At 36.4% G+C, this 133108-nt stretch overlaps 3 protein-coding genes across 8 annotated transcripts; 2 read left to right on the top strand and 1 right to left on the bottom strand.

Annotated features, from left to right (window-relative positions):
- Nucleotides 1-37743: 37743 nt before the first annotated feature.
- LOC122014226 (probable 1-deoxy-D-xylulose-5-phosphate synthase 2, chloroplastic) lies at nt 37744-41280 on the top strand. The gene is made up of 10 exons (XM_042570398.1): nt 37744-37882; nt 37980-38135; nt 38233-38397; nt 38479-38629; nt 38713-38984; nt 39428-39701; nt 39782-40089; nt 40189-40470; nt 40571-40855; nt 40933-41280. The coding sequence occupies exons 1-10, from the start codon at nt 37793-37795 to the stop codon at nt 41077-41079; spliced, it is 2130 nt and encodes a 709-aa protein (XP_042426332.1). The 5' UTR covers nt 37744-37792; the 3' UTR covers nt 41080-41280.
- Nucleotides 41281-42502: 1222 nt separating this feature from the next.
- On the bottom strand, nt 42503-46415 carry LOC122014371 (LRR receptor-like serine/threonine-protein kinase FEI 2). Of its 2 annotated transcripts, none has more exons than XM_042570586.1 (13): nt 46261-46415; nt 46047-46185; nt 45865-45936; nt 45385-45456; nt 45176-45247; nt 45019-45090; nt 44865-44936; nt 44570-44685; nt 44234-44419; nt 43820-44152; nt 43306-43560; nt 42977-43110; nt 42503-42893 (listed from the first exon to the last, which is right to left on the bottom strand). In XM_042570586.1, the coding sequence occupies exons 1-13, from the start codon at nt 46349-46351 to the stop codon at nt 42669-42671; spliced, it is 1839 nt and encodes a 612-aa protein (XP_042426520.1). In that variant the 5' UTR covers nt 46352-46415; the 3' UTR covers nt 42503-42668. The 2 variants fall into 2 exon arrangements, with proteins under 2 accessions (XP_042426520.1, XP_042426521.1); XM_042570587.1 differs by having other exon boundaries at nt 43306-43557.
- Nucleotides 46416-47634: 1219 nt separating this feature from the next.
- Nucleotides 47635-114097, top strand: LOC122016044 (inositol hexakisphosphate and diphosphoinositol-pentakisphosphate kinase VIP2-like). 5 transcript variants are annotated; one of them, XM_042573190.1, is made up of 30 exons: nt 47636-48088; nt 49363-49422; nt 51249-51295; nt 51831-51914; nt 68557-68620; nt 70978-71131; nt 71759-71829; nt 72928-73032; nt 75247-75339; nt 88868-88942; nt 91480-91565; nt 91690-91893; nt 91975-92074; nt 92170-92240; nt 93562-93643; nt 95230-95388; nt 95658-95700; nt 99118-99200; nt 99534-99596; nt 99673-99747; nt 102183-102308; nt 102550-102791; nt 102948-102992; nt 104047-104113; nt 109633-109704; nt 111545-111795; nt 111885-111942; nt 113036-113203; nt 113431-113505; nt 113612-114097. In XM_042573190.1, the coding sequence occupies exons 1-30, from the start codon at nt 48044-48046 to the stop codon at nt 113897-113899; spliced, it is 3156 nt and encodes a 1051-aa protein (XP_042429124.1). In that variant the 5' UTR covers nt 47636-48043; the 3' UTR covers nt 113900-114097. The 5 variants fall into 5 exon arrangements, with proteins under 5 accessions (XP_042429126.1, XP_042429124.1, XP_042429123.1 ...); XM_042573189.1 differs by having other exon boundaries at nt 93559-93643; XM_042573191.1 differs by lacking the exon at nt 47636-48088 and adding an exon at nt 48348-48421 and having other exon boundaries at nt 93559-93643.
- Nucleotides 114098-133108: the final 19011 nt, after the last annotated feature.

Below are 133108 nucleotides of genomic sequence, written 5' to 3'. Positions count from 1 at the left end.
GGCGAATTTTATCCAGCCAAGTCGTCGCCACGTGGAGCATCTTGGTTTGAGCAGTTACGTCACACTCCAGGCGCCCGGAAGGGATCCAGGCGCCCGGAACAGCATATAAAAGAAGCCCCAGGCAGGAGCTTCAAAATCAACTTTTACTTAGAACTCTTCTACTGCTGATCTTGCTGCTCGACATTCAAGTGCGACGTCAACTACGCTCCGACAAAAGTGCTCTTCCGATTTTTATTTAATTTTCTTTGTCGGTATTGCTTTATTACTAGCATTTCCTGTACTTATTCTGTAATCATATTTCGACTTGTTAATGATTGTCCAACGAAAGTGGTCAAGGACCACGGGCCTTCGAGTAGGAGTCGTCACAGGCTCCGAACGAAGTAAAAACATCTGTGTCTATTTTATTTTTCCGCTGCGATTATACTCGTCTTTTTCGAATCGATATTCACCCCCCCTCTATCGAATCTAACGGTCCTACAAGTGGTATCAGAGCAGGTACCGCTCTGATTTGGTGCAACCACCAATCAGACAGGGGGTGAATTTTTTTTTTTGTTTTTTTTTTATAATTAACTTTAAAACTGGTGTTTCGTTGACTTAATATTTCTCTAAACAATTTAAATTAGTGCAACACGAATCTAGATTTTTTTTATTTTTTCTCTTCCCGCACTACTAATCCAAGACCAAGTCTTGGGATTTTTTCTGGTTATTTACCTGTGCACAGAATGTCCCAACAAGAAGGATTCAGCACAGTGCGACCTCCACTCTTCAACGGGGACGACTTCCCTTACTGGAAGAAGCGCATGGAGGTCTACCTCAAAACAGACTTCGACCAGTGGATGAGCATCACGAGACCCTACAAAATTCCAGTGGACAACGCCGGGAATCTAGTGGATCCAGAAGACTGGACAGCAGATCTCAAGAAAAAAGCATCAACAGAAAATAAAGCAATCAACACTCTACGGTGTGGATTGACAAGAGAAGAACTGAACAGAGTCGGTCCACACAAGAACGCTAAAGAGCTATGGGACAAGTTGATCGAACTGCACGAGGGAACGAGCGACGCTAAGGTAACAAAACGAGACTTGTTTTTAAATAAAATTTTTAATATAAAAATGCAGGAAGGAGAAACAGCGAATCAACTACACGCGAGGATCAAGGACATCCTCAACGGGCTTCATGCGATAGGCCACCAGATGGAGAACAGAGACTTAATAAGGTACGCATTAAACGCCTTTCCACGTAATAGTTTATGGGCATCAATAGTAGATGCCTACAAAATTTCTAAGGATCTTTCTAATTTAAAATTAGATGAGCTTTTCTGTGAATTAGAATTACACGAACAAACTAATGCTAGAGCCGAGAAAGGTATAGCTCTATTTGCAGAGTCCTCCAAAGAAAAGAAAAGCAAGCCTGAATTTGAAGAAGAATCTGACCAAGACTCCGAAAACGAAGAACACCTGGTGAACTTGGTAAGAAAAATGTTCACCAGGAGAAAGAGGAGCTTCAGCAAAAAGGATCTTCAAAAGATCAGCTCTCCCTCAGAACAAAAGAACGTGACTTGCTACGGCTGCAACAAAAAGGGACATTACAAGAACGAATGCCCAAAACTAAAGTTCGACAAACCAAAGCCAACAAAAAAGAAAGCACTCAAAGCAACGTTGGACGACTCCTCAGACGAATCAGAGGAAGAAGAGCAGAAACATCAGAGCCACCTCGCACTGATGGCCCGCGAAGCCGAAAATGAGTCGGAAGATGAAGACGGGTCCGAACCCGAAACAAGCCATGAGTCCGTACTCGTTTCCGAAGGCTCGAATGAGGTATATTTTAATTTAAACAAAAAGTTTTTTAGAATCATTTCGTGTTTAAATAGTAAATTAACTAAAGTAGAAAATGAAAACAAATCACTTCTTGAGGAAAATCAAAACCTCAAGGAACAACTAAAAAATTCGAATCCAACTCAAGATCTAACACTTGAGGAGGAGAATTTATCATTAAAAAATGAAATAAACAATTTAAAGGAGATGTTAGAAAAATTCACAACCAGATCAAAAAATTTAGACTTAATCCTAAATAATCAAAAAGCATGTTATAATAAAACCGGACTAGGATATAAGTCGAATTCAAATAAAACCTTCAAGTCATTAATAATCCAATACAAGTCAACCAATCTAGCTTGGGTTCCAAAAGCGTGTTTGACCACGCAAGTAGGACTCAATCAATATTATATACCTAAAGAAAAAATACATTATATAAAATTGAATAAACCAAACCAAAATCCAAAATACAAAACTAAATCAAATTCAAAATCTAAACAGTTTAAAAATCAACAAAATTATCACCAAGTTAACTATAACTATAAAAAGAATCGACACAAGCCTAAAATCAAAACTTAAACTAATGGCCAATAATTCAGGGGGAGGCTCCAGAACAGCTGGCACCTCCAAAACTAACTTACCCGACAGGGTAACCCAAAACTAATTAACCCGGCAGGGTAATTAAGATTAGTTAAAAAGAGACCAAGTTTAACTTGAATCATGGTACTGGTGAAATTTTTGGATGATAGTACGTTAGGGAAGCTTGGGCATCGCATGTCTAGAAAAATATGGTTTCGATCTGGTGCATTTGGCCAAGTGGAACTGACCGAAGCTACCCTTAAATGAATCCTAACCAGTTAGACCAAGATTTAGTACTAAGTTCCGTGGATAGGACTATTCGGAAAATCTCGAAAGGTTGGTTACTTCTAATGACGTCCATGTGACTCACCAAGCTTAGAAATTTATCCGAAGAATGCCTATTTGTGGAGACCAAAGCTAAATCTGAATCTAACTCAAGTTAAACCAAAACTCCATAAAAAATAATATCTAATTTCATCTCACAAAATCATAAGATTCCCTGATTGATAATATAGATCGGGTGAGATGAATAAGGTTTTTAATTTTAAACTTAAAAATTATTTTCAAAATTTTAATTTTAAACTTAAAAATTAATCTCAAAATTTTAATTTTAAAACTTAAAAATTATTTTCAAAATTTTAATTTTAAAACTTAAAAATTATTTTCAAAATTTTAATTTTAAAACTTAAAAATTATTTTCAAAATTTTAATTTTAAACTTAAAAATTATTTTCAAAATTTTAATTTTAAACTTAAAAATTATTTTCAAAATTTTAATTTTAAAACTTAAAAATTATTTTCAAAATTTTAATTTTAAAACTTAAAAATTATTTTCAAAATTTTAATTTTAAACTTAAAAAATTAATTTCAAAATTTTAATTGTAAACTTAAAAATTATTTTTTAATTTTAAAACTTAAAAATTAATTTCAAAATTTTAATTTTAAAACTTAAAAATTATTTTCAAAATTTTAATTTTAAACTTAAAAATTAATTTCAAAATTTTAATTTTAAAACTTAAAAATTAATCTCAAAATTTTAAATTTTAAACTTAAAAATTATTTTTTAATTTTTAAACTTAAAAAATTATTTTCAAAATTTTAATTTTAAACTTAAATTAATGCATGCTCAAAAGACTAACTTGAAATCCTACTTACTGTAGGAAACCAAGTGGATTTTGGACAGTGGTTGCTCCAAACATATGACTGGAGATCACACCAAGTTCACTCAACTCACTTACAAAAGCCTAGGAACAGTTGCCTTTGGAAACAACGGCAAACTCAAGGTAATTGGTATAGGTAATATTGAATTAAAATTAGACTTTATAATTACAAATGTCTTACTTGTTGAAAACTTTAAATATAATCTTCTAAGTATAAGTCAATTGTGTGATACTAGGTATAAGGTCAAATTTCTATCTACAGAATGCTCAATCAAACATCTAGATAATCCTACCATAAGCCTAAAAGGTTTTAGAAAAGACAACATCTATGTCATCAACTTAACCATTTCTTTCATTAAGTGTTATTTAACACAAAAAGAAGAAACTTGGTTATGGCATAGGAGAATGTCTCACACCAACTTTAGAAATATAAGTAAACTAAATGGACTTGTAAAAGGCTTACCAAAGTTACCTAACTTAGATTCAACTATATGTAATGCTTGTCAACAAGGAAAACAAACTAAATCAACCCACAAACAAACAAATCAACCACAAACTAACTCAATCTTAGAACTTCTACATTTAGATCTTTTTGACTCCCATGGAGTCAAATCCATTAATGGAAACTTATATTGTTTAGTAATTATAGACGATTACTCTAGGTTTACTTGGGTATTCAGAAACAAACTAAGTGAAACTGGGGAAATTACTAGAAATAAGGCTAGGCTGGTTGCCAAAGGATTTAGTCAAGTTGAAGGACTTGACTATGACGAAACATATGCCCCAGTAGCCAAATTAGAATCCATTAGAATGTTATTAAGTTATGCAGCCCATAAGGGATTTAAACTATACCAAATGGATGTTAAGTCTGCCTTTCTTAATGGACTAATCAAAGAAGAAGTTTATGTAGGTCAGCCTCCTAGTTTTGAAAGTCTAGAACACCCTGATTATGTTTTTAAATTAAAGAAAGCCCTATATGGACTTAAACAAGCACCCAGGGCTTGGTATGAGAGGCTAACATCTTACCTAACATCTAAAGGATTCAAACAAGGTCAAATTGACCCAACCTTGTTTGTTAAATCACTAAATACAAACATATTTATTGCACAAATATACGTGGATGACATAATATTTGGCTCAACAAATTCAGAATTTCTAGAAGAATTTATTAATCTAATGGAAAAAGAATTTGAAATGAGCTTAGTGGGAAAACTAACATATTTCTTAGAATTACAAATCAAACAGACAAATGAAGGAAACTATATTTCTCAACATAAATACACCAAAGAATTACTTAAAAAATTCAGAATGGAAAATACAAAAGAAATAAAAACACCGATGGCTGTAAACACAATCTTAGATAGTGACCCAAATGGAAAACCAATTGATTTAAAATATTATAGAAGTGCAATAGGTAGCTTACTGTACTTAACTGCAAGCCGACCTGATATTTTATTTGCAGTTAGTATGTGTGCTATATATCAAACTTGTGCTAAGGAATCCCATTTGACACAGGTTAAAAGAATTTTTAGATATCTTAAAGGAACAACAAATGTAGGAATCTGGTATCCTAGGACAAATAATTTTGAACTAATAGGGTATTCTGACTCAGATTATGCTGGATGCAAATTAGACCGCAAAAGCACAAGTGGTGGATGCCAATTATTAGGTGCATCACTTGTTAGCTGGTTTAGTAGAAAGCAACATTGTGTTGCTCTGTCTACAACTGAGTCAGAATACATAGCTATAGGCGAATGTGTTGCACAAATATTATGGATGATGCATACTCTAAAAGATTTCAACTTAAATATCACAAATGTAAAAGTATTAATTGACAATATAAGTTCAATTAACTTAACCAAGAATCATGTGCATCATTCAAGAACCAAACATATTGAAATTAGACACCACTTCATCAGGGATCATGTTACTAAAGGCGATATTGAACTCAAGTACATTGAGTCCAAATCAAATTTAGCTGACATTTTTACAAAACCTCTCCCTGAAAGTGAATTTAGCAACTTACGACGAAAATTAGGGATGTGCTCAATAGACTAGGACCTTTCAAAAATACTTTCAAAAATGATTTTACCAACTTATAGGTTAATCTTGTTTGTTTTCAAACTTCCCATTTTTAGACTTTCAAAAACAGTTTTGGCCTTAGACTAGCTTTCCATCCTTAGAAAGCATGTACCCATAGGACTAGTTTTTGAGCATCTCACCAACACCTTAGGTGTACCTTGCTTGTGTTTGATAAACATAGAAAGGGGTGAGATGCATAGGCCAATTGTCTAGACTTAAGATGCTTATTTCAGTGCATCAGCATAAGTCTGGACGTTAAACACAATTCAGATATTAATCAGATTAAAGTTCATCAGTCAAGTCAAACACTGACTGGTTATAATTAACTTAATCTGACTAACCAAGTGAAAGCTACTATCTTCTGATAGTTAGTTAGTACCTAATTGGTTAGACAGCTGGTTAGAGTTAAGTATCAAGTTCAGGGGGAGAATTAACTCAAAATTTTGTGTGTTTGAAAAATACCTTTTAAAACCTAACCTACGTTTGAACATTGATTTACAAAAAGTTAAATTTAACTAAGTATTTGAAAAAATGTGAAAGTTTAATCTCACCTAATTTTCAAACCTGATTTGAAAAGTTAACTATTTCCAAATTTAGCTTTTATCAAATTAGCCTTAAAAATTAATTTTTGACAAAAAAAAATTTTCTTGAAAAATTACTTAATTTTTTTTTATTTGAAAAATCAAAGTTGAAAAAATTTACCTTTTTGAAAAGTAAATGTTACTTAAACATAAAAAGTAAATTTGAAAAACCTATTTTGAAAATTTCCACATGCTTGAGAGTTAAACTTGATTAACTGTAAATCTATACTTTTCAAAACTCAACCTGTCTCCCCCAAGTCAACTTGACTATTTTTTAACTTGGTATTAAAAATTGCACTCTTATCTTTCAAATTTTGAACCAAACTTAGATATCTTTCAAAATTTGATTACCTGTTACAGTAACTCTTCACTATGATTTTTTACCTTCATTTTTTTTTATGAATGCCAAAGGGGGAGGAGGGTTAGGTGGTTAAGTTAGCTAAACCAATCAATTTGAAAATCACAAACTAACTTTAAAACCACACAAATACGTTGTTTCTTGCATATGCTTTCACTAACTTAACCAGGTTGTCATTCCATCAAAAAGGGGGAGATTGTTGGTGCGGGTAGCACTAACGATTTAACCCAGGTTTTGATGAATGACAAATAGGTTAAGTTAGTCTTGTTGTTGTCTGACACTTTGATCGAGTGTGTAGGAGAAGTCCAGACAGGTCGACGGGCTGACCGGATGTCTGGCACGAAGTCCAGCTAGGTCGACGGGCTGACCGGATAGCTGGCGAGAAGTCCAAGCGGGTCGACGGGCTGACCGGACGCTTGGCGAGAAGTCCAGCTAGGTCGACGGGCTGACCGGATAGCTGGCGAGAAGTCCAAGCGGGTCGACGGGCTGACCGGACGGTTGGCGAGAAGTCCAGACGGGTCGACGGGCTGACCGGACGTCTGGCAGGTAAGTCACTGGAGGGGAGTGATTGTGAGGACGCGTTCCCGGGAAGGGGACATTAGGCGTCGATCCGGCTTAGATCCATTTCGGATGTCTAAGTCGAGATCGTGACTAGATTCCGGTCTCGGAAAGACGGAATCTAAGTCATACTCTTTTTATCCATCTGTTGAACTTTAACTGTGCTAACAATTTATTTTACAGGATGTATATTTGCCTCGGACTAACCTTGTTTTGCAGGAAAAAGGAGTCGTTCTGGAACAAGGCAAATTTTATCCAGACAAGTCGTCGCCACGTGGAGCATCTTGGTTTGAGCAGTTACGTCACACTCCAGGCGCCCGGAACAGCATATAAAAGAAGCCCCAGGCAGGAGCTTCAAAATCAACTTTTACTGAGAACTCTTCTACTGCTGATCTTGCTGCTCGACGTTCAAGTGCGACGTCAACTACGCTCCGACAAAAGTGCTCTTCCGGTTTTTATTTAATTTTCTTTGTCGGTATTGCTTTATTACTAGCATTTCCTGTACTTATTCTGTAATCATATTTCGACTTGTTAGTGATTGCCCAACGAAAGTGGTCAAGGACCACGGGCCTTCGAGTAGGAGTCGTCACAGGCTCCGAACGAAGTAAAAACATCTGTGTCTATTTTATTTTTCCGCTGCGATTATACTCGTCTTTTTCGAATCGATATTCACCCCCCCTCTATCGAATCTAACGGTCCTACAAACTCCCCACTTCTCATGGGCATAACTCCCAATATAAACCCGACCGACACACATCGATAGGACTTCAACCGGGCTTGGCTCCCCATCTCGTATCGGCATGACTCCTAACTTAAACAAGGTCAGATTCTAGTCAATTGGACTCCCTTTAGAAAACAACATTGTCAAAGAGTTGTAACCACTTGTCAGAGAATAGTGGCTACTCACTAGGGAATATTCTGCTACTCTGATATATACATATAATAGAACCTTCTTGTACCTAGGGGAGGGTTGTAGTACATCTACTACCTCGACATATTCTAACCCTGGATATTCTATGACTTCTCATTATTATTGAGGTTGTGAGAGGCGGTATAAAAAGGAGGTTCTCTCTATTAGTTAGGTATGCGCACACACACGTATTCATACTACTGTTCATCTTCTTCCACATTTTCACCTGGGCTACGGTTCTAATTTGAACGTCGGAGTGCCTGCGCCAGAAAATAACATCCTATTTGCTCTCTTTATGGTGTGCACAGGCTCGAGGCTTCCAACTCTATGTCCTTTCTCTATCAACATTCCTGTCTCTTTATCGATCGCTCATCTATTCAATTTTCAGATGAGATCAATATTGTTACTCTTGTTGATTATATTTTCATGTACATTTTCTTATTTTTACTCTAACATTATTATACTTCGCGGAGAGTCAAGCTAATGTTATTGCAAGCCTAGCTGGTACAGGGCATGATAGGGGTAGAATAGGACAAGCGTATAATTGAGTCCTCCTTTTAATAAATATCAAAATAACATAGTATCGTTTTGTAAATTTAGATATCTGTATATGTTTTGGTAAATTGCAGTAAACCTAATGAGATGATCTTAAATATCCCGAAAATCATGATTGTTTTCTCCATGCAAACGCCCGAAGGTAATTAATAACTATTTGATGAAATGATAATTACGTTAAATTTGAATTTTAAACAAGAAAAGAAAATGAACATAGTAAATTTATGAAATTAATTAAAGGACAAGAAAGACACGTTGTTTTTTACAAAGCATGTGACAATTGCCATGCACATTAATAAAAACATGTGATGTTTTCAAATTCCATATTTACTAGTTATTATTTTTATTTTTAAATTTTACAAAGATAAATAGATTCAACTTATTCACTTTTGAGTTTAGATTCAATAGACATGGATCAAGATTAACAATCAATTATTGATTAACTAACATTGATAGGTCAACCCTCGTATCGCGAATAATTAATGTTTACTTTAATTTTAATCATTCACACTAAAAAAATTTGAAAAATGAACCTTCGTTTTATGTTAACCTTGTATCACTCACCGTCTCAAAGTTTTACTTGAACGATGATCAAACTACTTAATTAGTTCCGAACGAAGTTAAGGCGACCTTACTAGTTTTTTTTGTTTTTGGTTTTTGTTTCCTTTGTAGAATTAACGATTATTTAACTTTAGCCAAAGGAAAATAATGAACGAGATAATATCAAATTTCAGATGATCAAAAATAAGATAGATCCGTTACACAGGTCATAGGTGTATGGTGAGGTTTATCTCAAATCGTCTGAGAATCGACCCCTGACTATTACGCTAAAAATGTCATGTACCCACCATCTTCGCTACGCCCTGAGGGTAATTCAATTCTATGAAATTTTTCTATGTACTGTCAGGGTAAATCGGGAAGCACTTATGACGAAAAGAGTCGTACTTTACTTACCGTGTTAGTTTCGTAGTTCGACACTCCCCCTTCTTCATTGCCCTCGATGCTTATGTCAAATCAGCTTTCTTCATCTTTCTCGTATTCAAGACTTGCCATGAGTGCAAGTCCAACGTATGCCTCAATCTCAGACTTTAACGACAACTCGTCCCACATGACTTTTAGATTCTTGCGCTTCATCCGTCTTGGCTCTTTGTCCTTTCTTTCTCCCTTTTCTTCAGCTTTGGGCAGTTATCCTTAATGCATCTTTTTTCTGAGCACTTGTAGCAGCCAACTTTGGAGTAGCTTTGTTGCTGGTTTCTTATCAAAATTATTAGTTTTAAAAAATTTACTAAGCTTTCTTACTATGTAGGCTTCTTCATTTTTGTCGAGCGATGATTCTGACTCTGGCTCAATCTTCTTGGCTTTGAGTGTCAGGTTATGAGTTGACATTTCTTCTTTATTTCTTAAACCTACAATTCTAGACTCGTGTAATTCGAAAGTAGAAAATAAATTCTCTAAAGTACTTACCTTGAGGTCCTTGGAGATGTTAAAGTAGTCCACTATAGACATTCATTCAGGTGTTCTCAGAAAAACATTAAGCGCATACCTTAGCGAATCTCGATTTATTACCATTTCTCTGAGATTCGCAAGTTCGGTGATCAACTTCTTGATTCTTGCGTGTAAATGAGCTACTAATTCTTCTTTTTCCATTCGAAGGTTGTTGAGTTGGTTCCGGAGCAGGTCCGATCTTGTGAGTTTGGCTTTCGAGGTCCCTTCATGCAATTCTAGGAACTTCTCCCATAGTTCTTTTACCGAGTCATAGCTGTTGATTCGATTGACTTTTTGGGGTGAAAGAATGCTCAACAGGTGGAATTCTGCTTTGTTATTTGTCACAAAGTTGTTTTGCTCCTTTTTGCTCCAGAGGTATTCTTCTTTTTTCTTTTCGCATTGATCTTTGGGTGCTACAAAATCATATTTGATCATAAGAAGAATTTAAAAATTAGTCTTGAAAAATATCTTCATACGACGTTTCCACAGCACGAATTCCCCTTTGAGTTTTGGCAGGTGAATGCTTGATCCAACCATTATCTTCTTACTTTAGCAGGTGGTTAGTCATTCTAAAGCGGTTTGGATCTAAAACCACTTGTATATCCAGGTGAAAGAAGTTAGAAAATTCTCTTGCTATTTGAACTTAGCAAGAACACGATATTAGTAAAAACAGATAACTAACATAAACAGAACAACTTAACAAAAAGTAAGAAGGCAAAAAAAGTTTATTTAGTTACAACCGGGATGGTTGTTAATCCAAGATAATGAAAAATATCTACTAGTAAAAATTCTTTCGATAAATGCGGAGTAGCCTCTCACACACTTTGACAAGCTTAGAAATGATTAGGAAAATGAATACAGTTGTTGATATTTAATTCGTTACTCTAGGGGACTTTTTATAGCCTTCTGAAAGATGTTATCGTTGTGCTGACGTGACCTAGAAGCGCCTCGAAACGGATGGAGGTGCTTGTAGTGTGGACAAAACTTTATCCGAACTTCAACGGTAAGCCAATAGCTCTGGTTGATGCATGGGAGGGGCCTCAGTTGATCCAGAGCACCTCCTTCTTGAGGCGCGAGGGCGCCTCCATGCTCCTTGGAGGTGCCTTCACTCCAAAGTCAACTTTGGAGTTGATTTTTTTGAACTTTCTTTGTTTGAGTGATGCTCTAGTCATCCAGAGTTGAACTCACCTGAATCCAACTCCAACATTCTCCTCGAACAGATTTCCTTCCAACTTCTCATCCCTCAAACGCTTGGGTACGGATCCTTTTTGTATGTTGGTGTACTCTTTCACAACTTTTTGTCCCTCAAACACTACAAAAATAATGGTCTTTAAGGGCACGCATAAATGCCCTTATAGTTTATTTTTTATGACACTTAAGTTTTAATGACATTATCAAAAAATGCCTTATAAAGTGATGTCATTTTAGATCCTCCTTGTATTCCTGATATTTTATAATGTCGTTATACACTATCAATGCTAACTTTAAAAATGTCACAATATAGGGATATAACGATAATATAAAAATGTCAAGAAAAAGTATATTTTAATGACATTTATATATGTCTGGTTATTATCATAATAAGAACAAATTTAAATGTTACCAAAACTCATTTATTTTGACATTTATAAGTGTCTTATAAATTTTTTATAAGGTCAATAAAAGTTATTAATGATAATTTATAAGATCATTTTAAAATGTCACCTTAAATAATCTATAATGACATTAATAATTATCATTTATAATAATTTATAAAGACATTAAAAATTATCACTACAAGAATAATTATTTAGAATATATAATGAATTCAAAATTTATACATCATCACAATACATCCATCATTTAGAATAGAAATACAATTAAAAGTGCTAATATAAAATTTTTATTCATCTAACACTAATTTGAGTCAAATTAAAAATTACAATACTAATGATAAATCATTTACATTCAAAGCTAACTATACACTACTCTCAAACTATTAAATTATAGACCTAACAAAGTCTTGTGAAATAAAAACACAATTAGTTGAACCATTTTCAACCATCATATTATAAGCAAAATTCAGGTACCTGTCACCTACAAATACAATGCATATATTTGTATTAGTGAAATAAAACAATGAAAATAAAAAGTTAATAAAACTAATTCAAAACATTGGATATCATACCAAATGAGAAAAATGCAAAGTATCAATCCACCTAATAGTAGTCTTCGTTTACTATTAACTGCAAATACATTTCATATTTATTTAAAATTGTAATACCACAATAAATATAATAAATTAATAATATTTCAATGAAAGATTAAAATCATACCAAATGATGTGGTCAAGCTATCATTCCTCCGAGTGTATTCTCAAACCTCTGTAAAAAAAATCATAAGGTCTAATTAAACTCTCTTCTGGTTTTAGGACAACTTGTACTTGTACTTCATACTAATTTAACCCTAGTGTCTATCTTCCTACCATAGTATTTGAATCCATACTATGGAGTACTCCTTTTGCCAAATTTTTATTGAATCAAATAAACTTTTGATCAATACAGAACATCCAATCTACATGAAAGTGCAAAAGAGAATAAAAGTTTAAAGATGTACGAAATATATAATAAAAAAGAAATTAAATAAACCTTACCCGTAAAGAAGGGCAAGAAGGAATAGATGATGGTGTGTGTCGACTATTATTGCAATTTGAAACAGGATTCTGATTTGGTTGATCAGAAATCTTTACTTTGATCAGAAATCTTTACTTCTAACATTGCAAGGTGCTGACCTTGCTTTTTAGTTTGTTCATCCATTTTTTCCAATTTGTCTTTTGTTCCATCACTAGTCGATTCATGTGCCACGATTAGGAACTTCTCCCTATAAATCAGATGGACTAACGCCATCACCAGGCATACTACTCGGCTTGGTCTATCTGATCCGATGATTTGAGCAAATATATCATTTTGACTCACTGGATCATTAGAATCTTCAAGAAGTTGATTTACTAGTTCATTCATTGCAATCTTTACAAACATATGACATGTTCATTCTTATTTAATACATAATGATAATTAAAACAAAGCACTTTAAATTAATAAAATTGAAGAGTATAAAGTAGCTTACCAATCTTTCTGCTACAATATTGCTTGAGGGATTTCTATTGGCATGAGTAAAGGAAGCCTGAAATAATTCAACTCGTGTTGGAGGGTGCCCTTTTTCTTTTTCCTAAAAATATATTGGTTATTAATTTCTACATTCAAATGCACATAGAATTATATCACGAATAAGAAGAATTACCAATTTGTTTTCTAGCAGCTTTAAATTTTCACTCCTTTCCTAATATATTAATTACACTCAATAAACAAAATAAAAGTGTACATAACATTTGAATCAAATTATAATCTAAATAAAAATATATTGTCTACCTTTGATTTTTTCTGTGTTCCAAAAAGTAATTAGTCTCATATATTGTTCTGCATGAGCTATTTCATCTCTCTGTTGTAAAAGAACTTAAATTGATAACTTTTTTTTTAATTCAAATTTTTAGTTTCTCCATTTTTTTGCTATTGATCGTAGCGTCAATTTTCAGTTCCTAGAGAAAGGACTTATTTTTCCTACAAAAAAATTAGACAAATTATCATTGCATAAATTAAAAGTCTTAAACATGAAAATTATGCAAAAGTAATTTAGTTACCTTTATAACATTTAACATGTTTTTCTTTTTATCCGTTGACATTTTATGCCAATCTTCCATATCGTTGGACAATACTTACCATTTCTTGCCAAAGAATAAAAAAAAAACAATAAATTTATTTCTTTTTGTTCCTATAGGGCATCCCATATTGTCACATGAAATCTTAATGCGTGGCAGTGTGCTAGGTCGACTCCAAATTTCTTTTAACTTTTTTTTTCCTATTAATATTATGAAGTTCACTTTCACTATATATATATATATATAATCATATTTTCAACATATGAGATATTATCTTACACATCGACATGTAGTTGATTTGAAAGTACATCTCTTTAGTTATTTAATGCACCTTGTATACTTTCACTATCTGTGTGAAAGTATTGATTCCAATAAAAATATAAAAATAAGAATTAAATATAAATATGTAATAAATTTGTGATGCATAAAATGAGATATTACTTTACTCAATTGAATGTCGATCAGTATGATTTGTACTCATAGTTGATGGTTGCATATCTATTTCAGGTTGAAATTTAAAATGAAATTTCCTCTTAGGAGCCATTTCTACTACAAACAATAGTTAATTATAAATTATAAATAATAAATCACTTAAAGGATACAAATCATAGTTAATTACAAATTATAGATAATAAATCACTCGAAGGAAAAAAAGAAAGAATGCATCCGCTATTAAAGAGAGAGCATTTTTTTCCCAGATAAATCATAAATTTTATGTCTATAGAAATTATCCACAGTGTAGAAAAAAGAAAGAATGCATCTGTTATTAGATAAATCATCGATTTCCAATCCATAAAAAATACTAAAGGATTGATAATGTAAAGTACTAAGTCCGAAGGAAGACAAATGTTAAACGATTGATAATCTAAAAATAAGAGTAATCGAGACCCAATAAACGAGGAAGTAAATTATTAAAAAAAAATAATTAATCAGGCTGAGTAACGTCTAGTCTGGGATGATCAATCCGGTCTCATAAAAATTTTCCACCAGACACCAGGATAAATTGGGAAGTACTCGTAGCGGATAGTTCAGGAGCCCAGCATTCTTTAGTTGCTTGTCCCATTTGGAAGAAAATTTCTATAAATTCGTCATAATTAAGATTTAAATCGTAAATATTTGGATGATAATTTGAATGTCTTACCACTAAATCATAATCCCAGGGCATCAAGTAAATTAATAAAGAACATCTGGAAGAAGTGTTTTTTATTTTACAAAAGTCATCTTCTAAAGCAATAAGTTGGGAGCCAACAGTGAAACAACAACGTGTAACGTGTGTTAATTAATAGTGAAGCAATATTATAAAACATCATTAAATAGAGATGATAAACGTCAATAGTTAATGACATTTCCAAGTGCATTACTACTAATATCATATAAACCCACAAAAAATGTTATAAACCCACTAATATCATATAAAAAGTCAAAAGTTAAAAATATTAAAAATAGGATGAAAAATTCATTGTATTATTATTAAAATGATAATTGATTAAATGTATAAACCATATAAAATCTCTTCATAAATTAATAACAATTTTTACTCCTGTATTATCATCACGAACCCAAACCACTTCTTTATGTTCATTGTAGTCTTTAGAATTACAAATATAACTTTGAAGATATACATCAATATCTACCATAGGCTGCATTTTATATTTCGCTCATCCATCAGTGATGATAATGACATGCCAATTACAATCAATTAGATTTTTCATATAAAATACTTACATAGCCTGAGATGCTAAAATATAAGGCTTGTTATAAAGCCTAACATTTTTTAAATTGGCCAATATAAAATCATCCTTATCCAATTTTAGTCGTTTGCCTTTGGAGACCCACTCACATTCAAATAAAACAACTTTTCGACCTCTCCATAATCTAACTCAATAACATTTTGCAAAATTCCATAATAATCAAGTTCACTTAATACTGGATTATGATCTCTTATACTTGAATAACTTGAAGTAGTTGCTCTAATAGTTACACCACAATTTTGAGTTTTTCTTTATATTCCACTTCCTTTATATGGAACCTAAATCCATTTGAAATAAATTTTTCATATCGTATCCCAATGACATTGATCCGGCGGTAAGGGTGGGGGATCCAATTCCTGAAGGGTCTCAGCTTGAAGACAGGTGGAGGGCTGACTAAGCGGTTAATGGCCGCGCCTAGCGGCCGAGTAGGTCCGAGCGGAACTAAATATAACCCATCCATGGGCTTGGGTTTCCGACGCCAAGGCGGGAGAACCGAATGGCCGAGCGGGACTTCTGCCCGGCTGGGACCGAAGGGCCGAGCGGGTGGTCCGTTCGGCCAGGATAAGGGCGAGGGTACGAGGGTTAGCCGAGCGGCCTATTCGTTCGGCTCAGGATATGGGATGTCAGTAAAGGCATGTCTGATGATTACGCCGTACGCAAAAGTGTACGATGGAGGATCTCGCCGTCACATCATGGAGAGGTTGATACAGTAGCGGTATGGCCTTATGGACGTCTTTCTGACAGACCCATACCTGGGCATGGTCGAAAGCAGGTGATTGCTTTGATTGGCGCGCCCAGGCTCCTTCTAGAGGTCTATATAATGTCTCCATTTCTTCACCAGAGGTACGCAAGTCTTGATCCTGAGGCCACCTTTTTGTTATTCCTCACCTAACTTGAGCGTCGGAGGGCCGTCGCCGGAGCACCCCTCCCGGCTCGGTTTTGCTGCAGGTTCGCCAGAGCACTCGAGGATCCAGCAGGGAGCGCCACGTGCCCAGTGTCCGTTGACTCCTGGTTCGGACAGGATCAAATTGGCGCCGTCTGTGGGAACGCTCCTGCATCCGACTGGAAACAATGGATGAGGCTGGACGACAACACACGGTGGCGCTTTCGACGGAAGAACTCGAAGCTCTGGTCGAGATAAGGGCCGCCAAACTTGTGGAGCAAAAACAGAAAGCAGCGGCCGAACGGCCGGAGCAACAAGCAACATCTGCGTCGGGTGGCCGAGCGGAAGCACCTCCAGCCACCGTCGCATTCCATCGGGCCTTATTTCGCACCCCTGAAGCCGTACCGACTCGAAGAGATAGAGGATCTTCTTCCGACGAAATGCCTAGGCGAGACGACAGAAAGGGGAAAGCTCCCCGAGCGGACTCATCTCCCGAGCGGATCAATCGCCAATTTTCGGAGGCTATTCTACGAGACCCTCTGCCCAAGCACTACGTGCCTCCGACGATCGGCGAGTACAATGGAACAACAGACCCCGATGATCATCTGGGTAAGTTCGATAACACAGCTACGCTCCATCAATATACAGATGGAGTAAAGTGCCGAGTCTTTCTTACCACTCTCTCGGGATCGGCTCAACGATGGTTTCGGAGGCTGCCGGATGGATCCATCACTAGCTTCAAGGACTTCCGAACGGCCTTCCTCCACCACTTCGCCAGCAGTCGGCGTTATCAGAAGACAAGCGTCAGCTTGTTCGCCATCAAGCAAGAGCCGAGAGAATCGCTTCGAGCTTACATCCAGCGATTCAACCAAGTGGCGATGGATATTCCAACGGCCACATCAGAGACGATGATGAATGCCTTCACGCAAGGCCTTGTGGATGGGGACTTCTTCCGGTCGCTCATCCGAAAGCCGCCCCGAGATTATGATCACATGCTACATCGGGCTAACGAATACATAAACGTGGAAGAAGCGCAAGCCGCCCGGAAAAAGGAAACTCCAACCGAGCGGGCACCTATGCATGCCGAACGGAAACAGCACGCCGCTCAGCAGCCGCCTAGAGGACCAAAGGCCGAAGCAGTCCGCTCCCCTCGTGGGAAGTCCCAAGTTCAAGAAGTAGCTGCCGCTCGGCCCAAGCCAAAGAAGAGATGGACTCCTATGTTCTGCTCCTTCCACCGGACGGATACGCACAACACGAAGGATTGTCGAAGTCTTCCCTTCGTGGCTAATCCCGTTCCTAGGAATGCCGAACGACGGTCTCCTCCCAGCGACAGGAGACAAAGGACCCATGGAGCCGACCGGACCCGCCCCGAGAGGCGACATCAACATACGCCCGATCGACATCGTTCTCCAAGGCAGGAGAATCGCCGAGCGTCCAGAGAACGGTCCCGACCGTCCGCTCGGGAAGAGGAAAACAGAGGCAATACTTCCCGAGGCGAGATCAATGTTATTGCTGGTGGGCCAACGGAGGAGACTCCAACCGAGCCAGAAAGGCGGGCGTCCGGCAACTCCAAATCCACGCAGTCGGTTGCAGCCAAGAGCGAGCATGTGGACCGGAGATCACTTTCGGGCCCGGGGACTTAGAAGGAGTTTAAGTGCCCCACGACGACGCTCTGCTCATTAAAGCGGTAATAGCAAATTACACTATTCATCGCATATTCATTGACACAGGGAGCTCGGTCAACATCATGTTCAAGAAGGCGTTCGATCAGCTGCAAATTGATCGAGCCGAGTTGCTGCCCATGACGACCCCGCTCTACGGGTTTACGGGCAATGAAGTTCAGCCGGTCGGACAGATCCGGCTGGCTACCTCGCTGGGAGAGGAGCCGCTCAGGAGGACAAGGACAACAAACTTCATGGTGGTTGACTCTCCCTCGTCCTACAACGTCATTTTGGGACGACCGGCGCTCAGCGAATTCCGAGCGATCGTCTCAACCTTTCATCAGAAGATCAAGTTCCCCGTGGAAGACAAAGTGGGAGAAGTACGAGGAGACCAGCTAGCATCTCGGCGATGTTACATCGAAATGGTCAGAGCAGAAGCTAATTCCGCTCGGAAGGCGCCCCGAATCGAGGTACACGCCATAACTGAGAAACCTCCTGCTTTAATTTATGAGGAAAAGGAGGAGGTTCAGATCCATCCGACCCGATCGGAGGCCACGACTTTTATCGCCTCTGATCTGGAGGAGAAGCAAAAGGAGGAACTGATCCAATGACTCCAACGAAATCATGATGTCTTCGTCTGGTCGACACATGAGTTGCCCGGAATTTCGCCGAACCTAGCGCAGCATGAGTTGCATGTCCGACCGGATGCTTGGCCAGTGAAGCAGAGAAAAAGGGATTTCAGTGCCGAGTAGAATGCCATCATCCGGGCGGAAGTAGAGAAACTTCTGGAGGCCGGCCACATACGCGAGGTGCAGTTCCCAAGCTGGCTGGCCAACGTAGTATTGGTCTCCAAGCCGGGCGGCAAGTGGAGAGTCTGCATCGACTTTCGGGACTTAAACAAAGCATGCCCCAAAGATTTTTATCCCCTGCCCCGGATAGATCAGCTGGTGGACTCTACTGAATTAATTTGCATGCTTGACGCCTACCAAGGATATCATCAAGTGCCGCCGGAAGATCAAGAAAAAGTAAGCTTCGTAACGGCACATATTGCTATAATGTGATGTCGTTCGGATTGAAGAATGATGGGGCCACCTATCAACGCTTGATGAACAAAGTGTTCGGGGAGCAGATCGGGCGAATGAAGTCTATGTGGACGACATTCTTATCAAATCCGTCCGAGCGGCCGATCTCTTCAAGGACATGGAAGAAACCTTCCGAACGCTTCGCAAATATGAAGTCAAGCTAAATCCCCAGAAGTGCCTGTTCGAAGCAAAAGGAGGGCGTTTCTTGGGGTACATAGTGCCCGAGCGGGGAATCGAAGCAAATCCCAGCAAGGTGAAAGCTCTACAAGACATGCCGCCTCCAAGAAATACAAGGGAAGTACAACGGCTGACCGGTCGGATAACTGCATTGTCCAGATTCATCTCCAAAACTGCCGACCGGAGCCTCCCTTTCTTCAAAATTTTGCGCAAAGCCACTAAATTTCACTGGGACGAGGAATGCGACCGAGCATTCGAAGAATTGAAGACATATCTTAATTCCCTGCCTGTACTAGCCAAGCCGATCGGGGGTGAGTCACTTTATGTTTATCTGTCTTCAACCGAGCATGCTGTAGGCTCGGCACTTGTGAGGTTCAGCGGCGAGGAGCAGCCGGTGTATTTTCTGAGCCACATTTTAAAAGATGCTGAATTTCGTTACACCGGGCTCGAGAAGTTGGCCTTTGCTTTGGTTCTAGCCGCTCGGCGCCTTCGACCATATTTCTTGGCTCACACCATCATTGTCCGAACGAACAGTCCACTAGGAAGAGTACTGTTGAATCCAGAAGCGTCCGGACGGCTCATTAAGTGGACAACAGAACTAAGTGAATTCGACATCCAATACCAGCCCCGCTCGGCGATCAAAGCGCAATCCTTGGCTGATTTTGTGACCGAAGTGCAAAGGCCAGAGCCGGAAGCTATGTGGAGAATATATGTGGATGGGTCCTCCACTCGGCTCGGGATTGAATATTGCTGCTCTCACCTCAAGAAGAAAAGATGCACCTATCCGTCCTGGATTACAAAGCTACCAACAATGAAGCGAGTATGAGGCCCTCATAGCCGGATTGCAGGCCTGTGGGTGCCGGTCGGGTGACTCTATTCGGATTCACAGTTGGCCGCTCAACAACTTTCTCGCACCTTTGAAATCAACGGTGTTCGGCTTAAACTCTACGTTGAGGCCTTTGAAAAGCTCAAAGCCGCTTTCCGAGAGGTTCTTATTCGAAAGATCCCCGGGAAACCAGAGCAGACGAGTTAGCCAAACTCGCGAGTTCAATAACGCCGATTGCCATTCAGCAACCAATTGAAAAATGCTGCTGCACGTCGACCGGATGCAAGGCCTCACGTTTCCAAGCGACTGGAGGACACCTATTATAGAATTTCTCCGTTCGGGCACCACACCCTCCGATGAATATGCAGCCCGGCTCCTCAGAAGAAGAGCCGGTCGGTTTACACTCATCGGAGATCAGCTTTACAAGAAAGCTTTCTTGCGCCCGTTGCTGAAATGTGTAAGCTCGGAGGACTCAGCTTACATCCTCCAGGAAGAACATCAAGGATCATGCGGGGGTCATCCGGGCGGGCGCTCGTTGGCCAAGAAGATCCTCTTGGCCGGATACTTTTGGCCAACTTTACAAACAGATGTCGCTCGGACAGTATCTACCTGCCTTTCATGTCAGAAGTATCACAACTTCTCCCACCGACCTGCCGAATAAATGAAGGCATCAAGCGTTTCATGCCCGTTCGACCAATGGGGAATGGATATTGTCGGTCCATTTCCGATGGCGGCCGGGCAGAGGAAATTCTTACTAGTGGCGGTAGACTTTCTCCAAGTGGGTGGAGGCCGAGCCGCTGGCAAATATCACTGAACAAATGGTTAAAAAATTCATCTGGCAACACATCATTTGTCGGTTCGGCATCCCTCGCCGACTAGTGTCTGACAACGGGCGGCAGTTCACAGGGAAGATGTTAGAGGATTGGTGCAAAAGCTACACCATTGAGCAACATTTCACGTCCGTGGCCTATCCTCAGAGCAACGGTCAAGCTAAAGTGGCCAACCGGGAAATTCTCCGTATTCTGCGCGCTCGGCTCGACCATTTGGGAGGAAGTTGGCCGGATGAAGTGCCGAGCGTCTTGTGGGCCATCCGAACGACGCCAAAAGAAGGGACAAGAGTCACACCGTTCCATTTGGTATATGGCGGCGAGGCCGTCATTCCGGTTGAAGTCGGCGTTGAGTCCGCCCGGATGCAGAGCTACGATGATAACAATGCCGAAAGGAGGAACATGGAGCTGGATTTGGTAGAAGAGGAGAGGGCAAAGGCGTCCGTTCGGCTGATGGCATACCGCCAGCGGATGAAGCAAAACTACAACCGGCGCGTCATTCCCAGATCATTCCAGGTCGGCGATCTTGTCTGGAAGAAAGTCAAGCCGGTCAGCGACGTCGGCAAGCTTGAAGCTCCGTGGGCAGGTCCCTTCAAAATCATCGAGAAGCTCCGCTCGGGTGCGTATTATTTGGAAGATGAGGAAGGTCGGCAGCTATACAGGCCGTGGAGCGCGAACCACCTCCAGCGTTACCGGGCAGGGTGAAAGGTGTGCCTATGTAAATCATCCTGTGTACTTTTTTCGACTGAATACTTGAAATGCAGAAATAAAAAATCAAGAAAACAAATATAAGGCATGGTCCACGAGCCGATCGGCCTGGAGGTTTATATCCGAGCCGGGAGCTCAAAGACGAAGGCCCTGAGCTGCTCAGCCGGAGGTATATTGTACGAGCCAAAAGCTCAATGCCGAAGACCCCGTGCCGTTCGGCCAGGTAAACGTTGTCCAAATTAGGCTTAAAGCGCCCGTCTAGCCCAGACGTTAAACCGTAGAGCCGCGCCGACCGGCTATAAATATCCGCGCCGTCGAGCTCCGACGTTAAAGATCGAGAGACGAGCCGGCGTCTATAAACGTCCGAGCGGAAGGTCGACGAGCCCCGTCGTTAAAGATCGAGAGCCGCGCCGACCGGCTATAAATATCCGCGCCGTCGAGCTCCGACGTTAAAGATCGAGAGACGAGCCGGCGTCTATAACCGTCCGAGCGGAAGGTCGACGAGCCCGTCGTTAAAGATCGAGAGCCGCGCCGACCGGCTATAAATATCCGCGCCGTCGAGCTCCGACGTTAAAGATCGAGAGACGAGCCGGCGTCTATAAACATCCGAGTGGAAGGTCGACGAGCCCCGTCATTAAAGATCGAGAGCCGCGCCGACCGGCTATAAATATCCGCGCCGTCGAGCTCCGACGTTAAAGATCGAGAGACGAGCCGGCGTCTATAAACGTCCGAGCAGAAAGTCGACGAGCCCCGTCGTTAAAGATCGAGAGCCGCGCCGACCGGCTATAAATATCCACGCCGTCAAGCTCCGGCGTTAAAGATCGAGACCGCGCCGTCTATAAACGTCCGGGCGGAAGGTCGACGAGCCCGTCGTTAAAGATCGAGAGCCGCCGACCGGCTATAAATATCCGCGCGTCGAGCTCGACGTTAAAGATCGAGACGAGCCGGCGTCTATAAACGCGTCCGGGCGGAAGGTCGACGAGCCCCGTCGTTAAAGATCGAGAGCCGCCGACCGGTTATAAATATTCGCGCCGTCGAGCCTCGACGTTAAAGATCGAGAGCGGCGCCGATAGGCGATCGGCGGATGCGACCCGCTACGACATCAACGTCGCGCGCGCCAACCGGCTGCCGCGTATCGCGGCGGTGTCGAGCGGCAATTATTTCAACTATCTGGGGTCGCTGAACGTCCCCGGCGTGCCGGTATCGGGCGTGAACGCGACCGTCGGTGCGCAGTTGACCATGCCGCTGTTAAATATCGAGAGACGGCGTCTATAAACGTCCGGGCGGAAGGTCGACGAGCCCGTCGTTAAAATCGAGAGCCGCGCCGACCGCTATAAATATCCGTCGCCGAGCTCCGACGTTAAAGATCGAGACGAGCCGGCGTCTAACGTCCGGGCGGAAGGTCAACGAGCCCGTCGTTAAAGATCGAGAGCCGCGCCGGCTATAAATATCCGCGCCGTCGAGCTCCGGCGTTAAAGATCGAGACGAGCGGCGTCTATAAACGTCCGGGCGGAAGGTCGACGAGCCCGTCGTTAAAGATCGAGAGCCGCGCCGACCGGCTATAAATATCCGCGCCCGAGCTCCGACGTTAAAGATCGAGAGACGAGCGGCGTCTATAAACGTCCGGGCGGAAGGTCGACGAGCCCGTCGTTAAAGATCGAGAGCCGCGCCGACCGGCTATAAATATCCGCGCCGTCGAGCTCGGACGTTAAAGATCGAGCAGGCGTCTATAAACGTCCGGGCGGAAGGTCGACGAGCCCGTCGTTAAAGATCGAGAGCGCGCCGACCGGCTATAAATATCCGCGCCGTCGAGCTCGACGTTAAAGATCGAGAGACGAGCCGGTCTATAAACGTCCGAGCGGAAAGTCGACGAGCCCGTCGTTAAAGATCGAGCCGCGCCGACCGGCTATAAATATCCGCGCCGAGCTCCGGCGTTAAAGATCGAGAGACGAGCCGGCGTCTATAAACGCCCGAGCGAAAGTCGATGAGCCCGTCGTTAAAGATCGAGAGTCGCGCCGACCGGCTATAAATATCCGCGCCGTCGAGCTCCGACGTTAAATATCGAGAGACGAGCCGGCCTCTATAAACGTCCGAGCAGAAAACCGACGAGCTCCGTCGTTAAAGATCGAGAGCCGCGCCGACCGGCTATAAATATCCGCGCCATCGAGCTCCGACGTTAAAGATCGAGAGACGAGCCGGCGTCTATAAACGTCCGAGCGGAAGGTCGACGAGCCCCGTCGTTAAAGATCGAGAGCCGCGCCGACCGGCTATAAATATCCGCGCCGTCGAACTCCGACGTTAAAGATCGAGACGCGCGCCGATAAACGCCCGAGCGGAAGGTCGACGAGCCCGTCGTTAAAGATCGAGCCGCGCCGACCGGCTATAAATATCCGCGCCGCCGAGCTCCGGCGTTAAAGATCGAGACGAGCCGGCGTCTATAAACGTCCGAACGGAAAGTCGACGAGCCCGTCGTTAAAGATTAAGAGCCGCCGACCGGCTACAAATATCCGCGCTCGAGCTCCGACGTTAAAGATCGAGACGAGCCGCGTCTATAAACGTCCGAGCGAAGGTCGTCGAGACCCGTCGTTAAAGATCGAGAGCCGCTACCGACCGGCTATAAATATCCGCGCCGAGCTCCGGCGTTAAAGATCGAGAGACGAGCGGCGTCTATAAACGTCCGAGCGAAGGTCGACGAGCCCGTCGTTAAAGATCGAGAGCCGACCGGTTATAAATATCCGCGCCGTCGAGCTCCGACGTTAAAGATCGAGAGACGAGCCGGCGTCTATAAACGTCCGAGCGGAAGGTCGACGAGCCCCGTCGTTAAAGATCGAGAGCCGCGCCGACCGGCTATAAATATCCGCGCCGTCGAGCTCCGACGTTAAAGATCGAGAGACGAGCCGGCGTCTATAAACGTCCGAGCGGAAGGTCGACGAGCCCCGTCGTTAAAGATCGAGAGCCACGTCGACCGGCTATCAATATCCGTGCCGTCGAGCTCCGTCGTTAAAATCGAGTGCCGAACCCGCGACTGTGAACTTCTTGGGCGGAACTAAGGACGCCAGATAACGAGCGTTCGCAGGTACTAAATTGATTAAGGAGATCGGGCGTCAGTTTGTTAATACTTCGTATTCGCTGAACGCAAACAGTATAGCCAAGCGCTAAACGATTTTGAGGAAAACAAGCCAATCGATTAACCTGACCGGTCGCCTAGTGAGAAACACGTGGAGCCTAATTGATTCTACGAATGAGCATCAAACAGAATAAAAAGGGACAATGAAGGGCGAACAAAAATGCGAGTAAAGGAACACAGTTATGCCGAACGGCACGCACAAAAGTTTTACATTCGCTAAGAGGGTGAAATACAGAAGGTACTTAGAAGGGCTCGCCTCACTCCGGGTCCTCAAAATTAAAAAAGGCGTCCGGGATATCATCTATCATGGCCGCCAGGTCAGAGGCGGGAATGTGCATTCCCGCAGGAAGGTGGCCACCCTTCTTCAAGTACGCCATGGTGACCTGGACCGCCTCGGCGAAAGTTGAGGAGACGTTGCCGCCGAATTTTGCGCCGAACCATTCCGAGCGAAGGTATTCTTGGCGCGCTGCTGCTAAGCGACTCGGCTCGCCCTCCTTATATTTTTTGAGCACCGCCCTGGAGGCGGTTAAGGAATCTTGGACTGCATTCAAGTCCATCTCAGCCTTTGTGCATTCAGCCGAACGGACCTCCCGCTCGGCGTTCAGCTGGGCCTCCAGATCCTGGGATCGCTGATCTAGCGCACGGACATCTACTTTCATCTTGTCCAGATCAGCTATCGCTCGCTTCTTCCGGGCAGTAGCGCGTTTGGCATCCGCCTCGCGCTTCTTGACTTGGCCCTCTAGCCGAGCCACCTCTGTAGATAGGTCGGCGGACTTCTTCTGTTCGGCCTCGAGGGCTTGTTTCTCCCGCTCGGCCGTTGGACCTCCCGACACTTGGAGTTTTTCCAGGAGATCCTCTAACTCGGCTAGCCGATGGCTAGTGGCGATTTGCTCAGCCCAACGCTATAAGGGAAATAATAAAATCAGGAGCCAAACGGTAGCATGGCACGGGAAGAAAAATGAACGTACCTGAGTGGCCTGCTGCATATTGTTATCGCCCAGCTGCTTGGGCGTCATGAGGGCCACCTGAATCTGGGCGTCCTCGAAGAGCTTGGCAAGCGGACCCGTCAGGGTTATTTCGTGAACGGGGCTCGATGGCCGATCGGCAGACAATAGATATTCCTCCGATGGAAATCGGATGGTGGTCTTGATGGTCGGGTGGCCGGCCTGCGCTTCTTCAGCCGCGGTCGCCTGACGCGAGGACTCCCCTATGGTGGAAGTTTCGCCCAACCGACATAAGCGGCGACGAGTCCGTGGAGGAGAGCCAGAGGGCTGTGCGGCGGGTGAGGTCACTGGGGTCTCGATCCGTGACGGCGTGTGATCTGGCGAAGCGACCCCGATCGGCGCCTGTGGCTCGTCCTCCTGGGTCGGCGGAAGGCTGGAGTCTCTTCGACGTTTTCGCCGAACTTCCAGTGGTGGATCCCCGACCTGAGGTACTCCCAGCTCGGCGGGGGCCAAGGAAACAGGATCCGCCTCAACCTCCGTTGAAGCGGATGGGGCAACTTCTGTTTCAAGGGCGGACTGCGCCCCCCCCCCCCCCCCCCCTCTCCTGCATCTGCCGGGCGGCTGGGGATGAGACCCCGCTCGGCGAGCTCTTTTTTGGTAGCCGCCTCAATTTCCACGACCTTCAGTTTCAGATGAACGGTAGCCTTGGAGCGCCACATGACTTCAGCTACAGTGGAAGAAATTAAAATCAGTTAGACAAAAAAAGGCTAAGGGAGTAAAGAATCCTTACCCATGCGATAGGGGAGATTGGCCCGGACGTGAGATAACCCAAAAATATACAACACCCCCTTGAGAAGCAACTGGTCGATCTTGTACCGTTGACTAGACAACCAGTTAGCCGCATGAAGGTAGGCCGGATTGCTTCTGAATTTGCCGAGCTCCGGCTGGGTCGGCACGGCGGTCTGCCATTTGGTTCGGAAGGCTGGCCGCTCGGGAAGTCGGATATAGAAGAAAAACTCCTTCCAGTGCTTGTTGGAGGTCGGCATATTATCAAAAAATTTAAAGCCTATTCTACTTTGGAAAATAAAAGTGTCAAACTCAGATTGTTTGGGGTAGAAGAAGAAGTGGAATATTTTAGGGTCAAGAGGGATACTGTGCAGCTTAAAGAGGATGACCACCCCACTCAGCAGCCTAAAGGAATTCGGCACAAGCTGGCCGAGCGGGATGCGGAAATAATTACAAACCTCCAAAATAAATGGATGGGTAGGAAATCTAAGGCTGCCCTGGAATTGGTCTAAAAAGAAACAAACGGCGCCGATCGGCGGGTCATGGGGTCGGTCGGTCGGGTCGGCTATAATTATTTCATGGTCATCAGGGATCCCATACGTCCGAACAAGACGCCGAGCCCCCTCTTCATCAAATCGACTCTCCATGGTCTGATACCATGGGCCATGAACGTCAACAGCGGGTTCGGAGGAGCTTGCCATCTCGGAGAAGCAAAAAGATAGCAAGAAACCGAAGGAATGGGAACGAAAGAGGCAAAACAAGTTGGGAAGACCTTGTAAACGAAGGGAGAAGACTCACTGAGAAGGAAACGGGCGGAAAAGATCACCGGTGGGATGGTAGCCGTCGAAAAACAGGAACTGAATCGTCGGAGGTCGCGGCAGAAGAAGAGGCAGAAGGACAACGCGCAAGCAAGCATGCGGCGAAGGAAGGAGACGGAGGCCTTATACGGCCGAGGCCGGTCGGCCTCCGCCGTCGGATGCAGGTCACGAAAGGCGAGGCCATCATCTAACCGTCCATTTCAAAGTAATCGGCGTCCCATTGTACGGATCAATCACCGCCACGCAAGAAGAGCCACGTGGCGCTCTGTCACCAGGCGCAATTAAGGCGCCCATATCGCGCATGCTTCGGCTTAATGAAGAGGATTTGCGTGATTTTTGAGAAGATTTAGACAAACCAACGTCCACGTTGAGCAACAAGACAACCAAAACGAAGAGCCGAGCGGCTAAATTCGGCATGAGGGCCGAACGGCTCAAGGGATATTATGAGCGACGGTAAGGCGACGACCGCCCGCTCAGACACATAGTCCAGTCAGTCGGACTCACTGCCTCCTTCGACTAGACTTGAAGGGAAGGCAAGTGATCCGGCGGTAAGGGTGGGGGATCCACTTCCTGAAGGGTCTCAGCTTGAAGACAGGTGGAGGGCTGACTAAGCGGTTAATGGCCGCGCCTAGCGGCCGAGTAGGTCCGAGCGGAACTAAATATAACCCATCCATGGGCTTGGGTTTCCGACGCCAAGGCGGGAGAACCGAATGGCAGAGCGGGACTTCTGCCCGGCTGGGACCGAAGGGCCGAGCGGGTGGTCCGTTCGGCCAGGATAAGGGCGAGGGTACGAGGGTTAGCCGAGCGGCCTATTCGTTCGGCTCAGGATATGGGATGTCAGTAAAGACATGTCTGATGATTACGCCGTACGCAAAAGTGTACGATGGAGGATCTCGTCGTCACATCATGGATAGGTTGATACAGTAGCGGTATGGCCTTATGGACGTCTTTCTGACAGACTCATACCTGGGCATGGTCGAAAGCAGGTGATTGCTTTGATTGGCGTGCCCAGGCTCCTTCTAGAGGTCTATATAATGTCTCCATTTCTTCACCAGAGGTACGCAAGTCTTGATCCTGAGGTCACCTTTTTGTTATTCCTCGCCTAACTTGAGCGTCGGAGGGCCGTCGCCGGAGCACCCTTCCCGGCTCGGTTTTGCTGCAGGTTCGCCAGAGCACTCGAGGATTCAGTAGGGAGCGCCACGTGCCCAGTGTCCGTTGACTCCTGGTTCGGACAGGATCAGACATTATGGCCTCTGGCAATTGATCTCAAATCATTTGACACTGGATCATCTTCTGCAAGATTTGCATCTTCAATCTATCATACAAGAAGTACTTAATCAATTATATTTGAAAATAATTGTAACATATATTTTTAATAGCTATTACAACACAACTTACATGACTAGCAAACCATGAGGTAAAAATTTCACTATATATGCACTCAATTTGGTGTGGTAGAAGACGAGGATGACTAAGACTCATAATTCTTCAATGTTCACTATAAATTAATAATATTAATTTTGTATATAATGATGACTTAAATAGCTATATATTTAAACACCATGATTTATATAAAAACATACTCTATATAAGATTGTAAGTGATGATAAATAAATAAATGTGCCTTCTTTAATATCTCAATATCAAACTTAGTTGCAATGGTCTTTCCAAGTGCATAACCAGAGACACTAAAGATATCTAATGAGAATGTTGATTCAGTATTTATATCATCATTTCTTGATGATTGATTACATCTTGTCTCTATATAATCTATTCATTATAAAGAGTAAAAGGTCAAACATTCCTCAGCTAAATACCTTTTCAGCAATAGATCCTTCCAGCCTACTTCTATTTAGAACATAAGACTTCAATGTCCTCAAGTACCTTATGTCAAAAACACAATAATTTGTATTATTTATCAAATAAAATATTTTAAATAAAATAACATCAATAAGATTTATATATTACCTTTCAATTGAATATATTCAACGATAGTGAACTGGTCCATCAAGTTGTACTTTAATAGCAAATGAATAGTTTGATGAATCATTATGTCAAAAAATAAGGGAGGAAAAATCTTTTCCAATTCACATATGATCACTGCAATATCTGTCGTCAAACTAACTATATCTGTAAGAGAAATTACTTTATAATATAACTCTCGAAAATATCTTCTTAATCTAATTAAAGGAATCCGAACTGATTTAGATAAAGTTCTTCGTAGTGCTACTAGCAACAATTGTTGCATCAAAATGTGATTATCATGACTTTTTAGACCAATTAATTTTGGCGATTTTATTTGAACACATCGTGATATGTTGGATGCATAGGCATCTAAAACTTTAATTTTTTTAATACCTTGCAAAATATACTCTTCTCTTTTTTCCCCATTGAAAAAGATGCTGGAGGTAAATAAAGTTTCTTTTGTCCTTTCTCAATAGGATGAAGTGATGATCTTATCCTCATTTCTTGCAAATTAAGTCGTGCTTTAAGATTATCTTTGGTTTTTCCTTCCATATTTAGCAATGTCCGACAAATTGATTCACATACATTCTTTTCAATATGCATAAGGTTAAGATTGTGACGTATCACATTATCTTTCCAATACGGTAAATCAAAGAAAATACTGAATTTTTTCAATTGAATGGCAGTACTGAATTATCATTAATTATTTTTCAAATGTAAATTTAAAATTCTTCAATTCATTTATCACCATGCTTCCCGATAGTATGGGTGATGGTCTTTCATATTCTTCTGCGCCATCAAAAAATTGAGTATTTTTCTGAAATGCATGATCACTATTTAAAAACTTAAGATGACCTATAGTAATATTTTCCACCATTTTTTTTATCATTGTGAATGTGTAAATTTGTGACACGCTAGGCATGCAAGTTGTCCTTTAGTACTCCATCCTGGTAAAATGGCATATCTAGGGAAATCACTTATTATCCATAGTAATGCTACATGTAATTGAAAATTATGTTTAGTAGATGCATCATATGTTTGAACTCCTATCTCCCATAAATCTTTCAAATATGCAAGAAGAGGTTGCAAGTAGATGTTGATGTTATTTCCTGGAGCAGTTGGGTCAGGTATCGATAGTGACAACATAAAGTATGGTTGCTTCATACACATCCATGGTGGAAGATTATATGACATTAAAATAATTGGCCACATGCTATGTGTTGTGTTCATATTTTTTGAATGGATTAAATCCATCTAATGCTATACTAAGCCTTATATTCCTAGGATCCTTGGTAAATTCTGGGTGCTTATGGTCAAATGTTTGCCAAACTGGGGAGACAGCTGGATGCCGCATGTAACCATCCTTTATGCAGGATTTAGAATGTCATCTCATATGGGATGCTGTTTTAGATGATATGAACAAACATTGTAATCTAGGCTTTATTGTAAAATATCATAAAACCTTACGTGAGATTTTTTCTCTTCTCACCAGTAGGATCATTTTTAGATGTTTCCCATATGATCTCATTACATATTTTACATTGAATTCTTTCTTTATCCAACCTTTAAAACAAAGTGCAATCATTAGGGCAAGCATCAATATTTTCGTAACTAAGTCCTAATTGCTTCATCAATTTCTCTGCTTCATAGTATGACTTAGGCAAATCATTCATTGCATTAGGAAATGCTTCTCTCAACAAATCTAAAAGCATATCAAAAACCTTATTCGTAATTTTACCAAGACACTTTAAGTGAAGCAAACGAATAATAAATGCAAGTTTTAAGAATTTCTTACAACCTGGATATAATTCTTTTTGTGAATCATCAATTAATTTATAGAATTTCTCAGTTTCTTCAGTTCGAATCTCCTTATCATTTTCAAATTATGGTAGGCTAATTATATTATCATTATGCTCTGGGATCCCAAATGCCTCATAAACTAAACCTTGCATATCATCTGCATCCTTTTGTGATGGAACAAAGTAAGAGTTTATAGATGCACTATATGTTATCTCTCCATGAGCTATCTAATGAGTATAACCTTTGATAAAACCATCAAAAGTGAAATGATCATAGGCAATTTCTCTTGAAACAAATATACCAATCTTACACCATGTACAAGGACATAAAATCATTCCATTTATGTTTGCATTAGAAAATGCAAAATGTAAAAAATTCTCAACTATACTTCACGATTTGTCTCGGTAAAAACATCAAACTTTTATCTATAGTAATTCTACAAAAACAAACACTTGTTAAAATAAGTATAACATACAAATATTAAAAATGCACGAGCGTATTAAAAAAATCCACTAAATATTAATATTATCTTAACTATTTAGTATAAGAGATAAGATCTATAATCAGTTCTATAATAGAGTTGTATAACCAATTAAATTTGGAGGAAAAAATATATCACAAGTAGCATGATATAATCATAAGTAATTTTAATTAAAGAATAATGCTATAGTTTTTTTTTTTTTAAATTGAGCATTAAACAAAATTAAATACTTTCTTAGATATTCTATCAAGTCATAAATTCAAGAAGAACTTATATATCAAAATTTCTATAGCAACTTAAATAATAACTTTGCATGCAAGTCTGCTGTCTCCGTTGGTTTGATCAAATAAAATAATTAATCAGACACATGCATACTTGGTCGGCGCATGCATGCAGAAGCCTGAGGCATTCATGGCTGCCTCACGAGCAGTCGTTGCTCGGCGAGGCAGCGACGCGACAGTTGTTCATCGGGCAGTGATGTGTTCACAACCGCTACCCTACCTAGAAACAACGTGGCCGCACTTGAAGTGGCCGCACACCAAGCAGTGACTCGTTGCCTGGCGAAGCGATGGCCGCTTCGCATGAGACCGCTCGTGAACCGGCCGCACGAGAAGCGGCTGCTTGTTGCCTGGCAAGGCAATGGCTGCCTCACGAGCGGCCGAGGCTCGCTCCTTCGCTGCCATATTTCGAGCGGCTGATGCTCTGGTGCCTCCTTGTCGGCGAGGGAATATTTTTATTTTGCTGGAGAAGAAATAATTAAATTGTTAAGGTTACCTTTTCGCAAAGAAATCCTTGCTTGTTGCAGAGAGAAAGGAGATGGCGTTGCGATCTGGAGAGGAAAGAGGTTGCGCTGTAGGGCGGAGAGGAAGGAGACGGCGTGCAGAGAAGAAGGAGACGACGTGCGAAGAGGAAGGAGCATACTAATGATTTAAGGTAAAAAAAAAATTAACTCTTATAAAATAAATATGTTTATTAACTTATAAGTTTAATGACATTTACAATATTTGCCACTATAAAGGGTCAGATATTTTATTTTTAAAACTAATCTGTTTTAATAGGTGTCATTAAAACATATTTATAATTACATTTTAAAATAAATATCATTAAGAAATGTTATAATATGGTTTTTTTATTGTAGTGAGATGTGCCGAACCTGTCGACTTACTTCTCGTGTTATCCTTTTCATTTATCGTTTTTTTCGCTCAGCTTCTTATGTTTCTAAGTTCCTGTACACTTAAATACAAAACATCAAAAGATACATATCCTAACTTAAATCGATTGATCACATCAAAATTAATCTGGGGTATTTACAATATATTTTATATGAATAATTAAAGTAACTCTATATAAATATAGAGCATTTATTCTTCACTTTCAAACGTGCCTTTCAAGTCTTTTTGCGTGACCAAATTTAGATGATTTTTTTTCTTATGGAGGATTGTGAGTTGTTCATCCTATTTTTATGTGAGACAACTCTCGGGATGAATTGCAGGTCATTCATCATATTTTTAATTAGATATTTTTTGGTGGATTGTTGGTTAGTCATTCCATACGTGTACGTATATGTGCATGCATATGATGTAGTTTGTATTGGGTGAATTGCAGATAATTCACCCTATATATATACATCTCTTTCGGATGATTTGCACGTCATTCTCTATGTATATGCAAGTACATTTCATTATTAGTGAATTGAAGGTCCTTCATTCTTCTATATGATGTACCCTTTCTTAATATTTTCATTTATATATGGATTGCAAGTTATTCATCTTTACTTATAAGATATATCATTGATGAATACATCCTATATGTGGTTTGCCAACTTACTAAACTACATTGAGTTGTCTTATAAAATATATAATGTGGGTAATATTAGAAAATGAAAAATTAAGGCGAATTGATAAAATTAATTAAGAAGGCAATAAAAAAACAAATGATATGGAAATATAATTTATAAATTATGTTGTTGCTCTTGTTGATTATATTTTCATGCACATTCTCTAATCTCCACTTTGCCTTTTTTTCATACACATTTTCACGCTCTTCCTTTTGCCTTTTGACCTCAAGTCAATTGCTAAGATATGTATATAATATTAGTTGAGTATTTTATAGACATGTATCTTTATATTTTACTTTTGAGCAATGATATGCTCAAGGAAAAAAAACTCAAGGAAAAGCTCAAGGATAGACACATAAAGTCATGACCCACCATTTCACTTTTTGTGGGCCCCATCACTTTATGTGTCTATCCTTGAACTTTTCTTTGAGTTTTTTTCCTTGAGCATATCATTTTTCTTTACTTTTATATTGTTATAGTTCATGTGCGGAGAGGGAAGCTAGCGCTGTTACAAGCCTAATTCTTACGGGGCATGATAGGGATAGAACGGAAAGAGAGTGCACCCTTTAATAAATACCAAAATAACATTTAGCTTTTGGTCAATTTGAAACCTTTACCTAATGAGACAATCTTAACTCTCTTGAAAATCATGATTATTTTCTTCTCGCAAACGCCCAAAGGTAATTAATAACTATATGATGAAGTGATAATTAAGTAAAATTTAAAGTTTAAAAAAGAAAAGAAAATGAACATACTAAAATTATGAAATTAAAGGACGAGAAAGCTAAGACACGTTATTTTTTACAAAACATGTAACAATTGCCATGGACATCAATAAAAACATGTGATGTTTTCAAATTCCACGTTTTGGATAGGGCGGGTCATCAAGTAGTATTATTTTTATTTTTTAATTTTACAATGATAAATAGATTCAGCTAATTCACTTTTGAGGTTAGATTCAATAGACATGGATCAAGATTAACATTCAATTATTGATTAACTAATATTGATAGGTCAACCCTCATATCACGAATAATTAATGTTTACTATAATTTAAATCATCCACACCAATACAATTTGAACGATGTTTATGTTAACCTTTTATCACTCACCGTCTCAAAGTTTTACTTGAACGATGATCAAACTACTTAGTTCTGAATGAAGTTTAGGTGAACTTAAGCCACAAGCAATTGAGCAACTAGTCTTTTTGTTTTTTATTTTTATGTTCCTTTGTAGAATTAACGATTATTTAACTTTAGCCAATGAAACATAATTATTAAAACAAATAATGAATTAGATAACGATTCAATCCTAAGAAAATTTTTTATGAGCTGTCAGGATAAATCGAGAAATACTTAAGTGTGGTTCAAAAACTAGTATTCAGTGATTGTGTGTTTTATTTGGAGAAAAAACTGTGATTTCCATGTGAAATGCCTTGTGCAGTGTTGTCTTAACGCGGATTTCTTGGCTGACAATAGCGACAAATGATTTCCATGTGAACTTGATGAAAATGAATATGAACAATGCTGGTGAAAGTGATTGCACGTCTATTCCCTAATTTTGGTGTATTTATTATATATCGTTAATTTAAAATGTCTTGAAAGATGAGCGCGAATTAAGAATAACCACAAATTATTCGAATATCTATTTTTTTTTTTTAAAACACTTGCGCCAGAAGTCAAATGTGATAAAAATGAAGGATTTTTCTATCTTTAGTTTTTTAGAAGAAAAAAAATGCTTGAAAATCACATATCGTGTCAGTCTCTGATATATTTTTCTTTTTTATCTCGATTAAACTCTGCGTAAATGTATTAAACTAATTTGTTTGAAATATATTTCAAGCAAAAAACAAATTAAATCACATATCCTGAATAATTAATAAGTTGCCTAGAGAGAGAGAAAACAAACACTAGTAAATTGAAAAGACATCAATCATAGTTGCATTCTTTGGATGTGGATTATTATTTTTTAAAAATAGCTAATTGCAAACGAGAAACATCAATCATAGTTTTTTTTTTCTCTAAGTTTTCTTTGTCGTTGAAATTGATCAAATTATAGATCAATATGCACCACTAAAGTTGTTCATATGAAATCAACGAGTGTGAAGCCTCTTACTTATGGATGGCCATTATCTTAGCGTCTCTTTCAAAACGGTCCCATATAAACATTCTGAAATTGGTAAATTATAGAGATTTATTCAGTTTTAATCGATCAAGTGGTATTCCTAAATAAGGATACGAGATACAAATCATACCTCTTTGATAGCAAGCTCTCTTTGAGAATTAACTCGGATACATCCGTGGGAGCGAGTGTAAGTCTCTTACATTCAATAAGTCATGACATGTATAGCCATACGCTAGCCATTACAAGTGGTTGATAGAGTTGATCTATCGTAAAGTCATTTTTGTTGAAAACAAACCTACTAGATCCGATCAACACAGCTTCAGACAACAAGTACTATAGTGGTCACCTTAGTTCATCATCGTACCAATTTTTGATATATTTTTCAAGCAAGATTGTACTTTTTTTTAAAAAAAAATAATAAAAAAAAATAAACAAGGGAATAAATACGATTTTCTAAAATAACTTTTTTTTCTTAAATCATCTAATATATTTTTCTACAATCATTAAGGTACTCGTTCTCACCGTGAATCACACCAATATTATTAACATTCTAAAATTCATTGAATCTGGATTCTTCAAATCTTGGTGGATTCTTCAAATCTTGTTTCTCGAGATGGATGCTTATTTTGTACATTATTTTTGTTAATTGAATATAATATTATTTGCGTATCAAACCCAAGAATCCAAGATATTGCAGGATTAATTAATTGCTTAAGACGATCAAAATATCATAAAATAACAATAATATTGCTGCATAAGTGTTGAGCTATAAGTTTATTTTTATCATTAAACACACAAAAAAAACTCTGCTCATAAATTCACACCGCACGAAATAGATAATCAAGCGCACCAATAACAATATTAATTTCTTATCTGTGGCTAGCGTCAACTTGAGCTGCATGTTCATCATTTTTAATAAGACAACTTGATAAAATCAATCAAATAATCGAGCTGTCCATGCATAGTCTCAAATTTCAATCGTTTTTATTAAGACAGCTGATAAATTAGTCGAATACTTTGCATAGGACAACACACATAGTTTTTTCTTGCGTTTAGCAAAAATACGACAGGAATATATATAGGACAGAACATATACACGTAGTCGTTTTCCCCCCTAGTGTTTCTCGTGTGGTGTGTGTATATATATATATATATATATATATATAAAATTATTTTTATATTATTATTAATTTAGTATGTAACAAAAATATTACATAATAGGTTTTTATTTTCATACCGTGAATCATGACTTGCGTGCCAAAAGGAATGTTGATTGTTTAGGGGCTTATGAACGCGTAAAAGAAATAGAAAATTGGGGGAATTTTAAAAAAAAATACTAATACAGTAATACTTAATATATAATAATTTTGACTAAATACAAATAATTTTACTACAATAGTATTAAAATATGCATATTTATAGGATAAAAATAAAATAAAAATTTTGTTATGTTTTTAGCAATAATAGAAATATAGGGCGCGATACATTAAATCCCAAAATAAAACCACAAACTTCCATTGTCTATATACGTACACGCATACGTCCAACATATGGATGGAAGGTAAGAAATTAAATTATACACGTAAAAAATATTTTGATAATTATATAAGTTGTGTTTCATGTGTTGGGTAACATAGATATTACTATTATTATTATTATTCTAAATTAAGTAATGACAAACGGTCACTAGTGCAACTCGGAATAATATGAATGGTTAATTAATAAAATGTTCAATAAAAATAGGGTAAAAATAAAGGAAAAACACTCTAAATTATATAAATCATGAAAAGACGCCTTTAAAAAAATAAAAGAAAAAAACATCCTATCTTATTTTAAGAAATGAAATTTGAAGTCCGGTGTTCAATTGGTTAAGTATGACAAATTTATTATAATAGAATAAAAGTTTAGGGGGAAAAAAATCTCTTTCACTCCTAGTAACTTGACAATTAAGACCCTATAATTTATTTTCTTTTTTATATAATTAGAAACCAAAGAGACTTTGATGAGCCTAGTTATCTTTGCTTAAAAAAGAAAATGAAATTTGAATATAATAAGAATTAATAAGGAAAAGTTGATAAAAAGTCTGAGAGGCCAAATCAAATTTGGTGGAAAGGCTTTTGTCGTCACCATCGTCACCTTCTATTTAAATCACCGCATGCTGCCATCCGAACGGCAGACACACACACACCTCTCTCTCTCTCTCTCTCTCTCTCTCGCTAAATGGAGGCTTCAAGTTCTCTCATGGCGGCCTCCCCCGCCTCGTTACTCGGATCTCTGAGATCGAACACGAACAATGGCAGAAGAAGACAGGTAGCTAGCTAGGGTTCCATTTCTTGAATCTTTTCCTAAAAGGCTTGATTTTTCCGTCGAGTCTCATGTCTGCGGCGTTTTCTTTTTCCCTATTTAGTTCGCTGTGAGAGCGTGCCGGCCAAGCGGCGATGGGAAGATGATGATTGCTAAGGGAGAGAATGGGTGGAAGATTGATTACTCGGGGGAGAAGCCTGCGACGCCTCTCCTCGATACGATCAACTTCCCTATTCACATGAAGAACCTCTCCCGGAAGGTGATCCTATCTATCTGCATAGAAATAGGTCGAAAAATTGAACCTTTTCGTGACTAATTTGGCGGGAAATACTTTGTCTCTAAAATGTTTGCTATAGGATTTGGAGCAGCTGGCTGCTGAGCTCAGAGCGGAAGTTGTGCATACCGTTTCGAAAACTGGAGGGCACTTGAGCTCCAGCTTGGGGGTGGTAGAACTGACTGTGGCTCTTCATTATGTGTTTAATGCTCCTCAAGACAAGATCATTTGGGATGTCGGTCATCAGGTCAGTAATACTATAAATTCATAGTAGTTTTGCAGCCAAAGTAACTGGTTCAAGCCTAAATCCAAATTGGGGATAATACAGACCTATCCTCACAAGATATTGACTGGAAGGAGGTCGAGGATGCATACAATCAGGCAGACCTCAGGGCTTGCTGGGTTCCCCAAGAGAGATGAGAGCGTTTATGATGCCTTTGGCGTTGGCCACAGTTCCACAAGCATCTCTGCAGGACTCGGTTAGCTAACTTACTCTTATAAATTCCATCTTATGGTTCGGTGTTCAAGTCAGGATGATGTTTACGCCCAGAGAGTTTGACAGGAATGGCTGTTGCAAGAGATCTACTAGGGAAGACGAATCATGTTATTTCAGTGGTTGGAGATGGAGCTATGACTGCTGGCCAGGCCTATGAAGCAATGAACAATGCTGGATACTTGGATTCTAATCTTATTGTCGTGTTGAATGATAATAAACAAGTTTCTCTTCCAACTGCAACCCTTGATGGACCTGCAACTCCTGTTGGGGCACTCAGTAAGGCCCTTACTAAGCTTCAATCCAGCACAAAGTTCCGTATGCTACGTGAAACTGCTAAGGTAGAATCTTGATCCTTAACTAGATTATGCTCTATTTGTTGTTCTTTTAATAATATCAGCAACACATTGATAAAGTTGAGCTGCCGAAACTGTTTCTGTACAGAGAGAATATATCCACTTAAACAAACATTTGATGTGTGAAATACACAGATTTAGGGTATTTATGACCTATTTCAATTAAACCTCACAAAAAGGATATTTTGGTGTGTAAATGTTTCTAAAAACAACAGTATTGTTCATTCTGTTGGGAGTACATTTGAAGAAGCAAGAAACTATCTTCACTTGGAAAGAAAACAATAGCAAAGATATATGTTTAGTGTTTTAGAAATGACTTTCCTTTTTCTCAGGTAGGTAAACTTTATTGTGTTTGATCTGTATTATTTTAGTCTAGTTAAAAGATTTTATGTTGGACAAGATCATTACACCAATTTTTTTTTGTTTAGAATCTCACAAAGCAAATTGGTGGGCAAGCACATCAGATTGCTTCAAAGGTGGATGAATATGCTCGGGGAATGATGAGTGCCTCTAATTCTACATTGTTTGAGGAACTTGGTCTGTATTATATAGGTCCTGTTGATGGGCACAGTGTAGACGACTTGATCACCATCTTTGAGGAGATTAAGTCCATGCCAGTTCCTGGTCCTGTCCTAATCCATATCGTGACAGAGAAAGGAAAGGGGTATCCCCCTGCTGAGGCTGCTGCAGACAAGATGCACGGTGAGTCTTTCACTCATTCCTCAAAGCTAGAAGTTTCCCTTATAGCTATGGTAATCTGATCCATGTATGCCATGGTGCAGGTGTTGTGAAGTTCGATCCAAAAACTGGCAAGCAATCCATGGCAAAATCCTCCACCCTTTCATACACCCGATACTTTGCAGAATCACTCATCAAAGAGGCCGAGGTTGATGACAAGATTGTGGCTGTGCATGCTGCCATGGGAAGTGGCACTGGGCTGAATTATTTCCAGAAGAGATTTCCAGACAGATGCTATGATGTGGGAATCGCAGAGCAGCATGCAGTCACATTTGCAGCTGGTTTGGCCACTGAGGGCCTCAAGCCTTTCTGTGCTATCTATTCTTCATTTCTGCAACGGGGATATGATCAAGTAAGAGCATAGAACAAAAATTATAATCTCTTCATAACATAGTTGGTCAATATAAAATAGACCAAAGTCGAATGGATCAATTAACTATGACCCATGCAGGTAGTTCATGATGTTGACTTACAGAAGATTCCTGTCCGGTTTGCGCTGGATCGGGCTGGTCTTGTTGGAGCTGATGGACCTACTCATTGTGGAGCATTTGACATCACATACATGGCTTGCTTACCCAATATGGTTGTGATGGCGCCAGCAGATGAATCTGAACTAATGCATATGGTTGCAACAGCAGCGGCCATTGATGACAGACCAAGCTGTTTCAGATTTCCTAGGGGCAATGGAGTTGGGGTTTCCCTGTCTCCAGACTACAAAGGAACTCCTCTTGAGGTGCTTTTCCTATCTTCCCAACAATTTGCATCTGTTAACAAAACTAAGATGATATTAGCAAGTAGAGCTAATAAACCACGTATTTTGTTTGATTCAACAGATTGGGAAGGGTAGGATTCTGATGGAAGGAAATAGAGTTGCCATTCTTGGATATGGCTCCATATTGCAGACATGCATAAAAGCTGCAGACTCACTTAGGAACCATGGAATCGTTGCCACGGTAGCTGATGCCCGGTTCTGTAAACCTCTTGATGTGGAGCTTATAAGAAGGTTGGCAAATGAACATGAGATTCTGATCACTGTGGAGGAGGGTTCCATTGGAGGTTTCGGTTCGCATGTCTTGCACTTCTTGACCTTGAGTGGGCTTCTTGATAAGCAGCTCAAGGTAACTTAATTTAATGAACTTTTTAATCTGTTGTAACTGTGCTGAGCAGTTGATCTGAAATTTGATTTTCATTACAGGCAAGGTCACTGGTTTTGCCAGATCGATACATTGATCATGGATCGCTTCAGGACCAAATTGAAGAAGCTGGACTTACTTCCAAGCACATTGCTCGAACTGTGCTTACCCTTTTGGGCAAACCTAAGGAAGCATTGCAGCTCTACTGAACTACTTTAAACTGGAAGTCAGTGAAATGATGTCAATCTGCACTTCCTATTGTGGCTAGCGATTAATGTAATGAGATATTTATAATCTGTTCTTTACTACACTGTCAGTTAATCACGTACCTTGTTTTCATTATTGTTGCATATTGAAGGGCTGTGTTCTTGTTGCTTCTTCATGAGTAATTCAAAGCTTGTTTCTAAACATTGTAAGATCCGATTCGCTTATAAAAGTACAAAAGGTCAATTTTAACTTTAATGTTTCTTCTGATGAGATCATATTCTCCATATTGCAATGGCTTTTTTCATCAGAGAATCTCGCAGGGATCTTGGAGAAAAAGAATGTACGCAGCTGCTAAGAGACATATTGAAATAAATAATTTTATTTACGAGCATGACACTAATCCGGCAGACAAAATGGCATCAGATTCGCTGTAATCATGAATATTTCTCCAACCATAGAAAATCGGAACAAAACACTCAAAAGGCTGTTTTCTATAAAAGAAAAACAATTAATACAAAATTTACAGTAAAAAAATATATAACATATTTTTCATGCAATCATTTTATGAAGGAAAAAAAGGAATACGAAAAACTCTAAATTTTATTTCTTAAAAATATTAACGAAGTAATAAATAAGAAATAGATTTAAAACAATTATTAAAAAAACAAATATTTTTATTGTTTTTTTTTTGGTATGGGAAAGTGAAAATCTTATCTAAAGGAAAACAGAATTTTTTATTTTTTATCCTTTTTAAAACAAACAAAGAAAATATTACTAAAATTATTGTTATTATTTAAATTCTTTTGAGGGATACATGAAACACACAAGTCTGTTGAAACGCATTCAAACTTCCCTAGCTAGAGTAGTTCAGATGCTAGAGTCATTTTCATTATCTTTCTCTATTTATTGCAAGCTGACTGTGTTTTTTTTTAGCTTAGAGCAAGTCAAATTATACAAAACTTGCATAAATTATGAGAAGAAATCAAATAGATAGACAGCTTTATTGAAGCTAAAATGCCGTATGCTCTTTAAGATTCCTATGCAAATGCTCTATACTCGACAAGTTTTATATGATGAACTACAATGATTTATTGTATTAATAAATTAGAAGGACGTCTTTATATTTGATAACTGGTATTTTGTCTCATTGCATCATGGATCCTTGTTGATTTATATGCTCTAAATGGGAATGGGGTTTCTTGTTTGCTCGCTAGTTGTTGATTTTTAGTTTTTCAGTTGGATTTCTCTTCCTCTTCTTCAGTGGAAGTAAATGCGAGGATTGGGAGAATCTTCTCCTCCACTCAAATTTACTATCCAGAAGCTGGATATAATATACATTGTCCATATGCAATGGAGTTTAAATTTAAGAAAAAAAATAATCTTAAAAAATGTATATTTATTTATTTTTAATTATTTAATGCTTTCTTTTGAAATGCAATAAGCCTGCTTAATAAATTATTATCATCAATCCACACGTCCAAACTAGCAATCTCTAACGTCAAAATTTCTTAGCTAAGGCTCGATGAGTGGAGAGCCCTACACGCAGCATTTTTGTACAAAAGCAAGTTTTCATGTCTGTAAGACATTCAAATTAGATGTACAAATGAGTTTCATAGAGCTCGTCGTTCAAGCAGGGCGACATGATCTCCTCCTCGAGCATCTGTAAGACCCTACTCATGGAAGGGCGGTTGTCAGGGTTCGAATCAGTGCACATTGCAGCGACGTCAATGATTGCTTCTACTGCTTCGACATCTACGCTGCCGCACTTCCTGTCTATAATTTCCTCCAAACTGTTATCTTCTGCCAGCGTATTTAACTGTCAAATGTATAAGAAGTCAAACAAGTGGAGCAGAGATGTCGATTATGGCTAAATAACAAGAAACAGGAGTGTTTTCTTACCCAGCCAACAATGTCCAATCCTCGCCTCACAAAGGATGGATCTGTAGGCCTTTTTCCAGTCACCAACTCCAGCAACAGGACGCCAAAGGAATATGCATCTGACTTATCCGTTGCAATTCCACTTTCGAGGTATTCTGAGAGGCAGGAAAAAGATTGCTATCAATTACAACTGAGTGATTCATAAATCATAATAGAATTCGTTTAGATATCAAAATATCTCTATATCCATCAGAGTTTCCTGCCTATTGAGTATTTCCCCTTGAAACATTATAATGTCTTAAAAACTATAGTGTTGAGGGCACCAGTGATTTTCAAAGTTAGTAGAAAACCTGGTGCGAGGTAGCCAAAAGTGCCTGCTACTACAGTGGTGACATGTGCATCGCCATCTACAAGCAATTTAGCAAGACCAAAATCTGACAGATGAGGCTCCAAGCTCCTATCAAGTAAAATGTTGCTAGATTTGAAGTCCTTGTGAACTATTCTGGGAGTGCAATCATGGTGCAAGTATGCTAATCCTTTTGCAGCCCCAAGAGCAATCTTCATACGTGCATTCCAGTTCAATGGGTGCTCTTCTTGACTATCTTCTGGAAAAAGAAAGATTCAGTGAATTAAAAACAAAAGAAAGCATAGTCAATATCTTCAAATGATAGGAATCAATGTCATGTCTAATAGAGATACAACAAAGAAGAAATCTTTTGTAAGGGGAGATCTGAATAGCTAGACATGGATAAATATTATGTTATACTACAAAGAGAGTTAACATGCATGTTTTAAACTCATCATTTACAAAGAAATTAAGAAAAATTTCCACACAAAAATATACATTTGGCTTGAGAAAATTACCATGAAGGTAATGATCTAGGCTCCCCAAATCCAGATAATCATAAATGAGAAGCCTTGCAGATCGGAGTCTACAATAGCCTCGAAGATTCACAAGGTTGACGTGCTTGATACTACCCAAAATCTCAAGCTCCCTCTCAAAAATCTGATTTGATATCTCTCGGTTCCTATCAATCTTTTTAACAGCAAAAACACAGTTATCATCAATCACCATCTTGTAGACTGTACCAAATCCTCCAGAACCAATCATATCATCTTCATCAAGCAACTCCAGCTTTTTTATAATTTCTTGAGATGAATATGGGAGATTTCCATGAAAAATAACAAGCTTGCTTCCTGAGAAGAGACATATTGAGTCAAATAGGTTATTCACCAGGATTGAGTCCTATTAGTAGGCATTCAAACAACTGAGCTTACCACCATCTTGCACAAGTTGTTTCTTTACTTTTACGTAGGTTCCAGCAAGTCTTTCCTTTCTCGACAGTAAGCAAATCCATAAGAATGCAAGGATTGTAACTAAAGCAAAGGCCATGGTAGTGACAGCACCAATAATGATACCATTCAAAAAATGTGATGTTCTTTTGGATGAAAATGATGCTAATCCTGAAATTTTTTTAAGGGTTAGCTAAAAGATGCACCAAGGACATTATGAACCAAAATTACACAAGTTCCTTTGTAAAAGGAAAATCAAATAGATGGAGCAAGTTCAGTAGCTCCCAGCAAGAAGAAAAGTTATGCTTTCTTCAAACATACCAGGCGAAGCAAAAGCGTCGGAATGTGGTAGTACTGCAGGAAAGCCCAATGTACCACCAGTGCTATGACAAACTTTCTGAATTGGCAAACCACATAGTTCCAAATTCCCAACAAACCTGCATTAGCATCCCTTCTAAATTATCATATAGATACTTGAACTAAAACATAAGAAGAGTAGTGGACACTTAGTGAAATGTAACAAAATCTCAGTTGCCCTAGCAAACAATTGGATCCCATGTACACAAGTAACGATGAAAGTCAATGAAGCATAAGAGAGAATACAAGAATTACTCACGAAGTGCGTTGAAAAGTTCCAAGGACTCCAACAGTTGGAACCTCACCAGACAAGAAATTTGTTGATAAATTTCTACAGTTGAAGAAATCACTGTCAAACATTTAACTCGGAAATGGGAAACCGCTGAACTACCAACAATTACATGAAGACTCACAGAACTCGTAGTTGGCTCAGCCGGCCAATAGTTGGTGGAATTGTGCCCTTGAGTAAATTGTTAGACAAATCCCTACATTTTTTTTATATCAAGCTCAAGAAAACTGAATGAACAAATAACAATAGAGTAAAAGAGAACAAGGGATTGGAGAAAGTACAGGATGGTAAGGTGCACAAGTTCTCCAATCTCAGGTGGAATGTTTCCTTGAAGGTAATTATATCTCAGATATCTTCAAAGAAAGTGTGAAAATTTCAAGCAACAAGATCCAGTAAATTTGCATTGCTAATAATTAAAATCAAAAACAAAATGAATATATATATATATATATATATATATATATATATGACTAAGAAGAAAAAGGTATACAATGCTCTTAGCTCAGTGCAGTTTTTTATCTCAATTGGAATAGGACCATGCAAGCTGTTCCGGTGTAAAGCCCTGCCACGATACACATATCCGTGTAAGAATTCATTAGCTCACAGCTACTAGAGATTAGAAAAGTCATCTGAAATAACTATCTCATCATTTTCATGACCACGATGCATTCTGGACATTGAAAGAACACTCCTCTTACTTCAATACTATCTCAAATTGAGATCAAACACTAGTGAGGAAAATATGAATTTAAGAAACAGTTTATTGAAGAGAAACAAAGAAAAATAAATTCTAAGGTTTTGTATGGTCATCTACCAAATGGCGGATCAAAGTCCCCTTGTTCGGTGTTTCGTATACCGCTACATATTTACACGTCCTTTTTTTTTTTGGTCAGAATCGCCACGTAATGGCTTGCATACATTCAAAGATTTTCTATAAGGAAAAAAGGACTGAAAAGAAAAATGTCCTTACAATCTCTGAAGCCTTTGGAGCCGGCCAATACTCGCGGAGATGATCCCACTGAGTTGCATATAAGGTAAGTCACTGCCATGGAGCATGAAGTAGGTTTTGGTCAAGTTAGACGCACACAAAGAGAAAAGATAGAGAACCTAAATTACTAAACAAAAGATTCGTATATAGGACAGAACAGATACATTGACCGGACAGTGAGGTCGGAGAGGTGGCAGGATACGCCGAGCCAGGATGAGCATGGATGAGAATCGGTACGCCGCCAGCTCCACAGCAGTTGCTTGGAATCGTTGAAACCAATCTTGAGCTCCAGAAGAGCTTCACCTTCGAACCAAACCAAATCCACTCACTCCACAATCTTTCCCACTCGATCAAACCGTATAAAGCAGAGAATTTTACCATCAGGAGTTAAGGCGCTGGCGAAGGCCACAAGTGAGGCGAGAGTCCACCATGAAATGGCGATGTTGACACCGAGTTGCTTCCTCACCATTTACTACTTCCTCGCTTGGACTTGAGGAAAGCTACTGAGGTGAGTGGTAAAGGAGGAACAGAGACTCAGAGAGCATAAATTAGGGATGACAGTGCGGGTCCGTGTCGGGAACCGTGCAGCGACGAAAGATCTCAATTCAAATTGAAGAGGGTCGGTACGCAATATTGAATATTGGAGGGTAAATAATTCAAATTGAAAGTTTAACTCTCAACCATTGAATTTAAACAAAATTTAATTTTCTTCCAACTTAGACTTTTCTTTTCGCCTTAGCTATGAATATTGTTGTTCTTAATTTATCTAGTTTTTTTTACTCTCTATCTTGTTGCATTCTTTTTCATTCTACTTACTTTGATTGGCTCGGTTATAACTTGTAAGTATTTGTAAGTTATCACTTATTAGCAAGACTAGATATTATATTGAGAAATTAAAGAATTGACTGGTGTCCATTGATAATTCATCTAATGTTAAGGACCAAGTTGAAAGTTTGCCTTAGAAAAGGTATGGGTATTTGTGCCTTTGCACGTGTTACACACGTGAATTGTCGGAAAATAAGACCTGGATTATAGCCCATGGGCCCGAGTTTGACACCGAAACGAGAAGTGAGGCGCCGATTACGTGGACACCTTTCTTCCAACGCACATGTAAGTCGTCGCTGACTGGGCTTAAACTGGTTCGACTGGGTCAATGTCACGAATCGAACTGCTTCTGCTTGGTGCCGGAAATTTTAGGTCGTCCGATAGGACCGGACCACCACCAGATATTCCATGGGCCCATTCACGGAGTTCGCATGCGTTAGTAGAGACAGGCATCAGGAAGAAATTTAAATTAAATTGAATTAAAATCTTTAGTATCAGATGGTATTTAAATTCTTTTTAAAATCCAGTAATATATATTTTTAAAAAATATATACTTTAGTTTTCAAAAAATTATTGTTTAAAAATAAATATAATAATATATTCGGACAATTGGAAAACTGAATTCGAATTTGGCAGAGCCGAATCAACCGAGATCAGTTCCGTGGTCCCTGTCTTAGGAGAGACACTGGGAAGAGAGCACGTTATCTTACCGTTGTTTGATTCATAATTTCCCTGGTCTAAAATAAAGTGTTCTGCCCACCCCCACTGTTGCACGCCTGCGATTCGCCAGAAGATTCGAAAGCGGCAGCTCCAACCCGCAACCAATCACAAGCTAGGTAAACGAAGGGGTAGCCAGAAAGAAGAAATAAAACGTGATCAACAACTCTGCTTGGGACAATTACGTTTTTAAACGCGGCCTCCGTAATCAGCAAGCGCCTTCGAAGAGCCTTGATATCAAATTCCGGATTGATTATTAAATATTTTAGGTTAAATTAGTCAGCCAGCCTTATTTAGTGGTCCGGCCTCCATTTGCCAACTTATTGCTCCCTTTTTAAGCAACGTTTTATCTGATCAATCACTCGTTTTCTCTCATCCATTCGCTCGAGCTTTCTGTGTTCAGTTGCAATTGGTGGCGGCGATGGCAAGCATGGCGGAACCGTAACTTCTCAGATTCGAATCCTACTAAAAAGCCTAGGTATCGCGTTGAATCGTCTATCTCGATTCTTTTGGTGCAAAGATAGGTAGGTGTATACGATCGTTTCTTTGGAACATTCGGCACAATACCGCGAGCCCAAGATAGATAGGTGGTGGTGGAGAACGGCGGGGTGGAGCAGAGATGACAGACAAGATCAAGATTGGCGTCTGCGTGATGGAAAAGAAGGTGAGATGCCGTCAGGTTTGATTGTTCGTCTCGCGTTTTGGAACCTTTTTCTTGTGGCGTGAAATCTTCCGATGAGAAATGACGTGACGTGAGTTTTAGCTCCTTGTTTCTATATTCTGCCTTAACTCTATCCTTCGGTTTCTTGAGTAGTTCTCTCGTTCGCTCTTGATGTCGTGGATGGCCTACATGTTTGTCTCATTTCTTTGATTTATTGGAGTTACCCTTTAAACAAGTTATTCTGTTGTGCATTGCCGGCATTTGGATGTCTCTTTGGGGGCAAGAGTGCTAAGTGAAAAGAGCGCTGGGACGATTTCGTTCGCTTTTTTTCCCTTGGTGAATTGTGTAAACACTTGTTTCTTTTAGAAGCATAGTTTCCCTTTTTCTTGTGGCGTGAAGTATTCCGACGAGAAATGACGTGACATGCTTTTTTGTTCTTTGATTTTTTTTCTATGTTCTGTTTTATCTCTTTCCTTTGGTTTCTCGAGTTTCATTTGAATGTCTCTCTGGGACAAGAGTGCTGAGTAAACAAAGAGCGTTAGGACGATTTCATTTACCTTTTTTCTCATTTTGCCCTGATGAAGTGTACAGATACTCGTTTCTTTTCTTAAGAAGTGGTGGTAATGCTTCTCTCTCTCTCTCTCTCTCTCTCTCGTTAAATTGATGTCCCCGATGATGATCATAAAGACCTGCAAATCTCAACTATTTGAATCCAGCTATACAATTGTATCACTCCATTCCACTATAATTTACTATTAGGGCTTTACTCTTTTTACAATTAACTCTAAATTAATCCAAATTATGTAATTTTAAAATCCATTGATCGTCTCTGAACACAGTTTTCATCTCAATCAAATTTCTCTTTTCTTGGTGCTACAACTAATTGCATCTTTCCTATTAACTTCATAGATTCATCTTAGTGTTCTCATCACTTTGGTACATGATTCCTTAACTGCCTTACACTTTGATTCATGATGAACCATACCTTAGTTTTATTACAATTTTTGTCCAAGGAGCACACATTATCACAAGATTCCCAAAGCTCGTTCCTGTTTCATCCACTCATTTTTTTTTTATTTTATAACGGTACTTTCATTGCTCTCTCACTCATTCCTCAGTCCATTACAAAATTTTTGTTGTGAATTTGTAGTTTTTGGTTGTTTTTCTCTCATTACTTAATCTTGTGGACATTTAGAACAAATTTCTATTGATAATTTTCCCTTCATTAGAAAATAATGTTGGCTATTATTCTTACATTATGAATTGTTGCATTATAGGTCTCATCTGCACCTATGGTCCAAATCTTGGAGAGGTTGCAAGCTTTTGGAGAATTTGAGGTGCGTTCTTTGTTTCTTGATTGGTTGTTTGACCTTTTAGGCTTTCATCTTCCTCTGGAAACAAAAGTCTTGAAGCATGTGGCAGAATGCACTAGTTTCATGGTCAAGCTTATTCACCCAGCTTATATTTGATTATAAATTTCATCAATTATACTCTGTTTGCATATCTTATCTCCAACTGTGTTGATAAGCATCCTTTTGACCAAATACTAATGCATTTGAGAGAGTATTTGTACAAATTACATGAGACTAGAAAATGGTTGATGTTGTTTTATGTATTTTTCCTGTAAAACTTTTTGCATTTATACTAGGCGATTGCATTCATCTTGGTCATTTGTTATTGACACATTGGATTTGGTGATGCATCTGTTTCATTTTTTAGGAAATCAGTAACGTTCAGAAAGTTTTTATTATTAGCGAATGATGTATATATGGAACTGCAGATATGTCAAACAGTAGAATTCTCTTGTAATACATGTTTTCTTTCTCAAGTTGCCATTCAATCTCAGTTCATGAACTAGTAACTTGCATTGGATAACTATTGTATACAAAACATAGAGATCAATTTAATCTTGTTCTTGTTTCTTATTTATCGGTCTTGTTGGTTCACTTTAATTAATTTGGTTAGCGGTATTATGTTTCTGAATTCATGTTTTATCTTTTGTTTAGGCCATTTCAAGGTTAATCATTGATTGTGTTCTGTGATATTGATAATTTATTTGATTGGGAGGTGCGTGATAATGTAGAAGAAAAGTGAAATATATGTGATCCGACAGACCATATAATGTGAATGAAGATATCTTGCAATGATTTTTGAAGATCTATGCAGCGGTAAATATAGAATTTTTGAGTCAAGAAGACAAACTAATACTACTTCTCCCAGTGTTAATTAAGAGATGCAAATGATAAAGGATAGTTAGTAATTTGTTATAATATATTGATAAATTTTATCAAAATTTGGGGTGGGTGGGTGGAGGCATCACCCTAGATCCCCTATTTGTTCGCCCTTGTTGTTACTTATGGCATAGTTATGTTTTTGTTTCTCTTCATTCATCTCATCATCAACATGCCATGTTAGCCTTAACTATTTGGGTTCAACAACAAAGATCAATCCTTCCATTGGACTCTACATGAGGCTTATACCATGTTAGGTCAATCAACTCAATTCTTACACTAGCTGATAGGTGGTGTTTGCTTCTGTTCTTATGTATGAAATAGTTATGTTTCTGGCTCTCTTCATTCATATCATCATCATCCAGCCATGTTAGTCCTAACTATTTAGGGTCAGCACAAAAGATCTTATCCTCCCATTTAACTCTACACAAGGCATAATGGAATTTGATACAAGGGCTTAATGCTACGTCAATTGCTTAATTTTTAAACTAGTTGACTGGAGCAATTTCTGTTTCTCTTCATCACATCGTCGTCTTCCAGCCATGTTATTCCTAAATATCTAGGGTTTAGGGTCAACAACAAAGAAGTTAACTTTCCATTAAACTCTATGCAAGGCTTATTCCATGTTAGTAATAAATATCTACATATTTATCTCTTTTTGTCAGGTAAACTGCATTTCATTGGCCACATTATTTCCTTGGCTAAAAGTGTATTTATTTGTATTGACCTTAGCCATTAGTCAGTTATTTTTTTTTATATAACAAATTGGCGACAAATTTCCCTCTCCTTCTCCTTTATGAATTGTTCTTGTCCTGCTCAATCATGAAATATTTTTTCATTATTATTATTATTTTTATTTTGCTTAAAGTGAATTGCTTCTACATCATGTCTCTGTATGACCAATTCAATCTAATATATTTTTGTGGATGAAGATTATCAATTTTGGGGACAAGGTTATTATTGAGGACCCAATAGAGAGGTGAGTCACACAATCGCAATTTGCTTTCTTTTTTTTTTCCTTTTGAATTTTCGTTATTGACTTATTGTGATTCTGTCATTACACTCTAGAAATGCACTATAAGTACAGTACTATGATTTACCTTTTCAGGTCTTCCACATCATTAAATATAGTTGAATTAATGCATTTGATAGTGTAAAAAATAATAAATATTTGTAGGATAGGTACAGTTTTGGCTAGTCACTAGCGGTATGATGTGCCTTGTCACGAATCTAGGATATGCTACAGAGCAGTAGGTCAAAATTCACTGTTTTGTTTAGTGAAGTTTGATACTCATGGACCATGGTGCTGTTCCCCAAAAGGAGATTTTAACTTAGGTATTTAGTTTTTGTAGATCTTTTTCAATCTGCACTGGTTTCCTTGTTCTGTGTAACCTTTGCATGAAAACTTATACATCTTTTTTTAAGGATACTTCTTGGTTAACCTAAAACACGTCCTTCGGCCAAAAAAACAATTTTCTTTAGCCATCATTCTCTAAATATGCTCACCATTTCAGCTGGCCAATTTGTGACTGCTTGATTGCCTTCTACTCCTCTGGTTACCCACTTCAAAAAGCTGAGATGTATGCAGCTCTTCGGAAGTAAGTTTTTTTCCTTTAGTTTGCAAATTGTTTTTCTAACAAAACTAGCATCCACTATATTTTGTTGTATTTACAGTCCTGACACTTGGAAATGCTCATATTGTCTGTTGGTTTACTTCTGTTTTAAATTCGTTCTCCAAAATTTTGTTCATAGGCATGTTTTTAGTCATTTGATTAAGTGGAAGATTCTTTTCACTTATCAATTTATCATGTGCAAGTTTTATATTTTGCTATCAATTAAATAAACAATATGAACTTGGGATGACAGCTTTAGTAATTGGTAAAGCTCGTGAAATATAGCATATGGGAATTTCTCATTCTTAGGCAACTCGACACATTAATTTGAGATTCAAAGTAACATTGGTTCTGGTAAAACTTGAAATTTAAAAGATTATGCTTTGAAAACTACCTTCTTAATTTTCTACATGCCACTTATGCTAATAGGTGTACATCCAAACTAGTCATCATTTGGTAAAAGGATGTAGCAATTCTGGTATTATGAAACCTATGATAGTTTGTATTTTCTTTAAATCCACCATTCGTTTTTGTTTTTTCTCTTGGATAGAGGGAATAATTTATTACATGCATTATCTGCATTTGGTTGTAGGCTATTTGTAAACTATTTTAATACAATCTGTCTCACATCTTGCTAGTGCCCAACACCAAATTATAGACATCTGATGTGTGTGATCCTAATTAATGCCATAATAACACATAATTTAGTATAGCGTACCTCAATCATTGTCAATTCAACCCATTCCTTAAACCTGAGATAAGCAAATAAATGAGCACAAATATGCTGAGTAGGTATACAATGACAATGTTAACATAGATACAAGGTTCTAAAATTTGCTAGGCGCTAGATCAGTGCCAGTGCCTAGGCCGCCTAGGCGGGGACTAGACGCCACTAGGCGGATTCCATGGTTTTAATATAAATTACATAATAAATCACATACTATAACTCCAACACAATAACATCAAATTTTAATGAGTTCAAAATTACATAACTAATAAAATATCACATATTTATTCTACTTCTTTTTCTCCGTAATTTTCAACAACTTGTCCATTGGGCATAATTTATTATTTTTTTAAAAAAATATTTTTATATATTTAAATTTGATTTTCATGAATGAATAAAATTTATTAGATTTTTTTATTTTAAATATATCTTTATATATTTTATTGGGATAATTTAATTAGGCTTTCTGAAAGTCTGTTCGAACTATCCAATTTAAGTTAGGAGTTGATTGCTTAATTAAACGCTGTACCTAAGTTGAACTTATTGGAAATTATGAGAAATGCTCAGTACCGCTATCGACAGCATGCCTCGCAACCATGACATCTCCGACGTCGTTGGAGGTATCTCGCGAGGCCTCCGACCCCGCTGGAGGCGTTCCATGGTGTCAGAATCATCCCACGACGCCTCGAATGATCGAAGAAGTGAAGAAATTAATAGAGTTTACCTCGAATGATTGTAGATGAAGAGGCGATCGAAGAAGCAGAATCCGTGACAGTGGGCGGCTAGGCCGCCTATCACTGTTTCGGTGCGGTTGGCGACCGTCTAGCCTGAAATTTAGAACACTGCATTGATATAAACTAAGGCTCAATAACATAGGTAAACTATTGATATATCATAAACTTGAGATTGAATATAAACAAAGGAACTACAAAAATATTCAACAATGATTCATAGTATCTGTATATTTCTTCATTGCAACAATCTATCACATATGTATACTTCTCCAAACATACAATAAATGCTAACTAAAATATATGATAGATGATAATCAATGTGTATGAACCTAGTTACACCAATTTACATAATCACACACTCCACAAGCCTATATCATACACCCCCACCAAAAACTGCATGATCCTCAACTCATCAACATAGTGCCATTGCAACAAGTCACATGACTCATCATCTCTGATGCAAAATGCACTACAATAACAAGGCTGCTCTAGTATCCATCTGATCACCCACCTCAATTTATGCTCATCCACAACACTACCCATTTATCCTATACATGGAGCCCATAAGGTACTATCATACTGCTTGTGGTTCCATTCAATCACCCTCTTCTTCTTTAGCCACCCTTAACATTGCTCAATCACTCAATGCAATTGCATCGTTGAGGCAATACTACCACACTGTATGACGGTTGTCTAGAAGATCAACTATCTTTTTGTCTGCCCATTACTCTTCTTAGAGATGCAACCCGAAACAACCAACCACACATCACCTTGCTCTTGATCTCTTCCCACGTGTAACACCACTTTGACTACAACCCACAAAACCTTCTATAATTCCACTTGTAAAGTTGATTGACCACCTGATTTGATCACACCAACACCAAGGACTCACTTCCCCTGGATAAGACAATTACCTATTAGTCTATAACTGCCATTTTATAAGGAGAATATCCACTGGAAAGGAAAGGGGTTAGAAACCTATGTTGATTAGTGACTCATTGCTTGCAAATTGCTCCCCATTTGAAAGTTGAATTCTTTAAGTTTCTGGAAAATTTGATTTACATGATCAATTATAAATTTGAATCGATAGATCAATCATATATTTATATGCTTAATGAAATAAATTGGAGAACATAGATACAAAAATAAACAATCTACTGGAAAAACTAACATTAAATGAAGTTGTTGAAATAAATCTAGAATGGTTTAGTTGAGCTAATGTTATGGCTGACAAGATTCATATGTCAATATGAGACACAATGATGTAGTAGCCCTGGTTTACACCTACAAGATACATATATCAATATGAGACATAATGTTGAAGTAGGTTGGAACAAAATGTCTTCCAAAGAAGTGTAGAATTGTAGATGCAACTAATTTCATTGAGTAGTTTAGGAGAATATTTGATGTAGCACAAGAGGAGATTGAGTGTAGGGCAATTTGGGGAGTAGAAATCTGGAATAAAGTGGTAAGGAATGTAGAAACTTAGGTATCACACCTAAGGGTTCCTAGACATCACACCATAGAGGGATTGTATCACACAACCTAAGAGAACTCTCAAAATATTGATATCTATTTCATATCACAGCATTACAGCAGTACACACATTTATACTAGGATTCACAAAGGACTCAAGCAACATAAATGCTAATAGATGGACTCATTGAAAACACAAAGGACTCATAAAGACACATAGGAAACTTAAAAGACTCATTTATATGCTACAATTTTCCAAGCATGGGAAATTAAAGCATATTGGAATTGTTGGTCATTTAATGTTGACTTTTGACTTTAACCCTTAAGAACTGATGAACTTTATTTCATTTCTCAAGTAGGTTTATCATCTTCCAAGACATGCCAATTTAATAGTGAATTTTAGATTTTTTTTTTATAGACTTTTAATGGAGTTTACCACTTGTCTCCATCAACTCTCTCGGGTGAGAAAAACTTGTCCTTGGCGAGTTAAAAATTGTGAAATCTTTTATAAAGATCTCTATTCAGCTGTTGGAATTTTGTATCCAAAAAAGAGTCGTGTCTTCCATTGGATAAGATACTCTTGATAACCGCTTACCTTTTCAGACACAATCTGATGATCAATTACATCTTCAATGTCACTTTCATTGTTTGAATTGATGGCAAAGAAACATTATGTGCATTACTTGCCATAACATCTTCATGTCCAGAATATAAAGTGAGATCCTCGCTATTGCAGACATCGCTAATACCCATATCTGCTGGTAGCTCAAGGGCATAAGCATCAGAGCTGATTTTCTTTAAAACTTTATGGGGTCCAGTATTCCTTGAATGAAGTTTCTTATAAACTCATTTTGGAGATCGTTATGGCCACAAGCCATTACCATATTGCCTTCCTGAAATTCAACAACCTTCCTTTTCAAATCAGCATGTGTTTATCATTCATTGCTTAGAGCAATTTTTCGCTTGACATCATCATGCATATCTTGTATGTGTTTGCTAAAAGCATCAGCTTTAGCACTTGATCTTGCCTCCAATGGTAAGTTAGCCAAATCAATTGGCTTTCTAGGAAGCATACCTGTAACTATTCACTAAACTATTATATGCAAACTTAGCCATAAGAAGAATTTGATCCCATGTGGTAACATGATCTCCAACCATGCAACGAAGTAAATCACCCAAACTTCTATTGATTTTCTCTATTTGTTTGAGGGTGAAAGAAGAAGAAAACTTCAACCTTGTATTCATTAATTTCCATAAGGTTTGCCAGAAGTAGCTTGTGAACTTCACATCTTGGTCAGAAACAATTGTTAATGGTAACCCATGAAGGCAAACAACTTCCTTGAAGAAATGTTTAACAATGTGAACAACATCTGATGGCTTTGAACATGGAATGAAGTGAGACAATTTTGAAAACCGATCCACCACTACAAATATAGAGTCGTGTCCTCTAATCGTTTAGGCAAACCAAGCACAAAATCCTTGCTTAGATCTTGTCATGGTATGTGTGGCACAGGTAGAGGCATATATAAACTTGTATTTTTCTTTCTTCCTTTAGATAATTGGCATGTGCGACATTGAAAGACAATCTTGGCCACATCCTTCTTAAGGCTAGGCCAATAGAAACAGTCTTCAACCATTGCAATGGTTTTATCCCTTCCAAAATGTCCAGCATTAACTCTCATATCACTTGTTCATGAAAAAAAGTATTAGACAAACAAAGTTGAACTCCCTTAAAGAGATGATCACCATGCAGCAAAAAATCTGAGAAATTTCCATGCTGTCCTGCAATTAAATCAGCAAATATATTACTGAAATCTTTGCACAAAGGATTGTCTTTCTTAAGTAGTTCAAGTCCCACCACTTGTATTGCCATAGAAGAAAGAATATATACTACTCTACTAAGTGCATCAACTGCTTTGTTTTCAACTCCAGATTTGTGTTTGATTACAAAGGTATATTCTTGTAAGAAAGAGACCCACTTCCTATGTCGATGACTTAGTTTTTGTTGAGAATTGATATATTGAAGAGCTTGGTGATCAAAATATAGAACAAACTCTTGTGGAAGGAGATAGTGTCACCAATAACGCAGAGCTTGAACTACGACATAAAATTCCTTATCACAAGTGGAATATCGTTGTTTCGCCTCATTCAACTTCTCACTAAGATATGCAATAGGATGCCTTTCTTTGCTTAATACGTCTCCGATTCCAACATTATATGCATCACATGCCACTTCAAATCAGTGAATGAAATCTCGAGCCGTGCTGGGCGGTTTTTACCATTCCGATACTGGACCGACACCGTCACCGCACGCACAACAATTTCGCATGCGTCACGCCCGCGCAACAGAAGGAAGGAAGAAGAAGAAAGAAGAAACAAGAAAGAAGAAAGAAGAAAGAAGAAAGAAGAAAAAAGGAACCAATTTGGGGGATGAAGACCTACCTCGAATCATCAATGAAAGCTTGGCGAGGCGGCGGCGACGAGGCGGCGGTAGCGAGGCTACTGCGGTGAGGCGGCGGTTGCGGTGACAAGTGAAAAAAAAATCACGATGGCGAAATCGCGAAGTTATAAAAAATTAGGGTTTATTAAAACTTTTAAATAAAATCATTATATTTTTTATATAATTTCTAATTAATTATTATATAAATTCTAATTATATATTATATAAATTAATAATTAATTAAAGAAATGGTTAATTAATTGATCTAATTATAATATATATATATTTATTATTTTTATTAAAATTATAAAAAAATTAAAGTAAAAAAATAGATAATTTTAAAAATAAAGTTTAAATTATTTTTATAAATTAAAAATAGATTAAAATTTTATAAAAATATTTAAAATAATTTTGAAATTTTATAATAATTTTAGAATTTTATAAATAATTCTAAAAAATTAATTGTTAAATTTTTTTAAAAAAATATAATTTTTTAAATAAATTTGATTTTAAATTCAATATAAGGTATATATATATATATATAATATTATTTAGAATATTTATAAACTATAATTATATAATTATTATATATATATTATGTTTTTTTATTAATTTATATAATTATTATAGATAATAATTTTTTTTTTATCTTAGAATCAATTTGAGATTTGAAATAATAAATATTATAATACTTATCTTCTCTATTTTAAAATTCTTGGTTCCCAAGCATATAAAATATATTTTTATTGATATGAATGTCTAATCTTTATTTTAGAACTTTTTACAAATGTATATGGTCATGTTACATAACATTAATACAACAACAACCAAAGTTTATTATATATATTAGATAAATATATAATAAACATATATATATATATATATATAATGTATCGAAACCGTATCGGCATGAGACGATACCGAAATCGTATCATTCCGGTCTGAGATCAAAACCTCGACACGGGTCGAAATTTTAAACCTTGCTTCAAATACCTTTGAAAAATCTAGTAGTCGAAGAATAGGTGCTTCAACCAATCTTTTTCTTACTTCTTTAAAAGCTTATGAAGCTGTGTTAGTCCAAACAAATGAGTCTTTCTTCATGCAATCAGTTATAGGAGCTGTAATAGTGTTGAAAATTTTGAAACACCTATAAAATGTTGCTTAGGCCATGAGAACTTCTGGTTTCTTGTAGTTTCCTATGCAACGGCCACTCTTGGATGACTTTTACCTTATCAGGATCAACCTTTAATCCTCTAGATGAAACCACGAAGCCCAAGAATACCTCAGAGGAAGTTATATAGGAACATTTCTTTAAATTTATTCAAAGCTTCTCTCTACGAAGAATCTTCATGACTTGTTGCAAATGGTTGTAGTACCTGATTCATGATCTTTATTCTTGCTGAAAATTAAGATATCATCTAAATAAACAACAAGAAATTTTTCGATAAATGGTTGTAGTACCTGATTCATAAAGCGCATAAATGTGCTTGGAGCATTGGAAAGACCAAAAGGCATGCCATTCATAAAGGTCATCTTTAGTTTTGAAAGATGTTTTCCATTCATCTCCTAGCCTTATGCGTATTTGATCATACCCACTTTTTAAATCAATTTTTGAAAAGATATAAGAACCAACCAACATATCCCGCATATCATCAAGGCGAGGAATTGGAAATCAATATTTGATAGTAATCTTATTGATCACATGATTGTCAATGCATATGCGCCAACTACCATCTTTTTTTGTTGTTAACAATGCAAGTACAACACATGGGCTTAAACTTTTCCGAATGAAACCCTTGGACAATAATTCTTCCACTTGCTTCTTTAATTAAGCAGGACTGCTTGGATTCATTCAATAGGCCTGTAAATTGGGTAGTTGTGAACCTGGCACAAAAACAATAACATGCTGAATTTTACGTATTGGTGGAACCTCACCAGGTAATTTGTTTTTGGAGCCACATCAGAAAAATCATTTAATAGCATAGTTATTTCCGGAGGAAATAAAGAAACTTTGGGAGCAGATACTTCTTTGATTATAAGAGCATATATAGTAGAATTTTCTCTACTCTCCTATGGAAATTTTTTCTTTGTACGTAAAGAAATTTTCCACTATTACTAGCATTCTTTGCCTTCTCTTGCTTGTATTTCTTCATTTTAGCCTTCTGTATTGGTTTCAATAATACTTTCTTGTTGTTGAACATGAAAGTGTAGGTGTTCCCCTTGCCATAATGATGCACATTTCGATCGTATAACCAAGGTCTTGCACGAAGTATATGAGTTACTTTCATAGGAATAATATCGCCCCAAATAGTCATCATAATTTACACAAGAAAGAGAAATAAGACAGTGTTGTGTTACCGGAATAATTGTGTAATCTATCCATCCGACCTTGTATGGTTGGGGATGTGGTTGCATAGGAAGCTTGAGGCGGCCTACCATAGATGCTGAGGCAATATTCATACAGCTTCCTCCATCAATTAACCTATTTGCTTGATTCCCACAACGAACCAACATATGGAAAATAGATGCTCGTCGCCAATCTTCACCTTCGACTTTTGGAGTAGTAAGAATACGCTTGACAACACTTGCCAAAGAAGTGTCTTCATCTTCTTTCAAATCATCTTCAATATAAACTCTATAATTAAAAGAATTTTCTTCTGCTTATGCCTTTTGATTTTAAGCAAGTATCAATAGAAGGAAAATATATACAACTCTTAGAATTAAGTGATGTAAGTTAAAGGATGGAAAATAAAATATATTTAAGGAGAAAATAAGAGTACAAGTATTAGGTAAAATATATGGTTACTTTAGGATAAGATGGTATCAAAGTTAAAATAATAGCTAAGAGTGTACTCAGTGAGTCAAAGAGATATGTAAACACTAAGTAAGGAATCTTGGGAGTAGAATGAGAAAATATAAGAGAAAGTGAAGGAAAAATGAATAGATTATAAGGAATTATATTTTTGTAAAAAATAAGAAAAACTTAAAAAAATATACAATAGCCAAGATAGAAGCTAAGTAGTGAATGAAGAAAAATAAAATTTTTGAATGATTATATAAAAAATTGGATATAAAAGAAGAGGAAAGAGACATTTATAATGGATTAAATATATTAAAGATGAATATAATATGGTACTAGTAAACGATGGAGAAATAAAAGAGTGGTGGAAGAAATTTAAGTAGCGTACTTAGGTAATTTAAGTAGGTTAAATGAGTATAGAAATTTAAATGTTTATCATAGAATTCAAACTTCAAAAGTAGAATAAGCTTTAAATGGGATGCACAATGGAAAAGTCGTTAGACCAGATGATATTCCGATAGAGGTAAGGAAGCGCCAAGGGAAACAAGGTATTGAATGACTTACAAAATTATTTAATATGATATTGAAAATGAAAAAAATACTTGATCAATGGAGGGTAAGTATTCTAGTTCCCATATATAAGAATAAGGGAGACGTATAAAATTGTACAAACTATAGAGGTATTAAACTAATGTGTCATACTATGAAACTTTGGGAAAAAGTAATAGAAATAAAATTAAGGAGACCATAACGATCGAAATTCAATTTGGATTCATGCTTGGAAGGTCGACAATAGAAGCTATACATCTTCTCAGACAACTAATTAAAAAATATCGGGAGCAGAAACAAGATCCATATATGATATTCATTGACTTGGAAAAAATTTATGATAGAGTACCAAAAAAAATTATATGGAGAATTCTGGAAAAGAGAGGTATTAGCATAACATATATTGAACTAATTAAGGATATGTATGAGGATGTAACAACCGGTATAAAGACTTCAAGCGGAGTAACGGAAGCATTTCCAATAATGATAGGATTACATCAAGGATTAGCTCTAAGTCTTTTTTTTTTATATTAATTATGGATGAACTCACTGCACACATTCAAGACACAGTACCATGGTGCATGTTGTTTGCATATGATATTGTTTTAGTAGATATTGCTAAACTAGAATATTTACAGGAAATACTAGAAGGGAAATGTTTTAGGTTTAGTAGCATAAAGATAGAATATATGAAATTTAAGTTTAACAATATTAGACGTAATAAGACAATTGTTAAGATAGGAGATGAACAGTTGCCCGAAATCGAGAGTTTTAAATATTTAGGATTTTTTTTGTAAAATGATGGAGGAATTGAGAGAGATGTTTTATATAAAATACAAGCAGAATGATTGAAATGGAGGAGAGCATCGAGTGTTTTATATGATCGTAAAGTACTTCTAAAACTTAAAGGAAAGTTCTACAAAACCATAGTTAGACCTGCTATGTTATATGGTGTTGAATGTTGAGTTATGACTTTAGCATATGAGCAGAAGATAAGAGTTGCAGAGATGAGGATGTTAAGGTGGATGTGTGGACATACGAGGATGGACAGAATAAGAAATGAGAGTATTAGAGAGAAAGTCAGAGTTGCATCTATTGAGGGAAAACTCCGAGAGACACGTTTAAGATGATACGGGGATGTACTTAGATGATCAATAAATATTCGAGTTAGGCGATGTGAAATTATAACAAACACATATCACACAAGGAAGAGGAATACCAAAAAAGATTTAGTTAGCAACAATAAAATAAGATAAAATTTATTTAAATATAGATGATGATATAGTAAGAGATAGAGCTCAATGACATAAAAGGATCCATATAGCCAACCCTACCTAGTGGGATAAGGCTTGGTTGTTGTTGTTATGCTTTTTGATTTTCAACATCATCTTCATGCTCTATCCCAATATGTAGATTCTTTTTAGGATATTTATAAGCCATATGACCTAGTTGTTGACATTTGAATCATATGTTGTCCTTGTTCTTTAGTCAGTCTGAAAGGCAGTTTAGAGTCACTTTGCGGCAGGGGCGGAGCTAGGCCCCTTATAACAGGTGGGGCAATGAATGCCATTATTGATTATGAAGTTGGTGAACTTTTGATCCTCAATGATTTGATACAGAGGATCAAAATTCAAAAGTCCTAGTTCAACAAAAGCAACAACAGTACAACACAAATTACACAATTGTTCAAGCATAGTAGATTAGTAGAGCAGAAAAATAGATAACTTTCGTCCTGTACAATAAGGAGACAATCACAAAACACAGAAGTCAGTGAAGATTTCTATTTTCTAGTGACGACACCTATCAAGGAGAAGAATGTAAGAGGAAAATAGATGATTTGTATACAAAAAGATGAAGCATTATTCACCAGGTCATAGTACAATTCTGCTACTTAATTGATTAAGCAACTAAACCCACATGAAGATTTGGTTCTTTGTATCACCCAATGTAAAATAGCAATTCTGAACCTCAAAATAGAATTTGTGAACCAATTTGGTGATGGATATGAATCTAATAAATTCAATTGGGAAAGAATTGGACAAAGTAAGCTAGTTATATAGTGGTAAAAACTAAGTAAATAAGCTAGTTGGGAAATTTCTGACCTTGAACGTCTTTTGCAAGAATTTGCATATAACAGAAGATAAATAGCTTTGTATTTGATTCTATTAGATACAGAAGGTAAGTTAAAGAAAAGAAGGAAGCGCCTTAATAACATGATTAGTAGAAATGCCAACTCTCAATTGTTGTTTTTTTTTTGCATAGATCAAAGAAAATAAGCTGGAAAATTAAGTAAAGGGTTAAGTTCCTGTATTTAACAGCAGCTGCAGTATAAAAAATTTTGTAGGATTAAAAGGCCTTACAATAAGCTTGTAGCCATATCTGAAATTTGAATGACTTAACAGACACAATACACGGAATTGTTCTCTGTTCAGAATTGCAGAGCTAGGCCCCTTATAACAAGTGGAGCAAAGTATTTAAAGCATAATCTATTATACAAAAATTATATAACAAAATATTTTACAAGAATTCCCTACGAGTACACATATTTTGAAAACGACGTAATATTAATTCATTGTCAATTGTATCAAAAACTTCTTTTTCAATAAAAGTAACCAAACAATCATTCATCCACCGATCTCCCATTCGATTTTGAAGTCGATTTTTCACAATCTTCATAGCAGAAAATGCCCTTTCCACAGTTGCTGTAGCCACCGGTAACACAAGTGCAAGTTTAATAAGCTTATACACCAATGGATATACAATATCTCTTCTTGTTTCAACTAATTCTCTCGCAAGACTTCTTATTCCTTTCAAATTTGCAAACTTTTTACTGGAGTTCATATCCATAAAATAATTATTAAGCTGATTACCTAATGCCAGAATCTCAACTGATGAAAAATCTGCGGGATAAAACTTAGCAAACTGAAGCAACTTTTCCTTGTCAAAAGCAAAATTTTTTTTTTCTGGACTAAGACATTCCATACAAAGAAGCAATTCAGTATTTACTTCTGTAAATCGATCATTAAGCTGTTGAAGTTGCATATCCAAGACTTCATAAAATAAACTAACCTTGTAGTAGTGTAAATTGGTAACAATTGGAGCTTTACGTCTTGATCTACCCTTGAGAACACGAACTTCATTCATGTCTGGAATTACAATATCATGGCAATTACAAAACATCATTACTTCATTCAATAAATCATCCCAACCATTATCTCTCATCAATTGCAATCTCTTTTTTGAGATTTTAACTTGTATCATGGCATTGACAATATCTTGATTCTTTCTCTGCAAAATCTGGGAAAGTTCATTTGTAACACCCAAAATGCTCTTCAATAAATGCAAAGTGAAAGCAAAATCAAATGTTTCTAAAGAATCCAAAAGACCAGCAGCTTCAGCCTTTTGTTCTGAATGAGAACCATCTTCCACTACATATTCTAAAACATCAAGAACAGTGGAAAATGCACAATTAAACTCATCAATGTGCCATAATGTGAACCCCAACGAGTATCACCAGCTTTTTTGAGCCCAGATTCTTGATTTAAGCCACGACCACTGAAAATTTCTCCATTTCCAAGTGCTTTTTTAACTTCGGCCATTCGTTTCTCTCGAAAGATATCTTGTCTTTTACATGAACCTCCAACTACTTTAACAACAATAGCAACCAAATTAAAGAGAGAAGCAACTTGGAGATGATTTTTTGCTACTGCAACAATAGTAAGTTGCAGCTGATGTGCAAAACAATGAACATAATATGCAAAAGGATTATCTTTCAAAATCAAACTTTTGAGTCCGTTAAACTCTCCTCGCATATTACTTGCACCATCATATCCTTGTCCTCTAATTCTAGCTATACTCAATCCATAATATGAAAGTAGTGATTCTATAGCTTTTTTGAGTGACAGGGAAGAAGTATCACCAACATGAACAATCCCAATAAAACGTTCAACAACAATGCCTCTCAAATTTACATAACGTAAAGCAATAGCCATTTGTTCTTTATCTGATATATCGCGTGATTCATCAACTAATATGGCAAATACTTCATCTCCAAGTTCATTCAATATGGCATTTGTAGTCTCAAGACTAGCAGCATTTACAATATCTTTTTGGATTTCAGGAGAAGTTAATTGATTATTTTCCGGAGCATTTTGTAAAACTGCATTCTTTATCTCTTCATTATGATTTGCAACGAATTTCAAAAGTTCAAGAAAATTACCTTGATTAAATGAACTTTCAGATTCATTATGCCCCCGAAAAGCTAACCCCTGGCGTAACAAAAATCGTATGCAATCAACTGAAGCAGTTAACCTGACTCTATAAAGATTGTGAGCTTGCTCTGTTTGCCTAGTAAGAGCAACTTCAATGTGTTGACTTTCTTTCATCAAATCTACACATTTCTGCCAAGATTGATTATGTGCGCTATTTGAACTTCCAACATGTTTAAGAAAAATCTCCTTTTTTTTCCAATTAGTAAACCCAACTGAAGTAAATGAATCTCCACCTACTTGTTTTCCAAAATCTGGTCGGAATAAGTAGCAACACAAACAGAATGCAGCATCTTTACTTATGCTATATTCTAACCAATTTCCAAATTCATTAAACCAAGATGGACAAAATCTTCTTGCTACTTTACCGATTTTTCTTTGTGGAAAATTATGATTGCGAGACTGACAAGGTCCTTTCTGCAAGTAAGCTCTTCTCACTTTTTCCCGATCATTAGGATCATAGTTTGAAATCTTTACCCGTAACCCAGGATCTGATTGAAGATCATCCAAATTGATTTCAACTCGAGATTTTTTTAAGGGAGCATGTTGTAACTCTAGATTACTTTTTTCTCTTTGACTTGTTTCTTCATTTACCATTGACTTTCTTTTAAGAAATTTATCCGTTCCTGTTAATGTTAAGAAGAAAAAGAAAATGTCATATGAACAATTATTTGTAAATTTTAATATAATTTACTTAACTTAAATGTAACCCTATAACAAAGAAGCTTCAGTAACAGCTTAATGGCAACTGGAAAATTGCAACAACAGCTGACACTAATCGTCCACCACTTATTTTTTCCGCTCATTTATTCACCTCAAGTCCTCAACTGTCTAAGTGTCTAGTAAATGCAACACCATAAGCCTATATGATGAAGAAGTTCCTCTACAAGATTAAAATATTAACTTATTTTCTCAATTTGCATAATTGAGAATCTGATCAGTCGAGAAGTTCACTTTCTTGCTCTTAAAAATGTGTTATTTTACTGCAATGTGATTTGTGAGTTAACTAGTAAATTAGTAATGTAACTTATGTAAGGCCAATAATATTTAATCAACCAAAATTAGTAAATAATAAGAGAAATCATGGAATGGATATGGATTCCAACTTGCAAGCAGTAATAAGTGAAATTGGGGAAGATACCAGTTGTCCTCGAAGTCTTGAATCCGGCGGACAAAGCAGTGGAAATTAGGGAAATCTGGGAATGATGTCCAACACAGGTCACAGGGTGGATGGTGGAGGCAAGCACAGTAGCGTGACTAGCGTCGTCGAATCCAACGAGTGGCGGCGAGGACAACTTGACAAGGCGGAGGGAAGCCGGCTGTCGACACCGTAAAAGAGAGCCTCGTCGAGTCGTCGATGAGGTTCTGCTTGGAGTCTGGAGAAGCTATGCTGCTATGGACTATGAAGGCAGCGGAGGAGGAAAAGGAGAGCGGAGAAAATCTCAGACTTAGAGTCGCCGTCGCGCAGGGAGAGGGCAGCAGTCGCACAGGGAGAGGGCAGCGACAGCGAGGAAGGAATTTCAGGACGAGCCCTAGTTTTATTTTTTTTTTTACTGGGGCAATTACTGGGGCAAGATTGTAATTTTATAATATCTATGGGCATTTGTACAAAATATTGAGGTGGGGCAGTTGCCCCATCAATCATCAACGTGGCTCCGCCCCTGCTTTGCGGATTAAATGAGTTGACGAATCCACCTCTTGCTTGCTGGTTGGTTTCATGAATTCTTTTATAGGTTTTTTATCAAATGAATAATTTAGATACTCCTCCATATTCATGGCAACTTGGAAAGCTTGTTCTAGCCTGTAAAGTGGTTGTCTTAACAATTCCCTTTCGATTTTAGACCTTAATCCAGCTTTAAACCTTGCAAGACTTTGTCTAGGATCTTTGTCTTTAACTCATCAAACTTTTGCATATACTCAGCCATAGACAAATGATTCTACTTTAAATTAATTAGTTGATCACATAATTTGTCATAATAATTTATAGGTAAATACTTCTCTCGTAGTTTGGCTTTCATCTCCCACCATGAGTTGATCGGTGGTTGCCCTACTCTCCTTATGTCTTCTTTCACACTGGTTCACCATATCTTTGCTAAACTCACGAGCTTCATTCGAACAAACTTCACTCTTTGATCATCTGACGTGTTGTACCAATCAAAATATTCTTCTATTGCTGCAAGCCAATCAGCAAATAAAGTGGGGTTCACTTTTCCTTCGAAACCTGACACCTCAGTTCGAACTTTCTTTGTGATATCTCCAACAACATCTTGGTAATTATTTTCTACCTCAAGAAATCCTCTAGCCAATTAGAAAAAGGCTGCTACTGTTGTGGTGTTGGAAATCCTTATCGAACCAAGTTGTTGTTTGCTTGAAATGTTTCTCTTTGCTCTCCTTGGACTTGATCACCTTTAGATTGATAAATCATGGTTTCAACACCATTTAGACAAATTTGCATGCCATTAAGTTGCTCCATCATGCGAATAAGTATCTCATCACGTTGATTATCAGTCAACTTTCCTTTAAAGCTCCTCCTGGATCTTGTAGACATATTAAAGCTCTAAAGCTCTGATACCAAATATGATGTAGTTCAAGAGGAGATTGAGTGTTGGGCAGTTTGGGAAGTAGAAATATGGAATAAAGTGGTAAGGAATGTAGAAACTTAGGTATCACACCTAAGGGTTCCTAGGCATCACACCATAAGGAGATTGTATCACACAACCTAAGAGAACTCTCAAAATATTGATATCTATTTCATATCCCAGCATTAGATCAGTTCACACATTTATACTAGGACTCACAAAGGACTCAAGCAATATAAATGCTAATAGATGGACTCATTGAAAACACAAAGGACTTATAAAGACACATAGGAAACTTAAAAGACTCGTAAATATGCTATAATTTTCCAATCATGGGAAATTAAAGCATATTGGAATTGTTGGTCATTTAATGCCGACTTTTGACTTCAACCCATAGGAATTGAAGAACTTTATATCATTTTCCAAATAGGTTTATCATCTTCCAAGACATGCCAAATTAATAGTGAAGTTTTAGAATCTTTATTTCTGCACTTATAGACTTTTAATAGAGTTTGCCACTTGTCTCCATCAATATTTTTAGTAGATTATGGTTTTCCTTTCCTGAGAGAATAGTTGTACCTATGCCCATACCTGTTTGGGGTAAAGGAACCATTCATCTTTTAATCATCTTTAAGTGTGTTAAGATAAGGTTTAAAGTCTAATAGAGCATTTAACGTACTCAACATGAAAGAAGAATCACAATAAATTAATGTTGTCTTTGAGTCATTTAGGGTTGCATTAATTAGCATCAGGGAGAAGATACTTGCATGATGGATTATGATAGTGATATGTTGATCTCAAAACAAGCGGAAATCATAATGTCCTTTACCATGCTGGAAATTCTCACTTCAATTTTTTTTTCCTCGGCCAGATACTATTTCTCCAAATTCCTGATTGCACTGTTACTATATTACTTGTAATTACACCTGGATTCCTAATGATAGTCACAGCTTCATTTCAAACTACTTTTCCAATCATCTTATTTCATTTACGAGATCTTAACCTTGACAGGTTCTCTTGATTCAGATCAATAATAACTTTTTGCTGTTATTAGGCCATTTTTAGTTAATGAATTACAGCCGCAGCACCTCCTGCATGATAGAAGGAAGGTTTATGAGGTATTGATTCAACTAAGCTCTTGCCTGGAATTTGCTTGTTCTTTATCTTACTTCAATATTAAATAAATTAGGTTGGTGCTCCTTGATATTCGGCAGTCTTGGATAGCTACTTCATGTTCAGTTTTCAAATACTAAATGTCTTGTATTCTAATAGTTGCAATGCATTCGCATAAACATTTGTTGCAGAGTCCTTTATTTTCATACTTAGAACAATAATTATGAGATACAGTTAAAGACTTAAAGTATTGCTATTTTAGTTTATTGTTGTTTGCATGTAAAAGCAATCAAATTGATTTATAAATTATATATAATGCATGTCTAGAGTTTCACATTATTGACGATCTATTTGGTTTCTTTCGGATGATCTTGTGGTTTCATCTTCGATATAACTCCAAAGTTCTTGCCATTCTAAGAATTTTTAAAATATAATGCCTAAACAGACTATAATTTTTGCCATCCAGTTTTATGAATAATCTCAAATGTCTGAATTAGTATTAATTTGAAAAAAGCTGAATCAACTTCTCTTATGGACTGATTTAGATCAAACTCAAGTGGCTCACTGTTTTATCTGATCACTATAGCAGTCCTAGTCAGATCTGATCTTTTTCGGGATCACTTGATGGATCAGATCAGACTCAAGTTTGATCTGATTAAACTATGCACCAAGCATCACCAGATCCAGAAAGTGTGCATCTTAACATGAGGATTGCGAAGGTAGTGGGCGTTACTGGTCTTTTTCTGGCTTGATAAAGAGTGGCACAAGCTCCGCAAATTGCTACCTTGTTGCTTGCTTATGGGAGAGGAAGTGGAAATTTGAAAGTGGCAGGCGTATGTGTTGGGAAGAGAATTTACTACTTGCTGGTATGAAGGACACATCTTCTTAGTTCTATGATAGATAGCCACAGAACTATACTCATTGACATTGTTAGGGAGCTAAACTAGAGGTAGAGACAATGTTGGTGTGGGGGAGGAATAGGTGCTAGGATGGTGGTGCTGGAATCTCAATCTAGATTAACTGTGTGTCAGCAATGGTGATTAAGAAGTGACAGGAAGACTTTGAGAAAAAGACAGAGGACATCACACCCCTATAAAGGGAAGGAGGAATATCACTGCTTCAATACCATGTCAATATAAATTGTATTCAAGAAATTGTATTGATGATTGATCCGTTACAAATGTATCTAAAAAATGTTTATACTCTTGAAGCCTTTTTACTTGCTCTTTTAGATCATTCTTTCTCCTTGATTCATACCTTATAAACCATTTATCTCTCTCCTTATAAACTCTAAGATTTGTCTTCATTCTCATTGCATCCTCCCCTCAAATGATTAGAGGGAGGATAATAAAAAACCTAGCTCTAAGCTTTGTTTATACATGACTATGGCTTTTTTATTGGAGCTAACATTGGAGAGACTAAAAAACCAATTTGAAGATGGGACCATTTATACATGGATTGAGGAAAAAATTTACCAGGTTTCAACATAACTAACGAGATTTGTGTAAGTGTTTCAGTTGAGTATCTCTGTCATATTTGATACACTATTTTTGGATGTTATTGTGGATAGTTGCTATATATTTCATCTTATTAATAACTCAAACTTGTTTGAGTTGGTCATTTGCTAATTTCTCATTACCTTGTTTTAGCAAAATTGTCATAGTTAAAATGATTTTTCAAGCCACCCCTAGAAATAAGTTATAAGTTTAATTTAGCTAGGCTGTAGTGTCTTATTGGAAATTCATGGCTATGAAACATCTACCACTTGTAGGTAGAACCATGAAGAGTTGATTCCTAGGTAGAAGAGCAAGTGTAAAAAGCCAAGTCATCATCTTTCTTCTTCCTATTCTAACCTTTCTCCTCATCCTTGTTATTGTTCTTCTAATTCATTGTGTTGATCTTTCAACTCCATCAGTCTTCTCATTCTCACTTTTCGAGGCTTCTTTTTTTCCATCACCTTTCATTCCCTCATCTTATGTATGTTCCCCACTTTTTCTTACTATGGCGATTCTTTGTATGCAAAATGATTATTTCTAAATGTTCTTCTAATCGTTTAATTTATTTGGTATATGGTTCAGGATAGGTGCCTGTTAACTTGTTAAGGATATTCAAGTTAGTTTGTTTTTAACAAATGTAGTGGCAATGTATCTAGACTGGGTCTTGAACCTTTGAGTATCAATGCTACTGTATTCTTCAATCTGATTCAACTCACTCTGCCTATTAAACAATAATTGATGTGGAAAATTTGTTTTTTGCATGAGTATTTATGTTTTCTTCTGCACAAATGTTTTCAGACATTTTGTATGATAAACATTTCATAATTGAAGCGCTTTCTTAATTTCTTACACTTTTCTTGTTCAAGCAACTTGAAGTGTTTGGTGTCCCAGTTCCAAATTATGCTCTTGTGAATAGAGAATATCCTTATCAAGAGCTAGAGTACTTTATTGAGGAAGAAGATTATGTTGAAGTTCATGGGAAACGCTTCTGGAAGCCTTTTGTTGAGAAACCTGTAGATGGTGAGGATGCATTCTGTTATCTTCTGAAAAAGATCTAACATTGTGGTCTAATAATTGCTTTGATCAGTAGCACAAAGAATTTCGGTAGCGTGGAAAATTTAGCTTTACAAATATTGACTCATGTTTTGTTGATTATTAGAACAATGCTACCAATATGCCTCTTTCCTTTATTGGTTTTATACTGTCTGTCATTTATTTTCATTAACATAATTTCAAAGATGTATACCATTGTTGTTCGTTCAACACTGCAGTTGTAGAAAGATCTGTATCTATGGTTTGTTATTCTAATGTAAAGTCTAGGAGGTTTATTTATTGTAACCATGTTAAAAATTTTAATTTGTGAGTTAGAAATCAATTTGGTTGATTTTCATTGGATTTTTTCAGTACCATCACTATTTTCTTATCTTATAGTGTATATCTCTTGTCAAACATGACTGCACGTATTCTTCAGTAAACCACTGAAAACTACGATGTTTTTTGATAGCATTTGACAAATGGGTAATATTTCTCCTTTTCTCCATTGGTGTATAATGTTGAATTTATTTTACATTCTTGTTAAACCTTTTAAATGATTTTAATTGTTTTTTTCTGGAAGAATTACTGAATTATTAAATGTTGAATGAGAAGGAGATGATCACAGTATAATGATATACTATCCTAGCTCAGCTGGCGGTGGAATGAAAGAATTATTTCGAAAGGTTTGCCTTGTAATTTGCTCCTTTTTCTAGCTTTTCATTCATTGAGGTATAATTTTCCAAGTGTAAGCATGTGCCTCTCATATTTCTTTCCCAGTGTAAGCATGTGCCTCTCGCATTAACTGAATAGAAATCTCAATGTGGAGGCAAGTAATAGACTAAAATTGATCTCGCATAGAATCAAAGTTCATTGAAAAGAAATATCATTGAACTGAAAGATGAGTAATATTGGGGTATTCGGTTCCTTTTAAAGACTCTAAATACATTATAAATAAATTAAATACTTTAGGAAAGATATAATCTTATAACTAAAAGGATTGAAATAAATCTCCTATCCCATAAACAACATAATTACCAAAATAAATAATTACCTTAATTGACTAATTCGCCTAAGTAAAAAGATTTATCAAAATTAACTTTTACAATATTTTTTTAAAATTAAATCTCCAATTGCACTACAGGGCTAACCTCATGTTTTGACGAATGCAATGCAAATCATATACCATTCTTCAGTAGAGGAACAAAAAATTGAAAGAAGTGGGCACTGACAGTTATGTGGAACAGTTATTTCCTGGCCTGTTGGTGTTATGTACTACTGACTATTTGTTTAAGCCATATATATATAGAGAGAGAGAGAAATTTGTTCAGTTTTCAATATCAACAAATCTGGTGGATTAGGACACATGCATTTGTTAGACACAACAGAAAGCTGGAGACTTCACAAGATGTATTCTCATGATAGATACATATGAGTCCGTTTAGGATTTGCTTTGAATTCTTTCAGACTGATTCTGATATGCTTTTAATGTCAGTATATACGCATTGCCATCAAACTGTTTTTTTTTTCTCTTTCCTCTTTTTTTTTTTTTAATATAATTGTTCTCAGCACTGAGTTATATAGACAAACACAGCTACACTTCATACAATAACTTGAAATCAATTACATTTCTGTCAGAGAATTTGAAAAATTCAAAACTGTGATTCCCTTGAAGCTGGCAAGTGGTTTCTCCAATAAAAATCTGAAAAATGAATATGGTCTTTCAATTGGCTTTTAGCCAAATCAGCAAAAAAAGTACAATTCTTTAATTTGTGTTTTTATAGGTTGGAAACCGTTCTAGTGAATTTCATCCAGAGGTTAGGAGAGTAAGACGCGAAGGCTCTTACATTTATGAGGAATTCATGCCTACTGGTGGAACAGATGTAAAGGTCGTCCTTAATCACAATTATTTTTCTTGTTAATTCTTCTTTAATGTTGGTAATTAGTCTTCAACAGTTATGCACTAATCGTATTATTTCAAACAAAAAAAAAGTAAAATATTTGAGCATGTATCCTTAGATGGATCAATGCTGTAATGTGCAGCCATATACAGAATGAATCAAATTTGGTTTATAATGGCTCTGCATTTATATACTTGTCTATTCAGAATGCAGCTCTCTGTTGGAGCCTTTGCTTTGTTCAAGTTTCAACTTTAGCTAAATGATATTCAGTGACCATTTTTAATGCTATAATTTTTTTTGATCGACCAACAATATACACTAATAAATTCTGTACTTCCATTTCTAATTTTGGCTTGTGAAAATATTTTTAACCAACTCTTACCTCTTCTAATATTTACTTAAAAATATAATTAGTTAAATCCAGCAGCCCAACACACACAAACAACCAAAAAAGTTAACCATGATCATTGTTTAAAATCTTGTTCCATATTGGGGTTTTGATCCTTGAATGGAATTAGACATTTTTCATGTTGTAACAGAGTGTGCCAAGATGTGATGATAGAGACATTGAGGAGAAGGGGGAAGGGGAGGATAACATGGAAGGAGGGGAGAATGAAGTTGATTACCTTGTGGTGCATGTTCTAGTCATGAGCGTAGTGGACAATGGGTGGTGCCCCATGCACCAGTATTGTTGGGTGGTAGCATTGGAGTGTGAGCGAGGATTGGATGGTGATGCTGATGTGTAGGAGGGTTTGGGCAATGCTTCATGCATGCATACAAGAAGTGCCTGCGTCTTAGGTGCGAAGGAAGGGGGTGTAGCATTGATGACTTTTGCATGAGATCAACGAGGTGTTAGGCAACTCACATGAGCATAGAGGGGGTTATATGGCTTGCGCGAGGCCAATGCGGGTTAGGTGGCGTTCAATGGTTGTGGAAGTGGGGCAGAAATTGTTGGTGCGAGTGATGTAAAGCTTTGTGGACATCTGTCTTGAAACATATGCATAAGGCACTCACATGACCTTGCTTGTACAATCTTTGCCTGTTGTTTTGGTTCACAAATCTTTCACATGTCGGTGGGTGGGTAACGCGATAAATGCTGCCTGCCTGTGTCAGCCTGCTTGGCTTGACACTTCTTTAGCCGATGATTAAGTTTGTCAATGACTTAGCTTTATAGTTAGTTCTTTGGCATAGGAGAAATTCTGTTGTTAGCTGCATGCCATTTAAACTTGTAATCAGCACAACATATCTCTCCAACTAACCAAATGATAAGGCTCTAAGTTGGATATTGCAATTTCTGCTTCTACTGAATTTGTTATGGACCTAGTAATCTTACCACCACCACCACCACAACAACAATCGAGCTTTATCCCACTAAGTGGGGTCGACACCTAGTAATCTTACCACATTAGTATAAATTGTTAAGTTACAATATTGAACATAAGTAGGCAACTGAATTTTTCATTAGTTTTCTTAAATTGATTGACTTTTGTAAATGAATTTATTCTATTTTAGAACCAGGTATCATTATCATCATCAAGCTTGTGTTTGTCCTTATTGTCTCAGGACCTAATCAGCTATTGGCAAATCCCAGATTTTGTTTTATTCCTTGAAAAGAGAAGAATAAATGTTATATGAATATTTTAGCTGACTTGTCCATGAAATTTAAATTTATTGATTCACATTTTGTGTTAATCATGTTATACGACTGTTTACTGTCTTGTAGTTCAATTTCCTTTACTCCAAATATCTGAATATCATCTTTCCTTGTGAGAACTTTACTCCGCAAGAGTTTTTCTTATAAACGAAAAAGAAAACAAGCTGCCATAAGTTGATTAGGCTATATTTTAGTTAGCACTGCACATCTTAGAAAAGATAGTGCCATTTTTGTGGGAAGAAAACTTCAGTCTTTTTGATTGTGGACTTGTGGAGTGTACAACAAACTTGTAGAGATTTTTTGAATTATTTGATGAACTCTGTTTTCCAGTCATTGTTCAATTAGTTTCCTCGGAATTATTTAATCCTCGTTTGCTGCATTATCAAATATCTCATAATTTTCTGGCATAAATTATGAATGGTTATGGAAGTTCATAAATTAGTAAGGAATTGAAATATCTCTTCAATTGTATTTATTCTACCATTTGATTTATTTTCTTCTTTCTGATTTTTCATTCATAAATACTAAAGACATTCATATTCTTGTAGGTGTATACTGTTGGTCCAGAATATGCCCATGCAGAAGCACGTAAATCTCCTGTCGTTGACGGTGTTGTGATGAGGAATCCAGATGGAAAAGAAGTAATGTTTGCAAGTTTTTCCATTGTGTATTTATCTACTTACCTAGACCTGCTATATATAGAGTTGAATGTTGGGCTATGACTCGAGCACATAATAGAAAATGAGAATTGCAGAGATGGGGATGTTAAGGTGGATGTGTGGACATACGAGGATGAACAGAATAAGAAATAAGAGAATTAGAGAGAAAGTCGGAGTTGCATCTATTAGGGAAAACTTTAAGATGATACGAGAATATACTTAGACGACCAATAAATGTTCCAGTTAGGCGATGTAAAACTATGACAAATATATATATCAAACGAGGAAGAGGAATATCAAAAAAGACTTGGTTAGTAATAATAAAATAAGATAAAATTTATTTAAGTATATATGATGATATAGTAGGAGATAGAGCTCAATAGCATAAAAGAATCCATATAGCCGACTCCACCTAGTGGGATTAGGCTTGATTGTTATTGTTGTATTTATCTACTTATCTGAAGATTATTAATATCAGTATAGAAAACAATAGAAATGATGTGAATATCACAAAAGTAACTACACTTGTTGGACCTTGTCTGATGATAATGGTGTCAAATGGGCCAAGCCACAATTAACTGTACTTGTTAGGCCTTGCTTGGGAATAGTGGCGTCAAAAGGGTAAGGCTGCAACTATACTTGTTAGGTCTCACTTGGTGGGGTAGGGGCTTTAAAAGGCCGCAATTATACAAGGAAGAATAAGATGCAAGATTGGATACTCCTATCTGAGGATCTTTTAGATCAGAGAAGGCCCTGCAAGCTCATTGGTGGGGTGAGTTGGACCTCACCTTTTTAACAGATGGGTACAGTCCACCCCACCAATGAATGGGCAGGGGTCCAAGACTGGTTAGGGATTCTGGATTAGAGGATCCCTGCCCCTCCTATCTAGTACACAAAATCTTTTTTTAGAAAGAGAAATATGCTTATTTACCTTATCGATCTCAAGTCTTTGAAAAATTAATAAAGCCAAAACCATTAGAAAATCGCGAAACTAAATAAGGAGTCTCATTGTATTGAATTATGAATAATATCCCCTCACTATATAATAGGGGCTCTAGAGCAACAATTAAGTTGTCACGTGACCTAGAGGTTAAGGGTTCGAGTAAATAACATTTTACAAAGCTGGGTAAGGCTGCGTACAATATACTCTTCCTTGGGACCCCATTGGCATGAGCTTCATGTATCGGGCTGCTCTTCCCCCCCCCCCCACACACACACATATAATAGGGAATTTGAAACATCCAGATAAACCCAACATAAGTAATGCCATCATCATCCTACCTCCAAAGTTGTGGCAATTTGAATTCACTATATATTTGAAGATGTCTCCTCCAATCTCTATGAGAATTTTGGATGCAAGTTAAGTATCTCTGTCTCAAAATGGAAGCAACAAAAGAGCCAGGGAAAAAAAGTTGACTCATGGCATCAACAATTAAATTTCAAGTGACTAACATTAAACCTTGAATCTCATATTTTATTATTTGCAATAATAACAAATTATAGTTGTGGTATAAGATTCAACATGCACCAAACATCTCTCGCAAGTTAGTTCTGAATATGAACTTATCAACATTTATTGCCATCAAATATTAATGAAAATGATATGGTTTTGAAATTATATTGTTCCAGTTTGTGACCAAAACTCTAGTACAAATCAAAATTTTTAATCTTGTATTTATAACTAATCAATACTGTAAGTGAGGACCATTGAGTCTACCCTTGCGCTCTAACTGTGGTCGAGTAATAGATTGTATCAACTTTAGTATAGGTATGACTACTGACGGTTGCCCAAGTGTATTGTGTTTAGCACCAGAAACTTGTTGATATGTCCTGTATATATTGGAGGATGAACAAAACAGTGATGACATCTTGTGGTTTCAAGGCATGCTAGTTTCTTGTTTTTGGTAAATGGCATATTTTTCAACCGAACAAGCCTTTTTTTGCAAATTAAAGTTATAAAAGGATAGCCCGGTACATGAAGTTCTTGCCAATGCGTGGGTCCCAGGAAAGAGTCTATTGTACGCTTTACCGAATCCTGACCACCATAGTTATGAAAAGCATGCACCTGGCGTAGCTAGGCGCGTCATTTGCGCTTGGGCAGACCAAGTGTAGTACTTGAATGAAGCATGCGCCTTTTGAGAGATTAAGAGAAGCTTAAGGCTTGATTTTCCTCACCTTATTGAAGTTTTAAAAATAACGGTCCATTAGTAAAAGTTCTTTGTTTGGTTGACTTGGAAAAAAGCCTGCAATGGGATACATTTATGAGGCAATGGATAAGGCTAAGGAAGCTATTGCTAGAGCTGTCGGATGGGCCGACCCGTGGCAAGCTTGTGGGGCGGCCATTTGGTAGGGCGCGGCGTGTCGACTCGTCTTTTTGGCTGGTTGGGAAATCTCCAATCCAACCCAACTCAAGGCGGATTGCGGGTTATGCGGGCCAACCCACGGGCCTATTATAAAATAAAAAATATATAGAAAAAATTTAAAATTTTATGTTGGAGGAATTCTCTACCTCTTAAGCACCATCTGCTTTCTTCCATTCTTTGTTTTGCTTAAAATCATTCCATGTGAGCAACGTGTTTCACAACGTCGGATCGGCTGCAAAAATGAAACAATCACATTAGTTTCTAACGGATTTGAAATTTTTGAAGTGACAGCCGTAGTCAGGACTTAAGTTAACCTTTTTTAAGGAAATCCTATAAAACCTCACATTTCGAGCCAAGGCTTCTTTGTCTAGTGGTTAATATTTCTTTAGTTTGTGAATCAAAGGCTTGGTTGTCAATGAGTGCATTGACGAACCCACAAATAACTTTTCACATTATGTGCTTTAAAGTTGTTGCTATGTGACCAAAAGGTCACGAGTTCGAATCCTGGAAACAACCTATTGCAAAAAGTAGGGTAAGGCTGCGTATAATGGATCCTTCCCCGGGACTTCGCACGGTGGGAGCTTCGTGCACCGGGCTGCCTTTTTTTTTTTTTTTATGTGCTTTAAGGTTAGCATTCTTGTTTTTCATGTTCACTATGTTGATTATGTGATTTGTTCACTATGCTTTTAGGTTGTCAATGAGTGCATTTTTTTTCCTCAACCTGCGGGCCAACCTATGTAGGTCGTGGGCTTAGGCGGGTCAGCTTGCGTGGACCCATCCGACGCGCCTAACCCAAATTGACGACTCTTGCTATTGCTGCCTCATTCCATAGACCATAGCAATGAAGATAAGTACTTAGGTATTTTTGATATAATCGAAAAAAGATGATTGCCACAACTCTATTGACCTTTACACGCAGTTGGTCACTTTTTCAACCTAGAGTTCTTCTATTCGGGTCCTAAAATACAAAATGACATAGAAGTTGTGATGGGTCTATATAAGTGTATATCCATGATGTGCGAAGGTGATGAACTACAAGTTAAAGTCATAGATCGACTACCAAGGTATAAGAGGGTTGAAGGATTTTTTTGGAATGCCCATAGCCATTAGACAAAGAACCAAAAAGTCACCGGGTGATTATTTTTTTTCTTAACATATCATAGGTAATGTTATTTGAAACGACAATTGACCAAAGGACGCATTTAAAGTTATGAAATTCTCAAAATGCGCACCTAACTTTTAGATTTCCAAAGGGCTCATTTGTTTTTTCTCCTCCCGCCATCTATGATGCTGTATTTAAAGAACACACCAAGGTTTAAAATCTCGACCCGTGTCGAGGTTTCGGTCCCGGACCGGAACGATACGGTTTCGGTATCGTATCGTGCCGTGCCGAGACTGTTTCGGTATTTTTTTAATTTATATATAGTAATTATTAGATAAATATGTTTATTGTGTATAATTTAAAAATAAGTTGTATATTAATTTTATATAAGTTCTCAATTATTGAACAACTTAATATGGTTAGAAAAAATAATTAAATATAGTTTTCTTTAAAAAAAGTTGATCTATGAATAATTTGAATTAAAATTGATACATCATAATATGTTACCTTATTAATACCAAAAGGAGTGGCGTGAATCAGATGGAAGCATTGGTTCTTGCGACATTCTGCTTAGGCCAACTCTATAGTTCTCTAATGCCCATATTAAATAAGCATCTCATGACATGCAATATTGATATTGATTTCTCCACATGTTCATCAGCGTGTCTCGATTCATCACTGGATGTTGGATTTGAACTGACACCACTGAAATCGGAACGGGTACAGGTACAGACACAGGACAAGGATAAGCATACGTCCCCGAGCTCTGGTATGATGAATCACCATATGATGCATCAGAGTTATAATAAAAAGGTTGCGAGTGTGATGAACTTCGACTAGAATCAATCTCAGCTAAACTCTCCCGCATATCTTGATAATTATGAGCTTTCTTTTGTTTCTCACCCTTATATCGACGTTGATATTGAATAGCACTACTTCTAGCTCCATGATCAGAATCTTGAGTTGCATGTGTGTAATCTATCTCACATGTCCATGGCTTCGGTGCTAGAGTAGGGGAAACATAATTTTTACCACTAGATGCATCACTACTATCATCACTTCCATGAGTACTTGCACTGCTATCAACATCACTATCCTCATTTCGAACTTCTCGCCGGACTACAGCGTCAGAAGGTGATGATGTTTCATCACTGTTATCATGTTCTTGCTCATCAATTGCATCCAGTGGATTTTCTCTAATTCTAAATTGACCCTTCCCGTAAAAGCAGAAGGTTTACCTTTTTCTTTCTTTTTAGTAAAAATTGCACGAGCTTTGCCTTTACCTTTATCTATGGACTTTGGTTGGGTCTGGGATGTTTGAGAACGCCTAGACCGAGCAGAAAATCGAAATCCTTGATCAAAAGCTTCATCATCTTCTTCCTCGCAAATATCTCCTCTAGCTTGTATTTTTTCAATTTGTTGAGTAAGAAATTGAGATGGTCGTGGTGGGTCTCCTGCTTCATCAAGTAATGGATTCTCAGCCTCAACAGCGCTCCACCAGTCCATAATTGGATCATTCTCAGTTTGGACAAATCCAATATCAAATGGGTCTACATTACCAGACTCTTGTTCTTCATTCTCTTCTGTTATTGCTCTTAGTTGAAGATGCATATTATAATGGATGTAGACCATCTTCTTCAAGCAACGATAAGAAAGACGATTTCGTACTTTTGTATGAATGAGGGAGAAAGTTGACCAATTTTTTTCACAACCGCTTGAAGACGTTGTTTGTGAGAGAATTCATACTGCAATCTTTTTCAAATTTGGAGCTGATCCTCCATATTGTAACCACCACTCAGCTGTAAGATAAATAAGAACAAAATTAAAATAGTGCTTATATTTGTTGACAATAATTAGTAATAATATTTACTACTTACCTGCATCCATTTTATATTTGCATGACACTGCAATAGGATCGCTAAAAGAATCATATGCTTCTCGAAATAATCGACTTTCATTAATAGTTTCAGCAATTGATTCTCTATTTATATGAAGTCTTGATATTACATGTCTGAGAACCTCTAATAAATCATCATTTGTGCCAAGATTATAACGGTATTGATATGCCGGATTAAGATAATAACCTACGATAATTAAACATATATAATTATTAATAATAATATTAAAGATCCTTTATCATTAAAAAATATGTACTGGCCAAATGAATATATTTTCCCATTTGATTGTCCTGTAGTGATTATATTAATGTAATGTTGATACTTGGTTGGTGATTGTAGACGCCCCTTAATTTCTTCTTTTGCTTCATGAATTAGGCGGTAAACGTTGCTCATTTGTGGCTTCTTATCCATATCAACTTTACGTAGAACAACGTACAATGGTTCTACTGCTATAAGAATCTCTGCGATATAGTCCCAAAATCTGACAGATATAATAATTTTTTGCACCTCCTTACCTTCGGCCGTGTTAGAATATCGAGAGGCCTCCCAATCCTCAGAAGAGAACATGGCCTTCAATCCAACTTTTTTCTGATTCAACGACTTTAACAGGAGAAAGTGAGTGGCAAACCTAGTCGCTCCTGGTCGCAGAATCTCCCCATCAATAAATTTCCTCATTAATCCATGAACCCAATGATGGTTATAGACGAATTTTGTTAAAGATTAACCTTTTTTCACTACCTTCTTCACTATATCAAGCTTACCGATATCTGCCATCATCAAATCGATACAGTGTGCTGCGCATGGTGTCCAAAATAATGTTTGATACCTTTGCTCCAATAACTCTCCAGCCCTTTTAAAGTTGACACCATTATCTGTAATCACCTATACTATATGTTCTGCACCTATCTCGTGAACTACACTATCCATCAAACGAAATATGTAGGGTGCATCATGATAGTCTGTAGTTGCATCAATAGATTTATGAAATATCACCTTTCTATTGCAGTATAGTAGAAAGTTGATGATGCTCATCCGTGTAGGTCTTGTCCAGCCATCACATATCAACGTAACCCCATATAAGCTCCATTGCTTCTTGCATGATAGGACCCAAGTCTTGATCTCCTCCACTTGTTCATCTAAATATGGACTGGCAATTTCATATGCAGTCGGAGGTTGAATACCAGGACCAGAGATTTTTGGATGTTGGACACCATGCTACGGTAATATGTGTTGTTTGCTGCATTAGGGGGATTATGATTAAAATGGAAAAATTTAGCAATACTTTTACCGATTGATTTCTTCTTCTCTTTTGAATATGCATCATCAATCCTAGTCTGTTTGCTAGCTTGGTCTGGGAATGCTAGTGGATCAATATCAGCAATATCGACTGCACGTCTTCGTCCCATAAAAGGAAAAAAACGACCAATACCACATTGTGTTGAAGGAATACGAACACTTGCACTCCTTCCTAATGTTGATGCAGTAGTTGAGCCACTTCCACTGGCACCAGAGCCACTTCTATGTTGCATATTTTGCTCATAGTCATATTGAGTTCGAGAGGCATTGAGAGCTGCTAAAAAGTCTTCGTCATTTGGAACTTCACCACGACCTTCCATTTCATCATAGATTGGTTCTTTAGAGCTTCGACTATCAACAAGTTCACGTTCTCGTTGTTGTTTATACTTTAATGTCTTTTTGCCATCAAGTTCCTCTTTCATTGCACGACTAACTTCTTGAGAAACTTTTGGACAATTAGAAACATTCGGATATCCACCAACAAGATGTTGTTTTAGGCGTGTGATCCCGCCGCCGCGTCCAATCATATCACAATGGAAACATTGCCAATGGAATCGATTTTCTAATCAACGTGCGTGTCTCCAAGCTGGATCATGAGATTGTTGTTTGGGTGTCATTGCCTATGCATTATAAAAAAAATTAAGAATAATACACATTTCCATGTAATGATCATCATTTTATAACGTTAAGAATATATTTATCATTGTAAATTTTCAAATTAAATATATAAATTATAAAGAGCCACTTTTTAAAATTTGAAACAATCTCCTAAAAATATTAATTCACCTTTCTAAATTTAGAATGATCAAAATTGCATAAAATTATAAGTGTTTTATTAGAAATCATAAACATGACAGCATACCTTTATCAAGATTTTTAAAATAAAAGACTTGTAATATTTCTAAATATATTACAAAAGTACAAAAGTTAATATTGATGGATCCAAATTTTAAATTAATTCTAAGATAAAAAACATTGTCTATAATAAATATATAAATTAACATAAAGATGTTACTTTATATATAATAATTATACAAATTAATTAATTATTATTTTAAAAATATAAAATATCAAAATATAAATTTAATTCATTAGTTTTTTTTAGAATTTTTATTTTTTTAGAATATTAGAATATAAATGATAAATCTGAATTTTTATTATTTTTTTAAAAAAATTAAATTAAATTTTAAATAAAAAATATTATAATATATATCTGAATTTTTATAATTATTTTAAAATTTTAAACAGATTTATTATAATTTTTTAAAAATTTTTAAATACAATTTAAAACATTAAAAATTAATTTTTCAGAATATTAATTAAAATTTTGATTTTTAAATATATTTTTTATATATTTTATTTTTATTGAGAAAATTTAATTAGGATTTATAAAAACTTGTTTGGAATATCACGCCTACCTTAGGAATTGTTATAAATCTAAATTATAATTTATTTTCTTAAACGCACGCATCGCGATCACGCCGCGGGGAGCGATCACGCCGCTGTCGAGCGGTGGATCGCAGGGGTCCGGCGACTCCTTCTGCGCCGCCGGACCCCGCCTCGCCTCGCCTCGCCTCACCTCGCCGTCGCTCGCCTCGCCTCGCCTTGCCTCGCCGCCACCGCCTCGCCTCGTCGCCGCTCACCTCGCCTCGCCTCGCCTCGCCTCGCCTCGCTTCGCTGCTGCTAATCGATCTCTCGCTGGTACGTTTTATAGGGTTTTTGCACCCGACAGAAGGAATCGAATCGATTCCTTCTGTCGCGCGATCGATTACAGAAGGATTCGATTCCTTCTGTCGCGCGATTTATGATTGATCGCGAGTGTCGCTTGTGCTGGCGCGCATCAACGCGCGTATCACATGCCGAAAGCACAGCTCCACGCCCGCGCGTATCACGCGCCGAAATCACTGAGTGTCGGGTGCCGGTTTCGGCCGGGCGACGAAACGGTAAAAATCGTCTGTGGCGCCCGGCACGAAACGACACCTTAATCCCTAGAACACACTACTATGGGGGTTGAAATTAACACCACTATGATGCTGATTTTTTGGAAATCAACACCATTTTGAAAATCAGCACCACAATGGTACTATTTTTGAGAACTAAGAGAAGATCTTCTACAAGTTAACTTATTGATGAAGGCAAGAAAAAAATCGGCTTGCGAAAACTGATGAAGATTCAACTTGATACAAATTTGAAACATCTGGTGATGATGATAATGATATAATTGAGGAAGATGATGAAGATTTTGATGATTTAGATATTTGAATTTTGTTTTTTCTTTAATTAAAGTTTGATTTTGATTATAAAGATAAACTATTTCAATATTTGAATGTTAGTGAATTTTATATTTCCATTATTATTTAATATTTTATAGACTATAGTTTTGTTAGTGAAATATTTTGGCAGAAATTTTCTATATATGTTTGAATTGTAAAAATTTATATCCAGAGCACCTTATTTTGGTAAGGTATATGTCTCACCTTGCACTTAGCACCTCAGGTCCTACAACACCTATGTACTTTTGGACACCTTACGTCTTAAATAACTATGTTGACCACTAGATCATATGACAACAATTTTACCGTTGCACGCTCCCTTTCAAATTAAAGTTATATTGAAATAAATTAATTTGCTATTAACCAAGGTTTTCTATCTAACATGCCTGAGAAAAGCTTTCAGTCAAACAGATGAAGTCTAAGTGGTTTCTAATAATCCTCATATATAGATTGTTGCTAAGCCAAATGGGGGAGCTATAGAGATAGTTTAATGGATTCATTCTAGAGATTCGTTCTTATAATCCTAGCATTTGTTCCTTCCGAGGACCTTGAATCCATTAAACTATTTTGTTAATGCTAAGTTGTTCTTCGGAAGGAACGCGTTGCAAGGTCCGGCTGTAACGTTTTAGCAAGGACCGCTATATCTCTAGAACTCGGGTGTAATGCTAAATATGCAAGAGTTCGTGTTGTAGGGTCTGGTTGTAACATATTGGCAAGGACTGCTATATTTCTATGAGAACTTAAGTGTAGTGTTAAATAAATAAGATTTCTCAAACCATACGTTGGATAAGAACAAATATGATAGGAAAACTAATAGTCTAAGATTTGGAATATAGGAACCCTTACTGGTAAATCAATGAAGGTAGTAGATATGATGATTAGGAGAAAAATTAGTATTTTGTGTGTACAAGAGGCAAAATGGGTAGTCTAGAAGGCAAAGATGATAGAGAACTCGAATTTTATGTTATGGTGTATAGGAAAGAGTAAAGCAAAAAATAAAATAGGTATTGTTGTAGATAGTTCATTAAAGGATGAAGTTGTAGAAGTAGCTAGAAAAGAGGATATAATTTTAGTCCTTAAGATAATAGTGACGACAGAAACTATGAATATAATTAGTGTATATGCACTGTAAGTAGGATTAGATGAAGCTACCAAATCAATATTTTTGGATGACTTAGATTAAACATTTAAAACATTCTGTCAAATGAAATGATTTTAATAGGAGATGATTTAAATACGCATGTCGAAGTGAAAAATGAGGAATATGAGAGGGTATACGGGGGTTATGGGTTTGGAACAAGAAATGAAGAAGGGAAAACTATATTAGATTTTACGATAACATATAACTTTATATTAACTAATACATTTTTTAAGAAACTTTCTCATTGTTAGGAAGAAGGATAGAAAGATTTATAAAGATTGTAAGGTTATCCCTGGAGAAAACTTAACTACTCAACATAGGTTAGTAGTATTGGATATACGTCTCAAACATAATATTAATAGAAAAAAATATATACGACTCCTTGAATTAAGTGGTGGAAGTTAAAAGATGGGAAGCAAAATATATTTAAGGAGAAGGTAGGAGTATAAGTATTAGGTGAAATATACGGTGACTCTAATACGACATTAGATAAAATGGTATCAAAGTTGAAAATAATAGCTAAGAGTATACTCAGGTATCAAAGTTGAAAATAGTAGCTAAGAGTGTACTCAGTGAGTTAAAGGGACATGTATCACTAAGTAAGGAATCTTGGTGGTGGAATGAGAAAGTATAAGAGAAAGTGAAGGAGAAACGAATAGCTTTTAAGGAATTATATATGATCCGGCAGATAGAACAGGTGGCCCTCGTTTGGAGGGGTCGACGCCATGTGGAAGTCAAAAGGCCAGGTGGACAGGTCGGCTGACCGGAGAAGGAGAGGCTGACCTCCCGGCCGGTCGGATAGGAGTCGAGATCCGGCGCTCAATGGAACAGTAAAGAATGGCCGAGCGGAAGTCAGGCTTGGTCGAAGATATAAGGTAGCATAGTGCTAACAGTCCTTACGTAGCACCCGCCCGGAAGTCTCCCCAGCCGCCGTAGAGGATGAGGGCCGTCCGGACGACGCTCTTTCCGGTACGGACGGACTTCCGGCGGTGGTGGGTAAGAAGGCAGAACATCTTCGGACGGTAAGTCCTATGGAAGCCGTACTCAAGTCCGACAACGAGGTGTTCTTTGTCCCATGAAGACGTGATTGGACTGTAGCGGTATGGCGTTTCTGATAGACACATACCGAGGTATGGGCTGCGGATACGTACGCGCCTCGGTGGACGTGTAGGAGCTCTTTCACCGCTCTATATAAAGAGCCGCATACTTCGCCGGAGGTACGCGTTCAACACCTCTGGAGCCACTTTCTTCATTGTTTGCTTGCCTGACTTGAGCGTCGGAGGGTCGCCGCCGGGAACCCCTTCCCGACCCGACTTCTGTGCAGGTTCGCCGGAGGTTCGCGCAACCAGTCGAAGATCCACGTCAGCAGCCGGGAGCGCCACGTGCCCAGCGTCCGTTGATTCAACATTCGGACAGGATCAATATATTTGTAAGAATTAAGAAAACTTTAAAAAATATACAATATCTAAGAAAAATGCTAAGAAAATAGTGAATGAAGCAAACAATAAAACTTTTGAACGATTATATCAAAAAATTAGATACAAATTGAGAAAGAGACATTTATAAAATAGCTAAAGTGAGAGAAAGGAAGAGAAGAGATCTTATCCAAATAAAATGTATTAAAGATGGATGTAATAGGGTACTAGTAAACGATTAAAAAATAAAAGAGCGGTAGAAAAGGTATCTTCATTAACTTTTTAATGAAGATTTAGATGACCAACTTAACTTAGGTAATTTAAGTAGGTCAACTGAGTATAAAAATTTAAATTTTTATCTTAGAATTCAAACTTCAGAAGTAGAACAAACTTTAAATGAGATGCACAATGGAAAAGTCGTTGAACCAGATGATATTCCGATAGAGGTATGGAAGTGTCTAGGGAAATAAGGTATTGAATGATTTACAAAATTATTTAACATGATATTAAAAACAAAAAAATGCCTGATCAATGGAGTGTAAGTACTCTAGTTTCCTTATATAAGAATAAGGGAGACACACAAAATTATGCAACTACAGGGGTGTTAAACTAATGAGTCATACCATGAAACTTGGGAAAAAGTAATAGAAATAAAATTAAGGATATCACGACGACCAAAAATCAATTTGGGTTCATGCTTGGAAGGTCGCCAATAGAAGTTATACATCTTCTTAGACAACTAATCAAAAAATATCGGAAGCAGGACCAAGATCTACATATGATATTTATTAACTTAGAAAAAATTTATGATAGAGTTCAAGAGAAATTATATGGAGAATTCTAGAAAAGAGAGGTGTTAGCATAACATATATTGAACTAATTAAGTATATATATAAGAATGTAACGATCAGTATAAAAACTTCAGGCGGTTTAACTGTAGCATTTCCAATAAAGATAGGGTTACATCAAGGATTAGTTCTAATTCCCTATTTTTTTACATTAATTATGGACAAACTTACTGCACACATTCAAGACATAGTACCGTGGTGCATGTTGTTTCATATGATATTGTTTTGGTAGATGAAACACGTGAAGGAGTAAATGCTATTAGAATCTTTGGGAAACACTAGAAGCGAAAGGTTTTAGGTTTAGTAGAATAAAGATAAAATATATGAAATTTAAGTTTAGCAATATTAGCTATAATGAGACAATTGTTAAGATATAAGAGGACGAGTTGTCCGGAATCGAGAGGTTTAAATATTTATGATCATTTTTACAAAATAATGGAGGGATTGAGAGAGATGTCTTACAAAGAATACAAATATGATGGTTGAAATGGAAGAAAGTGTCAGGTGTGACCATAAAACACTTAAAGGAAAGTTCTACAAAATCGTAGTTAGACCTGCTATGTCATATGGAGCTGAATGTTAAGCTATGACTAGAGCATATGACCAGAAGATGAGAGTTGTAGAGATGAGAATATTAAGGTAGATGTGTGGACATACGAGGATGGATAGAATAAGAAATGAGAGCATTAGAGAGAAAGAGACGGAATGCATCTATTGAGGGAAAATTTTGAGAGACATGTTTAAGATGATATGTGGTTAGGCGATGTAAAACTATGACAAACACACATATTAAATGAGGAAGAGGAATACCATAAAAGAGTTGGTTAGCAATAATAAAATAAGATAAACAATTTATTTAAGTATATATGATGATATAGTAGGAGATATAATTCAATGGCGTAAAAGGATTCATATAGCCGACCCCACCTAGTGGGATAAGGGTTGGTTGTTGTTATTGTTGAAAATAAAATCACTTTCTATTTTATTATTGTGACAATAACCCTAAGAAACTACTTCTGGCATGTATTTTGTGTCATCTGGTTTTCCTTATCACATGGTCTAGCATTCTACAGGTGAAATGGATTTGTGATGCTTGGTTTACATTCAGTTCACCATAAAAACTGATTGCTTTTTCAGTGACATTTTTCTTCTGATCCTTTTTTTTCTGCTATAGGTGAGGTATCCTGTTCTCTTAACTCCTGGTGAGAAAGAAATGGCAAGAGATGTGTGTCTTGCTTTTTGCCAATTGGTAATTTCTCATTTATACCTAAAAACTAATGCCTCTACACTTTCTAGTTTTCTTTAACAAAAATATTATTTAATTTTTTTGTCATTATTCTTATTGTTCATATCAATTTTCTACTTGTTAAATTTCATTAAAAAATAATTGGCAGGTCTATGCCCTTGCTACTCACTAGTGAATAGCTTTTCTGCTTCTTTAACTAGGGTGATTAACTCTTTTCATGTAACCATTGAGAAGGCATGCTCATCAGACAATGCTTTAGTATGTAGCTATAGTTTCCTTTTTGCAAGCTAGTTTGAATATAGAATGTGGCTATCTATTGTAAAATTTTAAACATCTCCAAGATATTATTTTAGAGCTATTAAGCCCACAAGACCAACTTTGAGACATCATCATCAAGCAATATTTGTCTCCACTATTTGGGATTAGTTACATGAATGGTAACCCTCCATTAAGCTCTTATCCATATACATGGATGTATCACTAGTATTCTAATCAATTAAGTCATTTTTAAAAAAAAAGTCAAATTATTTTAATTTTTCTTTGGTCTCATTCTTCACTTACACTTTACACTTTTCACTTAATTGATTCAATTCTTTTAATTATAATACAGGCAAAAATTGGGTTGGACAAGGTCCGCAAACTTTCCTTTTCGTCCAACAAGAAAACCCATGAGATGACAATAGAAGGACACATAGCAGGGGTGGGCTAGGCTCTAGGTTTAAGTGGTTCATGATGTGGGTGAGAAGGATAGAGTACAAATGGGTTTACTGACAAATGGGAAGGTGAAGAGCCTTTGTTAGCAGTGCTGAGCATTAATGATAGCTTCTGCGTTGCTTGCTGAGCATGAATGATAGCTTCTGTGTTGCTTCCTGCTTGATGAAGAGGATAGGGCATTTGAAAAGAAGATAAGACGACGTTGAAAGAGGCGACGAGATGAGATAGGCGGGGTTGGGTAAGCTCTGATATCATGTTAAGAAATATGTATCTTATTGTTAGGTCAATGGATTACCTAATTTAGAGGCTAGGGAATTAGACCAATCAGTGGCACAGATAAGTTATTTATTTCTATTTTATCTAACAAAAACAATGGTTACAATACCACAGGAGCATGCTTCTTCTCATGAATAGCTAAATATGCTTCAATATCTCATTCGATAGAATCTTCTTGCTGATTGTAGGTGCTACTTTTATTTTTGCTGACATATTCCTTGACCAATATTCACATGTTCCTGCACTTGTAGCACACTGCACCTCTTTACTAAAAGTTTGTATTGTCTTTTCTCTTACCCCACCTAAGCACCAGCTCCCCTTGTGTTGTTGCTTTTTATGTGTGCCTTTATATCTTCAACTCAGCATGTTTCTGAGCTTGCCTTTTCCATTTGTTACTGAAAAGTATTTATTCCTCATTCTTTATTCCATTTACTTGTAGAGCGTCTTGGTTTTCTAGAGATTCTCCAACTTCACGAGAGAGAGTTGGTTAGGCCATCCACTTACAGTAGCAACAAGCACTACGCTTAATCTTTTAGCAGTGGATGCTGATTTTTCTCAGCAATGACACACTAATTTTGTACTCTGAATCTAGTTTGGAGATTTTACAACGACCATACCTTCATAAAGTGTTAGTTGATTTACATCTCATCTTAAAAGACTGCCATTAACTGAGAAGCTGAAGTTAGGCATCGCTTTTTGGTGTTCCTTGGGCTGAGATCTCCTATGTGCTTAATGAACTGGACAAAAGCACTTTCTGAATCTACGTTTTCTGAAGTGGGTGCAGTAATCTCACTACCAACAAGAACCTCTCACAAAATTTGCCCTAGAGAATAGGACTTGAGTCAGATCTTCTACCTGTTACAGTGATATGATTGAGCTTCTAAATTCCTACGAATGCTCTTGCAATATAAGCTATAGTGACTAAGAGTTTCTTCTGGTACTGACCATGTACGGGCAAAATTTTCTCCTTGAAGTGGCTCGATAGGCAATCTCAACTGATTTGGTTCTCTTGTTGGACGAGAACCATACACTTATGAGGTGGAAGAATTTATTAAGTTCACCTATGCTATAACTCAATTTGATGACTCATTTACATGGTTGCTTCTTTACAGCCAAAGAAAATTTTTGAAATGGTTCTACAAAGTTCTAAGTTGGAGATTTTTGGGAAACTCGAGAGCATTTCAGAAACTCCTAAAATGAAGTTATTGAAAACTCTAGAAGCAGATGTCCCTGACTTGCGCCAACCTTAACATTAATAACTAACAATCAAAAACTTCAAAATACTATTGAAGATTGAGTGATTCATTGAAAGATGATGAAAAATTTTAAAATAATAACACTCATTGAAGATACTTGTCCTCCTAAATAAATGGAATTTAGCCTTCCAAAATATCCATTATTAGCAATTCAAAAGAAAATACATGATTGCAATCTGAATCTATTTACGTTGTTTCCTGTTTTGCATGCTTATTAACATAACATACTCATTTTGAGAACTGAGTGGTTGCTTTATTGTGTTTTCACCACTAATCGCTGGGAAGTTCCAGCAGGTTTGTGGCTTTGATCTATTAAGGTGTGAAGGAAGGTCATATGTTTGTGATGTCAACGGCTGGAGTTTTGTGAAGAATTCGTACAAGTAATTGTCTTCTTTCTCATCTGTATTTTGTTATGAGTTATTTTTTTTTTATGGAATATGGATGTTGTTCAAAAGTTTTGCAAATCATAATTTTGTCTCACAAATAATCACTTTTATTGCATAGGTATTATGATGATGCTGCATGTGTTTTAAGGAAATTGTTCCTCGATGCCAAAGCTCCCCATTTATCATCAACTATTCCTCCTAGCCTTCCTTGGAAAGTTAAAGAAGTTGTCCAGTCTGAGGGGTTAACACGTCAAGGAAGTGGACTAATTGGAACATTTGGCCAGTCAGAAGAGCTTCGATGTGTTATAGCAGTTATTCGTCAGTAAGGGCTATTTGACTGATTTAGAGTTTTTCTAATATCCCGATTTAGAATTTTCCTGAAGATATATATTGTTATTTCTAGTGGCGATCGAACTCCAAAGCAGAAGGTTAAACTAAAAGTAACAGAAGAAAAATTACTAAATTTAATGTTGAAGTACAATGGTGGGAGAGCAAGAGCTGAGGTGTCTCATGATTTGAGGAGTTCAAATTTTAAGCAGTATTTACTATTTAGTTTATTTACCTTATCTGATATTCATTTTCCACACCCATTTTCTAGACAAAACTCAAAAGTGCTGTTCAGCTCCAAGATCTGTTGGATGCGACCCGACTCCTTGTTCCACGTAAAAGGTGGGTAATAGCAGGTTTGCCTGACTAGAGATCATTCTATTGTTTGCAAGTAATAGTATTGATGCCCCAAATCCTGGATTGTTACAGCTAGTGGCAGACCAGAATTTTCATCAAGGGATAACACCATAATTACAACAAAAAATTTCAACATCATATATAGTTAATCTGCATTAGTGATTAAAATCTTGCGTTGAACCGCTTGTACCAAGCGAAACATTTTGTTTCATCTGGAGACCGACACCAGCACTCCTGAGGTTTCGAGGTCCACGACTGGCCTCAGAGGCGTCGCGCGAGCCCAGCGGTCCTGGCAGACTTGTCACGCGAGCCCCGCGACAACGGCAGACTCGTCGCGCGAGCTTTGTGGCTATGGCCGAGGTGGATTCATCGCGCGAGCCCCGCGGCCAGGGCAGACTTGTCACGCGAGCCCTGCGGCTGGGGCAAACTTGTCACGCGAGTCCCGCGGTCGCGGCAGACTTGTCGCATGACCGACGCAACAATAAAGATTAAATAAACCTAGTTTAATAATTTCAATAGCTCCTAACTATATTAGGAATATTTTAAGTAGGCTTAACTAAATCCTAATCAAATTATCCTATTAATTATATATATATATTTAAAAAATATTTTATTTTTGTATTTTAAATATTTAGATTATGTTTTACTCTTAATTAATATATTTTATATTTAAAAATATCGAAATCATTTTAACACGGCACGATACCGAAATCGTATGATTTCGGTCCAGATTGACACCTAGTCGAGATTTTAAACCTTGATCTGCATAGCAAATATTGTTAAGAATTAAAACAATTAGAATTATGTTTATCACCATAATCAACTCATGCACCGAAAAGGAGATCCGTGATGCATTTCACTCATGTTGAAGATCGAACAAACACAGCCCATGTTGATGTTGTTAAGAGAATTTTTTTTTGCTAAGGTTGTGATTTTCGGAAAGTGTATTTGTGAAAGAAGGATGTGGTCCTCATTCCTCACAGTCCTTTTTAATTTCTTTTTGCCTTTTTTAAAATCGAAATTGACAATAATGCACGATAGGGCTTGGTGAATCTGGATTCAATCACTGGAATCTATTATTTTTTTTTGATATTTTAAAAGAAAACCTTAAGTTATCATAATTTTCAAGGCCTATTGTATTTTACACAACGGTCTTTACAATAAGATTTCCATTTAGGTCTGCCCATGGCTGCAGCCACATGCTGAATACTCTATAAGACTTTCATGGAATATAGACAAACTAATAACTGGTTACTTCTACACTGCTCTGGTTTGGGTGATCATACAATCTTTTTTGATATAGTAGGTCTGGTCGTGAAAGTGATAGTGAAACTGAAGACATCGAGCATGCTGAAAAACTTCGTCAGGTGAAAGCAGTACTTGAAGAGGTACTCTTATCCATTGCCTATGTTATGGCTTCCATTAAGATTCATGTTTTCTGATGCACAAAAATTTGATGGTCATTGGGAAGTAGGTGTCTTGTCTCATATCAGTAGCCCTGTTTTTATGATGGTCAAAGGTATGGTTTTGTGTACACTTATATTATATTATCACTTGATGAAATGAGAGGGCAGTATTACATTTTGTTCTTAAAAAAAATTGTTGCTCAAGGAGGTCTGACGCTATTTCTTCTCGTCTATCATAACCATGAGTCTCTTTGGATTTATTTTTCTAGGTGTACTCGAACTATTTGTTTTAGTTTACTTTCTAGGAGGAAATTTATGTTTCAATATAGTGGGCGTGCTCTTTTGCTTCTTAAAAGAATATACCTCTACAAATTCTTTGAGGCTTTATCTTTTTATTTCCAAAATACTTGAACTTGCTGCTGCTTCCGAAATCTGGTAGCTGTCTTTTGGGTTTGTCCTTTAAGGATTCTTGTGTTTTACCTAGAAAATGAGGAGGATGGCTTGAGATAAAGCTCTAGCAACCTAGGAGATAGGATTGGGTGAGGCAATGCTTCTTTCTTGTGGGAAGCTTGCTAGTTGGATGAAATGTGGTCACTGTTTCTCTTTATAGTTTGCGTCTCTCCTCAGTGTATAAGTAGAGAATTCTCATCATTTAAGACCTTAAACTTGATTTTGCTTGGACCTTTTTCTGTTTCTACTGCCAACCTTAAGCAATAAGTTTTAGTATGAACTATTGATTGATTAAATCAGTTGAATAATGAGATTTTGTTGGTTCACCTTGTACCTTTTACTAAAGTGAAGAAATGCTGACATGTTTGGACCCTGCTAACAACACTTCTACTTGTGGTCAAGTTTAGAAATTTCATTTATCTTTTGTCGTGCATACTCTAAAAATATTATATTAAGGGACACATAAATGATTTGGATCTTTCCCTCCATTTTCAAAAATGGAAATGTCATCGTGAAGCCAAAAGAATGGTGGTTACATTAATACATTGTCTTTGACAGAATGTTGAATAATTGAAATCTTTACAGATGATGTTAGCCTATGAGCGTGCAGTGTTTTCATGTTTCTTATTAGTTTGGTTATTGACAGCTCATTAATCTCATAATCATTTGGAATAAATTCATTTTATTCAAAGAAAGTGATCAACCTACTACCACAAGAAACTTGATCTTATATAATGGATGAATAAACCAGCCTATGGATTCAGAAGTTTAAATCTTGAAAACTGTGTAGTTGTATTTACTGACTGTACTTCAAAAAAGATTAGGGCAGTCCTTCTGATTCCTACCAAGACTTTGACTCATTAAAATGATAGCTGTTACAGTTATGAAATAGTTATTTTAATAGCATTCATCTTGTCAACTGATTTCTATGAAATAAAGGTTTTTTTTCTTTCATATGATAATATGATATACTGTTGATTCTCCCTCATGCTGCTGTACTGACTTTTCTTGACATGTAAACATATGCTTTCATTTTTGTATAATACATTCCAGAAAGGGATCAATTAACACTCAAAATTAATCAGTTTCTTTTTTAAAAATTACTGTCATGGCATCAGGGTGGCCATTTTTCAGGAATCTACCGGAAGGTGCAACTGAAACCATCAAAATGGGTCAAACTACCAAAACCCAACGCCGATTGTGAAGATGAGCGTCCTGTTGAAGCTCTCATGGTTCTGAAGTACGGTGGTGTTCTTACTCATGCTGGAAGAAAACAGGTATATACTGCAATGTCTTTTTCCAATCTGTCCCTACTATTCATGTCTTTTTCTAGTTCGGATACAATGAGTTGAATAAGTTTTGCTGACTGTAGTTAATGTCTCTCTTAGTTGTGTTGGTTAATGGGAAGTGGTTCAATCTTTCATCTTCTTAACTATGTCCTTATAAACACATTTCTTGAGAAATGATCATTGTTTACTTTGGGTGGTTATCCATGACTTGCTGGCTTGGTATATTTTGTTGTGACTATGCTTATTTTCTTTTCCAGGCAGAAGAGCTGGGAAGGTTCTTTCGGAACAATATGTATCCAGGTTATAATCCAGCAGCTTATGTTGTTGTTTGATTAGATCCATAACCTCCTGGTGATTTACAATTGCAAAGTTATTCTAGTTAATACAAACCTGAGTTACAGCTTCTGAAATAACGTTTAACATAAATGATGTTATTACTAATTGTGTTTCTTCAGTAAAATAACTAAAATGATATGTTGCTGAAAGTTGAATTGGCATGCCCAAACCACTACCAGCATCGTACATTTTAAAAGTTGAAACATATAAATTGTAGTACTACTATTTCTTTAGCTAAGTTGTTCTAGCCCTTGAAATATGCCACGGGAAATTTATATATATTTTATGATCCTTCACAAATCTTCATAAGTCGAATTGGAAAAGCTCTGGCTCATTGGTTCAGTAGGCGAATTAGTGAGTCAATTGGCCGAATTGCATATGGAACCAGAAACTGACTCCGACAAGCTAATTAGTTGGAATCATTTGCATAACTATTGCAACAATTCCAAATATATCTAAATTTTAGAACCTAAAAATAAATTATTATTAAAAAACTAATGATGAAGTAGTTGTTGAAGGTGTAGATGTAGTTTCTATCTAAGGGGGTGTTTGGTTAAATGATGGGAATGACTATGGGTATGAGTTTGATAGTAGGGTGGAATAGAAATAGGAATGGAAATGAAACCCATCAAGTTATATGAGTTTGGTTGATTCCCATAAATCTAGTAATCATTCCCAAAATGTCATTCCCAAACCCACAATCCAAACACTATCTTTTACTATCATTCCATTCCCTCATTCCCAAACCCATCAACCAAACACCCCCTAAATATAGGAATATGAGTCTATGAATGAAAAAGAAAAAGAGAGAGACAAGGATGAAACTATGAAAGGATTTCACTGTAGCGTATAGGGATGTAGGTGGTGGTCGTTGGGTACTTGGAGCAGTTGGAGTTAGGTGACAACAAGTCCCTTTGGCTGATTGTCAGAGGTAGAGGTTGGCCAAATTCTAGAATTAGTAGAGGAACAGTTGAGTGGCACTGTGTGAATTGGTTTAGGGTTTTGTTAGATTTTTTTTAATGCTATGGGTTATTGGATTTCTATATTAAAATTTTTACCATCTAATATTAGAATATAAAATGGTAATTTGAATTTTTTTTGGAAGAATGACAAAACCGATCTATTTTTTCATAGCACTATGATATATATAGTTGAAAGAGAGGGATGAAATATTATTATTGTTAAGTAAAAGAACATAACTACACTTTGATACCAATCTTTGGCAAACACCATAATAGTCGATGTGAGACTCAATCATTAATTCTAAGTTCTAACACCCACATATATATTAATATGGGAAAAAAATCAAAAGGAAGTCTCATTTTTTCTGAATCATCAAAGGGGCGCCCCTTTATTATTTTAATCAAAAGGGCGCCCCATTCCAAATGATAAGGTTTCCCCCAATATTTCTACCACAAGCATTAAATATGGTGTTTTGACACGTTCAACAACATTCTTGTTGTAGCAGACAGTTTCGTAGTTGCTACAACACATACCTAACCTAATTAAAAACATTTACATTGTAGTAGCTACGATTTCATAGTTGCTACAACACGGATTCAACTTTGTTCACATACACATTCATATTGTAGCAACTATGAAATTGTAGTTGCTACAACTATTGTAGCAGCTATAGTTTTGTAGCTACTACAATATAAATTTGACATGCTCACCTATCATTCACGTTGTAGCAGCTATAGTTTCGTAGTTGCTACAATGCGTCTGTTGATGATTTAATGCATGTGGTGGAAGTTTGAGGGCAGTCGTGCCATTTTACCAGGGGAGACTGGTGGGGTGGAGCACCCTTTTGATAAAAAATAAAAAAGGGGTGCCCTTTTGATGATTCCAATAAAAAGGGATCTCTTTTTATTTTTGCCTAATTAATATTAACTCCTCCCTCGTGTTGGAGTACAGACACTTGAGAACATTCTAGATGTTGTGGTGAGTGGTGAGAACATACTAGTTCGGCCCAAACTTCTCTGGCAACTCTTTTTAAAAACCAAATCTCCTATTTCAAACCAGTGATTAAGACCATACTTCTATAAATCCAATGCTGATAAAAGAATATGGAATAATATAGAATACAATGAAGATACTATTTAATAGGTTTGATGGCAAGGATACTTTTGACCGATGTTGATGATTTATAAAAAAAATAATTAAGTTGGTTTGATCTTCAGAAGATTTGATAGATGCTTGCTCAACATTCTTTGATTTGAAAGTATCATTGGATACTGAAATTTGCAAAGATGAAGTGCCAAAATTAAGCTATAAAAGATTGCAAAGAAAAATAAAATTAGAGTTCTAGTATTTATTTTGGTCCTGAGTTAGTATTGAGAAGGAGACTAGACAAGTTCAATATTTACATTGAGAGATGAGAAAGAGACGACAGATAGGAGACTTTGTAACTAAGCAAGTTCTGATATTTACTTGTGCGAGAAGAACTTAAGTTTTACATACCAAAGAAATTAGGATTCTAACATCTACTTTCAAAGGGGTGTTAGCGGAGAGAAATGTTGGAGAATACTCATTTTTCAGTTATTTTACTTCAGACAGGAAGAACATATTAGGAGAGATATATAATGGTGAAAAAATCTGCCACCTCCCCTTTTTATTTAGGAATCTGTATTCTTTTTTTTTTTTTTTCAAATCTATTTTTATTAGTATCTTCTCCTTTGAAAAAGCTGATGTGACCTGCCTTTTTTACTACTTTAGCCATTATTTTGACCTTGGAAGATATATATATATATATAACTTATGCTTTACTTGGATCAGGTTCTTTGAGTAGTCCTGGGATTGGCTGGGTAATGGTGGGCTTAGTAACCCTCCATTAGGTTGTCTTGGGAGTTTGCTTTGGTAGCTGATAACTTGGTGATAGGATAATATAGGAAATCTAGACTTGGGTCTTTCTCGATTTGCGTTTGGATGGCTTGGACTACTTATCAAGGCCATAGCGTGCCATCCTATGTTCCTTTTTGGCCAGTAATGATCAAGGTGGCTAATTAGTCTATCAGTGGAGTCGCTAGTTGTAAAAGTTTTGTTGCAAACTGCAGAAGTGCTCGATGATTTTTTAGCCAATTTCACAGATTCCAGTCATAAGGGTGGAAACTATTTGAAACTTGGTTGTCATCATTTGTGATTAAGTGTAATGAGAATCTGCGGATTTCTGCAAGCAACAAAATATAAAATGAGTTAGGAGATATGTACAGCATTGAAGCATTTTTTTTCCCAATGAATTAAACTATTGTGTGAAATTATTTTCTGATATATTTGAATGCAAACATTGTAGCTACTGTTTTCGACTGCATTGTCTATGATTTCATTATGAGCTAGGATTTTCAGAGATCTGATGATTGAACACTAATTTTCTGTAATGTTTAGGTGAAGGAACAGGCCTACTCCGTCTTCATAGTACTTATCGACATGATCTAAAGATTTATAGCTCAGATGAGGGCCGTGTTCAGGTATTCTTTGGTTGATTAAATAAATTTCTGTTCTTTCAGTAGTAGCTTGGGCTAATGGTAAGTGAGATCCGAGGACTCTCTATTAATGTACGGGGAAGTTAGATCGACAGGATTTTCTGCTAATGAACGGGGGTTCAAATTCATATGACAACATTATTGGTAGAGATTTAACTTTGTTGTTCCTACTCCAAATGGAGTATAGTTTCACATCCAATGTGGTGTGCGGAAAACTCATGGTTAAGATAAAAAAATCTATTCTGCTACCATTGATCTTTCTTGATAATTCTTAATTTTTGTAAAAGTAGTTATTTTCATGAACCAATTTCTTCGCAGATGTCAGCAGCAGCATTTGCAAAAGGCCTTCTTGATCTAGAGGGACAGTTAACACCGATTCTGGTTGATTATAGCACTGTGTTTAGCCTGTTAAAAATATGTTGCATTGGATGACATATGAAAGTCTTTGTTGCCCTAGGTTTCACTTGTTAGTAAAGACTCTTCAATGTTGGATGGACTAGAAGATGCCAGCAGTGAGATGGAAGAAGCTAAGGTTGGTTATGCCCTACATATGATAATTTTGTATTTGTAAGACTATAATCCACGTCTATCTCAATTGAAATGAGAATTATAAATAAACTTATGGATTTGAGGGTTTCTTGGCTGATACTAGGATTTCCTCAGCATGAAAGTTTCTTCCTTTTGACTATCGATTATCATCCTTGTTTAATTGATGAATGACGGAACCTTTTCAATTATACTGACATATACTCCTTATTTGTTGTCAGCATGGATCAGTTGAACTTACATTTCTTTCTTAACGCTTAAGTATGGAATTCTTTTCCTCCAACTCCCAGATTCTGTATTAGCTCGAGATTCTGGAAACTTCGTTATATGCTCCTTCAACTAACTTTGATATGAGAAAAACATCATTTTAGAAGTTATGTTGCGTTTGATGCTCTGATCATTTTAAGTTGAATACCAATGGAACTTTTGATGTCAAACAAATTCAGTACCTGAGGCCAAGACACATAGATGTGTTGAAGGAGTTAGGTACTAGTTGAAGGAGTTAGATGTTTAGATGTGTTGGTTTTGTAACTAAGTGAAGGAGTTAGAAATCTAGGATTTCATCAATAGCCTAAGTTTCATAAACCTTACTTTTCAAGGTCAAGGTTAGCTTTATTAAATTCATCAGTGTAAGAAGATTTCCAAATTATCTAAATATAAAGAATCCTTGAAATAATTTAATTTTCACATGAAAAATTCTTCTGAATTCTCAATGTTGGTTCAGTGAATTATCAGATTAAAATATATCCTTGTCATATATGAATATGATATACCTGAGTCGAGACATTTTTTATCGGAGCTAATCCTTGCATTATTTTTATTTTTTTTATAAGAGATAATTATGATTCTCTTGTAAGGATTAAATGTTTGATAAAACAAGTCTATTGAACTAGCTTCTCTCCTCTCATTATCTGTCAAGTGTCATACACCAAACTTGCCCATGATCAGATGCATAAAACTGCCGTTGTCATCTATGATTATTGATCTTGGAACTTCACTTTTTTTTTGTTCCCTAATCATGCATTGATTATTGATGCTGGACTTTGCACTAGAATCAACTTTTTTTATAAAAAAGAACTCACCTAAACAACATCAATTATATTTTATTAGCATATCTACAATTCTTATATTTCATCTTTCATCTCTATTCACGTGCCTAAACACTAATATTGACTTTCCTTTTCCAAGAACTTAGCTAGACAAGTTCAACTATATATAATTAGCACATCCACTAATTTTATATTTGTATCTTCACTCTGCACTCACATGCCTAAATCAAGGATTAAAATACCGTGCCGAACTGGTTGAAACGGATGAAACATCTCGTTCCGCCCGCCAATCGGCACGAACCCAGTACTAGGCCCCGCGGCAGTAGAGAGGCGTCGCGCGACCCCGTAGTCGCAACAGAGGGGTCGCGCGAACTCGACGACCGCATTGTCGCCCGACTTTCTCAAGCAGCGAGTCAGTGTTTTTTTAATTAAAACTTAGGTAAATTGTTTTATAACTCCTAGCTATGATATGGATAATATAAAGAGGGTTTATTAAACCCTAATAAAATTATCTAATTAATTTATTTTAATTCTAAAAAAAATATAATAAATTATTTATTTATTTATTTATCTATTTTCATATTTATCTCTGAATTATTTTTATATTTTAAATATTTATGTTAAATATTTTACTTTTAATTAATATATTATATATTTAAAAAATACCAAAACTATATCGGCACAGTTTGATACGATACCGAAACTGAAACGTCCCCTAAGCTAACTTAATTGAGTCATTTTTTTTCCAGATATCTCGAACATAGAAGCACTTGAATCCATATATAAATCCCGAATTTGTCGAAAGTACCCAAATAGTTCTCAAAAAAGTTAACCACTAGTAAACATTAAGTACTGGTCACCAAGGTCCAAAATTTATACTTACTAAAGAAAACCTTTAAATAATGCGGAACATGAATTGGAAGGTCTTTGGGTTGTACTGCCTCTGTCCCAAGCCTGATCTCTGGTTGAAGTCTCCTGTCACATGCGTCTCCTCTTCCGCAACAATCAAAATTATGAGTCTAAAGACTCAGAAATGCTATAATTATTTATTTACCGTTTCTCATTATTTTATCTTATTTAAATTAAATGATTTATTTAGCCGATTTGGGACACTACAGAAATTGTATCATTCCGATCCAGGACCAAAACCTCGGTACGAGTCGAGATTTTAAATGATGGCCTAAATATTTAAATATTTTGTTGAAATGTTAGGTTCTCACTATAACAAATTTGTATTTGGTTGCAAGTTCTCTTCATGTGAACCTTTTTCTGTGTATGACTAAAGACCCATGCTTACGCACATATTCTCAGACATGTAATAGAAATGGATTAGTTTTTTAGTTTAAATATTTTTTTTTCTGGTATTATGCAGGCAAAATTACATGCAATTATTACTTCAGAAGGAAAAACTTTAAATGGAAATATGTCTGGTGGGCCTTTATGGATGGTTGATGGAGCTGGTGTGCCTGATAATGCATCCCAACTTCTTCATTCTTTGGTATGTTTTTAGGGTGTCTACTTGCCTGTGTTGTCCTTCTGAGGCTTTTTTCCTTGAACTAGGACTGGACTCAATGAAGGGTTACTCCCACCCTCCCCAAGTTTAATCTTGAAATATTAATACCTAAATGAAAGATATCTTTCATCTTTTTGGAGAGAATGTGACTGAATCTTCATCATCTTCTTAATAGTCTGATGAACTCTTCCTTGAATAAGAGGGAATTACTATGAATTTTTAATAGGTTAATTTGACAAAGAAGATAACTGCAAAAGTGAAGCTGCTAGCTGAAGAAGAAGATGAGAAGCTTTCTGTAACAGCTTCATCCACTGTGCTACCCCATTATGACCAAGCAAAAGCCTTTGGAAAAACAACCATTGATATAGCTCGTATAGCCGCTGGTTTGCCTTGTGGTAGCGAAAGCTTCCTTTTGATGTTTGCACGTTGGAAGAAGCTTGAGAGAGACTTGTATAATGAAAGAAAAGAGTATGGATCATTCTGAACTCAAATAAGTCTATATTACCTATATGATCATTTATAAAACTTCGTAAAATACCTCTCCTCACATTTGGCAACTCAGTAAATAAATCAACACAAACTCTGTCATTGAATATGAAAACGATTTATATTTATTTCCTGCAGGCGATATGATGTTACACAGATTCCTGATGTTTATGACTCTTGCAAGTGAGTATTTAAATTCATTTGAATATTATACTATCATCATCGGTTCTGCAGTTACTCCAACAACTATGGCCTATTAATCATCTTATCAACTCAGAAGCTTAATATTTCAAAATATTGGTTGTTATTTCGTGAAAACTGAAAACTCCAATAAACTTGAACATTTTCACCCTTGCATCTGGCACCTTCAAAGTCAAAAGATGGTCTCTTGATGCTGATGGTGCTCTTTGTGCGAATGAAATTCTTGTCTGTGTGCGTTAGCTTGGTGTTCTGACATTCTGTCAGCCAATATTCTCTCTATAACAAACAGTGTGCAGGTGGGCCTCTATTATTTGTTGGGAGAATGAATATTTCAATTGATGCTGCCCTACTAATCTTGCTGTCTAGTGAGACCATGTTGATGACATGCTTCACATTATCTCTGTTGTGCGGATCATGGTCCTCTATCTCTCCCAAGCATTCAGCTTGATCAGTCTCTCTTTTGAACGACTAATTGAATCCAATACAGCTAGCTTACTAGCCTTATCATCCAGAAATATGGCAAAGACAGGGAAGTCAAAATAAAAGGTTGCCGACCTTATTTATCTCTGTCTCCTATGATGCCATCATCATAACACTTGAATACCTTCTCCTGGAGAGAGAGAGAACAGGAGGAACTGAGGAAGGTCACTCCATGCCTTAACCATAGGCTTAAGCCAATGGTAGTGTCCTCTTCTTAATTGGGGTTTCACCATCACAAAATGTCTAAGGGTGGGATTATAACAATCCTGGACTGTTACATTTTGGTTGATTCGTTAAACATGGATGGTTATGATTAGAAAACCGTTACAACATTTAACAAAATTGTTTTCGACCAAGAACATGTTGGTCACATACAACTTGGTTACATTTGAAGATAATGCTATTATGCTGTTCAATTTTGCACATTAGTTTATCTTTAGATGGTTTCTGCTACAGTAGAATTGGTTTATTCCTGCATTAAAAGAACATATATTCATGAAATTTATTTGAATTCTTATGTTGGAAATATTTGCATATCAATTTTACTCCATTGCAGATATGACCTCCTTCATAATGCTCACCTTAATCTTGAAGGTTTGACTGAGCTCTTCAGAGTTGCTCAGGTATTTCATTCTTCTTTGCATAGTCAATCAAAAGTACAGTTTATCGATCATGTTAGTGTATGTATAAATTATGATATGATGGAAAGACATTGGTAAGAATTGGAGTAGCCATCATATAAATGTTACGAAGTGAAGATTGACTTCTGGTCTCCCATATTTAAGATGAATTGAATCCCAAATTAGGATCCAATTTAATTAGAACCATAATTTATCATTTAACCTTGAAAGTTTGAAAATTTTTATATTAGTCTAAATGTTGTAAAACAACAACAACTAAGTTTTATCTCACTAGGTGGGGTCGGCTATATGGATCTTTTTACGCCTTTGGGCTTTATCCCCTTCTATATCATCATCTATATTTAAATAAATTTGATCTTATTTTATTATTGCTAACCAAGTTTTTTTTGGTCTTCCTCTTCCTATTTGATGCGTGTATTTGTCATAATTTCACATCGCCTAACTGGAGCATTTATTAATCGACTAGTACATATTTGTACTATCTTAAACGCATCTCTCGAAGTTTTCCCTCAATAGACTTTCTCTCTAATACTCTCATTTCTTATTCTGTCTATTCTTGTATGTTTATACATCCACCTTAACATCCTTATCTCTGCAATTCTCATTTTCTGCTCATGTGCTCGAGTCATAGCGTAATATTTAACATCATATAACACAGCAAGTCTAACCGGTCATTTTATAAAACTTCCCTTTAAGTTTTAGAGGTACTTTACGATCACATTAAACACCCGACGCTTTCCTCCATTTCAATCATCCTGCTTGTATTCTATGTAAGACATTTCTTTCAATCCCACCATTATTTTGAAAAAATGATCCTAAATACTTAAAACTTGGGAGCTCGTTATCTCCTATCTTAACAATTGTCTCATTACATCTAATATGCTAAACTTAAATTTCATATATTCTTTCTTTACTTTACTAAGTTTAAAACCTTTCACTTCTAATATTTCCTGCCAAGATTCTAGTTTAGCATTTGCTCTTTCACGTGTCTCATCTATCAAAACAATATCATCTACAAACAACATACACCAGCTTTAATGTGTCAAGTGAGTTCGCCCATAATTAGTGTAAAAAGATAGGGACTAAGCTGATCCTTGATGTAACCCTATTTTCATTGGAAATGTTTCAGTTACTCTGTTTGAAGTTTTTATACTCGTCGTTACATTCTCATACATATCCTTAATTAGTTTAATATATGTTGCGCTAACACCTTTCTTTTCGAGAATTCTTCATATAACTTCTCTAAAGACTCTATCATAAGTTTTTTCTAAGTTAATGAATACCGTGTAGATCTTGTTTTTCTCTCGATATTTTTCAATTATTTGTCTAAGAAGATATATAACTTCTATTGTCGATCTTCTAGGTATGAATCCAAATTGATTTTTGATCACCGTGGTCTCCTTAATCTTTTTTCTATTATTTTTTTTTTCAAAGTTTCATGGTATGACTCATTAGTTTAATATTCTTATAGTTTGTACAATTTTGTATGTCTTATTCTTATATAAGGGAACTCAACATTTTTTTTCATTTTCAATATCATGTTAAATAATTTTGTAAGTCATTCAATACCTTGTTTCCCTAGGTATGTCCATACCTCTATCGAAATATCATCTGATCCAATGGTTATTCCATTGTGTATTCCATTTAAAATTTGTTCTACTTCTAAAGTTTAAATTTATGATAATAATTTAAATTTCTATACTCATTTGGCCTGCTTAAATTATCCAAGTTAAGTTAGTCATCTAAACATTCATTAAAAAGTTGATGAAATATTTTTCACTGCTCTTTTATTTCTCCATCGTTTACTAGTACCCTATTGCATTCATCTTTAATACATTTTAGTTTGATAAGATCTCTTATCTTCACTTTAGTTATTCTATAAATATCTTGTTCCCCTTCTTTTGTATCCAATGTTTCATTCTTTGTTTCATTCATTGCTTTCTTAGCATCTTTCTTGGCTATTGTATATTTTTAAAATTTTCCTCGTTTTTATAAATATATAATTTCTTATACGTTGTTCGTTTTCTTTTATTTTCTCTTGTATTTTCTCATTCTAACACCATGATTCCTTATTTGGTGATGCATGCCCCTTTGATTCACCGAGTACACTCTTAGCTACTATTGTTAACTTTATTACCATCTTATCTTATGTCGTATTAGATTCACCGTATATTTCATCTAATGTTTGTATTCCTACCTTCTTAAATATGTTTTGCTTTCTATCATTTAACTTCTATCACTTAATTCTAGGTAGGGCTGTAAACGAGTCGAGTGAGCCGAGCTTTGGGGTGTTCAAGCTTGTTTGATAAGGTGATCGAGCTGAGCCGAGTTTAAAATGAACCAAGCTTTTGAAATGATTGTTCAAGCTTGACTTGGTTTATTTTTTATGAGCTTGAGCTTGTTTGAAGCTTGGTTCGAGCTTGGCTTAAGCTTGATGCGAGTTTGGTTCGTTTTGATGTTATCAAGCTCTCAATTCAAGCTTGTTTGATTGTTTGAAACTTTTAGTTATTTGATTGGTTATTGAGCTTGATAATTTAAACTTATTTGTTTATTTTATTTTATTATTTATTTAGCATATTGAAAAGAGTTTTATTAATAAATATAGTTCGTGAACATTGTTCACGAACGTTGTTCATGAACAGTAACAAGTTGAACACATATATGTTCAAGCTTGTTTGTTTAGTTTAATGAGCTGTTTAAGCTTGTTTGTTTAATTAATCTTGTGTATATTGAATGAAAATAAACAAGCTCTTACCGAGCCAAACACCAAGCTTGCTCACGAATGCTTGGTTCATTTACAACCCTAATTCTAGGAGTCATATATATTTTCCTCCTATTAATATTATGTTTGAGGAGTAAATCCAATACTACTAATCTATGTTGGGTAGTTAAATTTTCTTTTGGGATGACTTTACAATCTTTACAAATCTTTCTATCTTTCTTTCTAACAATAATAAAGTTAATTTGCGATTTATTATTCCCACTTTTGACCAAGTGTTTTTTTTTTTAAATGTATTAACTAATATAAGGTTATATGCTATCGCAAAATCCAATATAGTTTTCCTTTCTTTTTTTGTTCCAAACCTATAAACCCATGTACCCTCTCATATTCCTCACTTTTCACTCTGACATGCCTATTTAGATCGTCTCCTATTAAAATCATTTCATTAGCTGAATATTTTGTAATACTTCATCTAGGTTATCTCAAAATCTTGATTTGGGAGTTTCATCTAATCCTACTTAAGGTGCATATATGCTAATTATATTCATAGATTCTTTCACCACTCTCGTTTTCTAACTACTCCAACAACTTCATTATTTAACTAACTATGTACAATAATACCCACATCATTTCTTATTATATTGTTTCTTGTGTACCATAACTTAAAACTCGAGTTTTCTATTATTTTTGCCAACTTGCCTATCCATTTTGTCTCTTGTACACATAAAATACTAATTCTTCTTCTAAACAACGCATCTATTACCTCCATTGATTTACTAGTGAGAGTTCCTATGTTTCATGTTCTAAATCTTAGACTATTAGTTTTTCTATAATATTTGTCCTTATTCAATCTATGATGTGAGAACTCTTATTTAACACGACATCCAAGTTCTCATGGAGATGTCCTTGCCGATATGTTATGGTTGGACCTTATAATGTGAACTCATATATTTAGCACTAGAATTTAGAGATGTAGTGGTTCTTGCCAAGACGTTACAGTCGAATCCTGTAATGCGTTCCTTCCGGCGAATAACCTAACATCAGCATAATAGTTTAATGAATTCATTCATTGAACATTTGCCTTAGTTGTAACTTTAGCTGGTAATTTAACGCAACCCTCCTCCTTTATCCGAGCTTGAGACTGGTCATGAAATATTGTCATGCTCCATATGCTAGCCACATGCGTCCCATCTCTACCTTCTGGTTTGTCTTCATTGGTGACCTTAGCACTCTCTAGTTGGCGCCTCTTCCAAGAAATCGACCATCTCTTCTAGATTCTATCCAACACCTATTGCAATACAACTTAAAGGGTAGATTTGCGATCCAATTGTAAGTGTTTCAAATTCAGTATAAGACACAATCCAATCATTTGTTTGATTTACTCAAGTATAAATAACCATAACCAAAATATAAACATTGAAAGTGTATCGACATGATACAATACAGTACTGAAAACATATTATTTCGTCATAGACCAAAACTTTAAACCTTGAGCATGTCAACAAGATTAAGTGGCAGAGTCATTTGTACTTGTAGGATATACATGCAGAGACTAAACTTCAGTGGATAGAATGGGAAGAGGAAAACAAGGAGGATGTCTGGTAGTTGGTGGTGCAAATAAGTAGGGAGAGAAACCAGGAGTAAAGGGAGGAGGATATTCAGGAGAAAAGGTGAAATTTGGTTTTTTGAGAAGATTAGTTATATCAATAAACTCAACTGACATATATGTGAAGGATCAAAAAGAATTTAGATATCTCCACAATAGTATGATATTGTCCACTTTGGACCTAAGCTCTCATAGTTTTGCTCCTGAGCTCTACCCAAAAGTCCTCATGCCAATGGAGATATCTTTTTCTTATAAACTCATAATCTTTCCCATGTGCTTTTAGGACTATGTTTGTAATCTTGCAATCTCAACAACCCCCCTCTCAAACAAAGGACCACGTCCCCCTTAAGCATCGGATTACTTTTGACCTGCTCAGGGTCTCCCCTTAAGCATTAGGTCACTGGCCTGCCTCTCCTACTTCGTTCAAGGTTTCACCCACATGGTTCAATCTTGGATCATGGCTCTGGCTCGTGCTTCTTCCGGCGGCTAGTCTGGTGAAGAGCGACCTCACTCTGATATCAATTGAAGAAACGAAAAGAATTTAGATATCTCCATAATGGTATGATATTGTCTACTTTGGGCTTAAGCTCTCATGGTTTTGCTCTTGAGCTCTATCCAAAAGGCTTCATGCCAATCGAGATATCTTTTTCTTATGAACCCATGATCTTTCCCATGCATTTTTAATATGGAACTATGTTTGTAACCTTGCAACCCTAACAATATGATTTGTATTTATAGACTTCATCACCACCAGGTGTAATTCCGCATATGAATATGGCCCAGGATTGCAGGGAGGGAACTTCAGTGAGGTGAATGGGATGGACTGAGATTGTCAATGTATTGAATACTGGATAGATTGGCTACCTGTTTTGATAGGTTCTATATATGGAGTAGCTACCTGTTCCCTCATTACTTTCAGCTTTCAATAGCAAATTGTTATTAAAGCTATGTAACCTACACCCAACAAATTGTTACCTCTTATTTCATCTAGACTGCATTTAACTTCCTCAGTGACAATAAAGAGAAAAAAAAAACTTTTTCATTAGTCTTCTTCTCATAAATGAATCTCTTTCGTGAGGGAGGGATTGCTGAACAAACAAATACAATGTAGGCTTTTCTATTTCACTAAAGAATAATAACAAGTTTCTCATTTCCTGGTTTATTGTTTTTCAGTTGCTTGCTGATGGTGTTATTCCAAATGAGTACGGGATAAATCCAAGGCAGAAACTGAAAATTGGCTCAAAGGTACGGACCACTTGTGTCATTTTGTATTGTTCAACAAGCTCATGTTGTTGTAATTCAAAAAAAAAAAGAAATTGACCTGTAGATGCCTTTTCTCAATAATTATTTTTGGACTTTTTTTTCATTATGTCATTTTGCCTCAACTGTAACTGTTGCATAAGAATTATAAAAATTTTGACAACATCCAGTATATTCAAAACCAGCATTTTCTTGCATTTAGACCTTTCATTTCTCATTGGAACAGGAGGGCTCTGGAATAATGAAATAGGATGCTTCTGAGTTAAAAACTCAAGGTTGTTGGGTAAATCTCACTTAATAAAAAACCAATTATTTTCAAAGTACAAGCAATTGGTAAAACACATGTTTGAGACTCTTGCTTGTTTTCTATCTGGCATAATTTGACGAGTACTTTATCAGTTCTGCTAAAGGAATTGGAGCGTTTGAGGTAGCATGTTGAAAATTCTTTTTCACTCACTTATCTGGCTTATAATAGATTGCTTTTTTAGAGGGAGCGGGTTATCAATCATAAAGGTTAGTGATGCTTTACTGGTACGAACCTAGTCCATCTCCTGGAGATGAAGGAAACTAGTCTCCACAAGTAAAGCAACAAAAGAATATATCAAATGGACTCACAACTTGGTCCCAGTTACATTGGAAGGGGAAAAGCACTTGGTGGAAGGATATAAGGGGTTAGGAAGGAAAGATCTTTATGGAAGGAAGCAAGGAGCCAGGACTCAATTGGATTCAGGATCCCACCTAAATGAAAGAATGCAAAGACTCAAGCATATAAATCATGCCCTCATAAGTCAAAGGAAGACTAAACAATTAAGAATTAGTAGTATTTTTTGCCTATAAAATTAAATATATAGTATTGAAAAAAAATTAATCAATAGCGAATTTTATTTCCTATTCTATGTTCATTGTTCTCTCTCCTTGTGTGCAATCCTCTCTCTCTCAACTCTCCCTCTTTTCTTCTCTCTCCTTCTCAATTCTTTCTGCTTCCCTCCTGTCGAACAATCTTCCTCCCTGCTGAATCACCATTCGCTCATGTACTTGATCTCATCAACTATTATCTGTATCAATTGATATCAGAGCCAACTATTGGTATCAAAGACATGTTGAAAATTTTCAAGATGCTGGAAAATATTGCTGAACCGCATGCTCAACTGCCTGCAATGATGAGGAAACACAATCAACTATTATCTGTATAAAAACTTGATCTTAGAAAACTAAAATTTGTGCAGTCCATAAACATTTTATGCAATAAGAAAAAGACCAACTCTGTTAGTGAAATCACAACAACTCAACATTTGCATGCAAATACTTGCAGGAACTTGATGATCTATGAAAATGTTATACTGCTAAAACATGAGGTGCTTGAACAACATTATCTATGCAATTTGTTCAAGTAAAGGACACATTTTGTATATTTGGTGATAATGTTACCGTATGTAACAAGGCATGTCTAGAAAGAGAATATCGTCCAGTTCTCCCAGCAGAAGTGTTTCTTACAAGTTATAAGTTTGTTATTTGTGAGTTACTGGCATCATGTCATGGAGTCAGTATATGATGTTTTTTCTTTCATTGTTGAAGAGGTTGCGTTGAGAGTTGATGAAGAGGTTGTGAGATTAGCTATCCTACTGTTTAAAAGAGAGTTGATAAAAAAAATAAATCATATGAAGGCATCATCAACCATTTAGCATACTATGTTCAATTGTCCGTTACAATTGCTAGATACTTTCTCCTCAACATGCACATAAAAAAAGGTGGTCTGCAGTTTATTTATTTGAATGCTACAATATAGTATATGCACTATTGTCACAGTCATTATTTTGTTCTTCAGATTGCACGTCGTTTGCTGGGTAAAATCTTAATTGACTTGCATAATACTCGAGAAGAAGCAATTGATGTTGCTGAACCAAAAAGCAGTCAGGAGACAACAACAACGTTCCCAAAGACAAGGAAGGAAGAGCGAGACCAAGCTAGGCCTTTGAACAGGAATGAAGATCTAAGAAGAACTAGCTCAACTAGTGAAAAATCAATAGACCAAGATGATGATGATGACAGAGAGACCAAATATCGCTTAGATCCAAAGTTTCTATCACATGCTCATTGTCTGCTATCAACTATGTTTAACATTATAATTGGCATGCTAAATTGGTCTATTTTCCATTCTGTTTCAGATATGCTAATGTGAGAACACCTGAACGACATGTTCGTACAAGGCTTTATTTCACATCGGTGGGTGCATTCTTCCCATTTATGCCATTATGAGCTAATATTATGTGTTCATCATGAAACTTGTTCGATGTAATTTGGGTATTTTGGTACATTCCAAACATGTCTCCAAGATGAAATTATATTTAGTGCATATAGCTTCAAATTGGTTAAGTTCCAGGTTTAAAATGTCAATTTTGGTCACTTATCAAAATGGTTTTGTTCCATTGTTAACCTGTGCTGTCAAACTATAGAGGTTGGCACATGTACGTAGTAATGGTAGAGGGAGAATAAGAGGGGGAAAAAAGAGGGAGAAGCAGCATGATAAGAGGAGAAGAAGAATAAGAAGAGAAGGAAATCACATGTACCAGTAGTTGTTTTTTTTTCCTGGAAACATTGCATGCTCGTTCTTCCCATCTGCCTTGTTAGACTTAATACAGTCCTGTTGAGATCGCCTTCGCACTTTCATCAGTAACATGAAATGGTGTATCTGAGGTGGTGCCACATTCTGATATTGTTCATGATAGGTCTCACCTGTAACAGGCAAAATGGTCACATCACATTCTAAACTATGATTTAGCCATCCTTTTGGGGTGATCAGGAGGGTGAGCAATAGAATCTTTTTGGTGCTTCTTGTACCTTCTATTTTGATAAACCAATAGAGATGTACTGGTTCATAGAATGGCTGTCCAGATTATCCCTCCCCAAACTCAATGGTGAGGATTTTATGTGAGATATCCTGTTTCTCTATCAAGCATGCAACCTCGGTTTGTGCATCTATGAATATTTTTTGCAGAACATAAGAACCTTGTTTTTGATGAAATAGTGAAGGTAGTCGGATGGCCGGATGGCCGGATGGCCTTCTCTCAAATCATCCGTAGTTATATTCCATGGTTTTCAAATACTAGCTTGGATAAGGTTTGAAATTTGAATTGAAAAGTATAGTTATTTTCAGGCTCTATATTTAACAATATTGAATTTATAATCAAATGATGTAATGCTATCATCTTTTTTCTTAGAATGTTTGCATTTTTGTTCATAAATGTATCTACAAGTGCATTATGTCCAGTTATTGTGTTTTAACTATCCTCTTTGATTGCTGTTGTGTTGATTTCAGGAATCACACATACATTCTTTAATGAATGTACTTCGATATTGCAACTTAGATGAGTCCCTGCAAGGAGAGGATAGCCTTGTCTGCAATAGTGCACTAGATCACCTACACAAGACCCGGGAACTTGACTACATGAGCTACATAGTTTTCAGAATGTTTGAGAATACTGAGGTACAATAGTTAGTCCAAATTGACATTTTACTTGTTAACAATTTTCCTACTTGATTTGAAGGTCTTAAAGATGTACTGATTGTGTTGTACTAGATAGACACATTAGAGTTATTTTCTTGTTCAGAATGGCAGGAAAGGCGACATTCTTTTAGAATAAGTCAGCTGCCATCTAAGATTGGTGTTACAAAGAAATTCCTCATGTCCAGTCATTTATCATTGAATTTCAGGTAGCATTAGAAGATCCAAAAAGATTTCGGATGGAGATGACATTTAGTAGAGGTGCAGATTTAAGCCCCCTGGAGGTAATATTTTTTTTCATGTTTAATTGCGGTACGACTGTAACAGAGTCCGTTAATATTCAATGTGATTGTTTGTTTTAATATTATCATTTTTCCTGGTATGACGAAGAATGATGATGGGGATGCTGCTTTGCTTCATCAAGAACATACTCTCCCTATAATGGGCCCAGAGAGGATGCAGGAAGTAACATCCTACCTGACATTAGACCAATTTGAGAGAATGATCGGTCCGTTTGCCATGCCGGCTGAGGATTTCCCACCGCCTGCAACTCCACAGGCATTTTCAGGCTACTTCACGAAGAGTTCTGGAGTACTAGAGCGTTTAGTTAATTTGTTTTCCTTCCATAAAGGCTCCACCGCAGCTGCCTCCAGCACCAATAATAATGTAAAACAGTGAAGCATGTTTTACGTAATTCTCCTTTTACCAATCAGCGAAGGACGGGCACCACGATTGCATATTATACTGGAAACGGGCAGGATTATTGAGCGCTTCAGTTAGAAAAAAATTGGCGTTTGGTTATTAGTTGGCAAATTAGTTTTGTTTCCATTGACTATTCCACTTATATTTTGATTTCATAGCATCGTTAAGACTGAATTCCATGATGTCATGACAACTCAGACAGGGCTGGCTCAAGGCATAGGCCATTAAGACCTATGCTTAAGCTCCTATTATATTGGGACCCATAAATTTTATATATATATATCTATATAAATCAAATATGAATATTAATTTAAAAACATAAACTATATAAGTTTAGACATTAAATATTTAAAATTATAGCTAAAACAAATTTTAATCGAGATTTATTTTCATCAGTAATTTTAATTTTTTATTAATTAAATTATATTGGGTCAAAAAATTTAAAATTTTTATAGATTAAATCTAGATCATTTTTATTTTTTTACTCTTAGATTTAATTGATAATTTTAATTTTTTACTATTAAAATTAGATTTAGTTGGTAATTTATTTTTATTTTTTTATTAAAATTTAATTAGTAATTTTAAATTTTTTACTGTTTAAAATTTAATTTATTAATCAAAATTAAATTTTGTTAATAAATTAAAAATATTTATTGATAATACTTAATTAATATTTTTTTATAAAAATACTTTTCATAAGTTAAAAGCATATTTAATATTGTAGTATTATTTCTTCCTTAAATTTTATTTTTCTTTCACTTTTTTTAATAATTCACCATCGATATTTTCTAGCTAAATATTTTGACTAAATAAATTTTATTAATAATTTATCAAAGTTAAAATTGATAAAAAGACAGTTTAATTCACGAATCTCCCATCAATACAAGATTTGATTTCGAGGAAGAGTATATTATAAGTAGTGATTATATCTAGTACTCAAACCTATTTCCTCTAGGTTACATAATAATTTTACCGCTATGTCGAGAGTTTACTTCCTCGGAGTTAAAAATAATTGATATTTTTTTAAAAAAAAATTGTAATTAAAATATATATTAATAGTATTACAATAATTTATTACTTATTTCTAAATTAGTTAATATAAAATATTTTTTATTTTTTAGGTTTGACATAAGATAAAATTATTACTATGTGGCCTAGTTGGCTACTGCTTCCAATTGTATAAATAATCATTGCCAATATATGAAATTGTCCTTTTAAATTTTATTAATAAAAATAAATGTCGTCCCAAGGACATAGTTGAGTTGACTAATACGTGATAGATATTGTTACAATGGACAAAGTGTCGAATCTCGGCAAAACCAAGAAAATTCTCTCGCCACAACAACCAACTGCAGCTTCTCGATTTATCTCCTTACAAATGCTTGTAGGGTCGGTCATGTTGGGCTGTTAGGGTGACAAATTCCACCTTTTGCTATAACTAATAAAATTAAATATTTCTAATAATATTTATTTAAAAAATATTAATTTTTTTCATGATTTAAAGTGTCATGCCGAAACGGTCGAAACGGACGAACCATCAGGTTCCGCTTGGCGACCAACACCGGCACGACCCCCGCACCAGACCCACGACAGGTGCGACGTGTTGCGCACCCTAGTGGTCACAGTGGAGGGGTCACATAACCCTTCTGTTGCCGCTGCGGAGGTATCGTGCGACCCTGCGATCACTACAGAGGGGTCGCACGCGCCAACGTGGTCGCGCTGAAGGAGTCACGCAATCCCCCGCGGTCATGACTGGTCGTGCGGGCTCGCGAGTGGTGTTGGATTTCAATTTTTGTTTTAATTAAACTTAAGGTAATTATTTTAATCAACTCCTAGTTATGATAGAGATAATCTAAAGAGACTATTAAACCCTAATAAAATTATCTAATTAATTTTATATTTCATTTATTTTAATTTTAAATTTATAATAAATTTTTTATTTTTTTATTTATCTATTTTCATATCTTTTCCTTTTTTTTTAAAGATTATTTTTCATCTTGTTTATTTTTCAAATATTTAAGTTAAATATGTTAGTTTTTAATTAATATATTTTATATTTAAAAATTACTGGAACTATATCGACACGACACGATATGATACCGAAACTGTATCATTTCTGTCCAGGACTAAAATCTCGATACGGATCAAAATTTTAAACCTTGATTTTTTCCGCCTAGAGTCTCAAAAATGATTGAGAAGGCCCTGAACTCAGATAGTTTTCTTGTCATTCAATTTATTCAAAAAATACAATGAAAACCCAAGAAAAAAAAGAAATAATATTTTTTTCTATGCCGAACTGTTGATGATCCCGTGTAAGGAGAGTTATGATGCAAAGGATTACCATATCTATGTCTAAATTTTCATCGGAAGGGAAAAACAATTTATCTGTTTGTTTACTAATTATCGAGGCTATCTACACTTAAACTATCTATTGAACTCAGTTAACAGCAGTTAAAGATTTAACCTTAATATATATATATATATATATATATATAAATTTGATATCCTGCGACTGTGCGCGCCGCGCAGATATCAATTGTTTTTATTTTTTTTTAATTTATGAATTAAAAAAATAATTGAAAAAAAAATAAAAAAATAAAATTTTTTTTAAGAGTTTATTTTTAGGGTTCAGGCTTTGGTTGTAGTATTAAAGTTATTTTTTTTTTTTAGATTTTACTTATGGGGTTTAGGCTTTCCAATTAGATTATAGTGTTTGGTTTTAAAAAAAAATTAAAATAAAATTAATTTAAGCATTTATTGAGTATTGTAATATGTTAAGGGGATATATTAAGGTATTAAAAATTTATATAAGGAAATGTTTAATTTTTTAATTGATTTTTTAAATTTAAAATATTAAAAAAACAAAAAAATTTAAAAAAAGCTGATCAGACCGATCAGTAGGACGATGTCGTGCACAGTCGCACATCCTAAGTCCCGCAGGATATCAAAACTATATATATATATATATATATATATATATATATATATATATATATATTATATTTATTCAATAGATAAAATTTATATTATTTTTTATCTTTAACATGAATAGTTAAAGATTATTAAATTTTATCAATTTATTATATTTTATATAATTAAATAAAAAATGTATTATATTATATATATATATATTATATTTTACAGGCAAATAAGTTTATTTATAAATTATTTTGAACTTTATTCATGCTTAGTTTAAGATTTTTTTATTTAATATATTTTTTTTATTACAAAACGATATAAATAACTTTATTCATCCTTTCTTCTTCTATCAACCTAGAATTGTAGATGCAATTGGTCGGCATATACTTACACGTCCTTCTTAACTGGGGAGAGCCAAGAAAATCTCCTTTGCCTGACCTCATCGCTCTCTTAGAGTGTATGATTTATTGCATCTTGCTGTAGCCTCCGGCTATCAACCAAGTTAACAAAAGATGATTGTGATCTTCAGCACTTTCATCAATTCGTTTCAGAATTAATATATAGAAGATAAATTACGGATGACTATTAATTCTTAGAAAAATAACTTATATATAAAAAAAATATTTATTTTGATTATATTAAAATTTAAATCTCAGATCGATGACACTTCATGTATTAATCATGAGACTTGTCCACTAAATCTGTGCTTATCTTGTCGTCACTACACCGGAGTAATGGCATTACAAACTTTGAGTCGGCCCCTGAATTACCACTGGGAGTCATCATCAAGGGAGAGTTACTGACACGAAATTGTTGGAGGGTTGTCCCTCATCGCAGACATGGATCCAAAGAAGCGGGTACATGATGCCAGAGCAGCAGGGATAGGACGCAGCATTTACCACAAGCGAGGAAAAAAAAAAATAATAAATAAATAATAAATTCAGTTAATTTTATTAACTAGTCTGATAATGATTGATTTAATTTTATAAAATTTTTTTTATTGACTACGGAGTAAATTAGGAAGTACGTATGATAAACAATTTCATAATCCCAGTAAATTTTAGTTGTGTGTTCCATTTAAAAAAAAGAATTCTACAAATATACTATATCTAAAGATCTAACTATAAATATCTAGGTGACAATCTAGATATTTATCATGACACTATAAACTCGGGGACAAGTGAGGATACAAAAAGACTTTAAAGGTTGGGGTCAATCTAACATCATTAAAAAGACGAGAAAGTCGCAAGTCTAAAAACTTCGATACAAGAATCATTTGAAAAAATATGAGTTAAATTTAATTAAACATTTCCTTGTGTCATTGAAGACCTAATATTCGGCAAACATCTTTAACCCAAATCAATTATGATATGTCCAAGCTAAGAACTCTAGGCTTATCTCGGTGGCTGGTAAAAAATTTCAATGCGACTAGACCGATCATTCTAGAATTACAACCCTTAAGATAATAATGGCGAAATAAACTATAAATATAATTAATATATATGTACCGCAAGTAGGATTAGATGAAACTACCAAATCAAAGTTTTGGGATGACTTAGATGAAATATTATAAAATATTCCACCAAATGAAATTATTTTAATAAGAGATGATCTAAATTGCATGTTGGAGTAAAAAAATGATAAATATGAGAAGGTATATGGGGGTTATGAGTTTGAAACGAGAAATGAGGAAAAGAAAATTATATTAGAATTTACGATAACATATGAACTTATATTAGCTAATATATTTTTTAAGAAAAGAGAAGAACACTTAGTCATGTTCAAAAGTGGAAATAATAAACCGCAGATTAACTTTCTTATGGTTAAGAAGAAAGATAAAAAGATTTATAAAGATTACAAAGTCATCCCTAGAAAAAACTTAACTACCCAACATAGGTAAGTAGTATTGTATATACGTCTCAACATAATATTAATAGAAATGTATATATATATATATATATATATATATATATAAGAGAAGGTAGGAGTACAAGTAATAGGTGAATATACGATGATTCTAGTATGACATGGGCTAAGAGTGTACTCAGTGAGTCAAAGGGACATGTATCACTAAGTAAGGAATCTTGGTGGTAGAATGAGAAATGGCTAGAGGTCGATTCTCAGGAATTGACGATCTGAGATTTACCTCACCATGCACCTGACGTTTATGTATCTGCATGTACCTCTCTCCATATCCATGAGGTCGGCACTAGAGGAGCCATTAATGTAGCGGATCTACATTGGTGGTGGAATGAGAAAGTACAATAGAAAGTGAAGGAAAAAATGAATAACTTATAAGGAATTATATATTTGTAAGAATGATTTTTTTTAAAAAAAATATACAATAGCTAAGAAAGTAGTGTATGAAGCAAAGAATGAAACTTTTGAACGATTATATAAAAAATTAGATACAAAAGAAGATGACAGAGATATTTGTAGAATAGTTAAAGTGAGAGAAAGGAAGACAAGAGATCTTATCAAAATAAAATATATTAAAGATAAATGTAATAGGGTACTAGTAAACAGTGGAGAAATAAAAGAGCGGTGGAAAAGATATTTTCATCAACTTTTTAATGAAAGTTTAGGTGACCAACTTAACTTAGGTAATTTAAGTAGGTCAAATGAGTATATAAACTTAAATTTTTATCGTAGAATTCAAATTTCATAAGTAGAATAAACTTTAAATGGGATGTATAATGGAAAATGCATTGGACCAGATAATATTCCGATAGAGGTATGAAAGTGCCTAGGGAAACAAGGTATTGAATGATTTATAAAATTATTTAACATGATATTGAAAGAAAAAAAAAAACCTAATCAATGGAGGATAAGTACTCTAGTTTCCTTATATAAGAACAAGGGGAACGTGTAAAATTGTGCAAACTATAGGGGTATTAAACTAATGAGTCATACCATGAAACTTTAAGAAAAAGTATTAGAAAAAAATTAAGGGAGGAGACCATGGTGACCGAAAATTAATTTGGGTTCTGCTTGGAAGGTCAATAATAGAAGCTATGCATTTTCTTAGACAATTAATTGAAAAATATCGGGAGTAAAAATAAAATCTACCCATGGTATTTATTGACTTAGAAAAAACTTATGATAGAGTCTCAAGAGAAATTATATGAAGAATTCTATAAAAGAGAGGTGTCAATATTGTAAGTACCTCGTGATGATTTTGATGTGATCAACTAAGTCAAGTTAGGTCCTGTTGTTATTTTGATATCTTGTGTCTAAGTGTGCAGGAACTTAGGAGCACAGGAAGTCGAGCAAAAGACGCAGCTAGCAAGAAGGACGGCATGAGAGAGAATCGACATGCTTGGTGCATCCGAGGGATGAGGCACTGTGGAAGAGGACGCCGGTGGATGAGAAGGAGATGCACGACGTTTCCGAGGGACAAGAAGCCTGAGCGGAAGGTTGCTCGAGAAGATGAGAAGATGGGTTCGGGTAAGCCCTATTCCGGATGGCCAAAATTACCCAAGCGAGCGGAACTAGAGCGGAAGACCTAGACCCAAGCGAGCGGAACTGGAGCAGAAGACCCCGACCCAAGTGAGCGGAACTGGAGTGGAAGACCTGAACCAAAAAGTCAGCTAGAAGTTGACTTTTGGGTCCGGGCGCCCGAAACCCCTCCAAGTGCTCGGACCTGAACTTTTATCCAAACACGACATGGCATGTTCCATTACGACGGGGATAAAATTTTATCCCCCTACAGGCGCCTAGAACCCTTCCAAGCACCTCGACCAGGGCTATAAATACATCCCTGATCCCAGTAGCTTCGAACAACACTTGTAAATGCTTCTCTTTTGTTCTACTACTTGTTTGTGAGCCGTTAACGCTGTAAGATACTTCTCTGCCTGAATGAGACTTTAATAGCAAGCTTCAATTGCCTTAGATTAGTGATCATCTGATTGCAAAGGAAGTAACTTCTTTTATGCTTCTTTTCTTTCTTTAATTAATCAATTTCTTTTTATGCAAGTGTTAGTTTAATAAAGCTGTAAAGTTCGAGAAAGGTTCATTATTTGTTATTGTGTAGGCTATTCACCCCCTCCCTCCTCTAGCCGACCGCCGCCAAGGGTCCCTATAATTGGTATTAGAGCCAAGTTCACTTCATGAGAACTAATCGTCGATCGAATCACAAGAGATGGTCGGACAGAACATCTACCCACCTAAGTTTGAGGGGGAATTCACGATTTGGAAAAGAAAAATGGAGGTATTCTTCAAAACAGACTTTAATTTATTACTAATCTTAAAGTATGATTTTGTAGCTCCAAAGGAAAAAATAAGAATATCAATAGATAAAGAAGGAGCAAGCAAATTTTGTAGCAAATGGACGAATCGAATTCCATCTACCGAGTGTACTACCTCCGCAAGAAGTCAATAGAATCGGCGCCTATGAATCAACAAAGGAGCTTTGGGAGAAGTTCCTTAAGCTACACGAAAGTACGTCCAAATCTAAACTCGCGAAATGGGACTTGCTTTACAATCATATCAGCAACCTCCGATTAGAAAAACGTGAAACTATTACACACCTTCACTCAAGGATTAAAGAGCTCATTACCGAACTCACGAATTTCGAAAAAAATGTAACCAACTGAGATTCACTAAGGTACGTGCTTAACGTCTTTCCTAAGAATTCTAAACGGGTATCCTTAGTAAATGCTTATTATATCTCTAAGGATCTAGAGGCAAGTACTTTAGAAGAATTATTTTCAACATTTGAAGTTCATGAAACAAGATGTGCAGAGCTGAAGAAGGAGACGAAGCACAACATTACCCTAAAAGCAAAAGTGGACGAACCTAAGTTTGAATCTTCTCTCGATGATGATAAAATGATGTTCATGGTAAGGAGATTTAAAAAGTTATTTAAAACTAATAAATTTAATCAAGTGCACGATAAAAGAATAAGAAGAAAGATAAGATGCTACCACTGTAATGAAGAAGAGTACGTGAAAGACAACTGTACTAAATTGAAGAGTAAAGACAAGAACAAGGACAAAAGTCTAGTCCAGACAAAGCATCAAAATCTAAAGGCGGCGTGGGACGAAACGTCGTCTGAATTGGAGATCAAAGCCATCGCCAGACTTGTGCTAGTGGCAAGTCACCAAGAAGAAGAAGATGAAGTAAACTCATCCTCAATGAGCATCAATGAAGGTGGAACATCATCAGAGGAAAGCAGCACTACAGGGGGAACATCAGAAATTGACAAGGTAAGTTAGGTATGGTCCCTATCTCCTAACTAATTATTTAAATTTATAAAAATACTGTCGAAGAGTTCTTGAAATTAGAAATAGAAAATAAAAAATTATTAAAAGAAAATGAAGAATTAAAATTAACATTAGCAATATCTTGTCGACTAGAGGATTTTGACAAGATAAAAATGAAAAATAAAAAATTGAAAGAAGAAATTAAAAATAATGCATACTCACATGCTAGAAAATATAATGGACTAAATTGATATTTTAGATACCATAAGGGCTAAATTAAAAGAATATTACAGAGATATATCTCTAAAAAAATTTTAATTAACCTAGTTGGAAGGAATCTATTTTGGGTTTCAAAGTCATATTTAACTTACATTTTTTTTTGCTTTATTTTTAAGTTAGACCTAGGTCTTTCAGAAAGAAAATTAAATATTTAATTTCTTTAAGAGACTTTGTCTAGAAGTGGTTGTTATTCCAATAATCAAGAAGGGCTAGTACCTCACCCCAGCTTGGAAGCCAATTACTTAAATGAATATTTAATTAACTAACTGTTAAAGCATAAAATTATCTAATGCTTTCACATAAATTGGTTTATAAAATTTCTATTATAAATTAATTAAAATTATTTTTTTTGGAGAAATAAAATTTTATTACTCTTCTGTTAAATTTATTTTTCTGTGGAACCTTATCATTTTCTCTATCTAAGGGAATTTTTTCAAAACTATTTTTTTTTAAGTTTCCAAAAATGGTATAGAAATTGAAAAATCTAGATTTTTAAACTTAAAAATTTCTTGATTTTATTTCTTAGACTTTTTTTTACCCTATTTTAATGTGATCAAAGGGGGGATAACTAGATATTAAGTCTCGGGGGAGGGTATATTTTTTAATTTTACACATGTTTTTCTTATATGCAAAATATGTACTTGTTATTTCTATTACTATTTATTTCTTGGTTTACCTTAACTTAACTTGGGTTGATCCATATCCAAAAGGGGGAGATTGTAAGTACCCCATGATAGTTTTGATGTGATCAACCAAGTCAAGTTAGGTTTTGTTGTTATTTTGATGCATTGTGTCTAAGTGTGCAGGAACTTAGGAGCACAGGAAGTCTAACGAAAGACGTAGCTAGCGAAAAAGGCAGCATGGAAGAGAGTCGACGGGCTCAGTGCGTCTAAGGGACGAGGCGCTGTGGAAGAGTACGTTAGCAGATGAGAAAGAGGTGCACGGTGTTTCTGAGGGATGAGAAGTCATAGTGGAAGGTTGCTCGAGAAGGCCGGAAGATGGGTTCGAATGAGTCCTATTTCGGATGGCCGAAATCACCCAAGCGAGCGGAAGACCCGAATCCAAGCCAGCAGAACTGGAGTGGAAGACCCGGACCCAAACGAGCGGAACCAAGTAGGATGGTTGAAATGTAGGAGAGAGTCAGATGTTTTATGTGACTTTAAAGTACCTCTAAAACTTAAGAAAAGTTTTATAAAACTGCAGTTAGACTTGCAATGTTATATAGAGCTAAATGTTTGGCTATGACTCATGCACATGAGTAGAAGATGAGAGTTACAGAGATGATGACGTTAAGGTAGATGTGTGGACATATGAGGATGGATAGAATAAGAAATGAAAACATTAGAGAGAAAATCAGAGTTGCATCTATTGAGAAAAAACTCTAAGAGACACATTTAAGATGATACGAGTATGTGCTTAGATGACCAATAAATGTTCCAGTTAGGCAATATGAATTGTATGACAAATATACATATCAAATGAGAATGAGGAAGCCCAAAAAAGACTTGGTTAGAAATAATAAATCAAGATAAAATTTATTTAAATATAGATGATGATATACTAGGAGATAGAGCTCAATGGCGTAAAAAGATTCATATAATCAATCCCATCTAGTGAGATAATGCTTGATTGTTATTGTTCTTGTATCACTCCTGATTCTTTTGATTTTTAAATTTTTTTTCATTTTTTGTTTGTTTACAAAAATTACTAAAGATTTCAAATGTTTCATCTTTATTTCTTAAGAATCTTACCCAAGTGAATCTTGAATAATTATCAATTATTACTAAGCAATATAGATTTCCATTAATTGATTTGATTCCATGTGAATCAAATAAGTCTAAGTGTAATATTTTAAATATTGAGTTGATTTGAGCATGATTAGTTGATTTGTGAGTTGATTTAGTTTGTTTTTCTTGTTGGCAAACATTATAAATTATTGATTCTAAGTTAGGTAATTTTGGTAATCTTTCAACTAAGCTATTCAATCTAGTGATATTTTTAAGTGAGTGTGGGACAGTTTTCTATGTCATAGTCAGATTTTTCCTTTTTGTGTCAAGTGACATTTAAGTGAGAAGCTAGCTAATTAATTACATAGATATTATTTTGTCTAAATCTCTTAAGTTTTATTTTAGGTTGTTTGTGTGCTTAATCAAGCATTCACATGATAAGAACTTAACCTTATAATCAGAATCATACAATTGACTAATGCAAAGTAAATTGAACTTAACTCAAAATTTTCAACAAATAATACTTTTTGAATAACGAAATCATATTCGAGTTCAATATTACATATTCCAATTACCTTAAGTTTTTTGTTGTTTCCAAAGACAACCGTTCCTATGGTTTTGAGTGTTAGTTTGGTGAATTTGGTGTGATCCTTAGTTATGTGTCTAGAGCATCCACTATCCAATATTTACTTAGATTCCTCGTTGGAACTTTCGAAAATGGATATGAATTCATGGTTTAATTCATACTCGGACTCATCTTCTAGATCTGAATCATTTTTTGACTTGGGTCGGATTGCCAACAGTGCAAGTGTAACAACCCAAAATTCCTCATTACGAGTCCTAATAGTATGTAAAAATATTTAGAAATGCTTTAGAAATATTCTAGAGATTTTTAGAAATTTTTAGAGTATTTTTATGCAATTTTTGGAGGTCGTTTGGTATTTTTACTAGACGAAAGAAGTTTCGACAAAAAAATGTCCAAGCCGAGGTTCAAACCAGCAACCCTCGACAAAAACAATCCTTGATCGAATCCAGCTAGCCAACTGTTCCGCAAGCATTTTGTGAACGAATATGGAACGAGATATATATAAGTTATAATTGAAACCCTAGTTATAAGAAAAGAGAACTTAGGTTTTCTTTTTGGTTTTCCTGAATCCTTTCCCTCTCCCCTTCTCTCGAGTTTGGCCGCGATTTCTCCTCTCTCGGGCGAAGACGAAGCCGAGCTAGGGTTTCCTCCCTCCGGCGGTCGGTGAAGGCTTCCTTCCGACGAACCTTGGTGATTTCTATCCTCTCGTTGAGGAGAGCTCGTAGGGACGAGGAAGAGGCCAGGAAGCTCAAGCTCCTCCGAACCCTAGAACCTCCTTCTCGGCTGTAAGTCCAAGAAAATCTAAGGTAAGTTGTTTCCTCACCTGTAGTAAGGGTAGCTCTCAAATTCTTGCTTCTTCTTGTTGTTTTCTTTGATATATGCCGCAAGGAGAGTGTCCTAGGGTTTGCTGCCATGAATCACATAAAGAAGATAGAAGGAGTTTTGATTGGATTAGGTTTCAGTTTTGTGGGCAAGCATTGGGTAGGAGATGAGTTAGAATTCAAGCATGTGGTGTAGTTTTTTGTGGTTCTGCCATGGTTCAGAGTTAGATTTCAAACCCTAGTTTTCGGTTTGAGCTTATAGTGGTAATTCAGTTTAGATCATGTAGTAACATGCTTAAAGATCTCTTCTACTCTATAAAAGTGCGAGCTTTACCTAAGTTTTAAATTCCAGCAGATTCAAGCATTCCATCATCTTTATGTATCAATTTCTTTTATAGTAATAGCATTCTTACCTTACGCCTTGCTTTGCTGGAAACGATTCAGAATCTGTAGATCTACTGAGTGCATGCTTTAGTACATCATGGGTTAACTTTTGATAGCAGCAGTAATTACATCTTCCTTATGCTTTGCTTTACTGGAGCTAATTTAGAATGTGTAAGTTTGTTAAGTGTATGTCCTAGTATATTGTTATCTTTACGTAGAAATCCCTGATAGTAGCAACATCTTTTTCCTCATGCTTTGCCTTGTTGGAAACAGCTTAGAAGTGTAGACCTTTTAAGTGCAGATTTTTGCATATTATAGCAGTACAGATCTTTGCATATTATAGTAGTACAGATTTAAGTTTCTTTGTTAGCACAGTATACAGATTTCTATTAGCTAAATATGTAGAATTTTGATTAGCAAAGTATGCAGTTTTATTGAGCATTTCAGTACAGTTTTATTAAGTATTTTCATGCAATTCTGTCAAGCATTCCCGTACAGTTTTATTAAGTATTTCCATGCAATTCTGTTAAGCATTTCAGTGCAATGTTATTAAGCATTAGTGTGCAGATTTTTATTAACCATTAGTGTGCAGATTTTATTAAGCATTAGTGTGCAGATTTTATTAAGTATTAGTCCAGATTTCTGTTGAGCATTAGTATGCAGAATTTTTATTAGCATAGTATGCAGAATTTTAATTAGTATAGTATGCAGATTTATTTTTGTTTAAACTGCAGTTTTGGAACTTCTCAAGCACAGCAGATTTAGTTTGTTTAAGTATTCAATTTCAGTTTGTTTAAGCATTCAATTCTAGGTTGTTTAAGCATTTACATTTTAGTTTTGTAAGAAGCAATCTTTTATTAGAAGTATTAACAAGAACAAGTATTTTACTTGAACAAGTATAAGAAAGATAAAGAAAAGAAAGAAAAAGGTCAAGGCCTTAAGTAGATCCCAAAGTCAAGACTTTAGGGATTTTGGCACACAAGGTGCTTGCTAAAATGCCAAGGCATTTAAAGAAAAAATAATTAAGATAATAAAATATTTTACTTTGAAGAGGCTAGTACCCGACTTCCAAGGTTATTGTTAAACAAATCCAGGTGTCCAATTCCAAGGTCTTGGCCCTGGTAGACCAAGGTATGCTCTTTTAGGATTGGTGGCTCGCTACCCCAACCTATTAGGGAACGCGCATAAGATGATACTATGCCTGAGCCCAAGAGAAGTTGATTACTATTTTGAAGTATTATAAGTATAAGCTTTTGAACAAGTAAAATAAGTTTCACATAAGTATAAAAGTATTAAAGTATAAGTTTTAAACAAGTGAAATAAAAGAATAAGTTTTTAAGCAAGTGAAATAAGATTCAAAAAGTGTTTATAATTCAGCAAGTTTTAGTTTTCCTTATGCTTGCATGTTATTCTGATTAGCTTTACTTGTTTAGCATTCCAGTATGCATTATTCTTTTGCTATTAGATGAGCATGTGTAGTATTTTCTTTAGAGTTTTCAGTTCTTGGATTTCAGTATGTTACATGCATATTCGAGTTTTTGTGAGTTAGATAGCGTTTACTAAGCATTCACTTATAGTTTGCATTTCCTCTTACTGCAGATACAAGAAAGGAAAGGTTTTAGCAAAGGGAGGCGACAAGGAGGTGTTTGATGATGTGTGATACCAGGACTATGGGAGAGACTTGGGGCATTTTTAAGTTTCTGCATTTTAGTGATTAATAAATATTTGAAATTGTACTTTAAGACCCATGTCATTTGAGATTATTTTGTTCTAGATTGCATGTTGTGATGAGTTTTTGTTTAATAAGTAGATATTTTGGTGTTTGACACTTATTTAACTGCGTGAGTGTTTGATATATGTTCCAGCCGCCTATGGTTGATGTATACTATGTATGTATCTCAGTTTATGGTCACTGGTACAGGGGAGATGTTGCCGAAATTTTTCGATAGAGACTCCTCGTGGTTTTGATCATACCGGTTAAGTAGAGTTAGTAGTTAAGTAACGATCACCCTTAGAGAGTAGTATAGTAGTGAGAAGGGTGGTCGTTACAGCAAGAAAGATAGCTTGCTTTGGTACTTCCAGATCTAAAACTTCTAAGGAAGACCCATTGCAGGTAGCTTTAAGTGTCTTCTTTTTGTTGGTGCAAATTGCACTAATGATCAAACTTAGATTTTGATGTATGACAAAAGTTAAAGTTAGATTATGTTGTGATCTAATCCTTTTACCAAGTGTGCAGGATATGATTGTGTTGGATTTAGAGGACCGAAACACCAGACTGAAGTCTAGCTAAGTTGATAGCTACCATAAAGTCCAGATTAGTTGAGATTTGCCAGGAGGAAGTCTAGTTGGGTTGACAACTGGCTGAAGTCCAGATTGATTGAGATCTGGCAGAAAGTCCTAGTGGGTCAAGGGATCGACATCAAGGAAGTCTATGATTGGTAAGTGGAGGTAAGCACTTGGACAAGAGACCTAGTGAAAATGTGTTCCTGTTTAAGGGAATAGTAGGCGTCAGCTCGACCTAGGGTTTCAGAGAAACTCAAAATAAGAATCGGATAGTCTGGAGACTGTCAAAAATATTGATACTACTTTTTTCTATATTATTATTTGTTTGCTAACCTTATGACGCAGGAAAGCCAAAGCCTGAAAAAGGGTTTGGTCATCCAGACTTGGTCCAGGCGCTTGGAGGTTCGAGCGCCTAGAGGTAGTCCAGGTGCTCAGGCAAGGAGGTGAAGCAGCGAGTGATTGGCTAAGGTGGCGCACACTAGTTGGCCAATGCAAGTCAGGTTCAGGCGCCTGGACTGGTCCGAGTGCTCGGAGATGGATGAAATTTCATAGATTGGGTTTCACCTAGGTGTAACCATGTCGTCAGCATTCCAAGTGGCTAGGGGTGGTCCGGGCACTTAGAAAGAGCCTATGGAAAGGACTTTGACCAAAGTCTTCTAGACATCACTCGCTCTAACTTTCGGACTCACATGCTGCTCCGAGAAGACTTCGATGACATTGAAAGGCTACTTTGACAACCAATGCTCAAGCATTTTCTTCTTTTGTTGTCGATATTTTTTTTAATTTAACAGTTCTTGTATTTAAACTTTGTAAGCATTTTCAAACTTATAGTGATTACCCAATAAAAGCATTCCACGAGTGCAAATCTTGGAGTAGAAGTGGCCAATGGCTCCAAACCAAATAAAAATACTTGTGTTAGCGATAGTCCTTGTATTCTTCTTTCTTTTATTTATTTTCCACTGGGTATTCTCATAATTTTAGAAAACCAGACGCGCATCTTTTTGATCCTACACTTTATTCTTGCCTTCTTGGACTTATCTTCTTTTAGGTTGGGGCATGCATGCTTGAAGTGGTCTTTCTTGTTGCATCTGAAGCACATGATGTTTGCCTTTGGATTATTGGAAGTTGACTTGATCATTTTCTGCAAGTTCTTCTTGGTGAAGTCCTTCTTTCTTCTAGTGAACATTTTTACCATGTTCACTAGTTGTTCTTCTTCATTTGATTCTGAATTAGACTTAGTGTCTGGCTCAGGTTTGGTTTGGGCTTTTGTCTTCACCTCCTTAGAAGAACCTGCAAGGAAAACTATACCTTTCTTGACATATTTTGAGTTAGTCTGTTCATGCAATTATAACTCACAAAATAATTCATTTAACTTTAATTTGGACAAGTTCCTCGAAACTTTATAGACATCTACAATTGATGCTCGCAGTACATTTCTATGAAATGAATTTAGGGCATACCTTATTATGTCACTATTTTCCAACTGGTGGTAGATCAGATGAAGTCCATTAAGGATGTTCTTGATACTCACATGTAGTTGGGTTGCCATTTCTCTGTCCTTTATTTTTATATTAAATAAACTATTTAAAAACAAATCACACTCTGTTACCTTTGTATCTCTTGTGCCCTCGTGTAGTTTAATCAACTTGTCCCAAAGCTCTTTCGAGTTGTTGAACAATCCGATCTAGTTTAGTTCTTCCTTTGTCAGCCCACATTGGAGGGTGTTCAACACCTTTGAGTCAACTTGGGTCGGCTTCTTCATTTTTGAATTCCAATTTCCTAGGTCAAGTGGTACACCGATTGCATCATCTTTTGGATCCTTGTATCCTCATCATTTGTTGAACCTTTGACTGATGTCAATCTTCAAGTAAACCTCCATCCTCCTCTTCCAATATGGAAAATTATTCCCACTGAAAAGTGGAGGACGAGTAGTGTTGTAGCCTTTTCTTTGGGCCATTTGTATGAAAGAAAACCTTGCGTACAAAAAAAAAAGAGAGACAAGTCCTAAGACTAGGTCTTGGATTAGTAGTGTGGAGAGAGAATAATGTGAAAAATATGACTCGAGTGGTGTTGCAACAATTTTGAGTAATTAGTAGAAATTGAAATGAAAAACTTGTTTGAAGAGGTGATTACACCAACTCAGACTCAAGTCAAAAAAGCTCAAAACCAACAAAAATGAAGCAAAAACAACAAGAAAAACCCTTTGCTCGAATGGTGGTTGTACCAATTGAAAGTAACCCTTCTCTGATACCACTTGTAGGATCGATGCATGTGATAGGAGGGTGAATCACGTGTATTTTAAAACTTTCTTTTTCTTTTTAAAAAAAGAGTGCACGATGGAAAAGCGTTTAAGTAAGAAAAAGCAGAAAGTAAACAACACACGGGTATTTACTTGGTTTGGAGCTTTCGACGACTCCTACTCTAAGACCTAGGTCCTTAGGATCTTTCTTGATGGGTAATCCGCTAATAAATGCAACCAAATATAGAAGCAAAAGGAAGTGCAACAAGCCTACACCTCCTTATGCAATAATTAACTTTATTTTAAAAACGTTACCCAACATGAAGATGGAGAAATGATTGAGCTCGGGTGTTGTTGTTGGTCCATTTGCAATAGCATGAAGGCGGAGCAGTCGGATGATCGAGGAAGTGCTTATAAAATTTGTTATGAAGCAATTGTTCAAGATTGCCTTATATATCTCATTGGAGGGGCCTCCAATGACTTGAGGTGTCTCCAATGGCGTTGATCTAATTCAAAATCTTCGGCATCTATCCATTTAAAGGTGCCTCCAACAACTCTGAGGTGCCTCCATCTGCTCCGAGGCACCTCCAATCACCTCCGTGGTGCCTCCATTGGATGAAACTCTATCTACAAAACTTATATGCGCAAGAGTGCCTTCACCCTATCCAGGGAGCCTCCAACTCCTCAGCTAGGGTGCCTCAAGCACTGTTCATCCGAGGGTGATTTTTGTATTTTAATTCCTATAGATACATATTAGTCCAATAACAAAAAATAATTTATAAAATAGAGATAACACATTAAAAATAATATAACATTATTAATTAGATAATATTTTACCAAGACCAGAATCTAGTCTTGGTCTCAACTTAGACATCCGAAATGACTCTAAGTTGGACTAGCGCTTACAGCCCCATTAGGGCTTGTCCTCACCTTGGACTAGCACCTACAGCCTTACTAGGGCTTGTCCTCACTGTATCTCTCTCTCTTCCAGTGCTTACCTCACTTACCATTTGTAGATTTACTTGATTCTAATCTCGTTGACCCACTAGGTCTTCCTGGCAAATGTCCCATCTAGACTTCTGCCAGTTGTCAGGTCCCACAGACCCAACTGGACTTTCTACTATATATCAACCAATCTGAGTTTTCTACTAGTTATTAAATTCTCTAGACCTAACTAGACTTCAACCTGATGTTAGGTCTTATCAAGTCTTTTAGTCTTACATACTTGGTAAAGGAATTAGAACACAAACATCTAACTTTAATATGTTATCGTTCATCAAAACCTAAGTTTGATTATTAGTGCTAACTACACCAATAGTATAAACCTCATATAGCTATCAAGGCCCAAGCGCTATCTGATTTTTTGACTAAAGTTCATAATCCGAAGCCAGAGGACACTTGAAAAATATATGTAGATGGATCCTCTACTCGACAGAGTAGTGAAGTGGAAATCTTATTAATATCTCCCCGAGAAGATGTGATGCAGCTGTCCGTTCGATTGAATTTTAAAGCATCCAATAATGAAGTCGAGTATGAAGCTCTGTTGGCTAGGCTTTAAGCAGCTAAATATGTGGGGGCAACCTGAGTGGTCATCCACTCGGACTTATAGTTAACGGTCTAGCAGTTGGCTGGAAATTTTGAAATTCACAGTGAGCAGCTCATAATGTATATATAAGCATATGAGAAGATGAAGGCCAATTTTTTGAAGGTTATCCTACACAAACTAGCTCTAGCAGATAATCAGAAAGAGGATGAGTTGGCAAAAGTGACAAGTTTATTATCCACCTAGGCTTTAGACAAGTTCATAGCACAAACGTTGCTGATAGCCCAATGCAAGTAAATATAGAGGAGCCGATCAATTGGAGGGCTCCGCTAATTTCTTACCTCTAACATGGAACTTTACTGATCAGCGCTGAGCAGACTTAGGATATTAAAAGGAGTGTCAACTACTTCACCCTGAGAGGAGATCATCTATACAAGTGAGTTTTTTATCGTCATTTCTCAAGTGTATTAGATTGGATGACATCGACTATGTTTTGAAAGTACACAAGGTTGTTGTGGTAGCCATGCGGGAGGCCGAACACTGGTTCGAAAGATATTATTGGTCGAGTACTTCTTACCCACTCTATAGGCTGATGTCACTTAGCTAGTGGCCACCTGCACTTCCTGTTAAAAGCATCAATACATTCCTCATCGACTGATTGATCGAGCCCTTGAAGGCATCTTTGGTTTCTTGCCCTTTTGATCAATGAGGAATGAATATTGTTAGTTCCTTCCCAATTGCCCTCGCTCAGAAGAAATTTATACTAGTGGCAATGAATTATTTTTCCAAATGGGTAAAAGTGGAGACTTTGGATCAACATCCTATGTCAGTTCAAAATCCCTCATAAGCATGCTTCAGATAATGGGAGATAATTCCAAGGGCACAGAATTCAACAATGGTGTGAAGGCTTTGGTATTTTTCAAGTCTTCACCTCCATGACATACCCTCAAAGCAATGGCTAAGCAAAAATTACAAACAGAGGGTTTATCTGAGGGCTCAAGACCAAACTTGATTATGTGAGTGACACTGGATTGAAGAACTTCCAAATATTTTGTAGACACATTGAACTACCCAAGGGAAAGCATGGGGATGATGCTTTTTTACTTAGTTTATAATGGTGAAGCAGTGGTTCCGGTAAAGATTGGTAAAGAATCCACTCGCATGCTACTATATGATCAAGGAAATGTCAATCGACGTCTC

This window comes from Zingiber officinale, chromosome 8B (assembly GCF_018446385.1).
Source record: "Zingiber officinale cultivar Zhangliang chromosome 8B, Zo_v1.1, whole genome shotgun sequence".
NCBI classification, from domain to species: Eukaryota; Viridiplantae; Streptophyta; class Magnoliopsida; order Zingiberales; family Zingiberaceae; genus Zingiber; species Zingiber officinale.
This window is presented reverse-complemented; position numbering and strand designations above follow the sequence as displayed.

Coding starts and splice junctions, on each gene's coding strand:
- LOC122014226 (XM_042570398.1), top strand. CDS start 37,793: ATGGAGGCTTCAAGTTCTCTCATGGCGGCCTCCCCCGCCTCGTTACTC. Junction 38,398..38,478: donor TTTGGGATGTCGGTCATCAG/GTCAGTAATACT, acceptor GGGATAATACAG/ACCTATCCTCACAAGATATT. Junction 40,090..40,188: donor TGCAACGGGGATATGATCAA/GTAAGAGCATAG, acceptor TGACCCATGCAG/GTAGTTCATGATGTTGACTT.
- LOC122014371 (XM_042570586.1), bottom strand. CDS start 46,351: ATGGTGAGGAAGCAACTCGGTGTCAACATCGCCATTTCATGGTGGACT. Junction 45,248..45,384: donor TGCACTGAGCTAAGAGCATT/GTATACCTTTTT, acceptor CTTTCTTTGAAG/ATATCTGAGATATAATTACC. Junction 44,937..45,018: donor CTGAGCCAACTACGAGTTCT/GTGAGTCTTCAT, acceptor CTTCAACTGTAG/AAATTTATCAACAAATTTCT.
- LOC122016044 (XM_042573189.1), top strand. CDS start 48,044: ATGACAGACAAGATCAAGATTGGCGTCTGCGTGATGGAAAAGAAG. Junction 68,621..70,977: donor ATAGAAGGAAGGTTTATGAG/GTATTGATTCAA, acceptor TTCTTGTTCAAG/CAACTTGAAGTGTTTGGTGT. Junction 99,748..102,182: donor GTGAGATGGAAGAAGCTAAG/GTTGGTTATGCC, acceptor GGTATTATGCAG/GCAAAATTACATGCAATTAT.